Below are 144,179 nucleotides of genomic sequence, written 5' to 3'. Positions count from 1 at the left end.
ACAAGATTCTTCGCCACACACAATCTCGGAGTAGACAACGGAATCCTCGGCATCAGCGTCCTTGGAATTATATTTGTCAACATCGCTTCTGACGATCTTCAGTACTACACGCTTGGATACGTTGAGAGAACTTCAACGTTAACGAGGACTTTGATTGATTTCAGACAGCAACTAGCCATGTGCTTGTTGATAAGAAACCTCATGCTTTCCGCAATTTCGGAGTATCCACATGAACGGATGCCCTCATTCTCATGATAAGATGGCATTAATTTTCCCATCAATGCTGTGGCAATATGACAAAACAGGCGCCCATATCCCCCTCCAGCAACCATTGCTAGCCCAGGGACTTGAATCTCAGTCAGTTTCAATACCTCTCCAGAAAACAATTCTGGCCTCCGAAAGTTACACGAGTCGCACATCTTAGATCACCAATCTTCACAGATATCATCAGTGCTATTATGCATGTCAATAACTAAAATTTCATCAACAAACTCCAGGGATGACGTGAACAAGCAAGCACCATTTCATTAGCACTTACAATCCTCATGAAACTCATGAGACGTCGTCAACTGTCCTCCAGGTAATTAATTCCATGAAGCTCTTCAAGTACTGAGATTGTGTACTCATCAGCAACAATAGTTCATTACCAGCAATTGGGTCGCTGTGAACACAACATTGTATGAAACTAAAACATGCATAAATCGAGAAGAAAAATAAAATAAAATAAAAACTGGCGTCTCAGGAGGAAGGACTCCCACTCCCCACAGTCCACACAGGCGACTGTCAAAGTGTGTGCTTGTCTATGGATGGCTCTATCATGTTGCCATCAATTTGGGTTTCTTTTATTTATTTATTTATTTATTTGTGTTACTTTTTTGTCTAAGTTTTTTATGAGTTATGTGACATTTGGATTGAAACTTCTGGAGAATGCTTCCGTTCTTTGAGAATATACAAAAATGCAATAATGAGAACTCTTTAGAATGGAATGTTTAAGAATTCATAAAATTAGATGATGATATTTGTAAAATATCTATATGATAAGAGTTTAGAATTTTTCTTTTTCTTTTTATCTTTTTGATACTTATTAGTTAAAAACTTTGATAATTATACATGACTGATTTACAATAGTTAAAATAGTTACATCCTATGAGAATATTAATACAACTTTTATTTCCTTGTTATTTTTTTTCTAAAAACTTATCTCAATTTTATTCTATTTTATTTGATCATACAAAAGTAAACTCTTCTTAGTTTTTTAAAAAATCTATTTTTTAACGATGTAAAGGGTTATCATGGTGTATGAACTTACAAGTGTTTTGTAGGAAACGACTTGCTATAGCATTGAAATCATCATTTTTTCAAAAAGTGTTATTTCACTCAATTAATGAAAAGAGTGTTGAAAAAAATGACATGAAGTATCAAGCATGGTAGACACTGAACAATGGTATCCAATGTACACATTGCAATTGGTAGTTTCCTGAAACGAATTGAAGACACATAGTATACATAAGTTTTGTACACAACATTTGCAATTAATATGAGAAAAAAAAAAAAAAAAAAAAAAAAAGTCAAAAGATAAATCAATGACAAGACAATATAACTACACTGAAATTCTATGGTATTATAACAAGGATTGATACGTACTGATATCTACTTTTGCAACACAAATTAAGATAAAATGTTGTGCAAAACAATGATTGAGCACACACATACACACACACATAAACAAAACCTTGAAACAACTTCTACCGCCACAGACCTCTCACAGAGAGAGAGAGAGAGAGAGAGATAATGGGTCAAGGAAACTGGTAGGTCGCAAGGGAGGGTGATTAGTTTGTTGCAAAGCAGAGCTTGTCGCGGACACAATCCCAGCTTGCTTACGGAGTCTGGACGTGAAAGCCCGGGGGAAACACTCAACATCATTTATCTATCCACCGTCCTCTCGATGTGACTCAACAGCAGCAGGAAGATCGATACTAGTCGAAGAAGAACATGACAATGTACTACAGATTTTGCCTCGATGCGTCAGCCAGCTTCGGTGGAAGCGTCTCTCGCACGTACTTCCTTCCGACCCCCCACCCCACCCATCAATCTTCAGCGACGGTTTTTTTGCAACTGCTGCCACAGCTTGTGACCATACCGATTCATAATCATTTGCATGCGTGCTCAGTTTACGGACATGAAACGTGGACCAGTGCCGAAGTGTGGGTGCCGTGCAGATTGGATCATGTAGTTGTTGTGCCCTCCTTTTTGTGTTTTGTGTTTTGTTTTTTGTTTTGTTTAGTTTTGTTTTATTTTTTCTTCTGTACTGTTGAGCACAAGAAGACAGAAGCTGGTACAAGGTGGTGCTGCTTTCGACTATGGCTGTGCAGGGACACACAGCTCGATACCTGTGCGTCGTGTAGATTAAGCAATAGGGTATGGATAAAAACACCTGTCATGTCATTTCTTCAGTGGAGGTAGCGAAAAGCGGCACTGAAAAAAAAACCGCCACAACAGAATATACATCGTGCCACTTGGAAGTTCAGAGCCGCTACGACCTGTTTTGACTCAGATTGTGATTTAAAAAAGTAAGAAAAGCAAGAGCATCGTTTTGAAGAAATGGGTTCTGAGTGACACAAAGAGCATTTCCGCTTTACACACGCCCAGTTCTTCGTCATGCGGCCGAAATGATAGCAAAGCACCGGGCAGCCTTTGAATTCGTGAATGCGTCGTCTGACCGAGCCGTGTGGCCAGCCAAGTGATTTTTCCCTTCTTTGACAAAAACGAGGAACCCAACCCCTGCTGCTATGAGAGTCATGTTAAATTGAGGTATCCCGTCAGATACGACCACATCTGCAAGTCACCAGTAGAAACGGAAAACACACAACATTTGGCACATGGAATACGAGAAGCTTCTTCTTAAGATAGGGCTGCTGCAGAATTCCAGACGTACACGAGATATCTGCTGACGCAGGGACATGGCGAGTCGTCCAGAATAAATTCGTTAGTTCCATACACTCAATGCTTAGTGGGTACAAGATGACACTGCAACGCCCACAGCCAGAGCGAAGCATCTTACACATTATGTATGTGCGTAAATGAGGTAGTTGTTGCAGGCATTACCCTTCCATGGAGGGAGTTGATAGTGATTATCCCTTCCTTTAACATGTAACACACTTAGAAATATGATTAAACCTTGGGGATACAAGCTTTCAAAATACGTTGCAATGAAACCCACAAGATGTTTATGGATAGTTATCAAGAGTAAGCGATTACATTCTCCGCTTATCCATTGCATTGATAACACGTTGAAACCACCAATGCTACCATTACCGGTTTGAGAATTGAGAAATGTTCCATGGTGAAAGTTTAAGTCGGGTTCTTGTTGTCTAAAACTTTGAGTTGACGTGGGAACTTGACCTTCACGCAGGAGACTATATCACTGTACCGAACATCTTACCGATTATGTTTGTCGTCTTTCCTTACGTGTTTTCTGCGTCATCCACACCGAACTCATCCAGCACCTGCTGTGAGAGACAAATACAACCTAACAGATTATGTGACATTCATTAATGCAACGCACATGTGCTGCACTGGTTTTGTTAACAGTTGACTTATGAGTAGGAACTATCTGAATCGCTGATTGTACCGTCTACCCAAATGTCGAGTTGTTGATGACACATTATAGACCCTGATTACAGAGCAGCACATGTCTACCATCCGAATGCAAGTGAAACGAACAGGTTTGAGGGGAAAAATGACTGTTCGCACCTGAAAAATGGCGGATCCACTGTAAATTCGCGAGGACCACACTGCACTGGTTGCATCTTCAAAAACAGTGTGACAAGAGATACAAACTAATTTTGCAGGCCTCAAAATACATTATTTCAACAAACAAACCGACACTCAAACAAACTTTCACTTAGATATGGCTCCTAATAAATGAGATCGTTTAAGACTTCTTGAGAATTGTCGGTAAGTGGAGGTCCATCTCAACATCGGTGACACAGCTTTGCAGGGTGAGTTGGAACGTCAAATCCAACTTAGAGGAATCTTGAGACTAGTGATTGCAGTCACATCAAACACTGGACAAATGTGTGTTGTACGATCAGCAGCACAATGTCCAGCACCCTAAGAAGATTAAAGCCATTGTATCCATATGCCGTCTTCCAATCTCTACACAAATATCACACCCCAAGTTCCACACAGGAATATTCTGTATGATAACATCAAGCGAGGTACCTCAACTTTAGTGCAACCGAAGGCTGAACAGATGTTGTGTACAAAGTCTATAGTGCAAAAATTGTGGAAATTTGAGTTACACTGCAATACACGGACATTACCCTGAGAAGCCATTGCTCATCCCATAATACCTACGAGTGTACTGTGTTCAATGTGTAGAATACCCTCTCTAACAGACAAAACCAGCTCTGCCACGCTCAAGCGTTTGCCTTCACGCTTTTCGCAATAAGCTCCCGAATGACCTCATTTGATGCAAGATCCAGAGCAGATTTTCCTTCATTATTCTTCACACTACCGTCAGCGCCAGCCTCAATAAGCTCCTCAACCTTAGGTTGATCACCCTCGTTGGCAGCCATCATTAGAAGGATATCCACAGCAGGGATACCTTGATTAAGAAGCGCATACATCTTATCGTATGTGCCCTCCGTTGCTAGCATTCCCATATAGTTGAAGTACTGTACCATTGCACAGTCAAAAACATGTTACAGGCTTCTTGACACGTAGTAAGAGCACTAACAAAAATCTATCTAAAAAAATGAGGAAAAGCCCTAACCTCCAAACCTGAAGAATCCCTGTCGTCGTAGTAGCTGAACCAACCATTGTCGAAACAATGAAACGAAAGAAAAAAAATACTCCCGCCGCGCAATCCCAAAAGGAAAACGAAAGAAACTAAAGCAAATTAGCAATTCCAAGCGGAGGGAACCAAACCTGCTCAACATCGGACTCGTCATAATCGGCACGCTTCTGACTCCCGTAAATCCCTGCTTCCTTAGAACTAGCTCCGTTCGTCCCGAATTTGAACCAGGCGGAAACGCGGCTGCCGTTCTGTGGTCCGAGGCTCCGACTACACGACGAACTTCCGACACACCGGCCCGCGAAACCACTGAGCAAACTGCTGTTGTTACTGCTGCTGCAGGGACGGGCTCCACTAGCGGAGTTGCTCACTGCCGCCAAAGCGAAAGCAGCAGGCACGGACAGAGCCGATGCCTGCAACAACGCCACCATGGTTGCGGTGCGGCACTGCGGAATGGAATGCGAGCAAGCGAGCGAGCGAGGCTTGGCAAACAAACAAGCGTAACGGAGAACAAGCAAGCAAGCAATCCAATAATCCAACAACACAGCGAAACCCTGAAGCAGAATAATAGTTCGTTCGAACCGAGAGAAAGCTTGTGACCCAGGCTGAGGAAGACGAGACGAGAGAGACGAGAGGAGAGGCGAGAGACTCCAAAGCAGGATTCGCGGGTTGTGATCGGATAAGGGTTCGTGGCTGAGTGGGTCGCGGGCTTCGGTCCAGCTCAGCTTATTCATCCGACGTGGACTTCTCGAACTGGGGGTCGCTCTTAGGCGGCTGAGTCCAACATGGCCACTCCTCACACATTTATTAATATTGAAAAAACCCCATCCATCAACCGACATAACGTGTCTTTCGCAACACAGCGAGTAATTATTCAAAGTTTTCATGTGTATTGTGATTTAGACAATTGATTGCTGGTTTTAAATAAAATTTAATATTTGCTAATAATTATTTAATAGTGGAGATTTAAAACTCTAAAATTTATTTTGTGGATAGATTTGGAGATTTTTTGTAAAGTCATGTAATATTAGTCATGTCAATAAATGTAGTTTACAAAAAGTGGAAAGAGTTTATTTTTGTAGATCGTTATAAAATCAAAAAAAAAAAATTATATAACTTAAAAGTTGTAGAAGAAATTAGGTCAAGAGATTGTAAGGATTGAGATTAGGATAATATTTTTAAAGATGGAGTCATATACTATAGAATTTACAGTATGAATATTCAAATAGAGTAATAATCTAATGATGATAGAAGTAATACAAAATCATAACAAGCAACAAATCAATTTTGTATTTATAAAGAATGTAAATTGATAAAGCATTCATTGCATATTAGAAATCAAGACAACCACATCCTATTGTATTTTATTTTATTTTTTCTATCAATTCTTTTTTTAAAACGATTACTTATAATTTTATGAAATTTTTGTGTATTAGAACTTATTCTAGAAATATAATAATAAATGATAATATTATAATAGTAAAAATAGGAAAATATTAGATTGATCCAAGCTTTTATTAAATTAATTCATATGTCTAAACCATCATTAAATTTATGTCCTCATTCCCTCTATTCTTAATCTATATCTTCATCCTCTACCCCCATCTTTGTTCCTTTTGTTCTTAGCCTCCATCCTTATTTTCTGTTTCTCTCTTCCATCCTTATTCTCTTTGTTTTCAACTTCCATTGTTGTTTTTCATTCTCTACTCTCATCCTCACTCCCTCTGTTCTTAGCTTCCATCCTTGTTTCTTGTTCCTACCTCTATTTACAGTCCATATTTTCCATTCTCAGTCCATGTCTCTTATTCTTAGCCCATGTCCTCTATCTTGACCTCCTTCCATGTTCCTAGTAAGTTTTTCAAACAATGAAATTACTTTAATTTAGAATGGTGGATTTTAGATCTTTCAAAGATAAAACATGTTTTTTTACATGTTGAAGTAAATTTTATTATTACATAACTATTTTATTGGTTTGAGTAAAAAATGATTGGATATATCTTTACAGTCAAACTATTTTAGATTTTAAAGTGATATTTCATCTAAAATGATGTCTCAAAGTATCTCGTGATATATCAAAATATTAATTAATACTTCATCAAATCACCTATCTTGCAAGGTGGGTGATTTTGATATCAAAATGTCACAAGAAAAACGCTTGAAATATCACAAATCATATCACTAGTATCAACTCTCTTCCATCTTTGGTTCCATATGTAATTGCAACTTTATCCTTCCTATAGGCTCTAAAAAATAACAAATCCTAAAACTTTTGGACTACATTGCATATTACAATCTCACCATGCCTTAGTGCATTTGTAAGTCCAAAAGATATGATATTGTATTCAAAATATCTATACCTTGTTCAAAATGCAGTCTTTCATTAATCTCCTTCTTTGATGTATATTAGATTGTATGTTCCTTTTAGATTTATTTTTGTATAGATCCTAACTTAATTCAATTGATTAAAAAATTTAGATATCAAAGGTAGCGAGTACCTATTTTTGATGGTGATTTTCTTGACTCTTTGATAATCGACACACATCCACTATCGTGATGTAATATGATTATATAGTGAAATTATAATAAAAATTAAATTTCTAATTAACATCTAATTATCTTAGTTCAATTATAATTTGAGGTATCTAAACATGACTTTTATAAAAGCCTCTTAGGTTATTTTCTTATTTCAATAGTTAGTAGGTTGAAGGTTAGTAATTTTACCTTCTAGGTTGTAGAGACTCTTCTACTACCTTAGAAAGACTATAAATTGATAAAATCAAGTTAAAAGAGGTAAATAATTATTATAGTTGGTACTAGGATTAAGTTGAGAGTAGGATTGAGCTAAAAAATCCTTAGGATAAGTTAGATTGATACCCAAAGGTCAACCGTTTGTGAGACAGTGTCGAAATGAGACCTCTGGCCACTAAAATCACGGCCTAGGGCAAAATAGGGATTCATTTGAAGATTGGAGGATAGCGTTTGAAAGCTAGCTTGAAGTTCTTTTCAAAGGCATAAGGATTTTTTTTGGAGGATTTTTGAGGACTTAGCAATTGTTTTTCAAGGTCAAGGTTTGTATTGGTGATTTGGATTTTATATAATATAATAAGGGCTAGCAATTTTGGCTAGTTTATACAACTGGTGTAACATCTATAGTTGAAAATTTAATATTGTTTGGATTATTGGGTGTGCTAAGTACATAATTTTTTTTGTAATAATCTAATGATGTAATTTAGAGATATCTGGTTTTTAACACAAGAAGGTTTCTAAAGTTGGCAGTTTAATGTTGGATAGGGTTTCTATGATATCTAGAGATCCATTAATCGGATCAAGGTGAAATTTGGCATGGTGTTGCAGGACTTGAAGATCAAGGTATACACCAATTTTGAGTCAAAGTTAACGGTTGGAAAGAGAGAAATCATTGCTGGGATTTTTGCTTCACTTTTTAAGTTGGCAGCTGAGTGACATTAGTGCAATTTTTGGAGGTTTTTTCACAATCTATAAATTGGATTGGGCTAAAAATTCTTGAGCATATAGAAGACTTACATTGACAATTGCATACAAAATTTTACATCAAGTGGACAGTCAGATTGGATGTTATAGCTTGTTAAAGCTCATTGATTAGAATTGGGGTTTAGAAGAAAAATCTAAATTGCTTAAATATAAAAGTAATAAGGTAATTGGGATTTATGTATGATTAAGGCTACTAAGAAGAGTGCTTTTAGCACTTTTGAATTGAAATTCAAATTATATTCTTCTTACATGGATGAAATCTATTAGGATTTCTTGGATACTTGTAAAACATAATCTCACCTTCTATAATTAGGTACCTAGTATATTTTCGAGCAAGACAACACATAGTATGATACTGCAATTATCCATCTTTTTTTTTTTACAAATAAAATTAGAGCTCTTGCTAGAAATTTAGAATGACATATGAAGTTCTTAGCTAGATTTGCTTCAATATATTCCTTAAGTTTAGTCAATTCATTTTGTGATAAATTATGAATTGGTCCAAATGGTGATTGAGCTTCTTCTTAAAGGTCAATTGAATAGTTATAAGGACAATATTCTAGTAGAATATCCACATTTATTTTTCAAATATATCTTAAAAATCTTGATATTGGTTTGGAATGTCACTTGAAGTCTTTCCTATATTAGAAACAAATGTAGTATAAATGATATAATATAATCCTTCTTTTATAGTATACAAAAAAGCTCTTCTATTTATAAAAACATGTTTAATTACACTAGACTTATGACTTTCTACTTAATCAACTATTTTCTTAGTTATATTTTTAAAAAAGTTAAGATTATAAGAAATCTAATTTATTTTTGGATTATATTTTTTTATGCATGATAAACCTAAAATAACATGATAAAAAAAAGATCTAATAATATTAAATATTTCAAAGCTACTATGACCATTAGTTGTTACTTGTATAGAAAAGTTTTTATGAGTAACATCTCTTAAAGACAATAAACAACCATCTATGATTTCTATGTGAACAGTTTTAGTTTTTTTTATTAAAGGTATGCTATGTCTTTTAGTAAATTCTTCATCTAAGAAACATGCTGAGGCTTCTAAATCTAATGAGGCAAAAGCTTTGTAATGCTTAGTTTCTAAAATAACATTTATTGTAAAATAAAGAGAGAATTTTGAGGAGAAAATAGGACCTTCACTAGGTGTTGTATAGGGCTCTAGGCAAATGATCCCTATTGTAGCTAGACAAATTTGTTTTCCAACATACTATCTTTTTTGGTAGTCATACTCCTCATTTTGTAGTTGTATTGCTTCTTTAGATAATGTTGAACAATGTATTTAGGTTCTCCATAATACAAGCATAATTCTTCTTAACGATAACAAGTTTTTTTTTATTCAATAAGAGATTTGAAATGTACTGCATCAATTTGCATATCTTTTACTTTTGAATGTGTTTATTGAGAAGACATTGGCATTGTCATTAAATTATAGTAATATTAAGGTGTACTTATATGACTCTTATATTGAAATTTAAAAAATCAATTGTCATACCCCACATTAAAATCAATTGCTTGAGACAATCTTTGAGGATCATGTAAGTTGAAAATCATTTTTTTTTACATCAAATTGTAATTCGTAAAGAAATTGGCTAATAATTGAAGCATCATTCTACTTAGTATTAGTTGCAAGTTATTACAATTGTGAAGCATATAATTTTATCAATCGATTATCTTATTGTATAATATAAATTTTTTTGGTTGCAATACGAATTGCATCATATTTTCCATATATAAATCAAAACTTCTCCAAAAAAGTCTGTAGATTATCCAATATTGGATCTCGCCATTCAAAAAAAGATAAAATTATGATAATGCTACATTTAAAAAGAGTATACCAATAAAGCTAACTTGCAATCCTAAAGTTGGATAGCTTTGGAATTGATATTCAATCACAAATTGTACTGGATTGATAAATCCTCAAAACTTAGATTTTGTGCTATGAAACTTCTTGGGCAATGCAACTCTTAAATCTCTAATACTGGAAGGATATTCTACCATAGGAGAATGGACATGATTTGATATAGATGTTGAAACAGCTCCAATCATTTCTATATCTTTGTTCCTTGCCATTCTTGTTGCTCTTTTTAGTGGTAAATTGAATTAATACATTGTAAGTATTAATTTGTTTAATAATTCTTGTATTTATATCATTACATTCTTCATTTCAAGAAGCTCTGCCATGATAATACTTAAAGAAAGTTAGATGTCTAATATTGCTTAAGACAAATAGATAAAAAAGACTTGAAAACAAAGAAAAAAGTACTAAGGATAATATCATTTTAAAAGAGGATAATCTGCAACTCTTAATCTGCTTAAGTCTTTTCAAGAGATAGGAGAAGTTTAGTTTTAATCAAAAAAAAGATAAAGCTTTCATATTGTAAGTGTACTTTTGTTAATTTGTCAAGTACAAGAATTTAATGAAAGCAAATAATCAAGTGAGAATTTTTCAAAGAAATATGACAAAATAAAAGTAGAAAAATATGTATTTAAAAAAAAAAAAAAAACTGTAATGACTATTGTCAAAAGACAAAGAAATTAGAGATTCTTGAAACTAGACTAAAAGCAAGAAAAGAATTGCTAAGAGTGAAAAAAGCTTCATTCTTACCTCTATATATACTATCTACCTAGGATATATGTAGTAATATTCTATAAGACCTCCAAAAATATGTTGACTTTATATGACACGTATCTTAACTTGCAAAGCAATTTTTTTATATGTGCACCACATGGTTAACTTGTTCCGTAAGCTACCAACATATGTGACACATGATTAGCTTGTTGATCAAGTTTCTAACCTAATAATTAATTATTAATACATATAAAGTCAAAATAATATCCAGAAAGCTCTTAAAAAGTTTTTCTAAAGGATTTTATGAAATTAATCTACTTTTATCTACTTCTATCTATTCATATTATCTAGATACTAATAATAATAGGTATATATTTGTGACACAAGGACATGAAACTTGAAAAAAGAAATCCTCAATACACTCTTATGTCATTGAAAAAAACTAGAAAGTAACTCAAAGATAAAATAGTATTAAATTAGAATAGCCATTACTAAAGACAAAAAGACTAGAAAGTCTTGAAATAAGATTAAAGACTAGAAAAGCATTGAGAAGAGTGAAGAAGTCTTCACTCTTGTCTCCATATATATTCTTAATTAGGAGCTATGTGGTGGTATCCTATAGGACCTCTCAAACGTATTGACTTTGTAAGATACATATCTTAACTTACAAAGCAAGTTTTTAACATGAGCACTAAATAATCAACTTATTTTGCAAGCTATCAATATGTGATTAACTTATTCTTCAAGTTTTTAAACTATCAATCAACTATAAATACATGTAAAGTCAAAACACCATTTATGAAGCTTTTAGAAAGCTTTTCTAGAAAATATTATGAAATAAATCTACTTTTACCTACTTCTATCTAATCATACAGATAAATACTAATGTAAATATGTATGTTTGTGATAGTTTCATATTTTGATTTCTTCGATATTTTCAATTCCATCTTCTCATCATGACCTCCTCTTTCTTCTCTAAATTACTTTTTAAAAGAGAGTTTGACTAAAAGATTACATTTTTTTGGAATATTATCCTAATTTTAAAATGATTGATTAAAAAAATTGAGTAGCATGTTAAAGCTCTCTATATAAGGTGATTGTCTTCATTGACATTGTAATATATTGTTTGAATATTATCTTTTAATTAAATTATTAATATTGCTATTAAATCTTGTGAGTATATAAGATACTTTGATAAGCTCCACAATCAAGACTTTGCATTTGTTCTTAGCCAGAGTGACATCTTCAACTGTAGATTACATGTCTAATGAGACACAATTTATTTTACTATTTAATAGACTACATCCAATACAAACAAAGTGAGAACTATTGTACCTTAGATATCATAGATGTCAATGTATAATAATCAATATGGTCTACATGGCCACTAAAAAATTATTTTTATAGCCATGTAAGGACATAAATAACATAAGCATAATAAGTTGGAGAATATGGTTGATATTCAATCTTAAAAAAATACCGTTATTGTATATAAACATGAATCTTCAAATATCATCAATAAAATTTTATTATTTTCTTCAAATTTTTGAAATATTACTTAATATTTTGGTGACATATAAAGTAATATCAAGTTGACATAATATTTTGACTTAACATTCAAGAAAAAACCTTTTAACTCTTTTTTATTATTCATTATGCCTCCAAAAAAGGTTCCAAATCTTACAAATAGTAGAAAAAGAAGTCATTTTGATATAAATGAATATGTTATGATTGTTAGCTTACTGAAGGACTCAACAAATTTTAAAAACTACACAATTCTAACAAGAAAGAGGTATGTGGGAAGTAGATGAATACAACTAGAGCTTTGATATAGTTGGCTATGCAAATGAACAAGGTATCAAAGGCAAGTTCAACTTTTCTACAATAAATATATTAAGTCAATTACATACTTTTAAAACCAAATTTGTGGATGCATATAGCTAATTGATAAGTATAGATGCTAGCATAAATAATAAAGATTAAAAGCATGATATATATATATATATATATATATTGGCTACAAAGTTGAAGAACAATTGTTTGTTCTTTAATATGATGCATGCTATGTACAATGCATTGCCAAATATGACCCTGCTTTGTAAAAAAGACTCCATAGGAATATCAATGACTAATTTTTTGATTTCATTGCTTGATCCAAATTTATTATCCAAGAAATTTCTATTCAATGATGTTAGAGAGGCTTTACCACAAGACAAATTTGATGAACTAAAGGAGGTGTGCTAGTAGAAGTATACCTCCATTTTTCTTCCATTTCTTCTTTTTCCTCATTCATTTTACTAGCATCACCTTTGCTATGATGTCCATTGCTTGGCAACACCACCATTGTTATTCCAAAAAAGAAGAGTCATTGACCACAAGTTTTAGAATTTGGAAAAAAATCTCTAAACAAATGCCACACAATGGCCAATGCATTTGCAAAGTCATGACAACAAAAAATTGCTATAATAATAAAGTACTTAATTCTATTAAAATAAGAAAGTGAGAGAACCAAGGCCTCTTTATAAAAATAATTAAAAATGAAGGAGAAGTTGAACAAAGATAAGATGGCATTTGAAAAAAAAAAAAAAAAATTGATTTGAAAATAAAATAGAAAATACAAGATCTTTTATTTTGTATAGTTTCAATTAATTTAAAGAAAAAATATACAAGAAATAGAATAAATTATAGCTCTTGAAAAAAAAGCATATAAATAAAATATTTACTTACAAGTCTATAATCATATTTTTTGGTTCATGTTTCAAATTTTATGATTTACATTACAAGGTTGTATCATTATCAATCCTAAAATCTTATTATGTACCTTAGAATAACAAATTTTATTTTATAATGAATTTTTATTTATATAAAAAAATATATTTTTATTTATAATATATTTCTTATAAAATAGATAGTCTTATAAACTTGTGGCATTGAGAGTTTTTTCCACATAAAATCCAAAATTCAAAATTCAATATTCAAAAAAAAAAAAAAAAAAAAAAAAACAATTCCTTTATCGAAGTCTAAAACTTTCTTATTTGGCTTTAGAAATAACTTTGCCTTGATTTCAGTCTTAAATAGTTTGGAATTCTACTCCAATGAAATCGAGCACTTGAGAAATGCAATTCTTTCAATTAAAATATAATCCTAAAAATCAACCATTTTGAATTAAATAAAACTTTGTCAATGCTCCACGCAATGAAATTGTTGATATAGAATAATATTATTTAAATTTTCTTGCAATATGGAATTGGTGCTATTTAGACTCTTCTACAATGTGGATACATTGATTGATGATATATGATCTTGATTAGATGAAGAAATCTCTCCAATTAATGGAAAATAAATATGATATTATAATAGAGGTACTTCAATTAAGCTGTTACCATTGCATATACACCTCAATGCATTATTTTTTATTTTAAAATGCTATATAAAATCTACAAGATAAGAAATGTCTCCTTATTCACAATGTTACATAGAATCCATGAAATAGAAGATGACTTCTAGTGCCAAGGATATGAATTTAAAAAACAGAGAATCTCAATACATTCTTATATTACTCAAAAAGACTAAAATATTATTTAAAGATGATAATATATTACACTAGAATGGCTATTATTAAAGATAGAAAGATTAGAAAGTTTTAAAATATGAATAAGGACTAGAAAAGGATTGACAAGAGTGAAGAAGTCTTTATTCTTGCCTTCATATACAATATCTAATTAGAAGTTATGTGGCAATGTTTTATAGGACCTCTAAAACTTGTTGACTTTGCAAGACATGTATCTTAACTTGCAAAGAAAATTTTCAATATGTACATCATATGGTTAGCTTGTTTCACAAGCTATCAATATATGTGACACATTGTTAATTTGTTGCTCAAGTTTTTAACCTACCAATTAACTATAATACATGTAAAGTCAAAACTACATCTTTGAAGCTTTTACAAAGTTTTATTAGAAGATATTATGAAATTAATTTATTTTTATATATTAATATCTAATAATATAAGTAATTATTAGAATAAATATGTATGTTTGTTGCTTTATTATATGTGTTCTTGCTTGAAAATGCACCAGGTACCTAGTTATGGAAGATAAATAAAAATGCAACAACAATCCTACCAAGTCTAATAGAATCTTAAATAAATTTTAAATAAACCTTAATAATCTTAATTAAACTTTAATCAATTCAAATTTTTTTTAAAAGAAGTTGTAAAAAAAACACAAAGAAGTCCCAAACTAATCTCAAAAAAAAATAACAAGAAATCTTAAAGAAATAACAATAATCTTAAAGAAATATTAGAAATAGAAAATTTTAAAGTAATAATAAAAAATCCTAAAGAAATACTAAAAATAAAAATATTAATTGAATCTTAAGTAATTTCTAGATCAAATTCTAATTGAAATCATAATTGAACCTTAATCAAATTCTAAGTCAAATCATAATGAAATCCTAATAGAATCCTAAATTTTAGATTAATCCGAGATAAATCTTAATCAAACTCTAGTCAAGTTCAAAACCAAATCCCAAAAAAATCCTAATCTTAATCAAATCCTAGACCAAATCCTAAATCCTAACCAAATCGTAGATAAATCCTAAATCAAATCCTATAGTAAAATGGAACGTCAACAGTTAATGATCAAACTATTAATATCAATTCAAAATTTTTATACTTTTTAATATCTTAGTTAGAAATAAGCACAAGAAAGATGAAATCGATTGCATTTACTAATTGAATGAAATGCAAGATAATCCAATCTCGTATTGGACAGTCTTCTATTCCAATCTAAATATTGAACTTCTAGTACTAATACTTCTTTTTTCAATCATTGAATTGCTCTCAAATTTCATCTAAATTTTAGAAATTGAGTCTTCTATCCATACAAAAATAATTCACTTCAATCTAATTGACATATTGCTAAAAATCTTAGAAACACTATTAACCTTCAAATTCCAATTTTTGAGACTTTAATCCAAAAAAACCTTTATACACTTTGATTTAATCGTTTCATTGGCCTCAAAATTTTCACACACATTAACAACTAGTATACCAATGCATTCTTTAATATTCATCTATATATATACTAAAAAATTTAAGAAATCCTCAAATTTTTAAATAAATTTTTATATCTCAAAATCTAAACCAATTGAGAACATTATTAATTTTAAAAATCCCTCAAAAATTCAATATTGATTCAATTGACATAAAGCCAATGCCTATAAATCTTTCTTTAAGTCTTCTTTCAAATCCTATTCTTCAATCTACCATAAAATTCTAAAATCGCTATATAGTTCTTCTTTTATTTATTTTTATTTGGATCATTTATGCTACTACAAAGTAAATAGAAGTTCCTTCTATTAAAAGATAGTATTAAGACTATATCTTTTACTACCTTTCTATCTTTTATCTTTATTTTTCTATCACATCTTTTTGCTAGGCTCTTCTATAATAACATCTATATTTTTATTTTTCACTATATAATCATATTACTACAAAACACTATGATATTATTCTTCCTTCTAGAGACGAGTTTTACAAAAAATAATTATCACTTTTCATAGATTTTATTTTTTTCATCTTAAATTTAATAGATATTTTCAATAAAAAGGTTCAATCCTCTTTACTATGTTTGTAAGATTTTTTATTTGATTCCATATGTATTCATTAATATCATATCTGCACCAATAAACAAAATATTTTAATCTATTTTGGCGTTGCCTTCAATTTAAGATTTCTTCATCTTTGAACTCTTGATTATTATTTACTTCTATACGAAGAGGTGGTATTTTTCTTCTTTCTAAAATATTTAATGTCTTATATGGCTTAAAAAGATATATTTAAAACATAGGATGGATCTTCATAGACTCTGATAGATGAAATCAATAAGCAATAAAATTGATTTGTTTAAAAATAAGAAAAGATTAAGTCTATGATAGTCTAATTTGTAACAAGAACAAGTAGTCTTAATATTACAACAAAATAATCATATCTTATCATTCATGTTGAATTGTAGTTGTTCCTTGCAATAGGCATTTGCATTGTCCTTTTTTTGTACTTGAACTTTCTTTAATTGTGCATTTATTGTTGTATATAGCTTTGACAAATAATTTGGCAAATCTTTTGCTGTAGAATTATAAAATTTTAAAAGTTGAAAGTATCAAGTTGTAGATGATAACTATAATTAGTAAAAATAATATTTATTGAGTAGAAGAATATATAAAATTATTATACATGAACTTTGCTAATGGTAAAAGAATTGTCCAATCATCTTCATGATAGTTGATGGTATACCTCAAATATTGCTTCAAAACTTGATTCATTTGTTTTATTTGTCCATCAATTTGATGATAAAAAATCCAAAGATATTTTTATATCCATCTTTAGAACCTTAAAAAGGGTTCTTCAAAATCTTGATACAAATTGAGTCTGTCTATCAAATATAATATCTTTGTATAATCCATGATAGTGATAGATGTTGTTAAGAAAAATCTTAGCTATTTTTTTACTTGTGATAGATTTTTTACATAATACAAAATATGTTAACTTAGTAAAATAATCTACTATTATAAATATAAAATAATACAAACTTAAGATTAAAAGATTCTTAATGAAATCTACAAAAATAAAAGACCATGGTTGTTTCGGAATAGGTAATGGCTCGAAAAGTTTATAAGATTGATGATGAAGAATTTTTGATCTTGAACAAATATCACATGATTGTACAAAGTCTTTAACTATCTTCTACATTTGAAGCTACTAAAAATCTCTTGATATTAGCTCTATAGTCTTATTGTATCCAAAATATTTTGCTATTGAAAAGTTATAATGAGCTTGAAGAATACCTAATTATATTTTTCTTTCTAGAATATGTAATCGTCTTTTGAAATAGACTAGATTATTTTTGAACTTGAATTTAAAAGTATCGTAAGATTTAAAAGAACTACTTTCAATATCATGAATAAAAAAATTAGAAGATATACTTGATTGAATTTGTATAAAAAATGTTGAATCAATAGTCAATGTTGATTTTATTGCTCAAAGGTGAAATGCTACAATTTCAAGAGTTTTGTTTTTGATTGATGAAAAAGTATATTTCTTTCTTTTGGTATAAGATAAGAACGTCTAGATAGGACATCTAACAAATCTTATTATTTTTTGAGTCAATAAGTAATCTTAATAAAGACATATTCTAACAAGCTTGGAAATAATTTAAAATACATGTGGATATGAAGTACTTGAGGTTTTTATGATATGTATATACAGTGAATAGACTTGAGATGCTTTATTGATAATGACGCCATTTTTGAAATAAATCCATGATTACAAAAAGTACTTTATTATGAATCTTGTTGTTGATCTTGGTTACTAAAATGTTTTTGAAATGAAAAGCTACTCAATAGAGCTTGTTATCTGCTCTCATTTTTGACAAAATGGTACCTATAGCAAAGTTTGATGTATTTGTTTCCATGAAAAATGCCTAGATAAAGTTGACATAAAACAAGATTGGTGCAAAAATAAATGTTGATTTTAGAGCTTCAAAAGATGCTTTAATATCTTTGTTCTACTTAAATTTGTCTTTACATATCAAATGTATAAGAAGAGCCACAGCTTAAAAAAAATTCTTGATGAAAATTTGATAAAAATTAGAAAATATCAAAAAATATTGCACATCTTTGATTATTTTTGAGATCTTCTAATCTATGATAGTTTCGACCTTCTTACAATCCATTAGAAGACCATCACTTGAAATAATGTACTCTAAAAAGTCAACTTGAGTAGTGTGAAATATACACTTTTCTATCTTGACATATAATCTTATATTTCTAAGTTTTTGTAATATACAAAAAAACATAAATTTCATGCCCTCATATGTTTTTAGATTAAATTAAGATATTGTCTAAATAATAGATAACAAAATCATCAAAAAACTTACAAAAAAAATCATTCATTAGATGATAAAAAGTAATTGGTATATTTATGAGTTCAAAAGGCATGACATTATATTCAAAATATCCATATCTAATTTAAATTATTATTTTTTATTCATCTCTTTTTTTAATATGTATCAAATTATATATTTTTCATAATTCTATTTTTATATAGACCTTTACTTTATTTAATTTATTAAGAAGTTTTAAAATCAAAAATAGAATATATCTATTCTTGATAGTGATCTTATTGAGCCTTTAATAGTCCACATATATTTACAAAGATCTATCTTGTTTCTTCACAAATAAGATAAAAGACTTAACTAGTGATATGGAATAGCATATGAAATTCATAACCAAATTTTTATCAATTTATTCATTAAGTGTAGCATATTGATTTTGTAATATGCTGTAGATTAGTTGGAATGATAATTGAGCTCCTTTATAAAGATCAATAGAACAATCATAGAAACAATGTTCTAAAAAAATATTTGTATTTTTTTTTAAAAAAATCTTGATAATCTTGGTATTGACTTGGAATGCTATTTGAATTTTTTTCTATCAATAATAAGTATGGCATATATAGCAAAAATTGATCTTTCTTTTCTAACGTACATATAAGTTCTTTCATCTACAAATAATGGTTTGGATGTATTGATCTTATTAATTTCTACTTGCCTAATAGAAACTTGGTCTAAATTATAAGTTAAATTAAAATTACAAGAAATCCAATTTAATTTAAGATTATATTATTTTAGATACAATTATTTTAAAATAATTAGATTTAAAGATAATTTAACTATATTAAGTATTATTAAGCTATTATGACTACTAATTATTACATATAAAAGAATAATTTCATGTGTAACACCTCTAAAAAAAATAGACAACCATCTATTATTTCTACATGTATACGTTTGGTTTTCTTAATTAAGGATATTTTTTGTATTTTCATAAAATCTTTGTCTATAAAATAGGCTGGGGTTCCTTAATCTAATAAGGCTAAGACTTTGTAATTTTTTTGTCTTAAACAAAATTCTTATGTGAAATAAGGTGAAGGTTCTAAGAAAAGAATAGGATCTTTATTAGGTATTATGCAAAATTCCAACTATACAATCTCTATTATAGCCAGAGAAACTTATTTTTTAATACATTGTCTTCTTTGGCAATCATACTCCTATTTTTGTAATTGCATTGTTTTTTTAGATAATGTTGAACAATGTACTTGGATTCTCTATAATATAAGTACAAACATTCTTCATAACAATATGTTTTTTTTTTGTTCAATAAGAAGTTTAAAATGTATTGTGTCAATTTGCATAAGCTTTGGCTTAGACAGGTAAGCTTTTGTAAACTTAGAAGATATCGCCATGGCTTAACTTATACCTCTCTAATCAAATCTTTGTTCTTAGCATTTTTTAAAGAATTAATTATCATATGCAATGACTTGAGTAATAAATTACTCTAATGAATCTACTCTTGCCATTGTCAATAATAAATCTTTGATATTATCTTTCAATTCTTAATAAAATTGATTGATAAAGAATTTGTCAATTCAATCTACATTGCAAGTAAGATTTTAGAATTCAGCAACATATATAGTCGTTAAATATGATCTTTATTATAGAAATACAAGTTTGGTCTGTGCTATCTTTTTTTGATCAATTTCTCTAATTGGAGTTGTAAACACTTCAAAGAATAATTTCAAATCATAGAATAGTTATGAATTTTTTTCTATTAAAAGTGTAAACTAAGAAAAAATATTTCTAAAGAGAAGTGCTTCTATGAATCAAACTTGAATAAATTTATTAGAATATTGAGAAGGATATAATCTTAGATAGACCTTTACTTATTATAAAAACCCTCAAAACTTTGATCTTGTTCTATCAATTTTATGAGCATACTTATCTTTGTATTTTTTATATTTATAATATCAAAATTCCTTGGATTCAATCGTAAACTTGATTTACTTGTTTTTCTTAATTATATAACTTTTTAGTGCAAACTTTAAATTTTATTATTAACTTCTTCTATAGATATAGGAATAGTACCTCCATGATTTACAATAAAAATATGTGAGATTTTTATCTTAAGAATTGATAAGCTTGTAAAGATTTGTAATAATTACAAATCTATTCTCACTTGTACCAAGAATAGTATCCATAATTTTTTTCTATAGATAATTCAAACAAATTCAAAAAATTAAACTAGAGGAAAATAATCCACAATCTCTAATATCAAATGATAATTTCCACAAAGAGAGATAATTAACTCTCTTTAAGAAAAAAATCAATGTTAAAAAATTAAGTTATTTTTTTTGAAGATGGATACTCTAAAACCTTCAAATATAACAATAGAAATAAAGTAATCTATTTACTTCTAAAACAAGACAAAATAATAAGTTAGCATTCTTGTTAAATTGTCAAGGACATTAATTTCAAAGAAAATAAATTTTAATACACTCTTATTTAACTCAAAAAGACTAAAAAATTATTCAAAGATAGTAATGTATTGAATTAAAATGGATATTGCCAAAGACAAGAAGATTAAAAAGTCTTAAAACAAGACTAAGACTAAGAAAGGCATTGATAGGAATAAGGAAGGCTTCACTCTTGCCTCTACATATACTATTTAACTAGAAGTTATGTCGTCGTAGCAAGAGTCTACTTTGGATAGATGCAAGGTCCTTCTTTGTATTCATGTTGGATCCAATATGCACAAAACCTTCTTAATTTTCCCTTTGAATATTTATAAAACTATGTTTGTAATAAACCAACAAACTTGAAGCTTGAAAATTCATATTCCAAGATCTAGCCATTCAAATAAGCTTAAAATTTAGAAATATGGAATTTACACCTTTAATCATTATCACACAAATTCTTGGCTACAAATTTGTTGTCAATCGTCTGATATAACCAAAACCTTAGAAGGTACTTTTGAAAGTTAAAACCAAATTGGAAACTTGAAAATTCATATCCCAAGATCGAACTATTCAAATAAGCTCAAAATTTGGAAGTACAAAGTTTACATCTTTAATCATTATTACAAAAAAATTCAGCTAAAAATTTATTACCAATCGTTTAATATCACCAAAATCTTAGCAGATACTTTTGTAAGTCAAAACCAAACCGGAAACTTAAAAGTTCATATTCTAAGATCTAGCCATTCAAATAAGCTCAAAATTTGAAAGTACAAAACTTACACCTTTGATTATTATCACACAAATTCTTAGCTGAAAATTTATTACGGATCGTCTGATATCACCAAAACCGTAGTAGGTACCTTTGGAAGTCAAAACCTTAGACATGTAAGAACAAATTTCACCATTTCTCTCAAGTGAGAGTTTCAATTGACATGAGATTTTGGACATAGGCTCTTTATATCATAAGTGATATGTACGCAAAAAATGAGCTTCGAATTCATCTTAAAGCTCAATTTCTAACTTCAAAGTAAAACCCTCTATTTCTTTAATTTCTTCAAAATCCTAATTTTAGTTTGCTAGTTTTAACCAACCATATCTCATCCATTTTAGACTCAATTCTATCAATCTTTAGACATAAAATGTTTAACTTAAAGTCTAGTTTTTAATCCAATTCCCCAATTTCTTGCTAGAATCTTAAAACTCCTAATATGCATAGAAAAGTGACAATAGGTATCAAATTAGTAGCCTAAGTTTAAACAAGCATAACTATCTCATCTTAGTTCCAATTCATGCTTTTTTTCACCTAAATTCATGTCAAGAAGCTCTTCTTTTTGAATACTTCTTCTCTACTTGCCAAAAAAGTACTCTTCCTTAACTCCAAGCTTACCAAAGAAGTCGGAGCCAAGGTCTTCAAAGTCCAAGTCAAAAACTAATAGTTTAAAGTTAAACAAACACCAAATCTAATCCTTCAAGTTAGTACTATTAATGGCAACTAACTAAGGCTATCCAAACTTCCATTTATTCTTAATAAAACTTAAATACAACCTCAAAGTTAAAATTCTTCTTACATCTATAAATATAACTCAGAATTTACTAAAATCAAAGATTAGAAAGTAAGTAAAAGGAATAAAAGAATTTTTCAAGGCTAAACCAAAGATAAAGTTAAGGTTAAAGATAAAATAAAATTTAGCCAAAATTTTAGAAAAGAAAAAAATAAAAAGTGATAAAATTTTCTTAAAACTATATAAAAACTAGATTAGTAAAAATAAAAAATAAATAACTTAATAAAAATTCAAAGAAAAGTAAGTCAAGCAAGGTTTCTATACATGAATGTATTTACATCATGATAACGTGGCAATGTTCTATTAGACTTCCAATGCATGTTGACTTTGCAAAACATATATCTTACCTTGCAAGGCAAGTTTTCTATATGTGTGCCACATAATTATCTTGTTATACAAGCTACCAACATGTGTGACACGTGTTTAATTTGTTGATCAAGTTTCTAATCCATCAATCAACTACAACACATATAAAGTCAAAATCACATCTATAAAGCTTTTAAGAAGCTTCTTTATGAAGTATTATGAAATTAATCTACTTTTACTTATTTCTACCTAATTATATAGGTAATTATTGGAGTATATACATATGTTTGCAACACCTAGTTTCTAATATTGTATAGAATCTATAAGACAAGAAAATGTGCTTAGAGACATTACGTCACAAGTTTAATAAAAAATAATAGATTAAAGCCATATGATGAGCAAAATCAGCTCTAATAGTATCAAAAGTCACTTATCAATTTTTTAATTACTATCAAAACTAAATTATACAAGTAAAATATAGAATAAGTTCTTATCAGTGATAGTTCTTCTATAATTCTTTTAAGGCACTCTACAATCTCTATGTTTGCTAATCAACACAATACTTCAGCATAATAAACAATACTTGGTAATATAAAGAAATGTTCAATTAAAAGAAAAGAGAGGTGTTGATATAATCTCTCAAATACCTTATGAATCATAAATCTCACAACACTACATCCCATAATTTTAGCTCATGATTAATACTTCTTTCATATTAAAATTACTAATCACCAATAAATCACTTCTTCCAACATCCTAAACCTTTGTCATTTCATACATTAATTAACTCCAATATAGAATATTATTATATGTATGTATGAAATATACTGGCAATATAGGACGAATCAAATTCTAGTTGCTCATTCTTTTCTTTTCTAATGTATTCTATTTTCTACAATTTTGGAGGCCTCAAAATTACATAATGCATTAAATAACAATATAAAGACAAGAAAAATTGCATTGAGAAATAAATATATATATATATATATATATATATTTTTTCATTTATGCAATATACATAAAATACCATGTATTTACAACCTTAATAGCTAAAGATTCTAAATCTTAAATTATCTTGCAATAAACTAGTCTAAATCATACATTGATAAAATATCTAGTATATAATTGTATGCAATGGCTATATCTCAAAAAATTTCTCTACAAAGAATCACCACTTCCAATATAACATAAGAATTCTTTGATGGCTATCAACTAGTCTTTGTGAATTTAGTGGTCCATACATTGCTCAAATCAGCTAGCATATTATGCAAAATAAAACATGCAAAAATCTAATTGACAATAAACTTTATATTTGTTGTTTAAATAATTTGAGTATAGATTTCTTTGAACAAAGCCTACTTATTTTTTAGAATCTAAATATAATATTTATTTGTAATCCACACTTTAGCTAAATAATAATTAAACTTCTTGTTTATTAATTTTTCAATAGTTAGAGACTTATAACTAGAAATTACCTTCTTGCTCAAGTTGTATGCCAAGTTTGCCAACAAGTACTATCTATTATCAAAGTATTTTTTTGGAGTTTTTGAATATATCCATCTTCTTAAATGTTATTTTGTTTGTACAAAATCTAAGCTGGTCCATGCTTTATCCAATGATATAGCAATCATGATCATAAATAATATGGGTATTAATAGAATATTTTTTTACTTTATCAAAAAATATGTTGCTGTTATTCTTTAGATACTAGCTGAAGAAAATTTGTATCTTATTAATAAGTCCAATGCAATCCTTGAATCCTAATAGACTAAATGGTTCTTCATGAGAGCAAAAACTCTTATTTTTGAAAATGGAATAAACTTTGATGGCTAAAAGCACCATTTGAAAGCTCTTCTTTGATATTTTTGTGGTTTGATAAAATATAGTATCAACCTCAAATATAAAATAATTCATAATCAAATCAATTGATTTAAATATAATGTTTCAAATGAACAAGTAATAAATATTGTTGATTGTGCCATGAATTACCTTAAGTTCTTGTGCATCAAACTTAAAGAAGCTGTCATCAAACAAGTTTTTCATCTCTTAGTATTTTTTTTCAAATATTTCATCAAATTCTTCATCAATTAAGAAAATAGACAACATTTCTAAATCATAAATGATCTCTTAGTCATATTTGATTTATAAAGACAAACTTAAATTGAATCAAGAAGTAGAAGTAGCATTTGAAGCTTTGAAGATAACTTTATTTTTACACCAATCTTGTATTGTATTGACTTTTTTAAGCCATTTTTTATGAAAAAAATATTGTAGTGATATAACACGGCTAATAGGTGAAAGCTTCCCTTTGATTAAGGATTTAGGATTTGGTTAAGGTTTGATTTAGGATTTAAGATTTGATTAGGATTTGATTAAAGTCCATTAGGATTTCAACTAGAGTTAAATTAAAACTTGATTAAGATTTATTTAAGATATATTTTTATTATTTTAATATTTTTTAGGACTACTTAAGGATTCTTTTAAGATTTATTGTGGATTTTCTTTCAATTATTTTAAGATTTTTTTATTGTTTCTTTTGTAATTTCTTTAAGGTTTTTTTTGAATTTGATTAAAACTTGTTTAGTATTGTTAAGGTTTAATTAGAATTTATTTAATATTCTATTAGAATTAAGATTTTTTTATTATAATTTCCATTCTATCTTTCATAATTAGGTATCTAATGCACTCTCAAGCAATACTTCATATAATACAACAACGCATTGGACTTTGCTTTAGGTGCCATATAATGACAAATAAGAACAAATAATAAAATTTATTTAATAGCTTTTCATTCAAGAAAATTTTTGATAGCCAAAATCAACTACAAGTTTCACAATAAAGAACTTCTTGTAATTATGGATTTATTTTAAAAATGCCACAATTAACTAGAAGGTGCTTCTAATCCAATCATTATTTATATCAATTATAAGAATCTTGACTATTTTATATGATCACATGTTTTGAATCATCACCAAGCTTGTTAAAGCATATCTTTATTAAGATTTGATTTTAAGATTACTTATCAACTCAAAAAACAATAAGGTTTGTCAGATGTCCTTTTTAGATGTTCTTATCTTACATCAAAAGAAAGAAATGCATCTTTTGATTAACAAAGAATAATTCTCTTGAAGCTAAATTATTTTCATCTCTGAGTAATAAAATCAACATTGACTATTGATTAAACCCTTGTCAATTAAATTCAATCAAGTATGTCTTCTAGACCTCTTGTTTATGATATCAAGAATCTTTCTTTTAAATTTCATGATGCCTCTAAGTTTGAATTAAAAAAAAAAAAACCTACTTTATTTTGAAGGATGCTTATACATTCTTAAAGAATAAGCATGTTTACAAATTTTTCAAGCGACCAAACATGACTTTCCAGCGACCAAACATTTTGAATACAATAAGACTTTGGTACTAATATTGAGAAATTTTTGGTGGCTACAAATGTAGAAGGTAGTGAAAGACTTTGTTCAATCATATGACATTTGTTTAAGGTCAAAAATTCTTTCTTATTGACCCTATAGACTTTTTTAACCTTAATTCATTCTAGAACAATTATAGTCTTCTGTTTCTATAGATTTTATTACAGAGCTTTTAATCTCACTTTTTTATGACTTTATATTTGTGATAATAGATTATTTCACCAAGATGGAATATTTTGTATCATGTTCAAAAGCTATCATAGATAAAGAAATAACTAAGCTTTTCTTTCATAATATCAATCGCTTATAAAGATATTATATTATATAACAAAACTTAGTTTGTATCAAGATTTTAGAAAATACTTTTTAAAATTCTAAAAATAGATATAAAACTATATTTGGCTTTTTTTCTTAAACTAATAGATAAATAAAGCATGTAAATCAAGTTTTAAAGCAGTATTTGAGATATACCATCAATTGCCAATAAGATGATTGCACATTTTTTTTGCCATTGGTAGAATTTTCTTATAATAATATAATATATTTTTCTATGCAACAAACATTTTTTTTTGCTAATTAGGATTATCATCTATGACTTGATGCTTTTGACTTTTCAAAAGTTGATAATCTTGTGGCGAAAGATTTGACAAATTATTTATTTGAGCTACATACAATAATAAAGATCCAATTAAAAAAGGCTCAAGAACAACACAAATGCTTATTGCAAGGAACAACCTCATTTCTACATTGGTGATAAGATATGGTTACTTTGTTGTAATATTAAAACTATTCATCCTTGTGACAAGTTGAATTATTGTAGATTTGGACCATTTTCTATTTGTGAATAAGTCAATCGAATTGCTTATTAATTACATCTACTAAAATTTATGAAAATCCATTCCATATTTCATGTGTCTCTTTTAGAGCTATATAAGATAATGAATATTTCAAAAAAAAGACAAATATCACCGCTGTCGTGTTGTAGTTCGGCTACTATATGAAAATAATATAATTATATACTTAATATATAATTTATTAAATAACATGGTCAAAGCCATGTTAGTAGATTTTAGTTGGTTGTAGAATATAATTTGATTATTACTTTGAGAAGAGGTTGTTTAAAAAGATTACTATAGAATTTTTATAACTTTAATTTCTTTTGATAGTGGCTTTTAAGATTGGTTTTGGTTGACAGTAACTTCTAAATATTTAGAGTCACCTTTGTTAGACATTGGTGACCTTTAAAAACTTATTTTTGATTCTTTAATTTGGTGTTTAGAGCATAAATTATATAAATCTTATAAAAAAAAGGATTGAAGAAGGATTTTGGTAGCAAAGGAAGTAATTAAGGCACCAATATAGATGAATGGAGATGAATGATAAAAATCTCTATTCCTATTGGTCAAAAATTATAACCAAATTATAACCAATAGGCTTTGAGGAGGCTACCTAAGGCCATATTAGAAATTAGGGTTAGTATTTCGGGCCCATTTGAGCTTTGAAGGCTAGGATCAGCAAGTTTATATTTTTGAATATGGTTTTGGTACAAATCTTCTATGATTTGGAGTTTATATGAAGGAGATATAGGCACTCAAAGTTAAGGTGTTGATTTGGGAGCTACTGTCACTCTTTTTGGCATAACGCATGCGTACAGAAGGCAATTGAGGATCGGCAACCGTGACTGAAGAGAACACTTTTGCGGCTATACTTTTTGCTTATTGCTTATTGGATTCTAAGTTAAGATAAAGGAGTTATTGGATTTTGAAGTCAACACATGCAATCTAAGGGTAGTAAGTGACCCAATTTACTAGTGGTTGTGTCTTGAGCTATAACTTGAGTAATTTGATAAGGTTTTGGCTCAAAATTTCAAGGAATGTGTAAATTCATGTTAATAAACTTTATACATAAGTTTGATGATATTTGAGTATTGGATTCTTGAGATATTAAGAAAATAGTGCTTAGATGCTTGTAAATTAGGATTTAGAGCATTTGCTAGGTTTTCTTAGATGCTAGAAGATTGAGAGTGAATTTGCAGTTGGTTTTTTTGTGGTAAAAGTTAAGGGTGATTTCTACCTATCCTATAAATTTAAGACAAACTGAATGGCTAGATCAAGAGTTATGAATTTCTAAAGTTTAGAAAGAGAAAGTCCTTTATAGGAAAAATATGTTTTGAAGGGATTTTTTTATATTTTGAGTTTTATGCAAATCAAAGGATTTTTGGAAGCTAAAAAAAGATTCTTATAAGGGTTTAAGCTAAACTCTCTATAGCTAGATATCTAATGTATTCCTAGATAGCAAATCATGCCATACGATACCGCCTCCTATAAAAGTGGATAATAATCAAGTATGCAAGGTAAAAGAAGGCTTAGATATAAAAAAGCATTGACATAGGTTAGAATATCTTATACATTTGCATAGATATGATATTATCAAATGTACATGGGAGCCAACAAAAAATCTTATGAATGCAGCAAAGAAGGTCAAAGCTTTTTTTCAACAACATCCATCAAAATTAAGATAAAGAATAAGAAACCTTTGCTATTAAAGAAACATAATTTAGAAAAGATTGCATTCTACTTCTATCTTTATTTGTAGTTTTTTATATAATTATAGCATTAAAAAGATGGAGAACCAACAACCAAAAGATTCAACTCAAGAACCATCATTTGTTGACTTATCGGATGAGACAATGTGTTTATAACAACCTTCAAGATGATGTAATGGAAATGAAGACCTTTAAGAATAACAAGTTTTACCTTGAATAGATAGCAAGATATAATGCATTTGGTATCACAACCTAAGAAAAAACTCTCAATGTTTGGTGATTTTATTGGAGGTAGGAACAACTCATAATGGTGTTACAAATGTTTTATTTGAAGGAAGTTATGAAGGTTTCAACATTGATCAAATAACAAGGTGGTCTTCCTACCTTGGAATGAAAAGATCTATCAAGTATCTTTGAAAGAAAAAAAAATCAGAGTACATAGCAAATATAATTTACCACATCTTAGACTTCTTCAATATGTGATTACTACTACTCATGAAACTCATTCCTAAAAGGAGTAATATATATATATATACATATATATATATTTTTAATTATTATCTAAGTAATATGAATACATAAAAGTAAATAAAAATAGATTAATTTCATAATACCTTCTAAAGAAGCTTTTTAGAAGCTTTTTAGACATTGTTTTGACTTTATATGTATTTGTAGTTGATTAAAAACTTAGAAACTTAGTTAACAAGCTAATCACATGTCAAATGTGTTGGTAGCTTATAGAACAAGCTAATTATGTGGCATCCATATAGAAAACTTGCTTTGAAAGTTAAGATACATGTCATGCAAAGTCAACATGTTTTTGGAGGTTCTATAGAACATTACCACATAGATCCTAAGTAGATAGTGTATATAGAGGCAAGAATAAAGCCTTCTTTACTCTTATCAATTTCTTTCTTGTTTCAAGTCTAGTTTCAAGAGTCTCTAATTTCCTTGTCATTTGGCAATAGCCATTCTAGTTTTCTTTTTAATATACATACTTCTCTATTTCTATTTTGTCATATTTCTTTGAGAGAGTTTGACTTGTTTATTTGCTTTCATTGAGTTCTTGTCTTTGACATCTTAATAGTTTGATAAGAGTATTAACTCATTGTTCTTGTCTTTTTTTAGAAGTGAGTAGATTATCTCACTTCTATTATTATGTTTTAAAGGTTTTGAATTACTTATATTTAAATAAATTATTTAGTTTTCTAACATTGATAACTTTCTTTAAAAAATCCGATTATTATTCTTTGTAGAAATTTTTATTTGATATTAGAGGTTTTAGATTATCTTCTTTTAATTTGACTTATTGATTTGTTAAGATATTTGAAAAAAAAAAAAAAAAAACATCATAGATGCTACACTTAGTAGAAGTGAGAATAGATATACAATTATTGTTGATCTTCAAGAACTTGTTAATATTCTTATGATAGAATTTTCATACATCATGAGCACCAACTATAGAAATATTATCTATGCCTATAGAAGAAGTTTAGAATCTATATCAAAAAGTTGTACAATTAAAAAAAGAAAGTAAATCAACCTTATAACTAAATTCATGAAATTTTACTTTTATAAGTATAACAAGGATAAGGATTAGTATGCTCAAGAAATTTAATGGAATAAGATCAAAATTTTGAGGATTTTTGCAACAAGCCAGGTTCTATCTAAAGTTGCATCCCTTCTAATAATCTCATGGATTTATTCAAGTTGGATTTATATGTGTACTTCTATTTAAAAGTATTCTCTCTTAGTTTGTAACTTTGATGGAAAAGGATTCATGACTCCTTTAAAATTTTAATTCATTCTTAAAAAAGTTTATAACTATATTTTAAAAAAGTGATTAAAAAAGTATAGCAAAGACCAAATTCTTATCTTTACAAAAAAGATCACAATCACCTACCATATATGCTACTAAATTCCAAAACCTTACTTTCAACATGGATTGAAATAAAAAAGCTCTCATCAATCAATTTTGATATGTGTTGAAGGATAACATCAAAGATTTATTATTGACAATATCAAAAATAAAAACTTTCAAATAATTCATTGCTCAAGGCATTACATTCAATAATTGATTATTTGAAAGGTATGAAGAAAAAAGACTTGATTAGAATAGAACAAGTCAAGTAATGGTAGTAATTTCCAACTTTTCAAAAACTTGTTTATCAAGGCTAAAACCAATACAAATTAATATGATATGTTTTAAATCCAACATTGACTAAAAGAATACTAGATTTCAATAAGAGGATTTGTACTTATATTATAGAGAAGCTAAACTTACTACTCAACATTATTCAAAGAAACAACACAATCTCAAAATAAAGAGCACAATTGATAAAGAAGCCAATGTATCAGAAAATAAGTTTCTCTAGCTACAATAGGAACCGTCCATTTAAAATCATATACAAAATTTAATTAAAGTCTTATTCTTTTCTCAAATCCCTCACCTTATTTTACAATAGATGTATAATTAAAACCTTAAAATCAAAGATTTTATATTATTAGATTCAAAAGCCTTGGCTTAATTTATAAATAAAGATTTTGTCAAGAAATAAGAAATATTATTAAACAAGAAAATTAAACATGTACATGTAGAAGTTATAGATGGTTGTTTGTTGTCTCCTAGAGATGTTACTCATGAGACTATTCCTTTAGATATAATAATTAAAGATTATAATAGTGTAATAATATTTAATATAATAAGATTTTTTTATAATCTAATTATTTTAGGATTACTGTGGTTAAAAAAATATAATCTTCAAATAGATTGAATTATTTATAATCTTAATTTTTTTTATAATTTAATCCAAAATTTTGATAGTGAAGTAGAAATAGATAAGCCTAGTACATTGAAATCTATATTATAAGTGCAAGAGCTTTCATGCATGCAACAAAAGAAGGGCCATCTTTTATTATATATGGTACACCTATTTTTGATGGTAAGAAGACATTAAGTGGTATTCCTTCCTAATATCAAGATTTTTAAGATATTTTTGAAAAAAAAAAAAAATACAAATATTCTTTTGGAGCATCGATCTTATGATTGTTCAATTAATCTATAAGGAGCTAAACCACCATTTGGACCAATCTACAACTTATTGCAAAATGAATTGGCTACACTAAAAGAATATATTAATAAGAATTTTGCTAAGAACTTCATATGCCATTTGAAATCTCCAACATGAATTCTTATTTTATTTGTGAAGAAAAAAGATGGATCTTATTGGATATGCATAGATTATGAAAGACTTAATAAGATCACTATTAAGAATGAATATTCCCTATTTTTGATTTTAGAACTTATTAACCAACTCAATCAAGGAAAGATCTACATAAAAATAAATCTACGAGGAGCATATAACCTAGTTCATATTAAAAAAAGAGATGAATGAAAGATTGATTTTTGAACTAAATATAGATATTTTGAATATAATGTCATATCTTTTGGATTCACAAATACATCAGCTACTTTTTAATATCTCATAAATGATGTCTATCGTGAGTTTTTTGATGATTTTGTTGTCTATTATTTAGATAATATTTTAATCTATTCTAAGAATATAGAAGAATATGAATTTTATATTTGTAATATATTTCAAAAATTTAGACATGCAAGATTATATATAAAGATGAAAAAGTATTTATTCCATACTATTCAAGTTGATCTTATAAGATACATCATTTCCAACAAAGGATTAATGATAGATCTTAAGAAGGTCTAGATTATCATGAATTGGAAGGTCTCAAAAACAATCAAAGATGTGCAATATTTTTTAAAAATTATCAATTAATATCAAATCTTCATCAAGAACTTCTTTTAATTTGTTGCTCTTTTTACATGTCTAACATGTAAAGACTAACTTGAGTAGAGCAAAGAAGCAAAAACATCTTTTCAAGCCTTGAAGATAATATTTATTTTTGTACAAATTTTGTATTGTATTGATTTTTCTAAGGCATTCTTCATGGAAATAGAAGCATTGGCCTTTACTATAGATATTATTTTATCACAAATGAGAGCAGATGATAAGCTCCATTTAATTGATTTCTATTCTAAAAAAATTTCAACAGTTGAAATTAACTGTAAGATCCATGACAAAGAGCTTTTTGCAATTGTGGATTCATTTCAAGAATAAAATTATTATTTAGAAGGCGCTTCTAGTCCAATTATTGTATATACAAATCACAAGAATCTTAAGTACTTTATATAAACATGTATTTTGAATCATCACCAAGCTTGTTGGAGTATGTCTTTATTGATATTTGATTTCAAAATCACCTATAGATCTGAAAAACAACAAGGTTTATCATAAACCTTTTCCAAGACATTCTTACCTTGTATCAAAAGTAGGAGATGCAATTCTTGATCAACAAAGAATAAATTCTATTGAAGCCAAAGTATTTTCATCTTAGAGCAATAAAATCAACATTGATTGTTGATTCAATCTTTATCAAGTAAATTCAATCAAATATCTCTTCTGATCCTCTTATTCATGATATTAAGGATAATTCTTTCAAGTCTCATGATACTTCTAATTTCAAATTTAAAAATAATCTACTTTGCTTTGAAAGATGATTATACATTCCAAAAGGTAAAGTGCAATTACATATTCTTTAAGCTTATCATGACTTTTCAATAATTGTACATTTTGATTACAATAAAACTTTAAAGTTAATATCAAGAGATTCTTTGTAGCCTCAAATGTAAAAAGTAATTAAAGACTTTACACAATCATGTAATATTTTTTTAAGATTCAAAACTCCTCATTATTAATTTTATAAATTTCTTTAGTTATTACCTATTCTAAAACAACTATAGACTTCTGTTTCTATAGATTTTATTATAAAAATTTTAATCTCTAATTTATATGATTTTATATTCATAATAGAAGATTGTTTTTCTTAAGATGGCATATTTTGTATCATATACAAAATCTATCATATGTAAAGAAATAGATGAGCTTTTTTTAAATAATATCTATTACTATCATAGATTGTCAAAAGATATTGTATTAAATATGAAAATTCAATTTATATTTAGATTATAGAGAATTCTTTTTAAGATTTTAAAGGTGGATGTAAAGCTCTCTTTGGCTTTTCATCATTAAACTAAAAAGCAAACAAAATGAATGAATTAAGTTCTGGAGCAATATTTGAAGTATACCATTAATCATCATTAAGATGATTGGACAACTCTTTTACAATTGAAAAAGTTTGCATATAATAATTTGATATATTTTTCTATTTAATATTTTTTTTTTTTTTCATTTATCGTTATCATCAACAACTTGATACTTTTGACTTTTCAAAAGTTGATTATCATTTGGCAAAAGATTTGGCAAATTATTTATTAAAGCTACATACAACAATGAAGGCATAGTTAAAAGAAGCTCAAGAATGACAAAAGATCAATGAGGGTGCCTATTGCAAGGAACAACCATAATTTAACATGGGTGACAAGATATGGCTACTTTGATGTAATATCAAGACTACTCATCTTTGTCATAAGTTAGACTATGGTAGACTTACACCTTTTTCTATTAGTAAACAAGTCAATCTTGTTGCTTATTGATTACATCTACTAGAGTCTATGAAGATCCATCTATTATTCCATGTGTCCCATTTTGAGTCATATAAGACAATGAATATTTTGAGAAGAAGATAAATGCTACTTCTTTCTATAAAAGTGGATAATAATCAAAAGTTTGAAGTAGAAGAAGTCTTAGATTGAAGGCGGCACCAAAATAGATTAGAATATCTTGTTCATTAGCATAGATATGATATTAATAATATATATTGAAGCCACCCAAAGATCTTACAAATACAATAAAAAAGATTGAAGTTTTTCATTGACAATATCCGTTAAAACTAAGCTGAAGAATAACAAATCTTTGCTATAAAAGAACAAAGATCTAAAAAAGATAGCATTTTACTTTTTAATCTTGTTTGGTACTTTGTGCATTTTTAAAGCTAAAGAGATGGAGAATCAATAACTAGCAAATTCAACTCAAGAACTATTGCTTACTAACTTATTAGACAAAATATTGTGATTGTCACAACCTTCAAGGTGATGTAATTGAGATAAAGATCCTCAAGAACAACACATCTTTCATTGAATAGATGACAAGATACCACATTTTTGGTATCACAATCTTTGAAAAACTTTCGATGTTTGATGATTTTATTAGGAGTTGAAACAATTCCTAACAATGTTTTAAATGTTTTATTTAAAAAGAATTACAAAGGCCTCAACAACAATCAAATAAGAGAGGGGTCTTCTTTCTTTGGTATAAAAAACTATTGATGGCTGAAAAAACCTATCAACCATCTTCAAAGAAAATAAAGATCAAAGTATGTGGCAAATATAATTCACCGCATCTTGGATTTTTTCAATATATGATGATCGCTCCTTCTGAAATTCGTCCTTAGAAGGAGAAATACATATTTATTCTAATATTTATCTATATGTTTAAATAGAATTACATAAAAATAAATTTATTTCATAATATTTACTAGAGAAGCTTCTGAGAAGCTTTATAGACAATACTTTGACTTTACATGTGTACTTCATAAACTTGGTCAATAAGTTAATCATGTATTGATAGCTTACAGAATAAGCTAATTATATAGCATACATATAAAAAACTTCCTTTGTAAGTTAAGATATGTGTCTTACAAAGTCAACACATTTTGGAGGACTTATAAAATAGTACTATATAGTTCCTAGTTAAGAGTATATATAGAGGCAAGAGTAAAGTCTTCTTTACTATTGTCAATGCCTTTCTATTCCTTAATCTAGATTTAAGACTTTCAAGTCTTCTTGTCTTTAGTAATAGCCATTTTAGTTTAATATTATATCATCTTTGAGTGACTTTTTAGTTCTTTTGAGTGACATAAGAGTGTATTAAGGATTTCTTTCTTTAAGATTCAAGTCCTTGACAAAAACAAGGGCTAAGAACAATGGTGGAGAATTGGAAATGGAAGAAACAAAGAATATAGATGCAATGATGTTTTAAACAAGTAGGTAGATTTAGTAAAAGTCTAAGGTATTTTAACATTTTAAAATAAATATAATTATGAAAAATTCATGTTAAAACAACTTTTTTTGTTGGAACAAAATCTTTTATAGAGAGTATCAATATGTAAGGCAAAAACCTAAATAAAAGATAGTTTGTTTAAAATTTTATTTAATAGTCATAATAAAGAAGAAAAATTATTATTATATAGAATATTTTATAAATTATATATATTTTCATCTTAAAATCTTAATTTTAATCTTAATTCTATATAGAATCAAAATGCATATGATAGAATTGGATTAATTAAGATTTATATTCAAATTATATAAGTTACATTTTAGAATAAGATAGAAAATTTAAAGACTTTAATTTCCATAATTCTATAATTTCTATAATTAATGTCTAAAACAAATAAAAGATGAATATGCTAAGCTTTGGTCTAGCTCAGCCTATTCATCCAACATGGACTTTTCAAACTAAGTTTTTCTTAGGATTTGAGTCCCACATGGCAACTCTTCACACATGTTATTTATTAAAAAATTCCATCCATTAATAAATGTGATATATCTTTTGCAACACAACAAGTCATTGTTTAAATTTTTTCATGTGCATTGTGATTTAGACAATTTATTGTTGGATTTAAATAAAATTTAATTTTTTCTAATAATTATTTAGTGATTGAGATCTAGAATCCTAAAAATAACTATATACATAGATTTGAAGATTTTTTATAAATTGGTATAATATTTCTTATGTCAATAAATGAGGTCTATAAAAATTGGAAAGAATTTATTTTTGTAAGTCATTATGAAATCAAAGCAAGTTTTTATATGACTTAGAAGTTATAGAAGAAGTTAAGTCAAGGAATAGTAGGGATTGAAATTAGGATAATATTTTTAAAAATGAAGTCATATACCATAGAATTATGGAAATTATGTTTTATAAGATAGAAAATTGTTTTAAAATTGATCAAATTAGAAATGTGAACCATGACATTAACATTAAGGAATTCCATCTCTAATAATATTCAAATTTCAATAATTAAAGGAAATATTAATAATAGACATGATAGCTCTATTAGAACAACTTTTGTGCAAATTGAATTAAATCCATACTAAAGACTAAGTCAAAGTTTCCAATGATCTAACAACAAAAATAACCAAAAAAATTAAGACAAAGTAGGTCAAAGTTTTGTTCACTTGTCATATCACCTTAATACAGTTCTAAGCAAAAATAAATAAAAAATAGTTTAGATATGTGAATATGGTAGGAAGATTGAAACTTGACATCTCAAAGAAAAAAATAAAAAAATAAAAAAATAAAAATGATGGAGTTTAGAGAAAAATTTCAACCAATAAGAAGTAGTCTTATTCACAACTAAAATTGATGCAAAGACTGAATATAAAAGATCTTATTAATAATTTTAAAATTTATTAGTCCCATGAGGTAGTTTTGCTAATAATCAAAGATACGTTTTGTAAACAATAATAGTCTCTATTTTATAACCACCTTTGATACTATCAAACCATTCCTATACATAAAAAATCAGATTAATATCAATAATTAATAATTAATAAATAAATAATAATAATAAATTTCATATACTTTTAATATTCATAAGATAGAAATACGTGTTTATTTTTGTAGATTAAAAAAATAATCTAATGAATTCTCATATCATCATTTTTAGAACTAACAAAGAATATGAAATGATCTTCTATTTAAATCTCTACCTTATATTAACTATTTATAAACAAAAATCCTACTTAAATAATAGCTTAGTATTTTATTTATCTCTACATTCCAACTTTAAAATTGGTCTTTAATTGTAATCTCAAATTAGAAGATGAAAAAAAAAGTCTTTTAGTCACTTCTAATTTTTAGAAAGATGTAGAAAGTTTAATGATTTTCAATGTACAATGTCACATTGATAACTTCTTTCCATACAAAAGATATTTATTTTATTTTAATATCTTATCTAAAATTTAAAAAAAATATTATATTTTATAAATTTTAGAATCTAAATAATCTTACCAAACTATTTAAGTTTTATGATTGTTTGAATAGCCTATGAAATAGATGTTCTATATTAATGTTACAAATTCTTACACTTTGTAGTAAAAAAACGAGTTGATAAATGTGGATACAAATTTTTGTGTTTTAAAAAAGATACTAGGGTTTTGTTGAAAAATCATAATGAAATAGGATTTGGTAGAATATTATAATTTTTTTATATTATTATGCATTTGTTTCTTGTTAATTTATTGGATATTTCAGATTATCTAAAATATTATTTAAATATTTTTCATAAGATACAAAATTGATGTAAAGAACATTTATTCTTTAAACAACTTTCTTAGAATTCAGAAAAAAATGAAAAATTTTATAATATTTCAAAAAAAAGATATTTCTTAGATAATTGGTGGCAATTGAAACATCATTGTAGAAATGTAGAAGAAATGTTTAAATTTTTAAAAATATATATTTAAATTAAATCTATATTATATATTTAATTTAATAAAAATTATATTATATAAAATTTAATGAAAATTAAATCTATTATATATTTAAATATATATTTTAATTAAATCTATTATATATTTTGGAAGTATTTTTGTACCTAGACAATTATCATTCAATTCTTATGTTCTTTTTTAACATGGTTCTTTTTAGCCATTGCTGCTTGGTTTCTTTGTGTTATGTTTGATGATTGTGATTGAAGTATCAACATGTGTCTTTAATTTCTTGCTTGGTTTTGGCTAAAATCTCTCGGAACAGCATTTTTTAATTACAGATTTTTACATGTGTAAATATAGGTCTTTTGTTTCGATTGTGAGAACCTTTTTACATTTAAAAATGTATTCGGTTCCGGAAAAATATAAATATTGAAACAATTATTTCTAAAATTATTAATATTCCAACCAATTCATGTAATACGCAAGATTTTAGTACATGATAAATTTTGTATATCTATCAAATTGTTTTTGGATTAGCAGAGGTATAGACTAAATTAAAGCTACCTTAAATCTTATCAATATTTTCTTTTATGATTAAAATTTTTAATTTTATAAGCTTCTTAACATTCCTCATATTCATTACTTAAAAAAATTTATCTGATTTATTTGATCACCTAATATTTTATTTTTTGTATCTGGTGTATATGTTAGTGCAGTAGTATTAAAAGTAAAATATTTATTATGATAAGTAAGACGTAATGATTTATCAACTAAGAGACACACATATAGAATGTGTTCATGCATGTTTTTATCTATATATATATATATATACATATGAAGTTCCATTTTTCTTTTTATTATTTTTTTTCTTATTTTTAATTGTTTAATTCTTAGTAAATGATCAAAACCTTGCTATGCATATATTTGATAAATTATATATATATATATATATATATATATATATTCTCAATATTTTAAATTTTATATATGTTTTTAAATATAATCAAGTATGTCATCACTTAAAATATAACACTTATGATAACATTTCATAATAAAAATAAAATGTGCACTAAAATATAACATCAACTTTATATCCAAAGCTAAAGTTAATGCATAAAAATTATTCATAATATGTGTCTCAAATATCATCATCCACCAAACAGAAACAACCTAGTATCACCAATCAATCATACAATACATCTTAAAAAAAAATTAAAATTAAAATTAAATTATCTTTTAAATTAAATTATATTCACATGATCATATAAACACTCATTTCAATGTTTATACTCATGTGTATATCACTAGATAATTTATCTATACATCTATATATATGTATATATATAAACATATTCATAAAATAATAGATAAATCTTAAAATCCTTTAAAAAGGCTCACATTCATGGTCACAAGAAACACAAACAGCCAAAATTTATCATCCCTCGTCCAAGGTTGCAGTCCAAAGAGCGAAAAATGCATACTCCATGTGGATGAATAAGCAAATGAACTGACGACAGTTAAGACGAATGAAACATCTAATGGATGAAAAATATTTCTGTTCATCTATTTCCACCGAATGGGACCAGAATGTCGGTTGACGCACATTATTCAAAACGACGAAGCTCGATCGCTCGCTCACTTAAATGCTGACTACGCAAATAAATACCGACGACGACGGAAAATTTCCGAAACGGCGACTGAAGTAGTAGTAGTTGTAGTAGTTTTGTGGGTTTGTTTTGGAGGAAGTAACGAACGAACGAAGGAAGGAAGGAAGGAGTGGATCATTGGCGAAGCGAAACGCGGTGTCGGAGCCGTCGGATGCTGACCACACCCAAAAATTTATCGCACAGTTCTCTGCACATGCACAGTCACAGCACAATTCCTGCTCTCTGCTGCAATTGCGTTTCCATCTCCGTTATGTAACAATCCTCAGTCATAGTTCGTTCGCCTCTTCCCGTTTGTGTGGTCTTCTGTGATTTCTCGAAGCCTGCATCGACTTTGATTTTAGAGGGAGAGTGTAGTTTTTATAAGGTGACTTGGGTCCATAGGAAAAGGAGAAGGGTAAGCTCGTTAGATGGAGAGCTCTATTCTTCGTTTGGGTTTTGAGTGTGGAAGTGTGGCACATGGCGCAATGCCACGGTGATTCGGCAGGGGAGGATTGTTGTTGTTGATGTTGTTGTTGTTGGGGAGTTTTGTGGGCGGAGTGTTCGAGTCGACGTGGGTTGGGAGTGTTGCTGGAAGTTTAATTAATGGAGAGTATTATCAGTTACTTCGTGGGGAAGACCACGGAGCCGGAGAGTAAGGTGCTTCTCCTCTGTCCTTTGTTTCTGGACACGGAACGTTTTTTATGTTTCTCAGCGTGAAAGAGGATGGGTGAATTGCTGGCTCTGCTGTTGTGTTCTGTTAGGGTTTCTATTTTGCGGTGAAACGCTTGTAAGCTTTGAGGGCTTTGGATGCTTAAGTGGCTCTCTAATTGGGTGAATTAGCAATCATGTCCTGGTAGGTCTTTTGGGAATCATTCGATCCATCAGTTGAATTTTTTATTGTTTTGGTTGTGATTTTCAATTTCAATTTCTAACGTTTTATTTTGTCTGTTTTCCCCTTTTTTTGTGTAATTTCGAGCACTTAGTGAAGTTGGATTCTGGAGAGTGGGAACCTTGTTGTGTCGCTATCAGGTGTTCGAAGTACGTCTATACGTGTTTCGCGTTAGATTTCTCTTAATGTTCTTCTAATGATTAGCAGGGTCCGATGAAAGCGTCTCATTTTTTCATCTCTGGTATTATTCAGGGCCTAAGCCTTAAATTGATTGTGACGATTTTCGTTTCCTAGTTGTACGAAGAAGGTATTGATTAGTGGGTTGCGAAAATCGTTATGATCTTCAGAGTTTTCATGATTTGTGCCTTTATTTTCTCCGACTTCTTCCGTTTTATGAAGGAATTCTACCTTGCTGTACTTAGTAATGAGGTCGTGTTGGTAGTTGGAAACATGACTACACAAGCTTAGTTGAACCCCATTGAAGTCCAAAATCATGCTGGTCAATGAGCCCAGAAAGAGAGACTTATTCTCAGTTGATAATCTGTTTTATTGGCGCAAATGTAAAGAAGATGGAGACGCGGAGTTCAGAAATGATTTGATGAGGCCTTTGTTATGATTTTTCTTGCTTTTGCAGATTGAATTTTGGAAGAACCCAGAACGAAGTGGTTGGCTGATGAAGCAGGGTCAGTTTCTCATTTTTAGTACTCTGCATGCCATTCCACTCCTTTGCACATGTGCCAAAGAGCACTGGTACATTTTGTTTTCTTTTCAATCGAAGACTATCACTTATATGTAATGGATTGTTTGAATTGCAGGGGAGTTCATAAAAACATGGCGCAGGAGATGGTTTGTTTTGAAGCAAGGTCGCATTTTCTGGTTCAAAGAGCCGCAGCTAACTCCTGTAATCATCTAATCTAACTTCTGTGACACGCTGCTGTTTGCAAAAAGCAGAGAAATTCTGTACATGCACTGGAGTATGCGAGTTTCATTTTGACATTATCCAAAAAAAATTTGTGCAGTTCTCTAAATCAAGAGGAGTTATTCCAGTGAGCAGCTGTTTGACGGTCAAGGGTGCTGAGGATGTGCTGAATAAACAGTTTGCGTTTGAGCTCTCCACGAATAGGGATACAATGTACTTTATTGCGGACACTGACAAGGTAAGTCTTTCGTTGCAGCTCTTTCGCTCTTGTTCAGGGGATGTGCTGGCGCTCGGATTATTTTGGATGATTGTACATGATGTGTATATTCCAGTGAAGCAGGCCCTTTTATTCGTGATTTTTCTGCGTATTTATGGGTCCATGTCTAATTATCCTCATTCCTTTCGATAATCAAACAGACCTCTCCATCTGTTAATTTTATCCTTTCTGCCAACCCGTCATCATGGCCACTCGCAGCGTATCGCACCAACGTTCATCAAATCGATGGCGTTCAAATAAGTTTTAAGAGATGTGGCCTTATTGTTACAAGCGTTCGTTAGGATGAGAAAATGCACCCAAGAACACCCCAGAAATATACCAATCACCTAACCAAATATTAGTTAAACCGTGCAATGAAGCCTCTTAACTCAATAGCGTTCGCCTTGGTGGTTCAAAAGCCTTAAACCATTGGGCATGAATCCCAACTTGTCACCAAGTTACGAACCATATCAAAAGCAATATCAAGGTTGTTTGTGATGGTGAACATACGTATGACTGGAGTTCTAATACAGTGTCGAAATGTTAAGGATCATGTCACACGCGACACAATTAGCGGAAGCTGAAAATAACACCGTATAATGTAAGAGTTATTAATAACCTTTTTTCTACAAAGATTCCGAATTGATCCCGGGGATCTGGTTGTCTTAACTAGAGTGCGCGGAAATTTTTAATACGTAATTGCGCAGCCTAAAATTTGTCTTTTCGAAAACGTTCTCTGCTCATTCTGTTCTGGGATCTTGACGATGATAGTATTGTCTCTTGTTTCTTTACTTATTTATTTTTTAAGCAACTGGGGTATACCCGTCGCATTGATGGTGGAGAAGTATTTCGAGTAAACAAGACTACCTAAGCTCTGACTAAGGCGAGCATGAGAGTGTGGATATGGTACATTTTGTCTTACCGTCCATATTACGCTGGATCGTCTTAGGAGCGGATATGATCAAGCCACCACTGGGGACTCGTTTGCTCCAGTGGATTCTCATCCCTACTCTAGTGCTCGTTTGTCTCTTGTGTTTGAAGACTTCAATCGTCAATCTGATATAAGATTGGCGACGACTACAGTCGAAGTCTCAGATTGGATGATCTTACGAGTCTAAGGGGTTAAGCTTCCATTCAGCATTAAGAACTGAGCACCTTGATTTCTCGTGCACTGTGACTAATGCAACCCTGGTCTGAAGTGCCTCGATTCTATCATTTCTGGCTTGAATTAGTAAACCATTCCATATATAATTGATCCTACAAGCTCGAAGGGCACTCAGTTGATCCAATCCTTCATACGTAGAAGCTCTTATCAACGTCAGCATTATCAACGTTTTGCTCACTGTTTCATTATGTCCTGTTCCACCTCAGTGTTGGCAAGCCTGTACTGTACTCTAATGACCCAGTTTGTAACTGATGTCGAGATGCAGGAAAAGGAGGACTGGATTAATGCTATTGGCCGCTCTATTGTCCGCCATTCCAAGTCTGTAACTGACGATGAGGTGTTGGACTACGACAGCAAGCAATCTGGTGGTACTGGACGTGAGTGACTCACTGTAAAAAGACAGACAAAATTTCGGACGTTGAAAGCTGACATTCTCAACTATCCAGGCACACAGCAGCCCAATTCTCGTTTCTGAAAGGTTCCTGGCATTTCAATGTGGTTAATTCTTAAAAGGATTAATGCCTCCTACTTCTCAGAGTAGTGTAATAAAATCGTTTGTAACAGGTAGAAGGCTTTTCTCAATACATGTTGGCATCCCTGTAGTTTTGAGAGAGAGAGAGAGAGAGAGCGGTGACAAAAAAGCTACAGGACAGGGAGCCACTGATGTGGAGACGTGCCTTAATCGCCGAGGATTGTGTAGATACGACAAAGGTTGTGCTCCTGGTAGTTTTTACAGTACTATATTCGATGTATTGTTAAGTGTTCTGGAGAACTTTTATTTGTTGGTGGCTATTATAAGAAAACTCGAACATGATGTACTGTAGCCATGCTTGATTTCACACGTACACCATGTCCATCTATCAACTGCTTCTACAACTGTCTTCTTCGTTGTTTTGTCTGCATAAGTAAAAAAAAGTCGTTTAGACAGCAGTTTCCATCTTCTTCACGTGACATTGCTCATGTTTCCTGCGTTGCACGAAATTTTGAACGGTTCTGTAGCCAGATATGGGGCTACAGAACCGCATGGCGGAAGTAGACATGGAAGTTTACGGAGTTTTGGCGCACCCCAAGCTCAAGCGGTGAAGCAGCAAAGATCTGATGAATTAAACTCAGCACATGCTGAACTGGCTGATTCTCTCAGTCCGTTACAGTTGTGGCAGAAGACCCAGTTTCAATCTTTCACTTACTGGCCCCACAAGTTCCATAACCGAAACGCTTAAAATAGAAATCAAATGGAAAGAAACAGTGGCTTTACATTACTGGAGTTCTCTGCGACAACAGTTGAGCTGCCGTCGATATCTTCGGGCTGCTAAGGTGGCTTGTGCATTGTCTAGCTAAAAATAGCGGAGGTACGACCTCGTTTTTATTTTGTGAAGGGAACGTTTTCATTTTGCCATGTCAATGCATCGAAAATGAAAAAAAGTTCGGCTCCAGCAAGTGGGATGTGAACGCGTTTTTTCCATTGATTTGCGTTCAAAAATGTTGGGTTACGCTGAAAATGACGCAAGGATATTCATTCTGGCAAGAGCTACGGTGACCCTCCGGAGCAGGGCGGCTTTGGGACACTAGGGAACGACACGCTTCATCGAAATGTGAACCATGACAGCGGCAATCTCCGCGAGGTGTTAATGAAACTAACCTTGAAGTACAGTGACCGAGATCAATAACAAGACCGCCGCGCTGGGTAGGGGCAATAATTTCGGAAATTAAGAGCCCCAATTTCCTTGCCCAAAGCACAGGAGAATGTGGAAGAAGACATTTCTCAGACAAGTTTAGGGTGGACGGTCGCAACCTACAGAGCCGAGCGGAAGAGGTGCGGTGGTAGATTCCGCACGAGCCGCCGGACATCTTGATCGTTGTCATATGCATAGGAGGTAGTCTAGGGGAGATGGTTGGGGGTATAGGAGCACCACCCCCGGATGAGGTGTGCAAATGATTCACATTGCATGCGTTGGACACACAGGTGACAAGTAGAGCGCAATCGATTGGCAATCAATTTCCACATGGAGAGCTCTGCCACACGCATCAGTTGTCAGGTCGTTTGGATAAGGATTCGGTCAGTTACCTTTCCACGCCGCGCATTCTTTTAGTACAGTAAACCGGCGGGGGGTTTCGAGTCTTGACTGAATTAGCGTCGGAAGTTGCGCAACTTGAGGGCTAGGTTCTCGAGACGAAAAAACGACGCCAGGTGTTGCTGGTGCTACCAGCAAAACAGTACCGCAAGTAGTCAAACGCAATTGCATGACAGGTTTTTGGGATATTTAAGGATATTATTTTTGGGGGCTCAGAGGAATCGGTGGCGCATCTCGCAGGGCCACGTGTGAAAGAGTGTGCTTCAAATTGCTCGAAGGGGCTGCAAAAAGACGGAAGAAGAGGGCAAGGAAGGACGGAAGGGGAAGCGGGTTGGTGGTGACTGGACACATCATGGCACCTTGCAACTAGAAGTCACAACAACTGCCCATAAGGTCATGTCTCGCCATACTGGCTGGTGGAGCCAACAATCGCGATTGCGCTGCCAAGCGTGCAAGGCCGAGCGGCAGCCGGCCCCGCCACTGTACAAATTTCTTTCCGTTCTTCCCGAGTCTGTTGATAACTTCGAATCACAATGTCCTGAAAACTGTCGAGTTCCGTGCGTGAGAAGTGCGCAGAAATTTCTTTTTGTGGTTTGGATTGGGTTCACGGGCCCTTGTTCATGATGAGGGGGGATCGGCCATGCTGCCACTGGGCTCCAGATCCTGTCCCCAGGCATTAGTATAAGTGCATGCCCAGGTGAAGTACAAGACTTGGAGATGTTCCTCAGATCGTTGTGGATCTTTGACTGTGATCCGCCTCCTGGCCATTTTTACACTCTGATGCTTCTGCAGTGTGTCTTGATCAGGGTGCCCTGTTCCTGAGAGATCGCACTTGTGAAGTTGCGATTGATTGATTGATTGATTGAAGTGAGTTAGGCTGCCAAGAACTGTTGTAGTGGTACTGTGGGGATGGTATTGGAGGGTTTCATGGCGGCGTGTGGACAGACCGTCGTGTCCACTGGAGTGTCCAAACTCCTCACGCTGTTGGTCGCGATCCAGTCTGCAGCTTTGGCATCGTTTGGAGGAGGACCTGACTTCGACCCCAAGTACTACGTGGACATTCCTTTGCGGTATTCTTTGAACGAGACCGCTCGCGCATTTGATGCTCTGCCACGCTTGCAGAACAACACCATTCCTCCAAGTGAGTCGTAAATTCTCTCCATCTTTTAAGTATGGATTGTATTATTCTTTACTCTCTCTCTCTTTTTTCTTTTTTTTTTGTTTTTTTTTTTTTTGTTTTCTAGATATGTGGGGCTCACAGCACAACTCAGGACGTCGCCGATCTAGTTCTTTCAGATGCTTCTTCTACTGATTGTCGGTAAAGTAGAGCATCTGCTGAGTCCTGCTCTTAAATTATTTTCTGTCTATTCAAATCATCAAACTGTTTTGAGTGCACCCAGATCTCTTCCTTTTCTGACGATTTTGGGAACTCAGGAAGTGTTGTGGGTGGACTGCTCTGGTTTTCGTTTGTTTGATACGTATGCTATCATTCAAGTTGTGATAGTTATTGCTTGTCATCTTTAATGAGCTGAAGCTTGGCAAGTGATTCTAAATTTCAAATGCTCATTTTGTTCTGTTTCAGGGGTGTTGGAACAGTTCTTGAGCCAATACTTTGAGTTGGCAGACAGCAATGTTATTGCAGACGCTCCCAAGGACTTCAACCGAATCCCTCAAAATTTTTTGCCACTAGTGCACAACCCCCAGGTTCGAAAGTGGGCTTTGCAAATTCATGAGCTATGGCTGGAGCTCTCACGGAAAATTTCACCTTCAGTGGCGATGAACCCAAACAAGAACACCCTGCTTCCATTGAACAATACTGTTTTGGTTCCTGGGGCAAGGTTCAGGGAGGTTTACTACTGGGACAGCTACTGGGTCATCAAGTACGCTATTTAAATTCTAAACCTCATTCTCATGTTCTAAGTAGCTATAGTTTGCCGCAGATGTTAGATTTCAGCAATGAAAGCGTAAAATGGCTCATTGACTCCGATTTCCAGGGGGTTGTTCCCGTTGCTTCACAATGCCTGGCATTGTGATAGCGGGTGGCTCAATTGAGAGCCTTAAGCAGAAATTGCAGCAATCCGACTGGTGTATTATGAATGGAACACTGTGCATTGAGGATTGGGTTGGCAGTTTGGCTACATTTTGTTGATTTCTCTGTTTAATTTGTAAGACATCACAAATCATACTAACAATCAAGAGCTGGCATTGTGGTCAATCAGAGGTCTTCTTGTAAGCGGCATGACAGACACTGCAAAAGGAGTGATTGAAAACTTGATGGAACTTGCAGAGCGGTATGGGTTCGTGCCCAACGGAGCTCGTATATATTACGAGAATCGAAGGTACAATTTTACAACCTTTGGCACATTGTTGCGTTGCACGTGAGTTATTGTTACAGCGTGCCGCATTATCATTTTATTTCTCTTTCAATCTTTCCTCTCTTTTTCCTTTTTTTCTATTTTCTATTTTCTTTTTCTTTTTGCTTCTTCTTTGGATCTGTGTGGAGACCACTCTCCCTTCATTGCTTTGTTTAGATCAGAGGATAAAAGAATCTTGGACGTTATTGTTGTTTATCAACGGAACTGGAAACTGAGACAAAGGTTCTGGTACTTATTGGATAATGCAGCCAGCCGCCACTACTAAGTATGATGATCCGTGCTGTATATGAGAAAACTCATGACAAAGCTCTTCTCAAGCGTGCTTTGCCAATTCTTCTTAGAGAGCATGCTTTTTGGACTTCAGGTGAGTATATTTAGAGCATAGGAGCCGTAGACGCTTATTTAGTGCACCAGTAAATGAAAATGAGACTGTGGATCGAAGGTGCTCATCTGTTCTGAGAGATAGGTGTTGAAGAAATTCCACAATCAGCTATCAAACAATTCTAAAAATGATTTGATATTGTGTGTCCAGAGCCACACGAAGTCAGGGTGAGGGACAAAAATGGCGATGAGCATCGTCTTAGTCGTTTCTGGGCTCATTGGAACAGCCCCCGACCTGAATCTTTCACAATTGTAAGATTCTTTTTCTTAGTTCAGTCATTGTGTGAACCCACAGTGGCTGATAAACTTGCATTTAGCAAGTGTTTTATGGGAGCAACAGTTGGAGTCTTGTAACAGTCCATTTGTCTAGCCAGTTAGGACAATGCCAGTAACACTGGATTGGATTCAAGACATTTTGTTGTTTGTATTCTACTGCAAGCACTGGAAATGTGCGATTGAGAAGCGGTGTAACGTCGATTACGGTCAATGAATCGCCGAAACCCCCTATTGAACTTTTCTTTGGAATGATTTTCTTGCGAGTGCAGGACACGCACGTGGCTCGAGGAATGAACAAAAGCAGAGCTGCGCAGCTGTATCATGACATTGCAACAGCTGCCGAGTCCGGTTGGGATTTCAGTTCTCGGTGGATGGAGTAAGTTCCTGTTGCAGATGCTGAAGCTAATAGCAGCTATTGGATATTCAGTTCTGGCATTGTTGGACCTTGAGTTGAATGTGCAATAATCAGGCAGAAGTACCTTTGCGTTGCATTCATTCTGAATGCTTGCCGGCGGAATATTTGACTTAGCTGCATTGTTTTATTCTGCTATTTGCTTACTATTTATCTTTGTACGGTGGCAGGGATCAACAAAACCTTAGAACCCTCCGCACGTCCATGATTATTCCTGTAGACCTAAATGCCTTTCTCTTCCAGGTACGGTATCTCATTGACTATCTGATATCTTGTCGTTCAGTAAATGCTCAGTTGATTTTAGGTTTCTGAATTTCAATTCTTGTCTGAACGAGCAGATGGAAAAGAATGTCGAGTATTTCGCTAGTATTCTAGGCAATCAAACTATTCAGACCCAGTTTGCAAGCGCCGCGAGTGACCGCCAGAGAGCGATCCAAAGGATTCTTTGGAGCAGGAAGAGAGGCCAGTGGTTCGATGCATGGCTGTCTCCCAATGGATGCAGTTTTAGCGAAAATGACAACAAGACGGTGAGGCCCTGAACTATATTTTCGTTTCTTGCTTGCAAAGGCAATAAGATTCGAAGCACCTGCTTGCACCCTGCGTTTAACTACTTCAAAACACTAAAATAGCGCAGTGGCTGAGGGTTTGTGTGGTATCGAATCGGAAGCTTTCGTCTTTCAAATGGAATCTTTTGATTTCCAAGTGTCAGTGGCCGTCTTGAATTTCTTCCATCTGCCTTTCAGCACGGCTCTCATTGTACAAACACATGTCCTCTTTTTGTAGATTGTGTACGAGTGGAAGCAAAAGAGACTCACGTACGCCTCGAATTTCGTCCCTCTGTGGGCCGGGGTTTTGCCCAAAGGAGATCCGAGGAGAGCACTTGTCGTTGAAGCACTCAACAAGTCTGGTCTGGTATTGCCAGCAGGCATTGCCACTTCTCTGAGGAACACAGGCCAACAATGGTAATCCTCTTCTCCAGTCTCAAGGCCGTCATTTTTCTACACTAGCGCTTACTTTGTACCCTTTTCTAAGTTCATTAATGCAGAAAGGTTCTTTAATATTTCAAACATTACATTCTGCTTCCTGTCAAGCAGCTATTTATCAAGTAGGCAATTACCCGCCTCCGAGAACCTCTGTTGAGTATACTCTTTTCTCCTGTGCAGGGACTTCCCTAATGCATGGGCGCCCTTGGTCGACATGGTCATTGAAGGTCTGGATGCAAGTGGTATTCCGAGAGGCAAAATGATGGCCAAGGCCATTTCCCAAAGCTGGATTCGTTCAAACTATGAGGCTTATCACCAGGTCGGCAAGATGTTAGAGAAATATGATGCCACCAGTTGCGGGAAGATTGGAGGTGGCGGAGAATACAATCTACAGGTACATTTGCTGAATCCTAAAACCTTCGACCTTCTTCCATTAGAAAAGAATGTAGAGGTTGCACCTGCAACGTTACCGAGCCTCGTCTTAGTTCTGGTTATCAAAGAAGAGGCTGTGTCTGAAAAGAAACTCTGCTCATACGTGGAATGGTTGGCTTGTGTGATGGCAGACCGGCTTTGGGTGGAGTAACGGTGTTGTCTTGTCGCTATTGCAAAAGTACGGGTGGCCAGCTGACAAGCCCCTTTTCTGTCCCGATGCTTTATAGCATGGTTCCGCCGAAGCGCACTAGTTTTGTAGAGTAGGCATACCCTGTCAAGAGAACAATAATTAGCCCATCATTCTGGCGAATGTGTGATAATCATTGCGGATCATGTACATAAATCTGACTCTTATGGGTCAAATTTTAAGCTTTGACGAGTACGAAACTAATAACACCTTAAAGATGCATCATTCAGTTACTGAAACATCTTTGACCAGCTATTCAAAATCTCAACATTGCATTATCTGGAGTAGTATGCTCTCAGCGGGAATAAGTGAGTAGAGCTTGTACAAACATGGTACACAGTAGCTTACGCGTAAGTAGCTAATTGGTTGCATACATCAAAACAGTAGGTGATAAAATAAAAAAATGGATGGCCATCAACTTCTTACACTGGCCGTTACAAGAATAATATTAATCAATTGATTACAAGTTGTTGAGGTTGTTTGTTTAGCTACCGTTAGGATATGTTGAAGTATTTGGACAGCATCTGACGATACTAGAAGCCAAGTCGCTGCAGACAACTGAATATTATTGACTTGTACGGCATGTAATCCGAATCTTGTCTAAAGCCACATCACCATAATTTAGAGTTACGTAATTGTGGATAAAGTGATTCTCACCCTGATACTAAGTCCTGTGCAATGTGGAATGTTCGATTACAGCTCGAAACACATCGAAATTGGGGGTCGGCAAGGAAAAAAGAAAAAGAAAAAGAAAACTGTATTTAATAAAGTTTTCGCTGATTTGATTCTTGTTCTTTAAGCTTTGTCCATCTATGACCCTTCCGTAAGATGATGTTGGCTGCAAATTAACCGATAAAGCAACATTGCTCAAACTCGATGCCCTTCGCTGTTCAAGAGTTACCATCCTTTCACTAATAAAGAAATTGCAATTTTAAACCATGTTGCTACGAAACGATTGAACAAAGATGATCAAGTTTCTTTAACAATAGATGCGTGTCTTCTATTCCTATCTGATTTTAGATAATCTAACCTCTGCAGCATTATGAGCGCAGATTTGCTCGCTTTCTGCACATGCAGTATTCTGCTGCAATTTAAACTTCAGCTCCTGCATCTTCGTCTTGGCTTCTCTGCTCTGCTTATTGAAATGTTTGTGGGAAACGTGAGTCAGACAAGAGGTTATAATGCGGTGTGTTGAATGTAAAGGACATTTCTTTTAAACAAGATAGAAATTTCTTGCCCCTAAGGTAACAAGCAACACACTAAGCAACACATAGCTCATAAACTTGGGATAGTGACCAACCTTTTTTTCTTACTTCATTGCACACTCGAGGAGACCTTTATGCAATCGTTCAACATCTGTTGCTGTAGATGGTTTTGATTGACTGTGCTATTCCTGTAGTTATGTTGCTGGTAGAAAAAAATGAGGTAGCAATGTGTTCGAAACATTTTTTATATATTAATATGATCAATATATTGTATGTACAAGATTTGTGTTTCATCAAATACCAATATCTTATTAGATTATCAATGAATGTGATGAAGTACAACCTAAATGTCTGCCTACTTGTATAAGACCACACATGTCAGAATGTACAAGCTCTAACAATTGGGTAGCTTTGTATGCACCTTGTATATGAAACTTCTCCTTAAGTTGTTTATCTTCTATGCAACATTTATACAAGGTAATTTTCTTTTCATCAAACAAGTTAATCCCTTTTGTCATTGTTTGTATTTGTTTAAGTTTTTGATAATTTATGTCTTCTAATCTTAGGTGCCATAGATGTCATGGACATATATATTTACTCTAGTAATTATCTATATGACTAGATAGAAGTAGATAAAAATAAATAAAAGTAGATTAATTTCATAATATCTTTTAGAATAGCTTTGTAGAAACTTTGTAGACATGGTTTTGACTTTACACATGTTTATAATTGACTTTTAGATTAGAAACTTTGCCAACAAGTTAGCTATGTGTCACATATATAGATAGCTTGTAGAACAACCTAATTATGTGGTGCACATATAAAAAACTTACCTTGTAAGTTAAGACATGTGGCTTACAAAGTCAAGACATATTAGAAATCTTAAAGAATGTCACTATATAGTTCCTAGGTGGATAGTATATATAGAGGCAAGAGTGAAGCCTTCTTTACTCATGCTAGCTTTTTTCTTGCTCTAGTTTAGATTCAAGAGTCTTTAGTTTTTTTTATCTTTTAGCAATAGTCATTCCAATTTTCTTTTAATATACATATTTTCTTACTTTTATTTTATCATACTTCTTTGAAAAAAATCTCACTTGGTTATTAGCTTTCATTAAGTTCTTGTCGTTAAAAGATTGACAAGAATACACTTACAATATCAGAGCTTTGTCTTTTCTTAATTAAGAGTGGATTACTCCATTTTCTTGATATGACATAAGTATATTAAAAGTTGTGGATTATCTTCTTCTAAACTAATATTGTCCTTAATATTTTTTTTGTTTTCAAGTCATCTATTTTATTTATTTTAAGCAATATAAGACATCTTTTCTTTTGTAAGTCTTATCATGGAAGAGCTTCTTGAAATGAAGAGTGCAATGGTATAAATACAAGAACAATTAAGCAAGTTAATGCTTGTGATGCATCAATTCAATTTACCACTACAAGAAATAATAAGAATGGTAGGAAGAAAAGATATAGAGATGATTGGAGGTGCTTCAATATTTGTACCAAATCATATCCCTTCTCCTATGGTGGGACATCGTTTGAGTGTTAGAAAATTAAAGATTACACTGCCTAAAAAGTTTGATAGTACAAGATCCAAATTTTGAAGATTTATCCATTAAGTATAACTTTTGATTGAACTTCAATCCTAAAGCTATCCAACTATAGGATTGCAAATTAGATTCATTGATACACTTCTTTTAGATTTAGTATTATCATCATGTTAATTTTTTTTTAATGACGAGATCAAATATTGAACAATTTGGAGGCTTTTTTGGCATAGTTTTGATCCATGTATGGAAAACATGATGCAATTTGTATTACAATCAACAAGATCCATATTTTACAATAAGGCAATCATTCAATAACATTATGTGCTTCATAATTTTGACAACTTATAATTAATATCAAATAGAAGATACTACATTTGTTAGCCAATTTTTCTATAGATTATAATATGAGGTAAAAAAATTGATGCTCAACTTACTTGATCCTCAAACATTCACTCAAGCAATCGACTTTGCTATAAGGCATGACAATCAACTTTTTGAATTTTAATCTGAGAGTTGTACAAGTATATCTCAACATTGTCATAATGTAACATGGCTAATGAATGAAAGAGAGAAAAAAATATTATATTATAAAATATCTTATTTAAAAATATTATAGAAAATTATCTTTAAAAATAAATAATAATAAAAAATAGTAAAGTTAAAAGGTACTATTGCTACTTTTTTATAAAATAGGCTTTTATTTACTTTGTATGGCCATAAATAATCCAAAACAAAATAGATTGAAAAATTAAATAATATAGGCTTATATAGGAAGAAATTAAGAGTAGATTTTAGCAAAATTTACTTCAAAAGCTAAAAATTGATACTCGAAGAGGATTGGTTGTCAACCTAGATTGAAATCAGACCTTGAAGCATAAACCCATACACCTATAGTAACTTTGGGGTTCTTTGGTAGATCAAAGAGTGGGATTTGAGAGCAAACCTAATAAGTTTTTTATGATCATTGGTTTTGTGTGATTTAAATTTGTAATGAATTGACTTGATTTTCAATAGTTTAAGTGAATTTTAGAAGAAAATCAATAGTTCAAATGAAAGATATTGGCATTGGAAGTTCAACATTCAGATTGGAGGAGGAGGTCGATCAATACCTGAGTAGATTTTAGGATTTTTTATATAATAAGTGCGATTATCTTCAAATTTTTTGTACTAGTTTTCAACTAAAAAGTTGAAAGGTGTATAAATTTTTAATCAAAATCAATGGTTCAATCAATAGATATTAGAATTCTAATGTGTGTTAGAATTTGTCTAGAATTTGGTTTAGGATTTAAGATTTGTTTAGAATTTGATTTAGGATTTAGGATTTATTTAGGATTTAATATAGGATTTAATATAGGATTTAAGATTTATTTTAGATTTGATTTAGGACTTAGGATTTTTCTAGAATTTAGTTAAGATCCATTAAAATTTTAATTAGGAATTAAATAGGATTTTATCAAAATTTATTTAAGATTTATTTTAAATTTTTTTAATATTTCTTTAGGATTTTTTAATGTTTTTTTTTTTATAATTTCTTTTAAATTTTATTAAAGCTTTATTAGCATTGTTAAGATTTAATTAAATTTTATTAAAGATTCTATTAGATTTGCTAGGATCTTATTATTATAATTTTCCTTCTATCTTCTATAGCTAAGTGCTCAATGTATTCTCAAGCAAGATTTTGCATAATACGACATATTTGATAAATCTAACATAAAAATTTTAAGGTGGAAGGTATTTGGAATTTTTTTTGAATTATTTGATTTATAAAAAAAGAAGGCAAGAGAGTTGAAAGAAGAGCTATAAGTGATGCTTTGATTGGAGCTACAAGTAGAGGTACTGGTGAAAGACAAAGTATGTATTTTTATCCCAACTCTGCAAGCATATTTGAAGCTTTTGCCTTATTTATGCAACAACAAAAAATTAAAAAAGTACAAAGAGGGTATTGCAAACAAAGCATTAGAAGCGATTGTGGATAAGATTGATCAATTTGAAGTGAAGGACATTACAAAAGGTAGGACATTCTAAGGTTTATAGATTCATGAGAGAAATTATCTCAAATATTGAAGGATGAGTTTTTCTTGGAGGATAATGATTAGATTACAAAGAAATCATTTTTTGAATGGATTAGAAGATCTAAGAAGAATCCACTAGCAAAAAATTTATTAAAAGAGTTTAAAAACCAATATTTTCATTTATCAAAGAAAGAGAGGCAATTATTCTCATTATTTTTATTTATCAAAGAAAGAGATCCAAGTGAAGTGGAGCTTTTTATTTAAGTGGCTTATAGAAAGTTATAAGCAAAATTGAAAATCTTGCATGAAGATAAAGAAGAAGATGAAAGATTGACAATAAATTGGAAGGAAGTAGAAGAGGCAGTAGGATTACTTGCAAAAAGAGAGAGGAGAAAGGATAAAGTAGATATTCAAAGACCATTGCAAGTACCTCAAATAATAATACCTATTATTAATGCTACATCTATAATTCAACCTTCAATGGCTACATCAAAGAAAAAAGAAATGAGTATTGATGAAATTATATAAGGAATGAGAGATTTGCAAATAAAATTTATAAAATTTAAAGAGAAGGGGCAATTATAAAGAGTATCAAAAAAACAAAGGTTAGATCAATAGAAGGTATAGTGCATAGGTACATATGGTGTAATAGCATGGATCATTTGAGAAGAGAATGTAAAGATTTTATAGAGGCATTATACAATGGAATTATTTTTTTTTAAAATGGTATGATACATATAAAAGAGAGTGGACAAATATTGGAGACAAACTTTGGTACAAGAAGGATGAAGGTGTTTACAATGGAAGCATTTAAAAACTCAAGTAAGAAAGCATCAAGATATTAAATGGAAGCAAGTCTAAGCAAATGTTTAAGCATAAATCTCAAATTTCTAAGAGAATCTAGTTCTTTGTAGTCAAGTGCAATGAGCTATGCTCAAAAAGAAAAAATTTCTACAGATGATTTAAAACGTATTGGTAGGAATATTTAATAAATTACTCAGTGAAATGATCCAATAGATGGATTATCGGTGTATGTTCATATTGCAAGGAGTCAACATGCAGCATTAATAGAAAAAAAATGAAAGAAAGATGAAAATAATGAAGGACCATTAAAAAAAACTATAAGAGGAGAAAAAACACAACAACAAAAGAATCCTATGCATGAAGATTAGAAAGTCTTGAAACAAGACTAAGAACTAGAAAGGCATTGTCAAGAGTGAAGAAGGCTGTACTCTTGCCTCCATATGTATTTTTAACTAAGAGATATGTGGCAATGTCCAATAGGACCTCCAAAACATGTTGACTTTGCAAAATACATATCTTAACTTGCAAGGCAAGTTTTTATATGTGTGCTACATAATTAGCTTGTTCCGTAAGCTACCAAGACGTAATTAATTTTTTGACCAAGTTTCTGACCTACCAATCAAATACAAACACATGTAAAGTCAAGCTACGCCTATAAAGCTTTTAGAAAGCTTCTCTAAAAGGTCTTATGGAATTAATCTACTTTTATCTACTTTTACCTACTCCTACCTAATCATATAGGTATTTACTAGAATACCTATGTATATCTATGATAGCCATTATAAAGTGGGGTTGCAATGATAGAAGGAGTGATGGCTTCTCACTTATTAGAAGAAATGAGACCATTGTTGTATTATCACAAGATAGATATATTTCATTTAAAAATATAAATAATTTTGAAAGAATAAAAAATAAAAATTTCAAAAATATAGAGTATGAATTGAAAAAAATGTAGAATACTTAATAAAGATGAATGCATATTGGAGATATTTGAAGGAAGTGGCTTTGGTGATACCATAGATGAATTGTAAGTATTATTAGATTTGAATTTTGAAAGTGATGATAAGGTAGTAAATGTGCAATCTAAAGAATTTTATAATGAAGTAAAAGAATATATTGATAGATGTGATGTGAAGATAGAAACTAAGTACAAGACTATTGCCAAGAAGGTTAAACCAATGGCATTGCCATTACCATTGGATTATGAAGAAAGAATTGAAATGGCTTCTATACAACTTAATTTAAGAAATCCAAGAAAAATAAGTCATAAATTCAAATTTGAATTTACCTTAGATGATTTGAAGATTAGATATTAGTTTATAATAGTAACTTTGATAATCAACATAATACAATAAAGAAGTTTGCAAAGAGATGGTTTGGATCTTATATTATCAAACAAGTATATGACAATGGAATATACTTATTTTGTACACTTGATGGTATAGAATTAAAAATATATATAGTGGATAAGTAAATTAGATTATTTAAATAAAAGAGCAAAGTATTTATTTTAATAAAGAAAAAAATCCATCATAAGAAATTGAGATGAGAGTAGAAGAGTAAGTTGAAGATCAAGAATTTGACCAAGATAAAAAAAAAAAAAAAAAAAAACAAAAAAAAAAAAAAAACAAAACAAAACAAAACAAAACAAAACAAAAAAAAAAAAACTTAATATTAGTATAATAAAAAATACTTGGTATATGTCAAAAGATGCACAAGTTTAGAAGGGATGGATATTGTAATGTAACACATCTAATAAATGAAATAAAAAATTTTATATTATAAAAAATATTATTTTAAAATATTATAAAAAATTATCTTTAAAAATAGGTAATATTCAAAAAAATAGTAAAACTAAAAGATACTATTGCTTCTTTTTAATAAAATAGGAAGTTCAACATTGAAATTAGAATAGGAGACCAACCAACACCTAAGTGGATTTTAGGATTTTTCTTCTATTTGATAAGTGATAATATCTTCAATTTTTTTATACTAGTTTTTCACTAAGAAGTTAAAATATGTGTAAATTTTTAAGCAAAATCAATAGTTTGATTAATAGATATTGGAATTCTAACCTGCCTTAGGATTTATCTAGGATTTGATTTAGGACGGGATTTGTCTAGGATTTGGTTTAGGATTTAGGATTTGTCTAGGATTTGATTTAGGACTTAGAATTTGTATAGGATTTGGTTTAAGAATTAAGATTTGTCTAGGATTTGATTTAGAATTTAGGATTTGGTTTAATAATTAAGATTTGTCTAGGATTTGATTTAGAATTTAGGATTTGTCTAGGATTTGATTTAGGATTTAGGATTTATTTAAGATTTTATTTAAGGCTTAGAGTTTATCTAGAATTTGATTTAAGACTTAAGATTTGACCTAAGATTTAATTAATGTCTATTAGAATTTAAATTAGGATTAAAATAGGATTTAATTAATATTTATCTAAGATTTATTTAAGATTTTATTAATATTTTTTTAAAAAAATTTAGGTTTCTTTTGTAATTTCTTTAAGATTTTTTAAAATTTTTATTAAAGCTTGATTAATATTATTAAGATTTAATTTATTTTTATTTAAGATTCTATTAGATTTATTAGAATCTTATTGTTACAATTTTCTTTCTACTTTCTACAGCTATGTGCTTAGTATATTCTCAAGCAAGACTTCATGTAATATGACAATATTACTATAATTCAATGACAATGCCAACGTCTTCTCAACACATACATTTAAAAGTCCTACTCTTTCTTTAGAATCCTCTCTTTATTTTATAAAAAATGATATTTTAGGATCTAAATATTACGAAGCCTATTTCTTGTTAGATTTAGGAGCTTCAGTATATTTCTTAGATGAAGAATTTGATAAAAGACATAGCATACCTTTAGTGAAGAAAACTAAACTTATTCATATAGAAGTCATAGATGATTGTCTATTGTCTTCAAAAGATATTACTCATAAAATCTTTCCTATAGAAGTAACAATTAAAAGTCAAAATAGCTTTGAAATATTTAATATCATTAAATTTCTTTTTAATCCAATCATTCTAGGATTATTCTAACTAAAAATATATAATTCTAAAAATAGATTATATTTCTTATAATCTTAAATATTTTAAAAGTATGATTAAGAGTGTAATTAATCAAGTAAAAAGTCATAAGTCTAGTATAACTAAACTTATATTTGTAGGTGCAAGAACTTTCTTGTATGCTGTAAAAAAAGATTATCTTGTATCATCTATGCCGCACTTATTTTTAATAGTGGAAATACTTCAAGTAGCATTCCAAGCTAATATTAAGATTTTCAAGATATATTTGAGAAAAAGAATGCAGATATTCTTCCAAAATATCATTCCTATTGTTGCTCAATTGATCTTTAAGAAGGAGCTCAACTATTATTTTGACCAATCTATAATTTATCACAAAATGAATTGGACGAACTCAAGAAGTATATTAAAAAAAATCTTGCCAAGAACTTCATACACCATTGTAAATCTCCAAGAAGAGCTTCAATTTTAATTGTGAAGAAAAAAGATGGATTATTGCAGATATTTGTCAATTATTGAAGACTCAATAAAATCATTAAAAATAGATATTTGCTACTTTTGATATATGGACTTCTTGATCAGTTAAATCAAGCTAAGAACTATACAAAAATATATGTATAAAGAGCATACAATCTTATACGTATCAAAAAAAGAAATAAATAGAAGACTATATTTTGAATTAGATATGGACATTTTAAATACATCATACCTTTTAGACTTACAAATGTACTAGCACCTTTTCAACATCTAATGAATGATGTCTTTTGAATATTTTTAAATGACTTTCTTTTTTGTTACCTGAATGACATCTTAATTATTTTAAGAATATATAAAAATTTGACCTTCATATTTGTCATGTGTTACAAAAACTAAAAGATGCGGAATTCTATGCCAAAATAAAAAAAAATGGTATATTTTATACTATTCAAGTTGACTTCTTAGGATACATTATTTCAAATAATGGACTTATGATAGATCTTAAGAGAGTTCAAACTATTATGAATTGGAAGATTTCATAAATGGTGCCATATTATAATATGACTATATGGTGAAAGATAATAATATGAATCTTATTATAGAAGAGCAAAGTTAAAAGATAAAGTAGAAAAATATAGATAAAAGATAGGAAGATAATAAAACTTTTAGTAGTAATGCTATCTTTTTTAAAAAATAGCTTTTATTTACTTTGTAGGACCAAAAATAAGGCAAAATAAGATAGATTAGAAAAATAAATGATATAAACATCTTTAAGAAGAAGTTAAGAGTAAATTTTAGAAAAATTACTTCGAAAAATTAGATATTGATATATGGAGAGAGCTAGTTACAAACCTGGGTTGAAAACAGACCCTGATGCACAAAACTAAGTCTCGACAACAATTTATAGATTCTTTTGTAGATCAAAGAGTGGAATTTGATAATAGACTAGATAGAGTTTCTATGAGCATTGTTTTAGTGTGATTTAGATTCATAACGACTTTATAAGAGCTTTACAAAATCAAGTTTATTTTTGGATGACTTGGATTTTGTGAAATAAAATAGGATTGATGTTTTAGGCAATTTCAAGAGTTTTGTAACAAATCTACAAGTGAAATTTTGTGGATTAATATTTATAGTTATGCTTACTATTTTTTGTGACTTTTAGCTTGATCTAATAGTTGAATTGACGATTATTGAGGTTTAAGTGAGTCAAGGTCTCACAAACTAGAATTTTAGCTCTAATGAGGGTTTTTAAAATTTCTTACAATTCACTAATTGGATTGGAGTAAAATTTGTGGATAAGAATAGTAGACTTGTTTTCCTATGTATATAAGAATTTTAAGATCAATCAAACAATGAAAAAGAGAGATATTGGCTTTGGGAGATTGGCATTAAGGTCAAAAAGGAGGCTGGCCAATACTTGAGTATGTTTTTAAGGTTATCGTCTATTTAGTAATTCAAATTCTTTTCAATTTTTTTTCTTATTGTCAATTTAATTATCAAGAAGTATAAAAATTTTGAATTAAAATCAATAGTTCATTCATTAGTTATTGAGGTTTAAAACTGTTGTAGAAATTACTAGAATTTGATTTAGGGTTTAGGATTTGGTTAGGATTTGATTTAGAGTTAGGATTTGATTAGGATTTGATTTAGGATTAGGATTTGATTAGGATTTAATTTAGGATTTAGGATTTGATTAGGATTTGATTTAGGATTTAAGATTTGATTAGGATTTGATTTAGAATTAGAGTTTGGTTAGAATTTGATTTAGGATTAGGATTTGGTTAGGATTTGGTTTAAGATTTAGGATTTGATTTAAGATTTAGGGTTTGATTAGGATTTAATTTAGAATTAGGATTTGATTAGAAGTTGATTTAGAATTTAGGATTTGATTAGGATTTGATTTAGGATGTAAGATTTTATTAAGGTTTAAGATTTAGTTAGTTTTTGGCCTAAACTTTGAATGAAGTCCAACAAGATTTTGACTAGGATTAAATTAAGATTGAATTGAGGTGTATTTGAGATATATTTGTGATCATTTTAATATTTCTTTAAGATTTTTTATTGTTTCTTTATAATTCCTTTGAGATTTCTTTGAATTTTATTAAAGCTTGCTTAACATTGTTATGGTCTAATTAGAATTTAATTAGTATTCTGTTAGAATTAAGATTTTATTGTTACAATTTCTATTCTACCTTCCACAATTAAGTGCATAGAGCATTCTCAAGCAAGACTTCACGTATTATAATAATGATAAGAGATGTTCAATGCTTTTTTAGATTTATCAAGTACTATCAAATTTTCATCAAGAACTTCTCTCAAATTGCAGCTCTACTTATATCTTTGATTTATAAAGAAAAACTTCAATAGAATCAAGAAGCAAAAGTAACATTTGAATCTTTAAAAATAATTTTTATTTTTGTACCAATCTTATATTGCATTGACTTTTTTAATCCATTTTTTTATGAAAATAGATGCATTGGACTTTTTTTTGTATATTATATTATCAAAAATGGTAATAGATAATAAACTTCACCTAGTAGCTTTTCATTCAAGAAAATTTTTAATAGTCGAGATCAACTACAAGCTTCATAATAAAGAACTTCTTGCAATTGTAGATTTATTTGAAGAATGGTATCATTATTTAGAAGGCACTTCTAATCGAGTCATTCTTAATATGAACTATAAGAATCTTAAATATTTTATTTCAATACGTATTTTGAATTATCACCAAGCTTGTTAGAGCAAGTCTTTTTTAAGATTTGATTTTAAGTTTACTTATTGATCCAAAAAAATAATAAGATTTTTCAAATGTTCTTTCTAGACATTCTTATTTTACATCAAAAGAAAGAGAAGCATCTTTTGATTAATAAAGAATAATTTTCTTGAAGCCAAAGCATTTTCATCTTCAAGTAATAAAATCAACATTGATTGTTGATTCAACCTTTGTCAAACAAATTTAATCAAGTATGTCCTCTGATCTTCTTGTTCATGATATCAAAAATCCTTCTTTTAAGTTTCATGATGTTTTTAAGTTCGAGTTTAAGAATAATCTATTCTATTTCAAAGGGCGACTATATATTCTAAAAGAAGAAGCATGTTTATATGTTTTTTAAGTATGTCATGACTTTCTAGCAGCCAAACATTTTGGATACAACAAAACTTTGGAGCTTGTATTTAAAGATTTTTGATAGCCACAAATATGGAAGGTAATTAAAGACTTTATTTAATCATGTGATATTTTTTCAAGGTCAAAAATTTCTTGTCATTGATCCTATGGACTTCTTCAACCATTGTCCATACTCAAACAATCATAGTCTTCTATTTCTATAGATTTTATGATGGATCTTTTAGTTTCAAATTCATATGATTCTATATTCATGATAGTAAATTATTTTACTAAAATGGCATATTTTTTTATCATGTACAAATCTATCATATGTAAAAATACATCTAAGTTTTTTTTTTTTTTTAAATATCTATCACTATTATAAATTATTCAAGAATATTATATCAAATAAGAAGACTCAATTTGTATTAAGATTATAGAAAATCCTTTTTAAGATTTTAAGATAGATATAAAATTATTTTTAGCCTTTAATTCTCAAACTAATGGATTAATAGAGTGTGTTAATTAAGTTTTGAAGCAATATTTGAGATATACCATCAACTACCAATAAAATGATTAGACAACTCTTTTGCCAATGGTAAAGTTTTTTTATAATAACATGTTACATTCTTCTACTCACCAAACACCTTTCTTTGCTAATTATGATTATCATGTATAATTTGATACTTTTATCTTTTCAAGAGTTGATAATCTTGCAGCAAAAGATTTGACAAATCGTTTGTTAAAGCTATATTTAATAATAAAGGTATAACAATGAAGGTGCAATTAAAAAAAACTTAAGAACAAAAAAAGATAAATGTAGGTACTTATTGCAAGGAACAACCACAATTCAACATAGATGATAGGATATGATTACTTCATTGTAATATTAAGACTACTTGCCCTTGTGACAAATTGGACTATCAAAAGCTTGTACCTTTTCTTATTTGTGAACAAATCAATCCAGTTGCTTATTGATTATACTTATTGGAGTCAATGAAGATTCATTCCATATTCCATATATCTCTTCTTGAACCATAGAAGACAATGAACATATCAAGAAAAAAACAAGTATCACCTCTTCTTATAAAAGTGGACAATAGTGAAGGATTTGAATTGGAAGAAATCTTAGATTCAAAGCTGCACCAAAATAGGTTGAAATATCTTATTCATTGGCATCAATATAATATTAATGAATGCACATAGAAGCCAACAAAGAATCTTGTAAATGCAGCAAAGAAGATGAAGGCTTTCATTAACAACATCTATCAAAATCTAGATAAAGAATTGTAAATCCTTACTATAAAAGAAACAAGATTAAGAAAAGATAATATTCTACCTTCTATCCTTGTTTGTAGCTTTTGTGTATGTTGTGGTGTTAAAGAGATGGAGAACTAACAACCAACAAATTCAATTCAAAACTTATCATTTGCCAATTTATTGGATCAAACATTGTGATTGTCTCAACCTTCAAGATGATATAATCAAGATAAAGATCTTCAAAAATGACATCTTCTTCCTCAAATAGATAGAAAGATTTAATGTATTTAGTATCTCAATCTTGGAAAAAAATCCCAATGATTAGTAATTTTATTAGAAGTAAGAATAATTCTTGACAATATTCCAAATATTTTATTTAAAAGAAGTTATGAAGGACTCAACAACAATGAAATAATAAGGTGGTATTTTTTCCTTAGTACAAAATATTAACAATGGCTAAGAGGACCTATCAACCATCTTCAAAGAAAATAAAGATTAGAGTATGTAGCAAACTTAATTTGTCACATTTTAGATTTTGTCAATATATGATAATTATGCCTTGTGGAACTCATTGTTAGAGAGGAGGATAATACCACAAACATATTATCATAGACATACATATTTATTCTAATAATTATTTATATGATTACATAGAAATAGATAAAAAAAATAGATAATATTAGATTAATTTCATAATATCTTTTAAAAAAGCTTCTTAGGAACTTCATAGATATAGTTTGACTTTATACATATTTATAGTTGACTTTTAGATTAGAAACTTAATTAGCCATGTGTGACAAGTGTGGATAACTTATAGAACAAGCTAACTATGTGGCACACACATAGAAAACTTGTCTTGCAATTTAAAACATGTTGCTTATAAAGTCAACACATATTGAAGGTCCTATAGAAAGTCACCACGTAGCTCCTAAATGCATAGTATATATTGAAGCAAGAATGAAGCCTTCTTCACTCTTGCCAATTCCTTTCTTACTCTAGTCTAGATTCAAGAGTTTTTAATTTTCTTGTCTTTTGATAATAGCCATGTCAATTCTTTTTTAATATACATATTTTCTTACTTCTATTTCATCATACATCTTTGAAAAAAGTCTTACTTGGTTAGTTGCTTTTATCAAATTCTTTTTCTTGACAATAAATAATTTTTTTTGAATATAATTGTTGCTAAAATTGTAATTTGAGACTAATTTTAAAATATTATTATACTTAATTCAAATAAATCAAGATTTAATTTACAAATTATAATTGTATTATCAAATTTATTGATAAGTATAATTTCTCTAATTCTTATGTAGTTCCTCCTACCTTATTAAATTTTTTGGCAAAGAACAAATTCTTAATAAGTCATGATAACATAATATTTCAGGTATGATCTTCTCATTATTTTTTATGAGTTTGATATTTACATCACTATGTCCTTCTATAATATATGTTGTAGTATTATTTCTTAAGTAAAAAACTTGTTTGTCTTCACTTTTGATATATTTAACAAATCCGGCTAATTCATGACACATGTATTGAGTTGCTTTTGAGTCAACATATCACATTGAATTTGAATTTTTTTTCATTATAAGTGCTACTAGATATAATTTATCTGATTTTATAACAATATTTGTTTCTTTTTTGTTATTATAATTTTTAGTTGCTATTCTTGTTCTTCAATCTTTGATTAAGTGACATGATTTCTTGCAGAAAAAATACTTCTTATCAATAGCAAAAATGCTCTTTTCATGTGGCTTGGGGATACTACTCTTTCCTTATAGATTTCTTCTAAAATTCTTATAAAAATAAAATTTCTTATTGTTATTCTGAAATTTCTTACCTACATATAGGACTAAATTATTATCAGATGTTTAATTCATATTTTTCATGAACATTTCTTTGTGGATCAAATGTATTATCAAGGATGCTAGTATAATTCCAAGCTATCTTCTTAAGGAGATAATAAAAGGTCTATAATTTAGAGGCAAACTTCTCATTAAGATGAAAATTGCTTCATCATCTAAAACTATTGATCCTACTACCAACAATTGTTCCAAATGTGCTCTGAAGGTATATATGTGTTTAATAACACTATCATCTTCTCTCATTTTTAAGGTATGTAATTTGTCTTTTAAATACATCATAATTACTGCATCATGTGATTCAAATATTTTTACTAGTTCTTGCCATGCTAAATTTGTTGATATGCAAGATTATATATGTGAAACAATGTTGTTTTCTAGGCAGTTATTGATTATGGTTAAAGATAAGGTATCCTTGTCTAACCATGGGCTTATACTTCCTGCACCTATGGCAAGTAAAGCTGGGATTTTGGTAGCAATTTTAACTACCATTGGTTCTACTTCTAAGCATTCTTCACCACTTACTATGGACCAGAAGTTTTTAGTCTTGAAAACTAACATTAATCTATGTTTTTATATATTAAAATATGAACCATCAAATTTTGGAACATGATTGATGTCCACTTTTTGTATCATCTTCAATACTCTTAATTTGAAGTTGAATTGAAATTATTTATTAATCCATTGTTGATCAATTCAATTTTACCTTTACTTATTATTTGCATGTTGCTATTTTCAGGTTTAGAATTGCTTCTCATGGTTTGAAGAACTTTGATTTCTTCATCAATCTTTCCTGTTACAATAAATTATATTATTGTTGTCATTACAATCTAGTTTTTATTTTTAGCAATTCTTTTCTAGGTAAAGCATTCTCTAGAGCTTTCTAAAGATCAAATATTTCTATGGCTATGATACCATGTTGGAAATATTTTTTATATATTAATATGACCAATTCTCACACAGTACATTGTACATTGTGTGTACAAGAGTGACACCACCAAGAGTCACATTTCTTGGTGTAAGGTCACAATTGATGGATAGTATTCTATACTCTAGATTAGTGTACTAAACTGAATATTTCTCCCAATACAGTGATCAATCTTATTCCAACATATCACGTATGCCATCGATCCCCCACAAACTTACCAAGTCTCATTCTCCGAGCAACGGTTACTGTCATATCAAATCTCAAGAGACCATCCCCGATATTTCCACCACGCAGAAACAATTTGAGCAATACGGTATTTGCCAATTAGTTCGCCTTACTGATCATTGTGAACACTTCGCCCACCGCTTACGAATCTGCCCTTCTGATTGTGTGTCCTCCTGCCCTCAACAACCTGTTGAACTTCAGTTCCGTCAAAAGTTTCTAATCTTCTCCTTAATCAACTGAAACACAGTGTTGGAGGCTGAAAACGGGGTGGATCATGGACGCACTAACTTAAAGCGATTCCAATGCCTTCTGTACAACTAGAATCTGAGACTAGAAATGGTTAAAAAGGAGTTGATCTCGCTGGTCCATTCAAAGCGATTGGGGAGAACAGCTGAGGAACAATCCTCGTGAAGTCCACCATACTCCTTGGATCCTTGGGTGTCTCAATTATCAACGCGTGATTGTGCATAAAACCAAGATTGTGCATACAATGGAGTTGTGCACACAATGCATACAATCATTTTTTGACGGCTTAAGTCCTACCTCGCTCTGCTTTCACAGATGGGCTCGCTTTCGCTGACACTAGCTCTTATGATATTTATTACTGCTTCATGGTCAGAATCAGTACTGCATTTAGACATGTCGTTCGTCGTTGCTGGTGGAAGCTCATTTCTCATTTTCAATGGCTGTGAATTATTCGAAGCCGAGTCTGTCTCTACAATTGTCAAAGTTGTCATGCCATCTGTTCCTTCTTTGTTTCGCATCTATCAGCTTCGAAGATGCTCGTTTGATCCCGATTACAGAAGTACGTGTCCAAAACATTTGCGGTTGGGTTGATGTGGGAGCTGAGTTTTCCTAGAACGTCTAATGTATTATTTCTGGCCGATATTGCATTACTCTCAAAAACAGAACCTAGAACTTCCTCTGTCCTGTTCAAGGTCCTGGAAAGCAGCACATGAACATTATCTTTCATCAGTGGCTTGGACAATTTCGCATACTCCTGTCCACTTTTGTAAGAGTCTCGGAGAGAGCATCATTTATTCGACCTTATCGGCTATATGTTCAATGGCTGTTAAGTCCAGGCTCTGCTACATTTTCTTCATTTCAAGTTTTCTCCAACTCTAACATCTAGGCCTCCACAGGCTTCCCTTGTCCAGTCTAACTTGTCTCGGTTGAAATGTGGGTGCTGCACCCCGTGTCATCTTCCCATTTGTAGAATTAGACCCTTCTGAGGATTCCCAGGGTACGTACCGATAACGCGGAAAGAGTGAAGGATTAGATTTCTGAGCAATGTTTTGACAGTAAACGATAAGCGATAGCCACGGAAATTCTCTAATCAGTACCCTGGATTCTTAAAACTTGAGTGTAGGATCAAAAAATGCAGCACAAACATTTTACTCACAATTGAAGTGGTACTGAGGACTGAACCTTGCGGTTTCAGCTTTTTATAGATAGAGCCTGTAATAAAATCTATCAGTCCCAAAGTATCATGTTAAGGTGAAATGAACAAATGAAAAGTCGATGATACAACTGCAGCCATGGCTTAGTAGGTCCTACGAAATTTCCATCCGTTATTTCTTTACGATTGGGTCTTCTAACATGGAATGCTGGGGGTTCAAGGATCACTTCAAAGAACGCCTGCTACTTGTAAACTACTATGGTGAAGACATCGAAACGTAACAAATCCTAGTGAATGAAACCATGGAGTTGCAAACCATGAACATCACCTCTCCATCTGAAAGACTCGTCGAGAAGGTCCAGGACGCTGATTATTCAAATAACCTAAAAAAACACATCCAATCCTGCGTAAACACAACGCTCATGAGATAATAGCAATCCCACATCTGTATGATTGGCTTGCCGGCCACTGTCAGCCCATGCTGAATCCAAATCCACAACAAACCATGTGCAGCCTTGTCAAGCGCTTGGAAAGAGAAAAAGACACCGAGGAAGCCGTATGGATTAACATCAAATTCAGCCACTTCCCGAATTCCAATGACCAACATTTCTGCAACAGCTTTTGAGAAAAGAAACGAGTCTTGCAGATCCATATGCGTGTGTCAGACACAGCCAAGTCGCACTTCGAAACCAGTTAATATTACATCGACAAAAACAAGTGGTGCGGAGTTGAATCAGTCTGTCTTTCTGTACCACAATCCGCGTTGCAACCTGTTCAACAACAGCAACAACAGCAACAGGGTTAGGGTTTCAGCATTCGCTTGGTACCATGAGTACTACAAGGCGGCACTAACATCTTCGCACACACGATTTCTGCATGCTCTGCTGCATTTGGAAGCTAGCAAAGCATGACGACGACGGCGGAGGAGCGTGGTTTAATGCAAACCCTAATCCGATGAATTAGCGTGGCAGTCTCCTATACTTGATTTCTTAAAAAGAAGATTAAATTAGGGGAATGTTAAATACACCCAAGCTTTTACAAATTTGACCCACCTATAAGGAAGAAAGAAGAAGATGGTAACTTGCAACAAAGAACCTAACAACCTTAATAAAGTCCAAAATAAATCCCAATTCAACCTTAACAATCTTAATCAAATTCTAAAGAAATTTTAAAGAAATCTTAAAGGAATTCTAAAAGAATCATAAAGAAATTATAAAAATCCTTAAAAAAACTCTAAAAAAATCTCTTTAAATAATCATAAAAATATTATAAAGAAATTCAAAAGAAATCATAACAAATCTTTATTAAATCCTAATTAAAACCTAAAGATACCCTAATCAAATTCTAACGAATCATAACCAAATCTTATAGAAATTTTAAAACCTCAATAATTATTAATTAAATTTTTTATCTTCCTTCAAAAGTTACACACATTTTGATCTACTAATTAGTAAAATGTACACAAAATTTTAAAAGAATTATAATTAAAAATTGGAATAAAACACTCCTATTAAACTCAAGTGTTGGTTGTCTTCTATTTAACTTTGATTTTAATATACTATCAACAATAGCTCTTTATTGCATTATTCACTTGTCTTCAAAATTTGCAAAAATATTGAAAACTAAGTTCATTTTAAGCTCACAAAAAATCATTTTAATCTAACTAGCAAATTTCTCAAGATTGTAGAAACTCTCATTGATCCTTAAAGTCCAATTTCCACGATCCTAATCCAATTGAATTTCAATAACCTTTGATCTAACTTTCCAATTAATCTCAAATTCATAAAACACATTAAAAACAAGTATATTCACAACTCCACAAATTTTTACTTATCGAAATGCTTCAAGACTTACAAAAATCTACAAAATAGAAATCTTTTTTTATTTCACAAAATCTCAAATCACCTAAAAAAATCCCTAACTTTGCAAAGCTTTCACAAAGTTAATATCTTTACAAATTAATCAAATTGATGCTTAAATAACCTATATAAAGTATTCTCCTTAACCAATAGTTGTATTAAAATACAACAACATTTTATAATTTTACTTTTATATTTTTGATTATTCAAGAATATTTGGTAATTGTAATTATTCAAAGAACTATTATTGATGTTTTTTTTATTACTAGTTTATTTTTTATAATATTCATATATAAATAATTCTTTAGACTTATTTTTTTTTAATTTACTTAAAATATTATTTTTGTAAAAATAAAAATATGATTACAATATATTTCAATCAACAAATCTGATGATAAATTTTTATATGAATATATATGATGCAATTTTTAAAAAATTAAGAATAATTTAAATAAGTTATTATAAAAATATAATAAATTATATTATAAACAAATAAATTTTGAAAATACTTCGAAGAAATATTCTTCTCAAATTCGTATTAAAAAAACAAATCGAATAACAAAGTAAAAGTTATTATAAAAAATATATCTCCACACATTAGTAATCTAATTATTTTAATATTTTTAAAATCATAATTTGGAGTTTCACAAAGTATTATTAATTAACAAAAATTATAAATAAAATTAAGTTATAAACATAATATTTTTCCATAGATTTCATTTCAATGTAATTTTTATAATCATTATTTGAAACTAAAATTTTATTTTATTATTCTTCTATTCTTTATAACTTAAATATAATATGAATGAAAGCTGGAGTTTTATAATGTATCAACTCAACCTAAGTCATATTACCCATCAAAAGAAAATTGTTGAAGTTGTGAATTGTATATTCTTCAAAAAACTCAAATATATTAATGAAAAAATTCAAAAACTGAAATAAATTCATAGATAGTAAAAAATAACCATCTATTATTTAAGAATTGATTTTTATTTATTAACTTTTTACATTAAAAATAAAATATTTTAAATTTTTTATGATATTTTTAAAAATTCATATTTTTTGACATATAAAATGATTAAAGTGACAAATAAATACTTCAAATATCATAGAATTGAATTTTTGGAATTTTTTAGGACAAGTCTATGTAAAATCATTGTTTGTTTCGTATATATTATTCCTAATAAATAATATAATTTTTTTATAATATAAATAAGAATACCAAATCATTAATTTTTATAGAAATTAAAATTATTTCCTTTAGCTTTAAACTAAATCTTTATGTGCATTATGTAAAAATCATAAAATTACTTAGTTTTTTATATATATCTATATTATATTTATACTTAGAGATTTTAAGTTTTTAAAAATAAATTATCAAAAATCAAATAAAGAAATAGATATAAAAGTATAATTTTTAAAAATTCATAAATTAGATTTGAAATTTAAGAATATGTATGCATGGTTATATTCTACTTTGAAGTATAATCAATTTAATTGAGCTAGATAATAATATAAAGATGTTATTTCAAGTTTTAAATTACAATAATCAAGATATAAATTAAAAATATTTTAATTAATTAAAAAAATAATAACAAGTAGTAAATAATTAAACCAAAACTGTGGTTGATATTGTTTCTACAATATATATATATATATATATATATATATATATATATATATATTCTTGTTATTTTATTGGAAAGAAGTTTCTTCTAAAAAAATTCAGTTTTTGGCGTAGTGAATTAGAAATAACAGTTAAAGAGTCCTTGTTGGTGAGCAAACAAATTAAGAGAAGATATTTTTCTGAAATCCTCCATTAATGAAATTGTTTTAAAGATTTAAATACTATTAGCATACAAGATTACTAGGAATAGATATGTTATTCAATCATAGAATCCATTGTTTGATTCTAAAACAATTTTGAGTATAAACAAAATCTTTGAAAATGGAGGTTCTTAAAATATCAACATGAATCATATAAAGAAATATTCTAAACGAGTTTAACATTGTTGCATAGTATTTAGCTTTTTAAATTGAAGAAATTATTGGTGATAATTCTATCAATAAGAAAAAGCATAAACTAATCTTAATAGATAATAATCATATTCTTATTTGGTAAATATTGTTTTGGTTACATGTTTACAAACTGTAAATATAATTTGTAACATAGATAGATTGAAAATTCATAATAAATAAATAAATGATTATTAATTTTCGTTTTCAAATTCTTCAATAAGAAATAAAAATGACATAGAATAGAGAATATAAAGATTCAAGCAAATAAAAAATATAAAAATGAAGTTTTAACATTTTTAAAAAATATTTTAAAATAAGCAAAGAAATTTTTAAATTAAGTAGTCTTATTTTAAAATATACCAATTATATGTCTCACAATTATTTTTTAGTACCAAAAATAAAGTACTAAAAACTCTCTTCTTTACAACTTAATCCTCCAAAAAATATTATGTTCTAAAATTTCCTAAATCTTAAAAAACTCTAAAATATTCTAAATTATACCTAGTAAAGAATAATAAGACATATCTATTAAAGAAATAGTTAGATTAGTTTTGAAATTTTCATATTTTATCTTTTATAGTGATTTAAGTATTTGTAAAACTTTAAACATATTAAATTTAAAAACTGATGGATCTTCTAATATAACCTATAGTATTGTTGTTTTGCCTTCTCTAATTTTGATGAAGGAACTAAATCTTCTAATTCAATTGTTAAATTTTGCTCAAAATCAGTATAAAAATTAATGTTAACATCTTCTATTGAAGTATTGTATTTTAATTTGATCCAACTTTTGAATCTTTAGATATTTAAGAAATTCAAACTAATCTAAATTTTCCAACTTTTAATACCTCCATAAGTATATAATTTTTTATATTTTAATTTTACTATTAAAGTAATATAAAACTTAATCAGTAAAAAGTAGTGTTGTATATCTATATAACAACCAAAAAATGATTATAAATAAAATGTTAAATACTAGATATGAATCCAAACTAAGTATTATCTTTGTTATCCTAAAATTATTGTTGTCCAAAAAATCTTGACTTTGATTCTTTTTAATAGGTCTTGTTTAGATTATAGTTGTTAAAAGATTTATATTACTGAAATTGTCTTAAAGGCAGTTCTTATATCACACCTTTTAATCTTCAAGAAGAACCTTCATTTGCCATAAGATCTTGTTTTTGTGCTTTGTATATTAAATCTTATTATTTTGTAGAAAAAATCTATTCTAAATTTTTCTTCAAATGTGACCATAATGTTATTTACCTATCTTAACTCATCTTTATCTATTTGTGATCCTATTAAGGTTATAAAAGAATTTTTAATATAAAATATAAATTTAAATATAAATATTTTGATTAATATTATTTTATTAGCTATAAAGGCATAAGATAAAATCCATAATATATAAATTTTTAATATTTTGTAAAATTATATATAAAACTTTTTACTAATAGAAAAAATTATAGTAGCTATGTCAAGTTAATTATGTATGATTAAAAGATATGTCTTATTATTCTTTGCTAAGTAAATTTTTTTATAGCTATATAAAGTTAATTATTGATATTTAATTAATTTATTTGATATTTCATATAAATTTTATAAATAATATGGCATAAAATGATATAATGAGTACTTATTAATATAATCCATTGAAATCAAAATTTATTTCTATTTTTGTGTTTTATTCTTAATAACAGGTTGATTATTTAAGCTATTATTGATTTGGCCAAGTCCTCTAAATAATCCTTACTTTTCTTCAAAATATATTTTTTAAAAAGCCTATAGAATATTATTATAAAGAATTATCTTTAAATTTATAAAAAAATAAATATTCAATGATCTTTTATATATTTTAAAAAAAATTAGGAATAAATCGTGATATAAGGTTAAAAATAACCTTTACCTAGTAATTCTCTAATTGAAAGTAATAAGCAAGAAGGTTGTCATCTTATATCTTCTTTATTTATTATTATAAAAAGAATTCAACAAGGATATTTTAAGAAAATTTCTAAGATAGTAAAACTACAAGATAATGATATTTCTTGAAGTTTAGATCAATAAATTATATATTGATCTGACAATGATTCTTCCTTTATAATTAAAGAAGAAAAATCAATGTACTTTTTTTAAATAATATGATCTAATAATCTAATTTAATATATATATGGATAGACTTGAGCTTCTTCTAATAACTTAAACAAACTTTTAGGTACTTCTTTTGATTATCTCTACAAACTCCAGATATTTATTGATTTTTAATTAATTAAATTAAAATAAAATTACACTTTTATTATTTCAAAATTTTTAATATAATTAGAATTTCAATTATAAAAAAATATCATATTCTTTTTTTTTCTATAGATTTCTTTCTTGTTATTTAGACTAGCTCCTTGAAGGTAATTTATAAAATCAAAGCTACAAAAAATAAATCATTTTGAAGATAATATATTATTTTTGATCCATTCCAAAGTTATTTAGTATACATATTAAAAATCTAAGTAAAAATAAGTCTTATGACTTATTGACATTAAAGATGCAATAAATGCTTATGAAGTTTAGAATAGATTTTTTTGGAGAGATCCAGTTTTTCTTTTTATGAACACTCTTATTAATTCTATTAAAGCAACTTTGCTACATTTTTAAAAGACTTGAAAAAATTAAATATTTTTTCAATAATTTGAATTATTTAGAATTTTAATATAATTTTAGGTAATCTTATAGAATATCTATTTAAGATGCATACTTGTACAAAGTTATCATTTAATTTCTTATTAGATTTTAGTACAACATGATCAAAATAAATCACACCTTCTAAAATATATAATTGGATTAGACTCTAAAAAATTAAAAAATTAAAAATATTATTATATTTTTTCTTCAATTTTTTTCTTAACATATTAAATGTAGAAGATCTTTGATTTATATTGTCTAGATCTACTAAGATTAAATTGTATTAGATTGTTACTTAATTAAAAATATTATATTTTGACAAAAATCTTTTAATTAATTCAAAAAAATCATCTAAACAATCAAATGACAAGATTTAAACCAACTAAATGGAAGATTTAAAAAAATTATTCAATATGTTCTAAAATTAAAATCCAAAAGATTAGGCAAAAGAAATATAAAATTATTCTTTAGTCTTATTAATGAACCAACATTTGAACTTAATTTGAATTATTGGTCTACAAGTACAAAACTAATAATCTATATAATTAAAATTGATAATTAATAATTAATAAGAATTAATTAAAGCTAAATCTAACTATTATAAAAAATACAATTATGGAACCATAATTTTTATTTAATTAGTAAGATATATGGTTTGGATTCAAAGCATTTAGTAGAGTGATTATAAACATATAAAAGGAGTACATTAGCTCAAATATTGATTTTTTTTTATTTCTTATCCATATTAATATATATATATATATATATATATATATATATATATATATATATATTGTAAAAGGACATAAGTCAATTAGATCTAGAATTACACCACCTCTTTTGTATATAAATTAATGTCTAGTTCCAAAAATAATAGATGTAAGAGGCTTTTTCTTAGAAACAAATTATCTTTGTATAAGTTTTATCATTGTTATTTGGGCTTTTGGAATTACAAGCAAGCATGAGAGAATATTCTATAAAATTAGATATAATATATATAATGATTAAAAAATTAAATCTTTGTTTATTAATTTAGTTCAAATCACATGACTTTGGCTCAACACTATTTTACCTTGTGATGCTACTGCTTGGAACTAACTAAGCATTATGTTAATTCTTGACTATTTTATTATGTTTCTCTCAATCCTTAAATATTCTTCTATCTTGATGTGTTCTCATTAAATCTAACAACATTGTTGTAATTCATTATCTCGTTGTTTATTGATCCACTAATGCTATGCCATTGGATTATTTTACTAGATATCATCCACAAGTATCAAAGATATGAACTAGAAGAAGATGCATAAACCAAAAAAATCTGTATCAAAAGAAAAGTGAAAAAATAACAATAAAGTAGTATGTATATTAAAAAGAAAGTAGAATGGCTATTACCAAAAGACAAGGAAACTAGAGACTCTTAAATCTACACTAGAAGCAAGAAAGAAATTGACAAGAGTAAAGAGGGCTTCATTCTTACCTCTATATATACTATCTAACTAAGAGTTGTGTGGCAATGTCCTATAAAATCTCTAATATGTGTTGACTTTGCAAAATACATGCCTTAGCTTACAAAGCAAGTTTTCTATGTGTGGGCCATATAGTTAGCTTGTTCCTCAAGCTATCAATATATGTGGCACATGGCCAACTTGGTGACCACGTTTCTAATCTAAAAAGTCAATTATAGATACCTATAAAGTTAGAGTAGCATCTATGAAGATTCTAGGAAGCTTCTATAGAAGATATTATAGAATTGATCTACTTTTACTTATATTTATTTAACCATATAGGTAGTTATTATTTTACATGTGTATGTTTGTGACAACAAGTAGGTATAGACTTCTTGAGTGGATAACAATCATTTTAGTTTTGATTATTATTTTCTTCATGTGATTTTTGATACAAAATTTGTCCATGTAAATAATATAGATCTAATAATATAAAATTTTATTTAAATTTGAAGTATAAAATGACTTCCATAGTAGAAATATAATATGCTTAAAATTAATGAAATATGGCCAAATCTTATAAAAAAAAGTACAAACAACAAGATAATATTTTAGATGATAAAAAATAAATATATAAATAAATCAATAAAGTGATAGAAGGTAATCTTCTTATAACATGGTATAGATAAGATAATTGTATACATAGTTAGAACCATAGAAGTTTCTAGAATTGAAGTTAGGTTAGTGGACTAGATAAGACCCGTCGTGGAATATTCTAAAAAGAATTTAGGGCAGTTATTTAGGTGGAGCCTACCATAGAACCTTCTAAAAAAGGCTTAGGGCATTTATATAGGTAGGATCTTTTATCTAGAAACATTCTAAAAAGCTCAAGGTAATAGGACAAGGTATAAATAGGACTCGCCAAGGCCTTTTGGAGCATTTGATCAAGTATAGCTTTGGATCTTTTTTCTTAGTAAAATTTGGTTTTGCATGTTTCTATTCAATTTTATTTTATTTTATTTTTGTTTGCTCAGTTTTGTCTTTCATGTCCTATTTTGTTTAATTTTTTTCTGATTTGTTCAGTCCTATTTTGTGATGAGGCTTAATGTTGCTGTAGATTAGAAGGATCTTGGATTTTTGAGATAGTCTGGACTTGTATCATTGATATCAAAGCGAGTGTTAGACTGTTTACTTTTAGTAGTATGTCAATAGTCATCAATTTAGTCAAAGGTCAGTTGTTGTGGATACACTAGGTATTGTGTTGATGCCACTGCGAGCTACTCTTAAAAAGTCAATTGGAAGGTGAAAAGATATTACAATAGTAGAGTCAAACAGAGAAATTATAATATGTGAGATATGGCAAAGCAAACCCAGATGGAGGTACAAAGACAACACTTCTTAGGCGAGATAGCTACTTTGCAAGAGCAAATAGAAGCCTCGAGGACAAGGAAGTCGACATCTACTAAGTTGAAATTGAGTAAGCCTAGTACATATTCTAAAACTTCAAGACAAGAAGATGTATGTTAATGGCTCTTCAATATGCAACAATACTTTCAATTATTTGGAGCAAATACCACTAAAAAAATTATATATGCAGCCAGCTATTTAAGAGATGCGGCAACCATTTGGTGGCAACATCGAGTTCAAAGTTATCAAGCTCAAGGTGGATTTTGTGACTGGGAGGAGTTTGAGACTGAGTTTAGGAATCAATTTTGGTACATCAATGGGGAAAAGATATCATGCGATCAGTTGGCAAATCTTACACAAGCTAGGTCAGTGCAAGATTATGTCTCTTGATTCAAATTTCTATGTCTCTAAATTGAGAATGTTTTAGAGGCAGAGATGATGGATTGGTTCTTATGAGATTTGAAACTTAGGATTAGGGAGAAGTGGAACTAAAGAATCCACAAACATTTGAAGAGGCAATTCAGATTATAAAGAAGGTCGATGTTATAAATTTCAAAAATTGTGGAGGACAACTTATAGTACAAAGTCCTATGCTATTGTCTAATACTATGACACAACAACCAACGCCAATGGAGATTGATGCCTTACAAGGATCATTAATATTACAATCACGATAAATATTGGTACAAAAGAGATTGTGTTTCTATTATAGAGAGCCAAGCCATGAGATTGGAGGTTGTCCAAAACATCAAAATTCAAGTATGAGCAAGATAAGGCGAGTTCATAGTCTAGAAACTCACTAAGTCAATAATGAATCACAGCAAGAAAATAGGGCTCTCCAATAAAGACATTAAAAGCTAATACTAGAGATAGCTATTGTCTCTCAAAGACAAATAGCATAGCCTCAAACAACTATAAAAAGAGTCGACTAGTACATTTAATGGACCTACTAAGAACACAATCATGTCAAGTGTTTGTAGATTGTAGCTCTACAAAAAATTACATCTCAATTAAAATTGCCGACCAGCTTTGAATTAAAACTAAAGCAATGAAGGGAAGAAGTATATATCTTGCAGATAATTAAAAGAACGTATTGAGTGAAATGTGTGAAGAAAAAACCTTAAGATTGATAGATGCTTATATCTTAAGAAAGAGATTCAAGGTGACAAAGCTAAGATATAATATTATTCTTAGTATATTGTTACTAAAAATAGAAAATAAGTAAGTTGATTAGATAGCAAGGATAATTTCTTTTAAAGATAAAGGACGTAAGATGATTTTTTGCATCTTTGCATTGAATGAAGAAGAAAGACAATCTGCAACCAAAGACTTACTCATATGGACGACCTTTATGAAGAAGCAAATATAGCATGAGCATTTGATATATATGGTGGTTTCAAATCTTGCATCAATGGTAGGAAAGACAATCAAAGAAGTAAAATAAACGAAGCAACTTGTATGAGAATATCACAATGTCTTTTCAACCAATCTATCTAATAGCATACTTCTTGATTGAGGTGCCTTCTTTCAAATAGAACTATTGCTTGGAGCCAAATCAGCAAATCAACTAATTTATCATTTAGTACTAAAAAAACTTAAATAGCTACGAGAGACACTAGACAAACTCTTAGAGAAAGGCTTCATTTGAGAAAGTAAATTACTATAAGGAGGACTTGTATTCTTTGCATCCAAGAAAGATGGTGGACTTTGTCTTTGCATCAACTATTGAAGCTTCAATAAAAAAATTGTTAAAAATGCATATCCACTTCTACGTGTGGATAATCTTCTTGATCAACTTTGAGGTGCGACCATCTTTAGTAAAATGGATCTTTAGAGCGGCTATTGGCAAACACCTATTGCATGAAAGGATGTGAAAAAGACAATATTTTGTATGCACTATAGACATTTCAAATGGTTGGTTTTATCCTTTGGCCTCACCAATGCTCCAACTTCTTTTATGGATCACATGAACAGATTATTTCAAGACCTTTTGGATAAGTATGTAGTTATCTTCATTGATAATAACCTTGCATATAGTAAAATATTTGAAGAGCATGAACAACACCTATGAGAAGTATTACGTTGGCTGTAATATAATCACTTCTATTACAAGTAATCAAAATGTGAATTTTGGAAGTCGAAAGTCACTTTTTTGGGACATGTGGTATCTTCCAAAGGCATGCATAGAGAGCGAGATAATATGAAAGCAGTAGAGGATTGACCAACCCCCAATGATGCTACTGAAGTTTGCTCATTTTTAAACCTTACTAGATACTATCGTCATTTTTTTTGGTAATTTGCTCACATTGTTGCCTCATTAATAAACCTATTGGAGAAAGGTGCTTTATTTGAATGGAAATTAGAGCAGCAAAATGCCTTTGATAAGTTGAAGGAAGTAATCATTATTGCTCTAATATTGCAATCATAAATCCTAATCTTCCTTATATATTTGACATTGATGCTTCCAACTTTGCTATTAGAGTAGTCCTTAAACAAGACTTTGGTAGGAGTCTTCAATCTATAGCTTATGAATCACGCAAGCTCAGAAGGGTAGAGCGCAATTACTCTACACGTGATTGAGAGCAATTAGCGATTGTACATGCCACAAAGATGTGGTGACACTATCTGTTGGGGAAGCCATCGGTTGTTTGGATTGACCATCAACCTTTGTTACATAGTTTGTATCTAGAAAATATGAAATCATGGCATCATCATTGAGAAGAATACTTGCAGTTTTTTTATATTTAGCTTGAATATAAGCAAGGGTGATAACATATTGTACCAGACAACTTATCATAGAGACCAAACTTGAAGGACAAAATAAGAGATAAGGTAGAAGTTGCTACCATTAATAGTATCATTTTAGATCTAACCAAAGAGGCAGAATATGAAGAAGCTACGCATCGAGATGCTTATTTCAAGATGATTAGCAATTGGCTAAAGGTAGGTGATATATAATATCAAGATTACACTCTTAGTGATATCTTGCTCTATTCTACGAAGCAAACTTATGTATCTGACAATGCTAAACTCCAGACACGCATAATTTAGGAAGGACATGACATTCTAATATCTGAACATCTGAGATGAAAAAAGACTCTAGAATGAATCTCAAGGACATGGTTTTGGGTAAGTTTAGATTGTGATGTTTGAACCTTTATACATTCTTACAAGTCATGTCATCATAATAAAATATATAATGCAGTGTTTCTTAAACTATTGGAGCCAATTTTGCTATCAACGACATATTGGAAGCAAGTGATTATGGATTTTATTATATGTTTGCCACAAATGCCTCATAATCATACTGTGGTTGTCATCTTTGTGAATCAACTCTCGAAGTAGCTTTACTTGATCATAGTACGCTCAGATATTGATGTCCCAATGCTTACACAAGTCTTCTTTGATACCATCTTTTGTTATCATAGATTACCTTGTATTATCATTTCAAATCGGGATCCATTCTTCACGAGAAGTTTTTGGCAAGCCTTATTTAAGCTACTAGGTACACAACTTATTATATCTACAACCTTCTATTTCCAAACAAATGGATAAACAGAGCATACAAATCAAACCTTGGAGGATATGCCGTGGGCATTTGTGGTGGTTCATCATAATGATTAGGATGAATACTTGACACCTTTAGAATTTACTTATAATGATAATATTTAAGTAAGTGCTAGTCATTCACTATTTTTTTTAATACAAGTTAGCATCCAATTACACCAGTAACTCTCTATCATTCCATTGACACCAACAACCCGACAATGGAGGAATTTATACAACGGCTTACAACTGCCTTATAAAAAGCATGGCACCGCCTCTTTATTGCACAAAATCAATAGAAGCAATATGAGAATAACCATCAGCAATACAAGACCTTCTAGGAAGGTGATCAAGTGTTACTTTCCAACACCAACTTACTACTTGCTACAACAACCTAAATCCATAAACTAATACCTCAATGGCTTGGACCTTTCTGCATTTCTACAATAATTTCTGATGTCACATACCGCCTCAAACTTCCACCACATATTTGGGTCCATCTAGTCTTTTGTGTTTCACTATTGAAGGAATTTTATAACGAGCCAAAGTGCTTTCCGGATTGACACCAACCACCACCACTACCAGTTGTAGTTGATGACCAATAAGAATATGAAGTGGACAACATTTTGGAGCATCGCTACCTTTGTTGTGGAAATGGACATTGACAACTTCAGTACAAAGTTCTTTGGAAAGGTTATTTCATTCACAATACAATGTGGAAACTTGCACAAAACCTCACCTATTGCCAAGAGACAATTTGGAGATACCATTGAAAGCAAAACAAGGACATTCTGCATTAGTAGAGAAGAATTAACTGTAACACGGTATAGATAAGATAATTATATAGATAGTTAGAACCATAGAACTTTTTAGAATTGAGATTAGGTTAGTGAACCAGGTATGATCCACTATGGAACATTCTAGAAATAATTTAGGATGGTTATTTAGATAGGAGGCATTATAAAACCTTCTAGAAAAGGAGTGTAAGGTGATTATCTAGGTAGAGCCTACCACTTAGGAATATTTTAAAAAGTCTAAGGTGATAGGACAAGGTATAAATAGGATTAGCTAAGGCCTTTTGGGGCATTTGATTAAGTATGGCTTTTGGACCTTTTCTCTTAGTAAAATTTGGTTTTGCATCTTTCTATTCAGTTTTGTTCTATTCTATTTCCATTTGCTCACTTTTGTTTTTCATGTCCTATTTTTTTAGTTCCATTTAGTTTTGTTCTGGTCTAATTTGTCTTATTTTGTGATGAAGCTTTGTGTTGCTATGGATTAGAAGGATCTTGGATTTTTGAGATAGTCTGGTCCTATTTCACTTCCTCAACAAGTGGGACAAAACATTAATGGCAAAAAAATATAATTGAAGTAAGATCTAATTTGACAATCAAAGCAAAAGTTTAAGATGAATGCATGAAAGTGCCATGATATTATAAAAGAATAGTGTAATTTAGATTTTCAACAAGTTTGACCTTACATCTACATTGTAATAAGATATTAAGGTACATATTTTTGTACATAATGTAAGCATCAGATTTACTCAGTTTGTGTCAATAAATAAATAAATAACTCTAACAAATCCGTTAGAGTCGAATGTCCCTCACATGGGAAGCTATGGAAGCGCCTAGAACCTCAGCATTCAAATCTATTCCCGCCTGTTTCCATAAATTTGAAACGTTCAGGTGGCTCAGGATTTGTTCAAAACGGTGCAGCTATGAAATGGTGCACATGATGTTTTCAGAACTGATTAATTTGAGGAGGTGTTCGCAGCTGGTTTGAATCTGTGGTCTCTCCTCGATTCCCCTGAACACAATTAGTGCTCACTCGCATCATATCCGCGTTCTAGGCCTTCGTGATGCGCTTTAATCGCGCGGCGTTCCTCAGGTATGTTGATCCCGTTGTTTTTGAATTCTGTGGGAGGAAGTATTCTACCTGAGAAAAAAAAAAGATTGACTTAATAACGGCCGAATTGTGTAAACTCCACTACAGTACGCCGTGTTGAACCTTTCTGAACAGGGGAAGTATGGCAGACGGTTTAGTGTGCTGATTATGAGCGACACAGCCATTGTGGTAGTTGTGTCATGGTGTCGCTGGCACCAATGATGAAAGTCATGGTGTCGCTGGCAGGATTTTGTTTTCGGTTGAAGACAGGCGAATTTTCTTTGAGGCTGAGATCCCGTGGACTGGATGTAGGAAATTAATTCGCATTGAAAGATGGATAATCGTGTTGTGATTGCATTTATCGGAAGTAACGATAGAACTGATAGGATGTCTTGGATCGTAGGACAAAGGTGGTTGTAAAAAATTGTAGGCGAGCATTGGGAGTGATTTTGCAGTTGAGAAGGGGAAAATTACAGGGCGTGCAATTGTGCTGGAAAAGTAGCTCGGCGCGGGATTGACCGATACAGTGATGGGAATAGCCAAGACCTGGCCGAGGAAACGTCATTCGTCATAATGGCAGGTAGTGAGAACTATTCCCTTGCAATGAGCAAAGCCGAAGCTCCAATGCAGACATTTCCAAAAGCGATTGGAGTCAAGGTCGAGGAAAAGACGAGGATGATTGAGGGAGTTGTTGGTAGTAGAATTGACAAGCCTGCTAGAGCAGACGATGCGTCAGTCTGGGAAATTGATATAGGAAATGACTGAGATAGAGGCAGTCTACGATTTAGGGCAGAAGGTGATTGTCTTGGCGAGCAGAAAGTATAGGAACGGGATGTCAATGTGGTAGGCAAAGTATTAAGAAAACCACCAAACTAGGTCGGTTCTTTGCTCGTTCACATGATGGTGATTACATGGGACCGACGACAAAGTTTGTGCTGAGTCTCGATGGAGATCTCCAGCATTGAAGAGAAGTTGTCCGCATCGTCACATCACGCGATATTGACGTGATCAGTGGCAGGTGGAGTACATGTGCGGAGTTCGTTTAATGTTATCCCCACATGTTCGTCCGATCCCTCTCAAACTCACTTAACTAAGGCTGCATTGGTTTTCTAGGTCGATAGGGCTTTTGGCGCTCTATGCTGGAAACACTTTAGATATCAGGTCTGATGTCATAGGACAGACTGATGGACTGGTCGTGAGGTGGTGGGAGAAAGGATATCCCTAGATTTTACCAGATGTGTTTTTCATAGTAAAAGTACACAGGCTTAAAATGAAGACTTCATGGGGTTGAATTAGGCATTGGAGAATGAAGTGGCATATGTTCTTGTCGCCATGAATCGAGGAATGACCAGTTACTGGACTACGAGTTGTCAATCGCCGCACCGAACCCGATCAACTTGCAGGACCGTCTGCTCATCATTTATGCTTCACTACTGAGTATGAGTTAAGTAAGCTTTCAGACGTACACTACGAAGAGGAATCTATTCAACTAACTGAGTACGTCAGAGACCTTCCGACAAAGACGGGCTAACGTTCCTCGTCTTACATCGACCACAGCATCGCCAAATCTAGGAATTTGTCATCCAATCTATTGACGATGTTCGCATTTGCGTATTGCGATGTCCCCGCAATACGCAGTCCACTTAATCAAGCCTGGCCCTTTCCTGCAAGAGACGGAAAGGGCAGTTCCGAAGTCCTCGAAATCGAGGATATCACAGGCAGGGGTAATCTTGGTCTAACTGAAATGTTCCACACAACTCCGCTAAGGTTTCAAGAGGGCTACGTATTCAGTTAAAGAACTGGAGGAGACAATAAGTACCTCACATGATGAGATCAACAAGAATACAGGTCAGCTTTCAGACATCAGGCACATCCGCCAGTGAGCTGTATCAACCCTAATGAACAGGAAATTGTTGTAGAACTCTTTTACTAGAGTTAACATGCGTGATTGATGTACATCAATGGGAAGCAATCATCTACTTCCCACACAAAAAAGTAAGGTACAGCAGAGAGGAGTAAGCCTACACTGAATCTGCCTCACGTAAGGTTGGTCGTGCCAAAGCCTAGCTGCTTAATGCGGCTCCAAAGACTTCGAAAACCCGAGACAGTCGGTCATGATCCCTTTGAAAAATTATGATCAAATCTTCGATCACAGCGACATCACTTGTACACCTACTTACTACAACCTGCAACTGATTTGCAGGTGCGCAGGATTTTAGAAACCGCCGCCAAGCACGTGAGCCTCTAAAGCAAGATGAACAGACATCTCTCCCAAGAAACCGACGTGAGTTGACAATTCTTCGCGCCGTCGCGTATCGTATGGAACGATAAATGGGCATCTGCGGAGCGCAGATGTGGTCTTATATATGAAGAGCATCTACGGAGCGCTTCCGTTGACGCACGGTGATGTTAAACTTACTGGAATACGTACGTGATGGTTCTGGTTACTAAGCAGAGGATTGAGCGGAAGCGAGGGTCTCCGTGGTGACGACCCGTACCCGCTCAGTTGATTCCCTTGATCTGCATTAAAAAGCATCTTTCGCAAATCGTCTCTTCGGAGTTGCCATGTATCGATTCCAATGGATATGCTTATAGACTTCCAGCGAGGTGGCGTTTCAGTACGGGAATAATGATGTCGGGGGAACTGAGCTGAGGCAAATGGCCCTCGGTCGGCAACACCTCGACAATCGTGGGGCCTCCAAGAGCATGATGGAGATAATCCGCGACTACCAAGGGCACTGCCAGGTCCTTACTGCTTTGCAAAATGTGGCAAGGGACTGTTACCTGCACAAATTTGGGAACGTGACGTGAGACTGGATCCATAGACTTCAAATGGTCTTATACTACGAATGCAAACGAAGAGCTGGACCCTTTCTTTGATTTTCTTGTGAGGGTAAGAGAGGGAGGGAGGAGAAGGGTGGGAATATTTAGTACTTTTGGAAGCATTATTCTCAGATCGCTTTGGAAGATGGTCTTCGCCACACTGAAAGCTATGTCAGGTCGGATGTTGAAAAGTGTGCGTCCGAACTCCTGAACTGCCATGGAATCTATGTCTGATCCTACAGCGAGTGGAGCAAATCCAGAAACCCAGGCTTTGAAATTCGACTGCATCGCTTCGAACAGTTGGTTCAGGTCGTCTTGTTCAAATCCTCCGAAATAGTCCCGGTCGTTCAGATACCTAGAGGAACAACCGCACCCAGAAACGTAAAGAACGTACCAAGAAACTTGGACGCGAGCATGCTGAATCTAGACAAACAGAGTAGAGAACTTACAAGCATTAGGGAGTCAGTATCTGTACCTTGGAGAAGCCGAGAGAGTGATAATCTTGGTGAAGATTTCCGGCCTTTCAAGCGATGCGAGACAACCAACCATACCGGCCACCGAATGTCCAACGTAGATACAAGACTCAACCTCAAGCTCCTCCAGAATCGACAAAAGATCATCCGCGTAACCGTGAAGGGTAGAGTATCTCGAGAAGCTGAAAAATTCGGGGTCCGTGGTTCCAGCCCCCATGTTGTCAAACAGAATTACACGGTAATCGTCGACGAGATGCGGAATTACATGCTTCCACACCGACTGATCCGTGCCGAATCCGTGGCCCAGAACCACGAGCTCCGAACCCATTCCTACAACGCGCACGTTGTGAGCGTCCAACAAGGATGGCTCCTCCATTATACACCCGACCACTACTCCCTAGAAGCCGAGTTTTCAAAGAACACAACGCCGCCTCTGGCAGATTGTCCTATGCCCTGTGAATAATAAAGCCCTCTCAGTAAAGAATGTGTTTGAAACTAACTCATTGAAGAAATGATAGTTACATGCAGGAAAGAACAGATTTTCTATACAACCTCAAAGTTATCGACACAACTTGCCCGGTCTAGACAAACGCTACAACTGGAGTGACAACGAGCATTTCAGTTGCTGTGTCACAGTGAAACTTGTCCACGGACACGACACAAGCAAAAGTGTCCCTTGATCTCCGCAAGCAGAACAACAAGGTAATCCAAGCTGCACGTCTAATCGTTGTGAGAGAATGAAGCAAAACAAAATCAAGCACCTCAATGATCCATACCTTGTAACTAAGTGAATATATCAAGCTAAATCTTTTCGTCGTAAACGGGTGCGGTTAAAAATTGCGTACGAGAACATCGTGGAATCCTAAGAACTGATAGATGAATAGCCACACACGTCGAGTGTACGTCGTGTCTTGATTCTACACTGGAACCGAACTCCTTCCAGGACATCGCCAACTCACTCACACTCTCTCCCCCCCCCCCCCCCCCCCCCCCCCTCCAACCAGCTCTCTAACAAACTGCTTCTCGTATACATTCCAGCCAAAAGCAAATTGGACAAGACTCTGTAAGATATTTCTCAACCTCCAGACCCTCAGGTTTCGAGTGGGCGTCCACACAACCCACAATTGAACTCCTCTTCCAGAAAACAGAAGACAAAATCGACTGAAGCAGCAGCCAACTGCATCATCCTCGATGGAGCTGCGTCAAGTCGAGTGATGGTTTGCTGCGCTGGCAAAAGGGGGGCAGCTCAAATGAGTGCCTAGAGAATACAAGAAAAGCATCAATCCGTTATGAGTGCGCGCGTCAAGTGGATCAACACGAGCAATAGCTAAGATAAGATTCTACTTGTCACCCAGCAAGAAAGATACGAGTCGCATACCTGAGCACAGTGGGTGATTGATATACCAATGGTAGGGGCGAGGAGATCGCAAGAGCGGCAGTGTATCCTCAAGCACTCTAAGGCAGGGTTCGACCCCACGCCAGCTACGGGAGATGGAAGACCCCGCAACTCCAAGGCGTGATGATAAAGTGCAGAATGGGGATTCGGCGAGGATGAACCCCAGCAAGCCTAGAAGGCAAAACGACAGGAAAAAGCTCAGTCTCAGTGTCACCAAAGGAGCCAGGTCGAGCCACGACGGAGTGAATCAGATAGCGCCACAGCATCCCATCGCCCTTCCTTTTTTAACTGTGCAAGACACAAGTGGGCTCCTCTACTGGCACCTTGGTGGGGCTGGCCGCTTGCTCTGCTATCCTTTTCCAGGTACCACCACTAGCTTCTGGCGGTCACGAATATTTTATGCTCGATTTTTTGGGGCACCGTTTTTGGTATCAATGACAGCGTCTATTTCTGATTTGACGATGATTCTATTCTTAGCGTTGTATTCTAGTTGTGATCCCACGAATGTAGATTTAAGCGACGTTGGAACCAGTAAAAAAGCACTGTTGATCAGGGAAACTAAGGAAACGCAAGCATTCCAATTTCCACTTGCGGTGACCCCACTTGCAGCGACACTACGGCCCAGGATGCGCCATCAAGTGTCGAAACTGAAATCCTGACCGGGCCTACATACTTCCTTGTTCTGCAATGGCTTCTGCCGGAGATTGCCAGTTTCAACAAATTTGCCACCATGCTGCAGAACATGTGCTTTCACCCCAAGTGATTCAGCAGTTGAATTTGTTGCAGGCAATATCAACTTTTGCACCATTCCATAATTCGGTGATTTCAATAAGGGGTTGATAGTTTCGATCACCAGATGCTGAAGCTGACATGTTCGACGTGGTGTTTGCATCACTCACCAACAAAACATACAGATAGTCAGCAACTTCTGTAAGGTTAAACCCACTTCAGTAAATAATCAGAATATGAATATTGAAAGAACGCTTGTCAAGTTACAACCCTAGTGTTAAACATGGTTCCTGATTACTTGATACTGGGGATATATTAATACCATCATTCTTTTTAAGTGATAGAAAAAAGAAAAGAACAAGAAGAATGCCTTCTTTTTCGTGTTCTTATTGATAGTTGTAACCTATTTTCCAATTATCAACGAGAACAGTTAATATCAATTATATGATGTTTTTTAGACATCTATGTTGATATGTGCAGACATAAAACAGTAAAGTAGCACTTACTTCATATTGCAATACAACAAAATTTGTTTAATCTTACAATAGAAAAAGCAATTGGGGAGCATTTGAAGTGAACAACAATAGCCAGTAAAGAGATATGGAGTTTTGTTTAGAAAATGTCACGTGTAGCAATGAAAGAATAATTACAAACATACATAAACTTCAACTGCTTCGGATTGTAATTTGATATACATATTTCTAATAATTGGATAGCCATCACATGCAAGACTGCCAATGGTTTATTGGATGACCATATCATATACACCAAATTCAAAAAGTAAGTATTGAAGCAAATTAATGTGGAAGAATATCAACAAGTAAAAGTTCCACCACAATAGGACTGTACAATGAGTTAATATAACAGTGCAAGCCTATAAATCCTACACTATTTACGTACTTGTAGTCAAACTGAATATTAGCTTTAAAATTTAAAATTAAATAACAGTGTTTATTCCATAGATTTTATTAAGAAAAACAAATGAGAACCCAAAAACTTTTGATAACCAGAATAAATCGTTTAAAAGAGTTGCAAAAGACGTTCTTTTGTAAAAATAATATGAATATAGGCAATTTACTAAAAACACTGCACCATTGCCCAAAAAACGTATCCTCTATCAAGGAAAATAAAAAATAAAAGAAAGAAAATAAAAAATAAAGTTTTATTCTTATTTTTCTTCTTAGTTTTTTTTCTTTGGTGAATTTAGTTGTATGATATGAAATTTTAATATGTATTGTTAGAATTCCTCTATGGCATCAATAATATAATAAAACTTTGATTATTCTTGGATATTTCAATAAGTTGATTCATGCAGCTTTAACTCAGGTACAAAGTATTGTCTTCCAAAGTAGTTAGAAAACATGATATTGTATCAGGAGTTTTCTCCTCAAAAAAAAAACAAAAAAAAAAAAAAAAAAAAAAAAAAAAATCAGTTTTAGAATAAGACCCTTATTTTTATAAATTTAGCATGCATAATTTATCATTGGATAATTTTTAATTTATTTTAATAATTTTAGAGTGTACTTTGCATTCAATAATGTATATCACAATACAAACTTATGCTGAGTTCATGTTTGTAATAAACATAAGGTGTCAAAATATGGTTCTGCATAACATTTGGAATAAAATCAAAGTTTTATAATATATCATTTTTTAATTAAATTTTATTGTTAGGAGTCATATATATATATATATATATATATATACATTGAATATGATCTATTTAAAAAAAATCATAGTAAAACTACTGTGACAGAATAGACTATTATAAATTTAATTTTTTTAAAAAAATAAATCATCTAAATTACATAGCAATTGCAACTATTTAAATTGATAATTATTTATCTTTTTATTTAGTTTATCTCTTATAACTATATAAAACTATGAAAATAAAATAACAAAGATATTTTTTATCTTATCTTGTATAAATAAATAATAATAATAATAAGAATAATAATAATAAATAATTTAAAATAAAAAATAATATAAAATGATTAAGAATATCTTATATATAGCCATAAATATGACATTAATAAAATATATAGAAAAAAATTAAAACCTTGAAAATGCATCAAATATTTTTATATTTTTTATTAAAAATATGTATTAAAATAAAGTATCAATTAGTAATAATAACAATAAGTTTGTATACAATAGGAATAAAGCTGATTATTTTATTTTATTTTATTTATTTTAAATATGACAACATTTATTATTTTATTATTATTTATTTTAAAGAAATTTTGGAAGTTTTGACTCTAAGTAATTAAAAAAAAAAAATCCAAAATTATTATTTTAAGACCTTATTATTGCCAAAACTACCAAACACTCAAATAAGGTTCTCACATTCAAATAACATTCAAAATTATCATGCTAAACTAAAGATGAAAGTCCTAAAAATCAACAAATTTGAATTTAGATAGATAATAAGATATAATTCATTTATTCATACAAACCTTTGTAGAAACCTCTGAATTTTAATAGTATTCTTAGAATTGGTTGGTAAAATAACAAAGATAAAATTACACATACAAAGAAAAATTAATGTTTAACTTAGTTATATTATTATAAAAAAATCAACATATATAAAGTTGTAGTTATTCTAATTTTAGTATTAAATTCAATCAAATCTTTATATACCATCTACAAAATATATTCAATATCTACTAAATACAATACTATAAAGATAATTATTTATGCTAAAGAAACTTGTTAGATTCTATACATATTAAATAGACAAAATATTAATCATAAATCTAGAATTATCTAATATAATTTAAAATTTAAATAAAAAAATAAGACCAAATATAAATGCATTTTGATCTAAATGCTAATAGTTTTTTCTTCTATTAAGTACATTTTCTACTTAACAAATTCAAACATAGTTAGAATTTTTTAATTGTTATTGGTATTATCAACATACATGTTGCATTTTCTTTTGTATTTATCTCCTTTTAAAGTAGAACTTACTATTAAATATGATATCTAAAATTGAAAAATATTTAACATTTATATATTATTATTTTAGAGTGATATATTTGATTCTTTGCCAAAGATATAGAAATTTAACTATCATAATGTAACAAAGTGTGATTTTGCACCAATTCAAATTTAACATCAAGTATTTTTAAGTACATAGCATCTTTATTTTCTTCAATAATAACCATATACTTTATTTTAGATGTTAAATATGTTTTTATAGAATTTAAAGTTGACTTAATTTAATGGTCAACCAACCATTGTAAAGACATAACATAACATATTGTAGACCTTCTCTTATTTAAGTCTCTAGCAAGAGCATCTTTTATCAATCTTGTGATACTCCTTCTTCTTTCATGTTTTTATTAAATATAATAAAAATATTAAAAGCACCCTTTAGATAGAAAAAAATCTACTTTGTTGCTTTTCAACATTTATTTTTTAGATTTTTTATATATGTACTAATTGTACTTACAACATACAAGTTATATGATTTAGTATATACTATTGCAAACATGAAATTGTTTGTTGTACTTGCATATGGAATGTTAATCTTTATTCTCTTTTCTTTTCAATCCTAAGAGGTTTTATTTAAGATAAGTCAAAACTAAATAAAACAATAAAACTTATTGATTCTATTGTTTCATTGCCAAAATACATCAAGATTCTATTAATGTATCTCTAATCTAATATCTAGACTTTATATTTCCTATGATCTTTGTAGACATTAATACATAGCTCTCTTGGTAAATCTTACTTAATTTATATTAAATTATGTATTCAATGGTATCTTTAATCCATTTAAATCAAAAAAAATATTATTAAAATACAATAAAAACATAATATATTTACATGATCTGGTTTTATGTAATGTTTTGAATTACACAAAATAATTCAAATCATTGCAAGAGTATTTATGTTTATCTTCAAGACATCAATTGCTCATATCATTGTTTGAAATTGTGCTTTAATCTATATGGTGAATTTTTCAACTTTTATACAAGGTTCTTCTTTCTAAATTTTCTAAAGACTTCAATTTTATTCATGTTTTTGTGCTTGATTTTTTTAATTTTAATCTTAATTTTAATTTTTTAATTTCAAAGTATAATGCAAAAATAACATCAAACTACTTTGAGCCTATGTTATATTTTGAAACTATTACTATTAGTATATAAATAGAATTAACCTTGATTAATGCAGATAAGGTTTTATTAAAATCAACATCTTTTTTTTGTAAAGATTATTTTTCTATTAATCTAATAATACATTAATTAATTTTTTTTGAATTTTAGTACACATTGACATTAATTTTTATTTTTTTAATTAAATCAAATGATATAGTATCTTTAAGCTTTAAAAATATATTTAATTCTACATCTTATATTATTTAAAATCTCTTAGCCATATCTAAAATTTGAAAAGATAGATATATATATATATATATATATATATATATATATTAAACTATTTTTTTAAGTCCTAGAAAATCTTATATTTGTTGATAGTATTTTTGAGGTCTTTAAAATACATAAAAATAAGTAATTAAAAAATAAATAAAATTTAAAATATCATCTAGTTATTAATATATATATATATATATATATATATAATCATAATGCATTCTTTTTTATCCACCATAATAATTATAAATAAATAAATATTATTTTAACATTTTTAATATATTTTTTTATAATTTTTTATATTTACACCTACATTATATTTATATAAATAATGTATCAAAGAATGTTTCTAATATTATCAATCTATTTTTATAATTGTTTTTTAAATAATTATTTTAAAAAAATAACACACTATAATCATATATCTTAGTATTATAGTTGTAGTGCTAATAATCTTAAGAATCGAAAGTATAAAAATATAACAGAAAATCTGCATATATAAAAATTTAATAATTAATATGTTTATTAAGACAAAGTATATTTATTTAATTTTACAGGATATTTCTTGTAAATATTTACACCTAACCAAATAAATGGTAGAAAATATAAATGGACATATGTTACTTAGGTTGTTAAGAGTTTATTTAAAAAAACATCATATAGAAGCTTTTCAGCCATTGATTAATGTAATTAGGTTGATTACCACAAGAGAATAGTTATTTTTTAAAAAAATTAAAAAATTAAAAATACAAAGTTGATTTTATAAGAATTGATTTTTACTATATAGAAAGAAAGAAAATGTTTCTTTTTTCAATCTGATTATCATCTTCGACAAATTTCTAGTACAAAATCCTCCCTCTCCCCTTCCTTTCTCTCCTATCCCACACAAAATTCATCTTCCACTTGTCATCCTTCAACAAATGACAAAATCAAGTCCTTCCTTATCACTAAAAGCACATAACTTTGCCCAACTATGAGACACACCCAAAGATAATTAAACATCCATTGCATTATTCAGTTGCTCAATGTCATCTTAAAACAACAACAACCAATCAAATAATCCCACCACTAAACCCACATGTTAGCGGAAGGAGGCTTGCGATAAAACCATGAAACATGTGTGATTCACTGCAACACAGTGCATCACGATTCCTTCCAAAACACGGTTAAATTATCATGTTCAGCCTGCTATTCTGTTACTGCAATAAGGCGAAGACGACGAAGACGATGCAAAAAGCGCGGAGAATCGGATGCTATGGCGATATTGAGCCCCCCTTGTGAGGGCTACAGAATCGACGGCTTCGTGGCCACTGACAGGCTCTGAGTATGCTTTGCAAGAGAATCGACAAGGTTTCGGAATCCTGGAAGCGCATGCGGTGTGCCGGAATGCACACGATGCAAGGCGAAAAAGCTGAAGATGGGGGAGTATGAAGATGATTGAGCTGACAGCAGACAAACTGATCCATGACTGATGTATCGATCGATGCTTAGTTCGTCAGTCCGTCCATCTATCCGTCCGTTGAGGGGTTGCAGGGATGGCAATATACAGTGCCCTCTGGTGGAATGGGTGGAGAGAGAGAGAAAGTTAATAAACAAACCTGGGTTTGTGTGCGAATCCCACCAATCCTTCTAGCATGCTGTTAAATCTGCTGCCCATGAACCGGACCACGCCTGACCCCCTCCGGATCGGGCTCCTGGATCAAACCCATGCTCTCCCATCTCACGCTCCACGTCTTGCCAATCGGGATTGTTGTGTTCCCACGCACTGCGTGTGTCAGCACCCCTGCCCCAGCAACAGTCGCCTTTGTCCCACTTGTCGCGGAAAAACGATAGGAATCGGGCATTGATGCGCTGGGTGTCGAATATATCGAAGATGGGAAAAGTGGAGGAGAAGATGCCGGGTTGATGTAGTGAGTGAGAGAAATCTGACGAAGACAGAGAATCTGCAAAAGCAAACAACAACAACAACACTTCGATCCCGTTCCATCCATCGCTTCCATTCCTCCGGCAGCCAACCAACCAACCACCAGATTGATGGTGCCGCCACCACGCAGATTCCGATAAGGTTTCCGAGCTTCATGGGGTGGGTGATCCCTTGATTCGGTCGACGGGATGATTATTGGAACCCTAACCCTAATGGCAGTATAGCTCATCCTCTCGTGACTCCTTGTTCAGTGGAGCTCTTCACAGACGGGCCAGTCACATCCCGTCTAGGAGTTGCAACCCATTTGGTTGTGTCCTCCTCAACAAAAATATATTTTGTATACACAAAATTACTATAATTATTTTTTACAAAATTGCTTTATTAAGACAATACCAATATGGAATTAGAGCAACAATAAAATTGAAAATTTAGTAGAATAAGTTCCAAAAATATAGAAAACTAAAAAAAGGGCTTATAAGAAGAAGGGTTGTATAGAAGACATTTTGCATAGAAATTAGGGTACCAATAGACCCTCTCATGAGTATGGCTTCAATCAACTTCACTACTAAATATGTCCAAAATTTGATGGCTTTTTGTATACATTCTAGAGACAAAAGCTAAAAATAAAATTTGAAATAAAGGATGTGAGGAAGTTAGTTTCTTGCTTAGAAAAAGGAGCCAATACTAATTACAAAACTAGATGCAACATAACAATCACCACCAAAAAATAAAGTTGCAATCCTTACTTAGAAAAGAAGGATCATATTGCCTTTGTAGTCATCTTGGATTGTGTAGACAATTCCATCTTCTCACATGTAGGAGCATGCAAAACAATTAATGAAGTATAATTGGTTCTAAAAAATACATATTTTGCTAATGATATTGTCACTCAAGCATACATGCAAGAAAATTTTGTAACAAAAGAATAAGAATAAGAATACAAAAATATATGAAACAATATTTACACAATTTCAAAACCTTACTCAAACAATGTCACTCTATTAGAGTGATCATCTCATTACAAATCAAAATCTCCACCCTTAGAAGGTCTATGCTATTATAAATATGGCACAATGATTCAAACACTACATACAACAAGAAGTGTAATACATATCAAAGACATGAATTGGAAGATGATGCATAAACCAATAAAATCCATGTCAAAGAAAAAATGAGAAAATAAAAATAAGGTAGTACATATATTAAAAAGAAATTAGAATGGCTTATTACCAAAAGACAAGAAAATTTGAAACTCTTGAAACTAGAGTAGAAGCAAGAAAAGAATTGACAAGAATAAAGAGGACTTTACTCTTGCCTCTATGAATACAATCTAACTAAAAACTACATGGCGATGTTCTATAGGACCTCTAATATGTATTGACTTTATAGGACACATGCCTTAGCTTACAAGGCAAGTTTTTTATATGTAGGCCACATAGTTAGCTTGTTCTTCAAGCTATTAACATGTGTGGCACATGATCAACTTGTTGACCATATTTCTAATCTAAAAAGTCAATTAAAGACACCTATAAAGTGAAAGCAACATCGATCAAGCTTCTAGGAAGCTTTTATAGAAGATATTATGGAATTGATATACTTTTACCTACTATTATCTAAATCATATAAGTAATTATTGGTTTACATGTGTATGTGTGAGTCATCAAATTGACTCACTACTTTTTTTAAGATAAAAGAATGTATGTAGAGTGCCAAAATTATAATTATTAGGTAAAGATGTGCTATCACGGACATATTCATGTAAGCCAGTAATTACATATATAAATAGGTAGAAGTAAGTAAAAATAGATAAAAGTAAGTTAATTCTATACTATTTGATATGGAAGCTTCCTAAAAGCTTCATAGACGCTGCTTTGACTTTATAGGTGTCTTTAATTGACTTTTTGGATTAGAAACGTGGTCAACAAATTAGCTATGTGCCACACATGTTGTTAGCTTGAAGACCAAGCTAACAATGTGGCCTACATGTAGAAAAAATTACCTTTGTAAGTCAAGGCATGTGTCCTACAAAGTCAACACATATTGGAGGTCTTAGAGAACGTCACCACATAGCCCTTAGTTAGATAGTATATATAGAGACAAGAGTGAATCCTTCTTCACTCTTATCAACTCCTTTCTTGTTTCCAATCTAGTTTCAAGAATCTTCATGTTTTCTAGTCTTTGACAATAGCCATTCCAGTTTTTCTTTCAATATACATACTTGTTTATTTATATTTTGTTACCTTTCTTTGAGTGAAGGCTCATTTGTCTGAATTACTTTTTCATCGAGTTCTTGTCCTTGACAGATTGACAAGAGTTCACTTACAATATCAGAGCTTTGTCTTTTCTTGATTACGAGTGGATTATCCCTTTTTCTTGATAAGACATAAGCGTATTAAGAGTTGAGGACTATCTTCTTTTAAAATGATATTATTTTTAGTATTTTCTTTGTTCTCAAGTCCGTTCTCTTACTTGTCTTGAGCAATATTCGATTTTTTTTTTTTTTTTTTCTAAGTATTACCATGGCAGAGCTTGTCGAATTGAAGAGTGCAATGACACAAATGCAAGAACAACTGAGGTAATTAATGCTTGTGATGCATCAAGTTAATTCACCAATAGAAGGAGGAATAAGAATAACAGAAAGTGGAGATGTAGAGATGGTGAGAGCTGCCTCAACATCTACATCAAATCATGCCCCTTTCTCATGGTGGAACACCATTCAAATGCTAGAGAACCAAGAATTACCTTATCCAAGAAATTTGATGGTACGAGATCAAAGTTTTGAGGATTCATAAATCAAGTACAATTGGCAATCGAACTTCAATTCCAAAGCTATCCAATTTCAGGATCACAACTCAAGTTTATTAGAACACTAATTTTTGGTTCTGTATTATCAAGGTTTTCATCTTTTCTTGAACGACAAGATCCAATATTGGATAATTTAGAAGCTTTCTTGATAGAATTTCGATCTATGTATGGAAAATATGATGCAGTTTGTGTTCCAACAAATAAGATCTGTAACTTGGGACAAAGAAATCGATCTGTAACAACATATACTTCACAATTTTGACAACTTGTGATTGATATCAACTTCTCAACACAAATCTTCAGAAGTAAAAGATATTTATATTTGTGGAGAATCAAAACACATTGCTTACCATTGTCCAAAGAAACAATGCAACCACAAAATGAAGAATATGGCTGTCAAAAAAGATAATATGTCAAAAAATGAGTTTGTCTAGCTACAATAAGAATCGTGCGGATGGAACCTTGACAACATCTAGTAAAGGCCCTATTCTCTCCTCAAAATCCTCTCCTTGTTTTACATTAAATGTTATTTTAGGACCTAAACATTATAAAGCCTCTTCCTTGTTAAATTCACGAGCTTCAGAGTATTTCTTAGATGAAGAATTTACTAAAAGATATAGTATATCTTTAGTAAAGAAAACTAAACTTGTTCATGTAGAAGTCATAGATGGTTGTCCATTATCTTCTCGAGATATTACTCACGAAACCCTTCCTATAGAAGTAATAATCAATGGTCATAATAGCTTTGTAGTATTTAATATCATTAGATCTCCCTCTAATCTAGTGACTTTTGGTTTATCGTAGTTAGAAAAATACAATCCTCAAATAGATTGGATTTCTCGAACTCTTACTTTCTCTACAAGTATAACTACTAGTGTAGTTAATCAAGTAGAGAGTCATAAGTTCAGTTCAATTAAACTTGTGTTTATAGGTACAAAAACTTACTTATATGCGGCTATGAAAGAATCACCATATATTATTTATGCCACACCCGTTTCTAACAGTTCAAAGACTTCACATGGCATTCTAAGCCAATATTAAGAATTTCAAGATGTATTTGAAAAAAAGAATGCGAATACACTCCTGGAACTTCGTTCCTATGATTACTCAATTGACCTTCAAGAAGGAGCACAACCGCTATTTGGACCAATCTACAGTTTATCACAAAATGAATTGACTAAACTCAAGGAATATATTGAAGAAAATCTAGCCAAGAATTTCATACGCCATTCTAAATCTCTAGCAAGAGCTCCAATTCTATTTGTGAAGAAAAAAGATGGATTATTATAGATTTGTATTGATTATTGAGGACTCAACAAGATTACTATCAAGAACAGGTATCCACTACCTTTAATATCTAAACTTCTTGATCAGTTGAATCAAGCTAAGTTCAATACAAAAATAGATCTTTGGGGAGCATACAATCTAGTACGCATCAAAGCAGGAGATGAATGGAAGACTGCATTTCGAACAAGGTATGGACATTTTGAATACAATGTCATGCCTTTTGGACTTACAAATGCACTAGCAGCTTTTCAACATCTAATGAATGATGTTTTTTTGAGAGTTTTTAGACGATTTTAAGGTCTGTTATCTAGACGACATCTTGATCTATTCTAAGAATCCAGAAGAACATGAACTTCATGTTCGTCGTGTGTTACAAAAATTAAGAGATGCAGCACTCTATGCCAAGATAGAAAAGTGTGTATTCCACACTAGTCAAGTCGATTTCTTAGGTTACATCATTTCAAATGATGCACTTATAATGGATCCTAAGAAAGTTCAAACTATTATACATTGGAAGATTCCAAAAACGGTAAGAGATGTCCAATGTTTTTTGGGATTTATCAACTACTATCGGATCTTCATTAAAGACTTCTCTCGAGTTGCAGCTCCACCTACACGTTTGACTTGTAAAGACAAACTCCAATGGAATCAAGAAGCGGAAGTTGCTTTTAAATCTTTCAAGACAACGTTTGTTTCTACACCAATCTTGTATCATGTTGATTATTCCAAAGCATGCTTTATGAAAACAAATGCATTAGACTTTGCTCTGGGTGCGATTTTGTCACAAATAGGAACAAATGACAAACTTCATCTAGTAGCCTTTCATTCAAGAAAATTCTCAGCAGCAGAAATCAATTATGAGATCCATGACAAAGAACTTCTTACAATTGTGGATTCTTTTCAAGAATGGCGTCATTATCTAGAAGGCGCTTCCAATCCAATCACCGTGTATACGGATCACAAGAACCTCGAGTATTTTATGTCACCACATGTATTAAATCGTCATCAAGCTTATTAGAGCATGTCTTTATCAAGATTCGAGTTCATCATCACTTATCGACCAAGAAAATAACAAGGTGTATTCGATGCCTTGTCTAGACATTCTTATGTTCACCAAAAGAAAGAAATGAAGCTTTTGAGCAATAAAAAATAGTTCTCTTGAAGCCAGAGCAATTTCATCTTTGAGCAATAAAATCAACATTGACTGTTGATTTAACTTTTCTCAAGCAAGTCCAGTTAAGTATGTCTTCAGACCTTCTTGTTCATGATATCAAGAATAATTCTTCTAAATCTCATGATTCCTCTAAATTCGAGTTCAAGAACAACCTACTTTATTTCGAAGGACACTTATATGTTCCAGAAGGAGAAGCACGTTTACTTGTTCTTCAAGCTTGTCACGACTTTCCAGCATTACAATATTTTGGATACAATAAGACTTTGGAGCTGATATCTAAGGATTTTTGGTTGCGTCAAATGTGGAAGGCAATGAAAGATTTTGTACAATCTTATGATGTTTGCTCAAGATCAAAAACTCCTCATCATCGATATTTTGGACTTCTTCCGCCATTACCTACTTTAAAACAACCATGATCTTCTATTTCTATGGACTTCATCATGGATCTTCTAATCTCAAGTTCTTATGACTCTATATTCGTGATAGTAGATCGTTTTACCAACATGGCATATTTTGTACCATATACAAAATCTATCATAGGTGAAGAAACAGCTAAGCTCTTTCTTGACAATATCCATCACTATCATGGATTATCCAAGGATATTATATAAAATAGGAGAACTCAATTTATATCAAGATTTTGGCGGATTCTTTTTAAGATTCTAAAAGTGGATATAAAACTATCTTTGGTATTCCATCCTCAAACTCATGGACAAATGGAGCATATTAATCAAGTTTTGGAGCAATATTTAAGATGTACCATTAACTACTAACAAGATGATTAGACAACTCTTTTGCCATTGGTAGAGTTTGCTTACAATAACACGGTACATTCTTTTACAAAACAAACACCTTTCTTTGCTAATTATGGTTATCATCCATGACTTGATACTTTTGACTTTTCAAAAGTTGATAATCCTGCTACTAAAGATTTGGCGATTTATTTGTCAGAGCTACATGCAACGATGAAGGCGTAGTTAAAAGAAGCTCAAGAACAACAAAAGGTCAATGTAGATGTCTTTTGAAAGGAACAACAACCATTTCACTTGGGTGATAAGGTATGACTACTTTGTTGCAATATCAAGACCACTCGTTCTTGTGACAAGTTGGACTATCGAAGGCTTGGACCATTTTCTATTTCTGTACAAATCAATCCAGTTGCATATCGTTTACATCTACTAGAGTCAATGAAAATCCATCCATTATTCCACGTATCTCTTCTTGAACCATACAAGATAGTGGACATACCAAGAAGATGACAAACTCCACCTCCTCCTATAGAAGTGGACAATAATGAAGAGTTTGAAGTAGAAGAAGTCTTAGATTCAAGGCGACACCAGAATAAATTAAAATATCTTGTCCACTGGCGTAGATATGATATTAGTGAACATACATTGAAGCTAGTAAAAAATCTTACAAATACAACAAAGGCGATGGAGGCTTTTCAACGATAACATCCATCAAAATCAAGATGAAAACCTTCTTTATAAAAGAAACAACAACTAGGCAAGATAACATTCTACTTTCAATCCTTGTTTGTAGCTTCTTTGTAGTTGTGACGCTTAGGAGATGGAGAACCAACAACCAACAAATTCGACTCAAGAGCCTTCATTTGCTGACCTATTGGACGAGACATTATAATTGCCACAACATTCAAGACAACACAATCAAGATGAAGATCTTTAAGAACGACATGTTCTTCCTTGAATAGATGGCGAGATACAACACGTTTGATATCAAGACTTGGGAAGGGACTTTCAATGTTTGGTGATTTTACTAGACGTAGGAACAACTCTTGATGGTGTTCCAAATGTTCTATTCGAAGAAAGTTATGAAGGCCTCAACAATGATCAAATAACTGGGTGATCTTCCCCCCTTAGTATCGGACACTATTGATGGTTGAGAGGCCCTATCAATCATCTTCGAAGAGAACAAAGATCAGAGTATGTGGTGAATATAATTCGTCGCATCATACATTTCTTCAATATATGATGTCCGCTCTTCGTTGAATTTGTCCCTACAAAGGAGGTAATGTCATGGACATAGTCATGTAAGCCAATAATTACATAAATAAATAAATAGAAGTAAGTAAAAGTAGATAAAAGTAATTTAATTCTATACTATTTGATATGGAAGCTTTCTAGAAGCTTCATAGACGCTGTTTTGACTTTATAGGTGTCTTTAATTGACTTTTTGGATTAGAAACGTGGTCAACAAGTTGGCCATGTACCACACATGTTGTTAGCTTGAAGACGAAGCAAATAATGTGGCCCACACGTAGAAAAATTTGCCTTGTAAGTCAAGGCATGTGTCCTACAAAGTCAACGTATATTGGAGGTCCTATAGAACGTTGCCATGTAGCCCCTAGTTAGATAGTATATATAGAGTCAAGAATGAAGCCTTCTTCACTCTTATCAATGCCTTTCTTGTTTCCATTCTAGTTTCAAGATTCTTCATATTTTCTAGTCTTTGGCAATAGCCATTCTAGTTTCTCTTTTAATATACATAATTTTTTATTTGTATTTTGTTACCTTTCTTTGAGTGAAGGCTCACTTGTCTAAATTGCTTTTTCATCGAGTTCTTTCCCTTGACATGTGCTTAGAATATGTTAAAGAAAGAAGAATAGTATTAGTGGAGAAGAAATGGCGTCTTGGTAAGTCTTAGAAGCAATTATTTTAGTTTGTTTAGTATTTTTACTTATTATGGAGGAGTAAGGATTAGTTACTAAAATAAATATTTATATTGATCTTATATCTGTATGTATTACTTATCCAAAACTATAAATGTTAGTTAGTAATTAAAAGAAGCATGAGAAAGAACATCATGTCTTTTTAGTTATTTATATAGAAAGTAGATTTTATAGTAGATTTAAATTGATTCAATTACTATAAAAAATAAATAATATAATAAATTATATCCTTAAATTACTATTATCATTATAAAAATATTATAGAAATTTTTAGAATTTATTTAGAATTTATTTAGAATTTTTAGTAGATTCAAATTAATTTTTATCACTATAAAAAATCATAAATATAGGTAAATATCTCTATAAATGGATATTAGAATTATAAAAATATTATAAGAATTTTTAGAATTTATTTAGAATTTATTTAGAATTTTCTATGAATTTTTAGGGTAATTTTCTAAACCTTAATAAAATTGAGTTTTATCACTTGAAAAGCCATTATGAAGAAATGGAGCAAGGTTTGAAGGCCACACAATGTTTCTAGGCTAATTGGGTGTTTTTGAACACCATGGTGAAGTCAAAAATGCAAAAATATTAATTCTACTAATAGAAAATAGGAGGACTAGCAGCTAGTATAGTCCTTCTAAGAAAGGAGGTGCACAAGTCCCATATGGTTTGTAGCACCTTGGATATAGGTAGGAAGATAAGACTAAGGCCTCAAGGCCTCTTTAGACAATCCATATACACTACATGTGAGCCTTGGTGAGGTTCAAACCCTTGATCTATTAACAAATTATCCTTGAGGTAAAATATTTTCACTTAACTTTCCATTTATTACTTGTTATTTTCAATCCTTCATAACTTACTCATAGTAACTCGGATTTACATATTTTTTATGTCATTAAAAAGATAAAAAAATATCTTTCTAAAAATATACTTTTTACTTTTATTTTTTATTTTTTATTAGGTGAAAATCCAGTGAACAGATTGTGACTCGTTTTGTAGTGTACAATTACTTGATTACTCTTGTTTCTTTTGTTTTGTATTATTCTTCTTTAGTTCTTATTTTTTGTTACTTTTACTTCACACCATCCATTAAAAGCAACTCTTAATTGAGGCCATCTTGTAATTTGGGCTATGGGGTAGAAATTTACACTCGGAGTTTGTTCGTGACATTACTTCTCCTTCTAGAGACTAGTGTCAAGGACAAGAACTCGATGAAAGCTAAAGAGTAAGTGAGACTTTTCTCAAAAAGAAATAGGACAAAATAGAAATATGTATATTAAGAAAGAAACTGGAATGGCTATTGCCAAAATACAAGAAAACTAGAGACCCTTGAAACTTAGACTAGAAGCAAGAAAGGAGTTGACAAGAGTGAAGAGGGCTTCACTCTTGCCTCTATATATACTATCTAACTAGAAGCCACGTGGCGATGTTCTATAAGACCTCCAATATATGTTGACTTTCTAGGCCACATGCCTTTGCTTGCAAGGCAAGTTTTCTATGGATGGACCACGTAGTTAGCTTGTTCTTTAAGCTTCCAACATGTGTGGCACATGGCTAACTTGTTGACCAAGTTTCTAACCTAAAAGTCAACTATAGACTCCTATAAAGTCAAAGCAGCGTCTATGAAGCTTCTAAGAAGCTTCTCTAGAAGATATTACACAATTAACCTACTTTTATCTACTTTTACATACTTTTATCTATTCATATAGGTAATTATATGTATGTCCGTGACATTACCCCCCCTTCTAGGGACGAGTTCCACGAGGAGCGGTGATTATATATTGAGAAAATCTAATATGCGGCGAATTGTATTTGCTACATACTCTGATCTTTGTTCTCTTCGAAGATAGTTGATGGGTCCTCTTAGCCATCGATAGTGTCCCATTCCAGGGCGAGAAGACCACCCTGTTATTTGATCACTGTTGAGGCCTTCATAACTTCCTTCAAATAATACATTTGAAACACCATCAGGAGTCGTTTCTATCTCCAATAATATCACCAAACATCGAGAATCTCTTCCAAGGTCGTGATACCAAACGCGTTGTATCTCACCATCTATTCGAGGAAGAACATGTCGTTCTTGAGGATCTTCATCTCGGTTGCGTCGTCTTGAAGGTTGTGACAATCGTAATGTCTCATCCGGTAAGTCAACAAACGAAGGTTCTTGAGTTGAATCCGCTGGTTGTTGGCTCTCCATCTAATTAGCGTCACAAATGCAAAGAAGTTACAAACAAGGATAGGAATTTGAATGTTATCTTGCCTCAATCTTGTCTCTTTTATAAGAGAGGTTTTCATCTTGGTTTTGATGGATGTCGTTGATGAAAAACTTTGACTTTAGCTGATGCATTTGCTAGATTCCTGGATGGCTCCCATGTGCGCTCACTAATATCATATCCGCGCCAATGAACAAGATATTCTAGCTTATTTCGGCACCGCCTTGAGTCTAATATCTCTTCCACCTCAAATTCTTCATTATTATCTACTTCTATAGGAGGCGGTGGCATTTGTCTTCTTCCTTGTATATCCACTGTCTTATATGGTTCAAGAAGAGACACGTGGAATACAGGATGGATCTTCATTGACTCCGGTAGATGTAACCGATATGCAACTGGGTTGATCTGTTCAGAAACAGAAAAGGGGCCAAGCCTACGATAGTCCAATTTGTCACAAGGTCGAGTGGTCTTGATATTGCGACGAAGTAGCCATACCTTATCACCCACATTGAGTTGTGGTTGCTCTTTACGATATACATCTGCATTTATCTTTTGTCGTTCTTGAGCTTTCTTCAACTGCGCCTTCATTATTGCATGTAACTCTGACAACCGATTTGCCATATCTTCTGCTGCAGGATTATCAACTTTTGAAAAATCAAAAGTATCAAGTCGTGGATGATAGCCATAATTGGCAAAGAAAGGTGTTTGTTGCGTGGAGGAATGTACCGTATTATTATAAGCAAACTCTGCCAATGGCAGAAGGTTTGTCCAATCATCTTGTTGGTAGTTGATGGTACACCTTAAATACTGTTCCAAGACTTGGTTTACGCGCTCTGTTTGTCCATCAGTTTGAGGATGGAAAGCTGAAGATAGCTTTATGTCCACTTTTAAAATCTTGAAAAGAGTCCTCCAGAATCTCGACACAAATTGAGTTCCCCTATCCGATATGATATCTTTAGGTAATCCATGATAGCGATAGATATTATCAATGAAAAGCTTAGCTGTTTCTTCACCTGTGATAGATTTTGTACATGGCATAAAATGTGCCATCTTGGTGAAACGATCTACTATCACAAATATAGAATCATAAGATCTTGAGTTTGGAAGATCTGTGATGAAATCCATAGAAACAGAAGACCATGGTTGTTCTGGTATAGGTAATGGCTGAAGAAGTCCGTAAGGTCGATGTCGAGGAATTTTTGATCTTGAACAAATATCACATGATTGTACAAAGTCTTTGACTGACTTCCACATTTGTGGCCACCAAAAATCTCTTGATATGAGTTCCAGAGTCTTATTATATCCAAAGTGCCCTGCTGCTGGAAAGTCATGACGTGCTTGAAGAACACGCAAACGTGCTTTTCCTTCTGGAACATATAGGCGTCCTTCAAAATATAATAGATTATTCTTGAACTCGAACTTAGAAGAATCATGAGACTTGGAAGAATTATTCTCGATATCATGAACAAGAGGGTCTGAGGACATACTGGACTGGATTTGCTTGAGAAAAGTTGAATCAACAGTCAATGTTGATTTCACTGCTCGGAGATGAAATTGCTCCGGTTTCAAGAGGACCGTTCTTTGTTGCTCAAAAGCTGCATCTCCTTCTTTTGGTGCAAAATAAGAACGTCTAGACAGGGCATCGGACAAACCTTGTTGTTTTCCTGGCCGATAAGTGATAATGAAGTCGAATCTTGACAAAGACATACTCCAACGAGCTTGACGACGATTCAACACGCGTGCTGACATGAAATACTCGAGGTTCTTGTGATCTGTATACACAGTGACTGGACTAGAAGCGCCTTCTAGATAATGACGCCATTCTTGAAAGGAATCCACGATCGCAAGAAGTTCTTTATCGTGGATCTCATAATTGATCTCGGCTGCTGAGAATTTTCTTGAATGAAAAGCTATCGGATGAAGTTTGTCATCTGTTCCCATTTGTGATAAAACTGCACCCAAGGCAAAATCCGATGCGTCTGTTTCCATAAAAAATACCTTGGAAAAGTCAACACGATATAAGACTGGTGCAGAGACAAACGATGTCTTCAAGGCTTCAAATGCTGCTTCCGCTTCTTGATTCCATTGAAATTTATCTTTACTAGTCAAGCGTGTAAGTGGAGCTGCAACTCGTGAGAAGTCTTTGATGAAGATCCGATAGTAATTGGCAAATCCCAAGAAACATTGGACATCTCTTACAGTCTTTGGAATCTTCCAATCCATGATTGTTTGGACTTTCTTAGAATCCATCATGAGACCATCATTTGAAATGATGTATCCTAAAAAGTCAACTTGAGTAGTGTGAAATACACACTTTTCCATCTTGGCGTACAATCCTGCATCTCTAAGTTTTTGTAATACTTGACGAACATGTATTTCATGTTCTTCAACGTTCTTGGAATAGATCAGGATATCGTCTAGATAGCAGACGACAAAATTGTCTAAGAATTCACGAAATACATCATTCATGAGATGTTGAAAAGCAGCTGGTGCATTCGTGAGTCCAAAAGGCATGACATTGTATTCAAAGTGTCCGTACCTGGTTCGAAACGCAGTCTTCCATTCATCTCCTTCTTTGATCCGTACTAGATTATATGCTCCTCTTAGATCTATTTTTGTATAGATCTTAGCTTGATTTAACTGGTCAAGGAGTCCTGATATCAAAGGTAATGGATACCTGTTCTTGATTGTGATCTTGTTGAGTCCTCGATAGTCAACACACATTCGTAAAGATCCATCTTTTTTCTTTACGAATAAAATTGGAGCTCCTGCTGGAGATTTTGAATGACGTATGAAATTCTTCGCTAAATTCTCGTCAATATATGTCTTGAGTTCAGCCAACTCATCTTGCGATAAACTGTAAATTGGTCCAAATGGTGGCTGAGTTCCTTCCTTGAGATCGATTGAACAATCGTATGGGCGATGCTCAGGAAGAATATCTGCATTCTTTTTCTCAAAAACGTCTTGATAATCCTGATATTGACTTGGAATGCCACTTGAAGTCTTTACGCTTTCAGAAATAGGTGCAGCATAAATAGCAAAAGTTGATCCTTCTTTTGCTGCGTGTATAAATGCTTTTGCACCTATAAGTGCGGGTTTTTCTATACTAGACTCATGGTTTTTTACTTGATTAATAGAACTGTTACTAATGCTCCGAGGAAAATCAAGTTTACGAGAAATCCAATCTATTCGAGGATTATACTTTTCTAACCATGATAAGCCTAAAATTACTGGATTAGAGGGAGATCTAATTATATTAAAAATTACGCAACTACTATGACCATTTATTACTACATCTACAGGAAGTGTTTCGTGAGTTACATCTCCAGAAGACAACGGACGACCATCTATAACTTCTACGTGTACAGGTTTAGTTTTTTGTATTAATGATATTCTATGACATCTAGCAAATTCTTCATCTAAAAAACAAGCTGAGGCTCCTGAATCTATCAAGGCAGAGGCTTTGTAATTATTAGGTCCTAAACGCACATCTATTATAAAACAAGGAGATGGTTCTGAGGAGAGGATAGGACCTTCATTAGAAGTTGTACAAGATTCCAGCCGCACGGTCCCTATTGTAGCTGGACGTACTCGTTTTCCGACATACTGTCTTCTTTCACAGTCGTACTCCTCATTTTGTAGTTACGTCGCTTCTTTGGACAATGTTGAGCAGTGTGCTTAGGTTCTCCACAATATAAGCACAATCCTCCTTGTCGACGACGAGACTTTTCTTGCTCAGTAAGAGGTTTGAAACGTACCGCATCAATTTGCATATCCTCTACTTCCGAAGGTATGTGTTGAGGAGACGTCGGTGTTGCCATTGAATTGTAGTAACGTTGAGGCCCACTTGTACGACTCTCGGATCGAAATTCAAAAAGTCGATTGTCGCACTTCACAGCAAAGTCAATTGCTTGACTCAATGTTTGAGGATCAGGTAAATTAAGCATCAATTTCTTTACCTCATATTGTAATCCGTAGAGAAATTGACTCACAAGTGCGGCATCATCCCACTTGATATCAGTTGCAAGTTGTCGAAATTGCGAAGCATATAATGTTACTGATCGATTGCCTTGTCGCAAAATACGGATCTTGTTGGTTGCAACACGAATTGCATCATGTTCTCCAAACATGGATCGAAACTCCGCCAAAAAAGCCTCCAGATTATCCAATATTGGATCTCGTCGTTCAAGAAAAGATGAAAACCATGACAATGCTGAACCTGAAAGGAGTGTACCAATGAATCTAACTTGTGACCCTGGAGTTGGATAGCTCTGGGGTTGAAGTTCAATTACTAGTTGGACCTGATTGATGAATCCTCGAAACTTGGATCTGGTACCATCAAACTTCTCGGGCAAGGCAACTCTCGGTTCTCTAACACTCGAAGGGTGTTCCATTCTGGGAGAAGGGACATGGTTTGGTGTAGATGTTGAAGCAGCCCCAATCATCTCTATATCTTCACTTCCTACCATTCTTGTTGCTCCTTGTGGTGGTAAATTGAGTTGATGCATCGCAAGCATTAACTCCCTCAATTGCTCTTGCATCTGTGCCATTGCACTCTTCATTTCAACAAGCTCTGCCATAGTAGCACTTAGAAAAGAGAAGATGTCTAATAACGCTCAAAACAAATAGAAGAGAGGAATTGATAACAAAGAAAATACTAAGAACAATATCAGTTTAAAAGAGGGTAATCCGCAACTTCTAATGCGCTTATGTCTTATCAAGAAAAAGGGGTAATCCACTCTTAATCAAGAAAAGACAAAGCTCTGATATTGTAAGTGTACTCTTGTCAATCTGTCAAGGACAAGAACTCGATGAAAGCTAAAGAGTAAGTGAGACTTTTCTCAAAAAGAAATAGGACAAAATAGAAATATGTATATTAAGAAAGAAACTGGAATGGCTATTGCCAAAATACAAGAAAACTAGAGACCCTTGAAACTTAGACTAGAAGCAAGAAAGGAGTTGACAAGAGTGAAGAGGGCTTCACTCTTGCCTCTATATATACTATCTAACTAGAAGCCACGTGGCGATGTTCTATAAGACCTCCAATATATGTTGACTTTCTAGGCCACATGCCTTTGCTTGCAAGGCAAGTTTTCTATGGATGGACCACGTAGTTAGCTTGTTCTTTAAGCTTCCAACATGTGTGGCACATGGCTAACTTGTTGACCAAGTTTCTAACCTAAAAGTCAACTATAGACTCCTATAAAGTCAAAGCAGCGTCTATGAAGCTTCTAAGAAGCTTCTCTAGAAGATATTACACAATTAACCTACTTTTATCTACTTTTACATACTTTTATCTATTCATATAGGTAATTATATGTATGTCCGTGACAACTAGTTCTATGAGGAGTGGTCTTCATATATTAAGAAAATCCAAGATCCGGCGAATTATATTTGTCACATACTTTGATCTTTGTTCTCTTTGAAGATAATTGATAGGTCCTCTCAGCCATTAATAGTGTCTCATATCAAAAAAAGAAGACCACCTTGTTATTTGATTATTGTTGAAGCCTTCATAACTTCTTTCAAATAAAACATTTGAAACTCTGTCATTAATTGTTTCTACTTCTAATAAAATTATCAAACATCGGAAGTCTTCCAAAGTCGTGATACCAAATGCATTGTATCTCGCCATCTATTCGAAGGAAAACATGTCGTTCTTGAGGATTTTCATCTCGATTATGTCATCTTGAAGGTTGTGACAATCGTAATGTCTCGTTTGGCATATCAGTAAATAAAGGTTCTTCAGTCAAATCCACTAGTTATTAATTTTTCATTTGTTTAGTATCATAATTCCAAAAAAGCTACAAAAAAGGATTGTAAGTAGAATGTTATCTTACTTAGGTCTTATTTCTTTTATAAGAAAGAACTTCATCTTGATTTTGATGGATGTCATCGATGAAAAGTTTCTACTTTCTTTGCTGTATTTGTAAGATTCTTTGTTGGCTCCCATGTGGATTCACTAATATTGTATTCGCACCAATGAATAAGATATTCCAACTTATTTTGGCGTTGCCTTGAGTCTAAGACTTCTTCCATTTCAAATTCTTCATTATTGTCCACTTCTATAGTAGGAGGTAGTACTTGTCTTCTTTTTAGTATGTCCACTATCTTATATAATTCAAGAAGAGATACATGGAATACTCGATGGATTTTCATTGACTTTGGTAGGTATAAACAATATGCAACTGGATTGATTCAGTTGCATCATAGACTTGGACCATCATAGGCTTGGACCACATTCATCTTTTGTTGTTCTTGAGCTTCTTTTAACTACGCCTTCATTATTACATGTAACTTAGATAAATAATTTGTAAAATCTTCAGTCACAAGATTATCAACTTTTGAAAAGTAAAAAGTATCAAGTCGTGGATGATAATTATAATTAGTAAAGAAAGGTATTTATTTGTAGAAGAATGTACTATGTTATTATAAACAAACTCTGCCAATGGCAAAAGAGTTGTCCAATCATATGTTAATAATTGATAGTATATCTTAAATATTACTTCAAAACTTGATTAATATACCTTGTTTGTCGATTAGTTTGAGGATGGAATGCCGAAGATAGTTCACTTTTAGAATCTTAAAAAGAATCTATCAAAATATTGATAAAAATTGAGTTCTTCTATCTGATATAATATCCTTGCATATTTTATGATAACAATAGATGTTTTTAAGAAAGAATTTAGTTATTTCTTCACTTAGGATAGATTTTTTATATAATACAAAATGTGCCATCTTAGTAAAATGATCTACTATTACAAATATAGAGTCATAAGAATCTAAGATTGGAAGATCCGTGATGAAATCTATAGAAACAGAAGACCATCGCTGTTCTAGAATGGATAATGGTTGAAGAAGTATATAACATCGATGACAAGGAGTTTTTGATCTTGAAAAAATGTCACATGAGTGAACAAAGTCTTTCACACCTTTTGACATTTGTTGCCACCAAAAATCTCTAGATATAAGCTCCTAAGTCTTGTTGTATCTAAAATATCTTACTGCTTGAAAGTTGTGACATGCTTGAAGAATACGTAATTGTACTTCTCCTTTTCGAATATATAATTGACCTTCAAAATAGAATAGGTTCTTTTTAAATTTAAACTTAGAATTATCTTTGGACTTAGAAGAAGAATTCTTAATATTGTAAATAAGAGGATCAGAAGACATACTTGATTGGATTTTTTTCACAAGGGTTGAATCAATAGTCAATCTTGATATCATTACTTGAAGATGAAAATGCTCTGGCTTTAAGAGAATTGTTTTTTTATTGATCAAAAGATGCATCTCTTTCTTTTGGTGTAAGATAAGAACGTCTAGAAAGGGCGTCTAGAAAATCTTGTTGTTTTTCAAGTTGATACGTGATTTTGAAATCAAATCTTGATAAAAACATGATCCAATAGGATTGACAAAAATTCAAAATACATGCTGACATGAAATAAATGAGATTCTTAAGATCCATATATAAAATGATTGGATTGGAAGCGCCTTTTAGATGATGACACCATTCTTGAAATGAATCCACGATTAGAAGAAGCTCTTTGTTATGGATTTCATAATTAATCTTGGATATTAAAAAATTTCTAGAATGAAAAGCTACTAGGTGAAGTTTATCATCTATTTCTATTTGTGATAATATGACACCTAAAGCAAAGTGTGATACGCTTGTTTTCATAAAAAATACCTGAGAAAAGTTAACGCAATACAAGTTTGGTACAAAAATAAAGGCTGTCTTCAAAGCTTCAAAAGATGATTCAACTTCTTTGCTCTACTCAAACTTGTCTTTGCATGTCAAACGTATAAGTAGAATTGCAATTTGAGAGAATTCTTTGATGAAGATCTGATAATAGTCTACAAAGTCCAAAAAGCATTAGACATCTCTTATCATTTTTGAAATCTTCCAATTCATAATCGTTTGAACTTTCTAAGGATCCATCATAAGTCTATCATTTGAAATGATGTAACTTAAGAAGTCAACTTGAGTAGTAAAGAATATATACTTTTCAATCTTGATATAGAGTCTCGCATCTCTTAATTTTTGTAATACACAATGAATATGAAGTTTATATTCATCTATGTTCTTAGAATAGATTAAGTTTTCGTCCAAATAACAGATAACAAAATTGTCCAAAAACTCTTGAAAAATATCATTCATTAAATATTGAAAAGTTTTCATTACATTTGTAAGTCCAAAAGGCATGATGCTATATTCAAAATATCCATATCTAGTTTGAAATACAATCTTCCATTCATCTCTTTCTTTAATATATACTAGGATGTATGCTCTCCATAGATCTAATTTTTTCTGTAGATCTTAGCTTGATTCACTTGATCAAGAAGTCCAGATATCAAACTTAGAAGGTACTTATTCTTGATGGTGATCTTATTGAGTCCTCAATAATCAACACACATTCGTAATGATCCATCTTTCTTCTTTACAAATAAGATTGGAGCTCCTACTAGCGATTTGGAATGGCTTATGAAATTCTTAGCCAAATTTTCTTGAATGTATTCCTTGAGTTCAGCTAATTCATATTGTAATAAACTATAAATTGGTCTAAATGGTGGTTGTGGTCCTTCTTGAAGGTCAATTGAGCAGTCGTATGGACGATGTTTTAGAAGAGTGTACACATTCTTCTTCTTGAATAAATCTTAAAACTCTTCATATTGGCTTAGAATGCTACTTGAAGTCTTTGCATCATTAAAAATATGTGTGGCATAAATGACATAAGGTGATCCTTCTTTTGCAGCATGCAAAAAAGCTTTCATACCTACAAACACAAGTTTTATTGTACTAGACTTATGACTTACTACTAGATTAATTTCTCTCTTAGTTATACTTTTAGAGAAGTCAAGAGTACGAGAAATCAAATCTATATAAAGATTATACTTTTCTAATCATGATAAATCTAAAATAATTGGATTAAAAGGAGATTTAATTATATTAAAGATTACGCAATTACTATGACTATTTATTGCTATATCTATAAAAAGTGTTTCATGAGTAATATCTCTCAAAGACAACACATGACCAAATATGATTTCTACATGAACATATTTAGTTTTTTGTATTAATGATATTTTATGGCTTTTAACAAATTCTACATGTAAGAAACAAGCTAAGGCTCTTGAATCTATCAAGGCGGAGGCTTTATAATTATTAGGTATTAAATGCACATCTATTACAAAATAAAGAGAGGGTTTTGAGGACAGGATAGGACCTTCATTAGAAATTGTACAAGATTCCAGCCACATGGTGTCGTATTATGTGCTATCAAGCTTGAGAACACACAGGGCATCTGATTGTGGAAGATAAAACGATGTTTTGTAAGTATTCAAGTAGTCTAGTAAGTTTCAACTATCTAAACACAAACTATTTCGGATTTCAATATAAAAGCTTAATCCCAATATAAAGTACTTAGAATACTATTTTTAATAGCTTCTAGATATTATAAGCATAGATTCTTTTTTATTTATTATTTATTATTTTTATTTTTTTTTATTTTTTTATTTTTTTATTTTTTAAATCCTAATCCTAATCAGAGAGCCTCGGCAAGCTATAATTCTCAATCTGACTATCCAATTGTTATGAGACTTCTACTACTAATGTCTTTACAAGTCTTCTAAATACTCAAGAAGTTCAATCGAATCCAACTTACAGATTGCAAGAACAGTGTAAATCCACACTGAAATCCCTTGACTGCTACTTAGAAGGTTGATGATGAACTTTAACTTGTAATTTCTCCTTCTCTAACTATTAATTCTCATTCAAACTTTGTGTGCAGCTTTGCCTTTAAGTCTTCAACTTATTGTATCAAAATTCACCTTATTCCAATCAATAGATCTCAGATATTACAAATATTCTAAACAACTCTAATATGCCAACTTCTGATACCTCTTTATACTAATAATCAAATATCCTCTATCCGTACCGTAAGATTAATACAAATTTTTGCATGTAATTAGTATACTCAACCATCTAGACATCTCTAAAATTTCAACTATAGATGTCTCTCCAATTTTACAAAACAATCAAGAGTACTAGCTTTTACTTTATTATAAAAACCCAATTCACCAATACAAACACTGACTTTGAGCAACGATTGCAAAGTCCTTCCAAACCCTATGAAACCCAATTCTACACCTTTCAAAGGAGCTTGAAGCTAGCTCTCTAATTCCAAAATCTCGATCTCCGAATGTCCCCTTCTTTTTCTTCTCCTCTCTTTTAATTTTGTGAAGTTCACTATTTTTTTGCCTTAGACTCCAAATTGGAACAGCAGATCCGCCTCTATGGAATTCCCCCCTCTAAGAAGATCTTTCCACAGAAAGGACGTTTCTTCGAAATAACATAGAGAATGAAACAGCTTGAAATGGAATTGAAGCCTCTATATTTGGGACCTCATTGGATTGTCCAACCGAATCAGGTCTCATATTGGGTAAGAGACCCATACCAGGACCTAGATTGGATGTCGCCATAATTGAGTCAAATTGGTCCTTCACATCAGACTCATCCAAATATTGAATTGGTTTTTTCTCTTTTTACTAACTCTTCGTAAGAATGGCTCGGATTCATTCCACTCGATTTATCAAAGAATCTTGAGGACCTCGATTTAGTCCCTCAATTTTTCCCGGACTTTGGATCTGCTGATCCCAATTATTGAAATTGAACGGAGCATTATATTGTTGATAAGTATGCCCCAACTACTTGCTACTTCCACACACTGGCACATAATTATTACTGGCTCTGGGATTGGAACATTCACTAGCATAATGAGCAATCTGTCTGCAACGAAAATAACAAAGTAGTCTTCTTGTACCCCCATCAAGCATATTAGGTGTCTCCACTCACATATACCTACTAGATTTGTTCCATGTAGGATTAGAAAATGATCCTGGTCATCCCGTTGGTATGGAGGGTACTTGATTCGATGACGTCGATGGAGCATATGCTATTGTCACATTTGGTGATACAGCTTGCAATGGAGTGACATTAACTGACCCCTAAATATTGGCACTCGAATTGGCCACTGTTTCTAACATCCAGGATGACTAAATATTAATAAATCTTTTCCATTTATATTTTCACCATATACTCATGTTGCAACACGACAATGGTCCCTATTATAGCTAGACAAATTTGTTTTTCTACACATTGTCTTCTTTGACAGCTATGCTCTTCATTTTGTGGTTTTGTGGCTTTTTTGGATAATATTGAGTAGTGTGTTTAGGTTTTCCATAATATAAGCACAATCTTTCGTGATGGCAATGAGTCTTTTCTTGTTTGATAAGAGATTTAAAACGTATCACATCAATTTGCATATCCTCTGCTTTTGAATGTATATATTGATGAGATGTTCGTATTGACATCATATTGTAGTAACATTGAGGCCTACTTGTGCGACTCTCAGATCAAAATTCAAGAGGCCAATTGTCGCACTTCATAGCAAAGTCAATTGCTTGATTCAATGTTTTAGGATCAGATAAGTTGAGCATCAATTTCTTTACTTCATATTATAATTCATAGAAAAATTAGCTAATAAGAGAAGTACTATCTCACTTGATATTAATTGCAAGTTGTCAAAATTGTAAAGCAAATAATATTACAGATTGATTGTCTTGTTGTAAAATATGGATCTTATTGATTGCAATACAAATTGCATCATATTTTCCATACATGGACCAAAATTTTGCCAAAAATGCTTCCAAATTATTCAATATTGGATCTCGTCATCTAAAAAAAGATGAAAACCATGATAGAGTTGAACTTAAAAGAAGTGTATCAATGAATCTAACTTGTGATCCTAGAGTTGGATAGCTTTAAGGTTGAATTTCAATCACAAGTTGTACTTAATTAATAAATCCTCAAAATTTAGATCTTGTACCATCAAACTTCTCGAGCAAAACAACTCTTGGTTCTCTAACACTTGAAGGATGTTTCATTATGAATAGAAGGACATAATTTGGTGCAAATGTTGAAGCAACTCTAATCATCTCTATATCCTCAATTCCTGCCATTCTTGTTGATCCTTATGGTGGTAAGCTAAATTGATGCATTGCAAGCATCAACTTCTTCAATTGCTCTTCCATTTGTACTATTGCATTCTTCATTTCAACAAGCTTTGTCACAATAACACTCAGAAAAATATCTAATACCGCTCAAGACAAGTAGAAAAAATCACTTCAAGACAAAAAAAATACTAAAAATAATATCAGTTTAGAAGAGGGTGATCCACAACTTTTAATATGCTTATGTCTTATCATGAAAAAAAGGTAATCTATTCTTAATTAAGAGAAGACAAAACACTGATATTATAAGTGTACTCTTATCAATCTATCAAAGACATGAACTAGAAGATGATGCATAAACCAATGAAATCCATGTCAAAGAAAAAGTGACAAAATAGAAATAAGGAAGTATATAAAATAAAAAGAAATTGGAATGGCTTATTGCCAAAAGACAAGAAAACTTGAGACTCTTGAAACTAAAATAGAAACAAGAAAAGAATTGACAAGAATGAAGAGGGCTTCATTCTTGCGTCTATATATACTATCTAACTGAAAGCTACATGGCGATGTTCTATAGGACCTCTAATATGTGTTGACTTTGCAGGACATATGCCTTAGCTTATAAGGCAAGTTTTCTATATGTGGGCCATTTAGTTAGCTTGTTCTTCAAGTTATCAACATGTCTAATACATGGCCAATTTGTTGACCATGTTTTTAATCTAAAAATTCAATTAGAGACACCTATAAAATCAAAGCAGTATCTATGAAGCTTCTAAGAAGCTTTTATAGAAGATATTATGGAATTGACTTGCTTTTACTTACTATTATCTAAATCATATAAATAATTATTGGTTTACATGTATATATTTGTGACAATACCTCAAAAATTAATTGCAATCATCTTTGAAGAAGAGACAACCATAACATGCTTCTCTTTAAAATCCCAAGTCTTCGTTGCAAGATACAAAGATAAGAATAAGTAGAAAATAAGAACAACTTCAAAATAATCTACAAAAAACCACAAATACCTAGAAAGTAAAATAAAACCAACTATTTTATTCTTTTATTGCAAAAGATAGGATGATTTGATCAAATTGCTTTAAAAAGAAGTCAAAAGTTGCGACTAATATCATATCAACTTCTAATGAAAGTAAGAAAAATAAAAATACATAGCAATCTAAAAATATAAAATAGATACCTTTTAAATTTTATACAAATATATACCTTGCATAAGCATATTTTTTCGAAAATTTCTCTCCATTAAGAAAAATAAAAGATAATTAATAGTTCATTAACATAGAAGCATCACATTACTTGGGACATGATAAAAATCAATTCATCATATTTAAATCCTTTTCATTTCATCAAAAGAAAGTCTATCTTGGTGATAATACTATAACTTATATTTTTAGAAAAGATGAAATAAAAATTTATATAATAAATACATATATCATTTGCCTCACTAACACATTTTTTATGCTTCATTTATTAAAAAAATATATATTTTCATTTAATGACTCCAACTAACAAAGTAGTGGAATTTTTATAAAAAATCAAATTTTTTATTTCTCAGCATGTGATAATACAATCCTTACCAAATATTTTCTATGTGACAATTTGTATATTTTGGATACAAATATAGAATCTATTCAATAATTCATACAAGCATATATAGTTGCTAAAGCAATAAGCTTTTCAATTTGTTGCTTATTCATACTAAACCTTTAATACACTCAACTTGACAATATAGAAACAAAATAGATATTGGCAAGCCTTTTCACCTTCATGCCAATTCTATTTATCAATTTGCATCTTTATTTTATAAACTTCTCATCATGCAAAATTAGTGGCAATCTTTAACCACAAAATGACAACCATAAATGCCAAACAACACCTTGTCTCTATTTGGCTACTACTTTCACAACAAACCACACTCTAAAATTGTTATAAATCAATTATATCCATTAATACATCTTACTAAGCATAGACTTTTTTAAACCACCATATATTTAGATATTTTTTAGAACCAATATGACAAAACTTAATTCCAACTAAATGTGATAATTATCTCTAATTACCTCAACTTAATTGATGAAATTGGTGCATTGATTGGACCTTTGTTCTTGTCACAGAAACACATAAATATTCTAGTAAATAGTTATATGATTAGGTAGGAATGGATAAAAAAAGATAAAAATAGGTTAATTTCATAAGATCTTTTAGAAAAGCTTTTTAGAAGCTTCATAGATACTGCTTGATTTTATATCTATTTATAGTTTATTGATAGATTAGAAACTTGATCAATAAGTTAATCACATGTTGATAGCTTGCAAAATAAGCTAACTATGTAGCAAACATATAGAAAACTTGTCTTACAAATTAAGATACGTGTCTTGCAAAATCAACATGTTTTGGAGGTCATATACGACATTGCCACATAGCTCCTAATTAAGAGTATATATGGAGGCAAGGCTAAAGCCTTCTTCACTCTTTTCAATCCCTTTCTAATCCTTAGACTTATTTTAAGACTTTCTAGTCTTCTTATTTTTGGCAATAGCCATTCTAATTTAATATTATATCACCTTTTGAGTGACTTTTTAGTTCTCTTTAGTGACACAAGAGTGTATTGAAGATTTCCTTTCTTTGAGATTTATGTCCTTGATAATTCTACTTTTAATACTCCACCACTAATGTAGTAGAGTCTATTCAAAAATCAAGTACTTAGATGCTAACCAAATAAATACAAGTCAACATCCAATCAAACACCACTTTTTTTCAATATCTCACTAGTTTGAATCCATGTTACATCTATTAACTATCTAAGTTACTTGTAGTATCAACAATTGAAACATACAAGCTCAAATCAACTTCATAATTTATTCAAACATAATATAGTTATTAGATTTTTCATTCACAAAGTCTTATATCAACTATGTTTCTTATATATTCATAAAATGCAAGTTGCTACAATTTTTTTAAAGGTGTCTAAATTTCAAGCCTTAAATAAGCTTCAATTGATCTACTTCAATTTCAAAAGAAAAATTGCTAATCTAATATTTTTTGATTTTAAATACTATATTATATTTATAGACTACTTTTTATACTATATTGTATTTTACCTCTTTTGTTGCAAGAATGAATACTTGGATAGATTCAAAAAAATTCATATATGAATTAAAAATCAAACTAAGTATAAGTTAAGAAGCCTTTAATCTAATCAAGGAGAAGAGTTCTTTCTTTTTGACTTTAATCAATACCTAATTTCTTATGGCATCTAGCATTAGCTCAGAATATATATTCTATGATAGAATAGAGTGGCAAAAAAAAAAAAAAAAAAAAAAAAAAATTGAGTCTTATTCAATGCAATCCAATGTATATTCTATGAAGCCAAATTTTTTAAACCGTATTATAGAAAAGCAATCATGTATGTAACATATCTCTAAAATTAATTGAATACAAAGGCCATTTTTCTTGATACCATGTCGTTTGAACTTTGGCACCAAAGAAAGCTTGATATTTCACCTTTTTGGATAGTTGGAATTAAAGCTTATGCTAAAATACATGCTGAATATTGGATGAAATTCAACAACTAATTTTTTAAATATATTTTATTAAGCTATAACTTTATAAACAAGAGATACAAGCACCAAAAAATGAATACATGAAAATTGCTTATCTTTCGCTATTGTATAACGTGAATTCTTGCTTGAAAATACACCAAGCATCTAGTTTTGGAAGGTAAATAGAAAATGAAATAACAAGATCCAGCAAAGTCTAATTGAATCTTAATTAAATTTTAGATAATCTTTAGTAACTCAAATCAAATTTTTAACCAATTCAAATAAAGTTTAAAAGAAATTACAAAAGAAAATTAAAAAAGTCATGAATTAATCTCAAAGATAAATAATAAAAATATTCTAAAGAAATATGTAGATAAATCTTTAAAGAAAATACAATAATATTAAAGAAATATTAAAATAAAAACTTTAAAAGAAATAATAAAAAAAACTTTAAAAATACTAAAAATAAATATCTTAAATAATTTAAAAATAAATCTTAAACAAATCCTAATAAAATCTTAATATAGCCTTAATTAATCTCTAATAAAATTCCAAAAATTCTAAAAAATCTAAAATAAATTTTAATTAAATCTTATCCAAATTTTAAACAAATCTTACACCAAATTCTAATGAAATCCTAACCAAACCTTAAACCAAAGCCTAATTAAATTCTAATAAAATCCTAGACCAAATTCTAATTAAATTTTAATAAAATACTAAATCCTAAACCAAATTCTATTAAAATCCAAATCAAATATTAAATCTTAAATCAAACTCGAAGAAAATCCTAAGTAAATCTTAATCACTTCTTAAAGCTATTTTAAAATCTCAATAAATATCAATTAGATCATTAATTTTCATTGAATTTTTTTTATATTTTAAATCAAAAGAAATTAACAAGTATACAAAATTTGAAGAAAATCAAACTCACCAATTGAAAGAAAAGCTTCCAAAACCTTTCAAATGTTGATATCTCTCTTTCTCCAATTTGAATGTTGATTTTCTAACAACAATTTTTCTTTGCTAAATTATTAAATTACTTCAAAAATTGGCTAAAGTATAGATTTTTAAGTCTAAAATTTTTTCACCAATTTATGCTTTAATTAAATTGGTGGATGTTGCAAAATCACAAAAATCCTCATTGATCCTAAATTTCAATTATCTAAGACTATAATCTACAAAAATTCTCATAATAATTAATCTAAATATTTGATTAATATAAAATTTTTCAAAAATATGTAAAACAAATATAGTTATAGTCTAACAAAATTTCATCCATAAATATGCTACAAGACTCATATAATCTTTAAAATTGTAAACTTCTTTTTATTTCTCAAAATCCAAAACTATTGAATGTATCTCCTTATTTTGAAAAGCCTTCAAAACCTCAATATGGCTTTAAATTACATGAAATCAACTCTTAAAAATCCTCTCACGAGTTTACTCTCAAATTCCACTTTTTAAGCAACCAAAGTACATTAGAGTCATTGTAGGTTGATAGTTTTGTATCTTTAGGTCTGATTTCAACTTTGGTTCATAACTGACCCCCTTTGGATATCAAACTTTTATATTTTGATGTAATTTTTACTAAAACCTATTCTTAATTTTTTCTTTAAAATATCTATATTAAATATTTATCTTATTTATTTTTATTTGATTCAATTTAGCTTCTACAAAATAAATAGAAATCTCTTCTTCAAGAAGGCATCACTAGAATTTATTAATTTTTGCTACTTCCTTATCTATTATCTATATTTTTAAAATAATTTACTAAATTATTTTTATTTAAGCTCTTTTATAATATAATCTTTATTTTTTTATTTTATCATATAATGCAATATCCTTTGTTTTATCACATAATTGAATTGGCTTCAATTATATTAGTAAAAAATAAAATAAAATAAAATAAAAATAGCATGTCACTAATATTGCTTTGCAACAAGTACCATCTCTATATATTAAAAGTTTCAAAGTTATTTCAATTGTACTACCTCCACTTCATGTATCTAGTCCTGACTTTGGTCAATTTCAAGTGATTCTTTCAATTTTGTTGATACTTTTTATTCATCCTTAGGCATTCAATGATTTTTGCCAATTAATGCAGCTCTTAATCCATATAGTGATGCCTCTACTATTGGTCTTTGCTTCCTTCTAATTCACTTGAAGGCAACTATTGGAGACTCTATACTAAATTCTCCAATTCTTCAACTATTTCTACTTCTTTTTTTGGGATTACCATCACCATCTATGCATTATTTCAATTCTAAATCCAAATTAGAAGTCATACTCTACATTTGCAATATGCTCAATGTTCTTAAAACTCTTGTACTTGCATCATATCCCACTCCATTCTAGAAGATTCAACTTCATCAAGCTCTTCATTACCTCTTCAACTTCAAAAATTAATTCAAATATATAAAAGAATCCATTCTTCACATATTCTTGAAGAAAAGTATAATCCATCAATATTCTAACTTTATTCCTAACTACCAAAACCAAACAAAAATAAACAAGCATTTTTCACTTATCTTCCAATTATATTTTTGGGATTGACTACTTATTAACATCTTTTGTGCTCTTTCAAAGCTGCTCATTGACAATAAACTATGGAAGAAGAATTCAACTTCCATGCATCCAATAATACTTAGAACTTTCATAAGCTCCCACATGGCCATAGCCCAATGATATATTGGTGGATGTCAAAACTACCTTTCTTAATGGCTAAATCAAAAAAAGAATATATGTATATATATATATATATATATATATATATGTAAGGTTCCAAAGAAATCTCATCTTTGCCACTTAAAATGATGAATTAATTCTAAAAAATCCTCTATGGGCTTAAAAAATTGCCTAGAAAGTGATATAAGATCATCAATAGTTTTATGGCCTACCTTGATTTTATAAACTCTATTGCCAATAGAAATATTTAATACTTCTATTAAGGCTCCGCATTTACCATCTTCACTTTATACATCAACAACATCCTCTACCAAGGACATAAATCACAAAGAATCTAAAGATTAATACATTCTTGAGTTACTCAAAAATAATACATAATCATTTTTTTAGAAAAATTATTCTTTAAGAACAAATTTAATATAAAAATATAATCCAAATTTGAGAAGCTGTTTTTAATTTTTTTATTAATATTAAAGAAAATAATTCTTAACTATGCATATTCTTTTGCATATTTACATTACATGTAACATTGATTCAATTATTTAAAGTACAATTATAAAACAGTAAAATTAAATTAAATGTAAATTACATTTATTCATTTGTTTATTTGAATTTTAAATAGAATCAAACGTCTTTTTAGTCGAATCCAAAACTATAATTTACCTAGCTCCTTTATTTAATAATGACAAGCTTCTAAGGTTTGTGATACAGTTTTGCCAATTATTTCAAAAACAAATTAGTGTCTATACATAAGGAAATTTAAAGAAATTTCTCTCAATAATTATTTTTATAAATAATTATCTAAATGTATTATAATTTTTTATTTTAAATAATTAAATATCTTATAATCGCCTATTATAAAATTATTTCAATTTATGTTGTTATATTGATTTTTTTTTAATTAATCACAAAAAACCCAAAGTACTCATGATTTATTTAAATATATTTCTACCGTCATAGTAGAATTGTTTTTTTTTACTAAATCAACATAATAATTATTCAGTATTAGATCTTTTTATTTACTATGGCAACATTTTTTTTTAATCTACAATTCTATACATTGTACCTTTAACAAATATATTCTTATAGATATATTTGTTGAAAGTTTTCATTGCAGTCTTTATTTATTATACTACAACAAGATTAATTCAAGGGTAAATTTATATGTAAGAATTGATTGAATTATGATAATTACTTAATTTCTCATAACTATTTTAGATTTAGTTTCATAAATTCATGTATATTTAAGATTAAAAAAATAAAAAATAAACCAAAATAATTTTTGTATGTATATATATTAAAAAAATCAAAAAAAACATAAAAATTAGAAAATGAATAAAATATAAATTTAAAATATAAGTAGAAGTAGACATATTTGTTATAAGAAATTTAGTACACATATATTTTTTAATAAATTTTTAATGTTTAAAATCATCAATTGTTGCCAAATATAAAAATATGTATATTTTTTGACTAAATTATACCGATTTAATTTTTTGAAGTTTCACAAAAATTAAAAGTGATTACAGAAAATAATTAAAATTCTTGCTTGATTAATTTTTTTTAAATTTACTAAAAATATATAAACATAGTATGAAAAAATGGATCAAAGAGAATTTAAATTTCTTTTGCAGTGATATTTAAATTACAGCAATGTAGATGATACTACCAATTAGACTAAGATAAAGTAATTAAAACGATTGCAAATTAGTTTTATGGTAACTGGGGCTTAATATTTTGAAATTTATACAAAAGATTCTTACAAGAGTTGCATATAAATAAAAATACAACATTTAAATTAAAAACAAAAAATTATAGTTATCAATAAATTTATTATATATATATATATATATATATATATATATATATATATTAAATTCACAAAAATATGTTTTATTTTATATATGTTCACAAAAATAAATTTATTTCTTGATACATCTATTTTACAACCTTAGAATATCTAAAGCACAATCACTTTAAAAATAAAAATATATATTCAGACAGTTTTTAGAATTACATTGTAATTACTAAAAATAGAAGTATTTTTTTTGTTAATATTTTTAAACAAAATATTATATATGTATATAATGTTTAATGACAATATAATGACAATATATGTATATAATGACAATATATATATATATATATATATATATATATATATTGTCATTATAAAATAGAATCACCACTTTTCTAAGATTGAGATACAAATGATGTCCAAAGTAATATATTGTAAAACACTTTTCATTGTATGAAAGCATTATCATGTACAAGTATGTTTTTAAATAAAGATAATAGAATAAAATGAAAGAATTATTTAACAAAAATACTATGATTTTTTGTCTCAAACATAGAATAATGTGATTGGTTTAAAATTTAATTGACCTAGATTTAGTCATTAGATTTTCAAATATAAGTAAATATGTTATTTTTTACAATAATTTTTGTGTTGTACCCGATTCTTTATTTTTTTGTTATTTTGTTATTTATGAAGATCTACATGGAAGAATACGGTTCATTGTACAGTAATTAGAATAGTATTTTAATAGTGCTTGTGTGCTCTGATATTTCATATTGAGGGTTCAAATTGTATATATAAAAAAAAACATTTATATTCAACAACTGGATTTTATAATTTTTGTAACATTATCCAACAACAATGAACAAATTCTTTTTCATACTCAGCATGCATACACAAAATAGCTCAAATTTATAATATTTCTGAAATCATCATTTTAAATATTCGACAATGATCTTCTATTAGAGATCAATTAATTTTATTTATTTATTTATTCATATTTCTCATTCATTGTGCTGTGCATTATTTTTGATTTTATATCTTAATTGTTGTCAATTCTGAATTTCTTGAAAAGAAAACATCTCAACCAATCCATTAAAAATATGTTTTTAAAATCATATCACCCTTCTTTTCTTTACTTTGATATGTATATATATATATATATATATAGCATGTAGTTTTTCAAATTCAGGGTGTTTTTTAAGATTACATATATGTATATACATGCATACATGTATATAGACTTCCATATCACTTACTTTAATGTATATGAAAAGGCTCTAGAAGCTTTGGAGCCATCCTCTCTTCACTCTCTTCTTTCTTTTTCTTTCTCTTCTTCTTTTTTTTTTTTTTTTTTTTTTCCCTTAATCCTTTCAAAATAATTATCTTATTGATTCAATATATATATATAGACAAACACAAGCATTACTTTTATTCCATCTTACATGGTAAATACAAATTCTTCAGAATAATATGTTAATCTGAAGAATCTCAGATCAAATTTGAAAACATATTAGATACGAAAAAATTTACGTTATTTTTTAAAATTGAAAAAATGACTAGATGCATTCTTCTAGTATGATGCTATCATGAAGACGTTAAATATTTATTTAATTTAGCTTCAACAAGCTAGTTATGCAGAATTTATATACCAGTTGAACTGTACAATCAATTCACATGATTACCTTGTGTAATATATTACTATTACAACACAACACATCATTTGGAAAATTACATTTTCAGTCATGTTTTGTATTATGGCAGCTGATTGTGCTGACACAATTGACACCACATGAGGCTTTTGAACTACTTTATATTAAAATGTCCTGAAGTCTCATTCTGTTTAGAAATTGATTTGGGACAAAATCATCAAATTCAAATGAATAAACTATAATGTTAGATGTTATAGCATTAATAAGACGAAATATATACACATATATACATACATAAATACATACATGAATACATATATGAATCAATAATATCCAGTTACATGAAGTAGCATGAAATATAATATTTATTCAGATTCTTAACAATTAATAATCTATTTGTAACATTTATGACAATAATCTATGCAATAATCCTTTTACTAAAAAAAGAAATGTTATAGTACAAATATCTCATTGTTGAAATATTTAGTTTTACTTGCTCCATTCATCTCCATTTTGAATGCACAGCTAGTCACGAATGTATTTTTTCCTTTGAATAACAATTCTTAAATATATTTCTGTTATGTACATTCCAATATTGAACAGTAGGGGTTTTAGTAAGGAAATAATCGAATCGATGGATGGATGAATAGAGGATGAACGTATGCATGGATGGGAGTACGGATGAACGAACGGGTTGAGGAGATGAATGACATCCATCCACCGTATGTTATTTTGGGATGAGACCGTTGAGAGGTGAAAGTTACATCCAATGATGTTCACAAGCTGGTCATGTGGATTGTGAGCACACTCACACACACACTGGTGAGATTCCTTCCTCGAAGCTAAGGTTATTTTCTTTTTCTTTTTCGTTTGAAAATATTGATCTAAATTCTCAATTTTACATTTTTGTTATTATTCTGATTTGTTTACGTTGTTATACAATAATGTGGGTTATTAATTCACCCACATACTCGGCCCAACCAATTCCTGCTTTACTAAGCCTTCACTGTCATCTCCACTTTTCCGTTCCCCCCCCCTTTTTTTTCTCTACTTAATCTATTTTTAAGGAATTGTAATTTATTTTTTATTTTTTATTTTTTTTCCTGGCTTCAAACTGTGGTGCAGGAGGAATAAGGAGGAAATAATTAGGTGTGTACTATTTTTTATTTTTTTATTATTCCCCCTTCACTTCATTTCCAGTTGTTACCACATCAAAAGTGTGAAAGTCAAGGCGTGCTTGCACAAGGCTCAGCTGCCTCAAGAAAATGCAACATGAAATTTATATAAAAGAAAAAGGAATTAAAAAAAAGTTTAAAAAGTAGGCCTCTGGTACCGCAGATGTGGGGGTGAAAAAGGCGAAGTGGCATGAAACTGCAGAAGAGGAGCCCTTAGAAGCGGTGAGATGCTGACCTGGCATGGTGACCTGGCATTGGAAAGGAGGAAATCATTGGAGTAGCTACCTTGCAGTTGGTGACGTAGTTGACCGCACCCTTAGTTATCAGGTATATTAGTTAGTAAGTTAGTTACTTCATTCTTCTTTGCCGCAGATTCTGTACGTTCGTTCATCCATCCAGGCCTGCACGGAAAAGCGCCAGATGTTGGGAGCGAAATACGCACATTCATCCATTCAGATGTTCATTAATCCATCCATCCCTCTCTTTGGTCACAAAGTGACCATGAATTCCCAATACCTGCCCAACTCCCCCCCCCCTCTCTCTCTCTCAGTATCTATATATATATATATATATATGTGTGTGTGTGTGTGTGTGTGTGTGAAAATAAATAAATAACTAAAGGGAGGTATGTCACATATTGTTCGTTTTGATTACTTCATTTCCCAGTCACTGTTCAGCCAACCTGGTTTCCATGGTGGATTGCAGAGGTCACAATTCCAAACACTGTAGTGAGTCATGAATCACATCTTCTTCTTCTTCTTCTTCTTCTTCTTCTTTGTTTTTATCTATATGATGTGTTGAAAATGTTGAATGGTAGGAAGTGGGTGATAGAGACAAAAAAGAAGAAGAAAGAAAGAAATAAGGAGTGTAGAATAAAACTTATTGAAAAAGTAGTTTTAGAAGTTAAAAATAACATAGTTTCCTCATTTTCTATACATATGTAGTGTGAGAGAGGGTAGGTCAGAAAATTTTAAATATTTCACTTTCGAACTTTGGGATTTTGATGTTCATGCATAATTTTGATAATTACAAAATACTTTAATTTCTGCTCCCTTTTATTTATTTTTATCTACACTTTCAGTTAGAAGCTTTTTTTCAGAAGAAAGCAGATGTTTTGCAACTTTGGGCATGACCTTTCTTTATTATATATCTCTCTATATATACATATCATTGGTAATGAAACAAGACTTTATATCTCACAACTTAATCCAGTTTAACTTATTAGCTGAGTGCTGTGCATTCACATCTTCATTGTGAGGGATCCATAAAAATTAATTTAATCATGGACATTTTATTATTATTATTATTATTATTATTATTATTTGTCTTCATGTATATATATATATATATATATATATATATAGATTTTACCTGCAGCAGGTTTGATGGTCATGAAGAGAGAGTGGAACACAACATCAGGGGAACACAAGTGGGCTTTCATAACCTGGTCATGGTCATTCCGAAGTCTTGCCTCACAACTTCAATGTGGTGTGTGTTCCCACCCCACATGGCTTCTCAGAGGCCACGACTACTTTGCCCCATTTGGTTGCTAATCCTACGGCAAGCTACTCTAACATACACACCCTCAGCGGAGTAGAAGTGAAGAGCAGCCAAATACTTGTGGGTGATGGGGGATGGGGGGGGGGGGGGGGCAAGGGAACAGGACAGGACAACAGTTCTGGCACACAACACACAAACCTGATCTCTGCCATCTCACCATGTCTGTGGCAGATTCTAACAACCTCCAGCCTCAAAATACAACCATCTGCTTTGCTTGCTCCCGTTCATGCTTGTTTGTTTACTTGCTTACTTGCATGATTGATTGGTTGTTGTACTGGGTTCTAGCCCCCTGGTTGATTCCTTCGGTGACACAGCTCCAAATCAGATGTGTAGATTATGTGATGCATTGCTGCCTTCTGGAACATGCATCTCTATCCATCCCATCTCTTCCATACTCACTACTTTTGTTTTCTGTCTGTGTCAATGGTGAGTGAATGTCACATGTGGAGAGTCCTCCTTTTGTGACTCACTTCCCAATTATTATGTAAAGATGACAAGCACACTGTGGCTTTCACCTCTCATGGAATGTGCCTTGAATATTATTATTATGGCCCCTTGTTTATTTATTTGATTTTTGGAAAATAGAAACCTTGGAAGTCTGATTATTGATGGTCTCTCCAGTTGTCACAACTTAGATGATGGGTTGTATATGACCAACTAAATAAGTAAATCAATTATTAGTAATATTTAGCACTTTGAAGTTTGGCAAGTAGACATTTGCTAGTTTGATCAAATCTTATTTTGTTGTCGCACTTGCAAAAAGTACTTTTTCTGATTTAACTTATTTTTTTTGGGTAGTTTGGCTGGTTTCTGTGTGGGTTTTGTTTTATTAGTATTTTTTTGAATTCATTCCTATGTTGTTATAGTTTTCAATGATATGCTTCTTGAAAATAAGATGATGTGACAAAAGAAAAATATTGTGAAAAAATAAATCATATGTAATGATGTTTTTGCATACAATGTGTATGTATCAAATCTCAGATTTTGGTATAATGATAGAAACATCATGATGATCATCATTAGTTGTACAACAAAGACATACCTCCATATGAATAATGTTTTAAAATCAGAATATAAGAAATAAAATTGTCTTTCATCTCTTTTTTTAAAAGTGAAAGTTTCATTTTTTAAATTTGATTTTATATAGATAACTTACTTACTTACAAGTGAGTATGTGTGAATATATATTTATATATATACAAACATATTTCTATATGTGTTTACTTGTAGACATAATTGTGATCATCTTAAAAAATGTTTTGATGACAAATATTGTAAGAAATTTTAGTTTGGTATTGAAATTACTTGTGTTGAAAGCATTGAATATTCAATTGGCCCATATTGCACTTAGGAATTTTAAAATTCCATTATTTGAGTAATGTAAATTCAGTTCTTTTTTTGTATATGTATTTTCAAAATTATCTAACTAACTTACAAAATAATCTCTAAACATAATCTAAAAACAAAATTCAAACAATCTATTTTACACAAAAAAAAATTGGTTAAAACATTTATTAGAAAAATTTATCTTTCACATAAATTTCAACAAAAATGCACCAGGTTTCAATTTTTTTAATGTTTAATATTGTTAATTTATTGGTCATTTAGTTCAATTGATTTTTGGAAGTGTTGTGTGTGTGTGGGTTTGTGTGGTTTTCATTGTTTTGCTTAGTTTTAAAGTGGTACTAATGAAATATGTTTGTATGATTCAATATTGTATTGCATATTATTATTATTATTATACTTATTATTATACTACATCAAAGCTAGTGCATGGAAAAGGAGGAACAAAGGGCAAAAAGGGCGGCAATACGACGAAGCCCTGGTAGGTTCTCTCTCGGTAGCAGTTGCAACGGTAAGTTGTCTAGTCATGAGGAGGATCAATGTCTGTCTGTGTGCGTGTTCCAGCCTGGCCTTACAACATCAACATCAACAACATCAACACCAACAACAATAACAACAACGATAACAGCCGCTGACTGCCGTTTTTGCTTCATCTTCTTCTACCACGACCACCATTGCCACATCTGGTCTGAAGCCTGCATCCGACACAAACTAACAAACAAACACTGGTGTCGAGCTCTTTCCCACATTATCGGACGAAGGAGTTGACAAAGGATGAGCAAGCAAGGCGAGTAAACCAAAACACACTACAGCCATGAAATGAAGGCTGTATAAAACACATGCTGCACAAGTAAGTGTAATTGAGGAAGTGGTGGCGCAAGGGGAAAGCCAAGTAGTTGGGAGATGGTGAAGAATCATGACGATGCAGGCACGAAGGTGAGATTAGCAGCGTTTGGGTGGGATGGATATTCAAGTGGCTTGGAAATGGAGGGACATTCAAGCTTAGGGTGATGATGGGATTGACGATTGGCGGGTGTACGATTGGCAAGAGACACACACACACAGAGCGCAAGACGGAGGCTAATGATGTAATGGGAGTGTGAAGGGGCACGGCAGTGAGTGGGGGTGAGCGGTGGCGATTGCTTCGCGGAGGAGGGAGGAGGGGAGGCTAATTTGGAGGAGAAGCAGAATTTTCATGGTGGGATGGTACTCTCGTTGATGACGGGCGAGTAATTTTGATGTAGTACTTTGTGATCAGGCCAGATGAAGGGGTGCAGCTGTCGGGAGGATCAAGCGGTGGTGGGGGCAAGACAGGAGGCCCCACGGAGTATGTCATGCCAGGATCTCGTGATGAAGCGCGAGTGCACTGCAGCCACAACCACCGCTGTGCCAAATTAACAGCGCCAGGCTGCTGCAAGGCCCTCGCCTGCACTGCAGAGGGTGTGATGAGTTAGTAAACCGCGTGCAGAGTATCTCTTCTTTCCATGTAGTATTCACCTTCCACCATACTTGACCATGGAGGACGTGGAGTCCATACAGAGTTGGACATTACTGGTAGAGTAGGAGCGATGGACGTTATGGCCCGGTCCGGAATTTCACGCAATTAACGGTCCGAGCCAATTAATTTGTGGACGGAACGGCAAACTTGCTGACTGCGGCGAATCGGCATCGCGCTCGCTTGCATTGCTTGTGAAGTGGAACACTTTATGATCTTTATTTTGCTAAGGTTTTTCTTTTTACCTTTGCAATTGCGACGTCATATCACCTTGGTTTGCTTAGCTTGCTTGCATCGCGCGGTTGCGGGGCCACCGTCCCCCTCCTGTGCATGCGTGCTTGCTTTGTCTTGCGTTTGGAGGGGTCCCTCCAATTTCCGTGGGCTGAGAGTGAGGATTTATAGTACTCCGAGGGTGGTGTCTATCTCCATCATTCATTCAGTGACCGGGCGCATCGAGCGCCTCAAGACTTATCATAATTCGCCAGGTCTGTTTGGGTCTAAGAGGTGTCTTCGTGATCGATGTTGTGATTGGCATTGTAGTTGTATTGGTGATTGATTTCAGCACTTCTAACTGCTGGAGAACGAAACTCGTGAAGGCAATGTAAATAGTCATGAGCATTAGAACTAGCAATATGTTGAACTGATCCCATCGGGAAGGGGGAACTGCATGTTTGCAGCGTTGACAGTGGCTGTGGTGGATTCTTAACAGGCAAATTGTGCCCAAGATGGCACCGAGTGATGCAGAGATAGCAATGTTGAAGGAGCTCGCCCTTGCGGCGTATGCTCCTGAAACAGATCATAGCCGAGAACTTCAGGTGAAGAACGATATGATCGACGATATCACCGTAGCCGATGGTGCTGTCGATGTTCGTGGACGTCCGTCTATCAAATCCAGAACAGGGAATTGGAAAGCGTGTTGGCCTATATTCGGTTGGATTACCTTTCTCTTTACAATTTTGTGAAATGGAAGAAAATCAATATCCTCTGCGTGATGAACAGTAACTTCATGATTAAATTATGACATGTTTCAGTCTCCGAAGAATGTGTTCAAAATTATCTTTCATCAAAATTTCGTGCGCTTCACATTAAGCTCGTGAAAGATGTAACAGATCAAAGGGGGGAAAACATTTGGTCTAAATTGTTTAGCTGCATGTAGAGTAGCTCAATGCCAGAATTTCACGTGGAGACCGTGGTTCTATTCATGCATGACGAATGGTCTGTTAAAGAGCGAACTTGAACTTTTCAGAATCGTTATTCAACGTCGTGAACGAGCCACACATTTAGTGGCAGCCAACCTGTCCCTTGTGTCGCTTGTTCATGAGACATTGATTTTCCAATGAGCATGTTCAACACGGGCATTTGGCCGATGTAATGCTGTTATTGTGAACATTTGCAGGATGCGAGGTATGTGAAAGAGTCGCGTTCTACGCAATCTCATCCAATTTAGTCATCTATCTCACAACAGTCCTCCATGAGGATATATCGGTTTCCGCAAGGAATGTCAACAACTGGTCTGGAACAACCTTCTTAACTCCACTAATCGGAGCTTTCATTGCGGACGCTTGTCTTGGACGCTACTTAACCCTTGGCACGTTTTTGTGCGGATATTTCCTGGTAAGCACTAGCCACCGTGCCAGAGATATTGATACATCTTCAGGTTCTGAAGCTGATTCGCAGTTTCGACGTTGAAAGCGAAGCGAACTGAAACAGAGTCAGTGCGTAGAGTACTTTGTTCATGTCTTGTGCGAGGTTCAGACTTAAACGAAAGAAATGGCCGATCGTCTAGTGAAATATTGACATCGATCGTCATTAGACAAAAACTGGTCGTTCCTTGTGAGACAAAATTTTGTCGGCTTTGGGAAACTCACAGTGAGTTGGGAATGTTTGTGTGCAGGCTCTAACTTTTGTCACAATGTCCGTAACATTACCAGTGTTGAAGCCCCCGGAGTGTAAGGAATTGACCTCAGCACTGACAAAATTATGTCCACCAGCAACGAAATTACAACGTGGCTTCTTCTACTTTGCACTGTACCTAATGGCCATGGGCGCAGGAGGAATCAAGTCATGCGTGACAGCTTTTGCAGGTGACCAGTTCGATATCACCGATCCAGTCGAAGCAAAGCGTAAAATGTCATTTCCGAACTGGTGGTTTGTGAGCATTAGCTTTGGCACAATGCTCTCAGTAAGCCTGCTAGTTTACGCGCAAGACACCATAGGCTGGTCGTGGGGATACGGAATCCCGACGGGCATCGCTGGATTGGCTACGCTGATCTTTTTCATCGGTACTCCCTTGTATCGAACTCATCATATCCGCGGAGGAAGTCCATTCACACGCGTTGCTCAAGTCCTTGTATCCGCTGCTCGAAATTGGAGGGTCTCTGTACCAACTAATCCCGAGCTTCTATATGAACTCGACGACAAGGAAGCTTTGACTCAGGCTCATGGCAAACTGCGTCGGCATACTTCTGGCCTCCTGTGAGACACTTTTTTCCATCCCAGCGCCGAACTCAACGATTTATGTATAAAGGAACACGTAAATATTAAGAAACAAGTACCTTTCAGCATGTTTAAAATCATCTGGCTGTGAGATCATTGTGGCATGTAGACATACATAACGGCAGAGTCGATAACACAATATTAGTGATTGGTCAGAGCTGGGTTTCGTTGTTCTATTAGTATTGATTGTTTCCAAATCTACATTGCATCTGCAGATTTTTGGATAAAGCTGCCACAGTTCAAGTCATGGAACACGAATGTGTGTTTAGGTTTGAAGAAGTGATTAAGCCTGATCCGTGGAGACTGTGCACAGTTACACAAGTCGAGGAGGTGAAATTATTGGTTCGCATGCTTCCAATCTGGGTGACGAACCTAATGTTCTCCGCCGTGTTTGCTCAAGTGGGCACTCTGTTTCTTAACCAGGGTACCACGCTGAACAGAAAGATGGGACCTAGCTTTCAAATTCCAGCTGCCTCGATGCCCCTCTTCGTCACTCTAACAATCTGCATATTTTTACCCCTATATGACAAATTTTTTGTATCTGCCGTACGACGAATCACAGGAGATAAACGTGGATTGACAATGTTGCAGAGGATTGGAGTTGGGCAAGTTATATCCACGCTCTCCATAACCGTTGCTGCCTTTGTAGAGATGAAACGTCTGCGCCTTGCGCATTCTCTTGGCAAAGACTATGTTGGACCTCTTCCTATGACCATTTTTTGGCTCCTACCGCAATACATGTTAACTGGGATCTGCGAAGTGTTCCTCTCAGTCGGTCAGATGGAGTTTTTCTTAGACCAGGCTCCAGAATCAATGCGCAGCCTGGGTAACGCTTTGTACCTAAGTACAGTAGCAGTAGGAAGTTTTCTTAGTAGCCTTTTAGTGTCCATTGTCACAAATATTACGTACGATTCGAATGGAGGCTGGATTGGGAACAACTTGAATGAAAGCCACATGGACTATTTCTATTGGCTTCTTGCAGGTTTGAGTTTGCTCAATCTCTTATTCTACACATTTTTTTCTAAACGGTATACCTATAAAGACTGTAACAAGGCAGATGGGAGCAGGAGGTCTCCTGAATCTCCGAGTTCCGACTCAAGTGGCACCCTTCAATCAGGCCACTGTCTGACAGTTCCCAACGCCGTGGCACCTCTGGGATACAAAGAGCTAAAATAGGAAGGGCTGGGCAGCATGTGGTTTCGACGTCTTTGATATCACTACAGTAGTGCTTGAAAGAGTAAGTATGTTGAGGCTCCTTAATTTCTATTGCAAGCTTCTTTTTCCAAGCTGCAAGTGTTGGCAAGAGTTTATCGTGTAATAGTAACATCAGCGACCAGTGACCGCTGGCTCTCCTTCAAAAGTTACCTGTATATTCAGGACTGTAGATGTATTATCAAGGTTCCCATCAAACTCTTAGAATTTTGGGTTGACGAGTTGAGGTAATCAGATGTAGAAGGCTATAATTGGCGTCTCCCGAGCCTGATGTAGAGTTCACCAATACGTATTCATAATGCCGTAATTATTTGATTCATTGTGATATTTGTTCTGGTACCAGTGCTTGATGCAACAACGCTTGAACATATTGCAATTATTTAGATGCAATTTTGATAGGATGTGGGTGTAAATCTCGAAAGGAAGTGCGCACTTACCTGGTGGCATTGAATGGTTTCTTTTTGTCGATATGATTGAATATTGTGAGACAAAGAGAAACTTGGCCTGCTAGTTTTAATTAGAGCTGTGAGCATGGAGATCGTCTCACATTAGGAAGCAGCAATAACAATTATGGTGAAATCGTTTGAACGTTGCGGTTCTTCAATTGTGATTTGTACAATTTATGTCAGATGAATTCAATCAGCGCAATGTAGTCTCGATGATTCACCTATATCCGCTCTTCATGATTCTTCGCATTTTCTCTGCTCAAGTTTCTGCTGCGTTCATTCCTCTGACATAAATAAAGAAAGAAACACCAAGTATTCCTATCTGACAATTTGCCAGTGCATTGTTGTGAGCTTTAATGTCCCTGTTTATGACTGCAGCACTCCTTTTTACAATCATTTCTGCTTCCAGGCAGAAAAAAGCTCTCACTTATACAGCTTCAGACCTTTCCCTTTGGAGAGGATTCAAGGAAATGCTTGTGGTCAAGAAGCATGCAATATTTACCTTGGTTCTACTCTGTGGCCGCTAATCAATATTGTGATCGAAACTCTCTCTCTCTGTTCATAACGGATATGTCAATTGGGATGAGAATTCTAAGGTTGTGTGCTAATTTGGATTCAGAACGATAGCAGACATAGAATCACAATATCCAAAAGCATCGCCTAACAAGGTACGGAACATTCTATCATGACCTAGTGTTTGTAAACACGAATCTGATGCCCTTGTTGAGCGAGCAATGTTTTACTGAGAGGGACATGCATTAAACACTTCAATAAGTAGGTTAGTAAACACTTCAGTAAGTAGGTTGCCAATACTAACAATTATGCCTAGTACTTCTAAGCATCGATGTGGTTGTCACATGTGGCAACATTTTAAGTAGGAAGGAGGATGTGGAGATGATAGAGATATAGATGCAACATTCTAGTGCAACAAGGAAAAAAAAAAAAAAAAAAAAAAAAACAAACAAACAAAAAAAAAAACAAACAAAAAAACAAAACAAAACAAAACAAAAAAACAAAAAAAAAGGAGAAAGAAGAAGCTGCAATAGGAGAGCCTATACAATGTAAAGATGGATTGATCTTGGACACTTTTAATGCAACACTAGGTGAAAGCTTGCCACCATAATTTTTTTTAGAAGCTTTTGAGGTTTTTCATTGTGTAAAATTAACCACATTTTGTAAGTTGACAAAGAAGATGTCAAGTAAGAAATAAAGTATCTTGAATAATTTTCATAAATAAGATATTTGTAAAAAAAAATTAAAATCCTATTTTTAATAATAGTTTTTAAACTTACAAGTTAAAGTAGGTTGTACATTTAAAATACAATATATACTTAGAAAATATTATTTTGTATTTAAAACCAACATTATAGCGATAGCTAAGAAATTACAATTAATTAATTTATTTAAGACTACTAGTGGGATTTCTTTAATCTAAGAGCATATTTCTAATTTTGGTACTTTTATATTATACTTATTACTAATATATGCTAAAATATTTATTTAAATTACTTTCTAAAAATTAAGAGATAAATCCATAATTATAAAGAGAGAAATAGTTAAACAATTGAATATATTATTAAGTGAAGATGACATCAATCCTATCAATCTACATTCTTTTTTTGTATTGCCTTAAATTCTACAAAATGATGGCAAACATCTTGTAGAGTAGTAAAATCTACTATAAAAAGTATAAAAATAATATAAAGAAGTTAATTTTTTTTATTAAATAAAAATATTATCTTTATACTGACATTTTTATTTGAATCATCATATATCAATACAAGCTATAAGAAGGGATTAAGAAGTGGACCACCTATACCTGCAAGCAATAAAATAGCCACATTGCAATACATAGTATTTATGTATTCTTAAAACACTAATCCTTTATAATATTTTTGAGCACCATTTAATTTCAATTGCATCAATATTATGCAAATTTAAGAGGAAAAAAATAATTAAATAATTCTAAATCTAAATTAATATATAATACATGATAATTGATTGATTGATTGATTGTTTGATTGATTGATTGTTTTTTTTTTTTTTTTTTTTTTTTTTTTTTTGTAACAAGTAAGTAAATAGTTACAAAAAATAAGTCTATATATACTTGAAAGTATTGTTTCTTGAGATTTCTAATGTGTACAACTCTAGATTTAATAGAGTATTATAATAATTGATGTTATTAGTCTAATTAAAACCAAAATATCTTCTTTAATTGTATAATTTAATTATAATATTTTTTAGATTTTAAATTAATAATAGAAGTTAATATTCAAATTTTAAAAAATAAAATTATGTATATATATATTCAAATACATCTTCTTGGCTGAAATTAAAGAAAATATTAAGTTTAGTCTTTGTAAGAAAATTTAATATTTCATCTTATATAAGAACTTTGTAGAAATATTTGTCTATATATAAAATACAAAAATTATTTAAATTTAAGATTTATTTTTATTTTTATAAGAGATAAATATTAAGATCAACATATTTTAATTTATTATAAAACTTAAGATTCTTATCCAATACAATGCAAGACTAATTGTCATTATAAATAATACTTAGTGATAAAAAAGAATGATTAAATTTAATAATTATAATTTGGAGCCACATAAGCTCTTCAATTGTGGCTACAAAAATGTCTAATATTTTAATTGAGAAAAAATCCAAATTTGATTGCTTAAAATTCTTCTAAGTTAAAATATATAATAAAGACCATTTAAAAGATGTAATTAAAAGTAATATGTCTAATATTTAGGATGCTTATCTAATCAACATCATTCCAACTACAAAATTAATGAGAAATAGAAAGATCCTAAGTACTAGGAGAAATAAAGGTTAGAATTGGCTAAGGTATTTTTTATAAATAATAAAATATTTTTTATTCTAAGTTAATGTACAAAGGCTAAATTGACCATAAATTGACTTAAATGATTAAAAAAAATAACTAAGTACATTGTATATATACAATAAGATACTAAAGGCTTCCAATAGCTTGTTACTAAAGTAACTTTTGTATAAGTTGTTTATCAATAGCAAACTCATTTCTTGCTTAGAATAGCAAATTATAGCTTTTAAAGAAGTTAAAATTACATGAGAAGTTGCCATGTTAAATTTATTCAAAAAATCAATAATATATTTATCTTAATATAATATAAAAGTTTTATGAGATTGATCTTATTGAACTTCGATGCCAAGAATATACTTAATCTTGTTGTTTGTCATAAAAAAATTAAAATATAAATCTTTAGAAGAAAATAAGTACTTTTGATTCTTTGAATAAAATATCATATTATTGATTTAGGAACTAAAGAGCAACATAGAATTATAAGAATGTTTAACATAAATATTCATATAAGAATCACATTAAAAAAAAAAAAAAAAAAAAAACTTAATAATGCTACCAAATAACTTCTAATCAAAGCTTCTATCTTACATCAAGTATGCAAAGTTTTTTTTCAAGTTCTTAACATTTTTTAATAATCTATATACTTGATAAAAAAATTAATTAAATATTACCATTATATTATAAAATATAAAATTTTATATATAAAATTTTATTTCAAAAGGTAGTTATTTATATTCATTTGATAGATGTATTAATCATAGTGTCAATATCATGGATGACATCAACAATCTTTAGCAAAAGCTATAATGTAAAAAAGATAACAATACAATACAAAGTTAGAATAAAAATGCAAATACTTGTAGCATTGTTGTGAATTTAAGATAGAAGCTTTGTTTAGGAAAAAATTTAGGCATTATAAAAACTAGTGAAGGAATATATGATAGCTCTTTCTTTCTTTGAAATTCAAATGTTCAACAATTAGTATTATAAACATGGCAAGTTTATTTGTTGCATTTTTGAAATCATATTAGCTAGGAAGAATAATATAACATTTTATGCTTGAATAAAAAAAAGAGTAAACATTGGTTTCTTGAATCTAGAGTACTTGTAAATTAGATTGTGTTACAAAGAAGTACCATAATAAAAGAAGCATTTATATCTTGGATGTATCTTGACATCATAATTACTGTTCTATGAAGCATAATTGATGAATATAATCCCTAGCTAATACATAGGTTGTATCTAAAGCTAAAAATATAGATAAAGAGATCATCTTTATGATTGAAAAAATAACCAATGCCTTTTGTTATAAATTTAGTCATATAATGTCATAAAAAACTAGCATTATTGAAATTTTGTTAAAAATTCTATTTGATATTAATTAAGAATTTATTTAGAGAAAGATCAATAAATATATAAGTTGTATCATTTATTAAAGTTTTTTATTTTATATTTATAGTTATTTTCTAGTAAATAGCATTGAATATCTAAAAAGCTTTGATTATTAAATAAAGATCTATATTATAAATAATAAAAACTTAAAAATATAAGTTGATATTATGATTTTTTAATTGTTAGAATCTTCATATTTTTTATTTTGATATTTATTTTAGAAAAAAATATTATGATTATTAAAATAATTATAAATAAAATCATAAATATAAAGATAGTTTAATAATAGAATTATTCATCTTAAATAGCTAATAAAATAAATTAAAATTATGTTAACATAAGATCATTGTTATAGATACATATCTATTATAATTATTACTTAGGTAATATGAATAGGTAGAAGTAGGTAAAAATAAATTAATTACATAATATCTTCTAGAAGAGCTTTTTAGAAGCTTCCTAGATGTTGTTTTGACTTTACATGTGTTTGTAGTTGATTTATAGGTTAGAAACTTGGTCAACAAGCTAACCACATGCTACATGTATTGGTAGCTTATAGAACAAGTTAACTATGTGGCATCCATATAGAAAACTTATCTTGTAAGTTAAAATATGTATCATTCAAAGTCAATACATTTTTGGAAGTCCTATAGAATGTTACCACATAGATTCTAGGTTGATAATATATATAGAAAATAAAATGAAGCCTTCTTCACTCTTATCAACTCCTTTCTTACTTCTAGTCTAATTTCAAGAGTCTCTAGTTTCTTTGTTTTTTGGCAATAGCTATTCCAATTTCTTTTTTTAATATATGTACTTCTCTATTTTTATTTTGTCATATTTCTTTGAAAGAGTCTCACTTGTTTATTTGTTTTCATTGAGTTTTTGTCCTTAAGAGATTGACAAGAATACACTTATAATATCAGAGCTTTATCTTTTCGTAATTAAGAGTAGAGTATCCATTTTTCTTGATAAGAATTAAGTAAATTAGGAATTATAGATTATCCTCTTCTAAACTAATATTATTCCTAGTATTTTTATTTTTATTTTATTTTTTTAAAATTTAAAGTCTTTTCTTCTATTTATCTTGAGTAATACTAGACATCTTTCTTTTTTTAAGTAATATCATAGTAGAGCTTCTTAAAATGAAGAGTGCAATAGTACAAATGTAAGAGCAATTAAAGGAGTTAATGCTTGCAATGCATCATCTCAATTTACTACTATAGAGAGCAAAACAAATACCAGGGAGCAAAGATATAGAAATGATTGGAATTTCTTCAATATTTGCACTAAATCATGTCCCTTTTTCTATAGTGGAAGATTCTTTTAGTATTAAAGAAGCAAAGGTTGCACTGCCCAAGAATTTTGATGGCAAAAGATTCAAGTTTTGAAGATTTATCAATCAAGTATAACTTATGATTGAACTTCAATTCTAAAGCTATTCAATTTCAAGCTTGTAAGTTAGATTCATTGATACACTCTTTTCAGATTCAATATCATCATGATTTTAATCTTTTCTTGAATGAGAAGATCCAATATTGGATAATTTAGAGGCTTTTTTGGTGAAGTTTTTATAAATGTATGGAGAACATGATACAATTTTTATTACAACCAATAAGATCTATATTTTACAACAAGACAATCAATCGATAATGTTATATACTTCATAGTTTTGACAACTTGTAATTAATATTAAGTGGGATGATGTTGCACTTGTTAACCAATTTTTCTATAGATAACAATATGAGGCAAAAAAATTGATGCTCAACTTATCTAATTTTCAAACATTGAGTCAAGTAATTGACTTTGTTGTAAGGTGTAACAATCAACTTTTTGAATTTTAATTTGAGAGTTTTATAAGTATACCTTGATATTACTATAATTTAATAATAATATCAATATCTTTATAATATACATATTTGAAAGTAGACGATATGTAAAATGATACGATACATTTTAAATTTCTTACTAAGCAAAAATAGACTCATCATAGTCAAGAAGGATTGTACTTATATTATGGAAAACCTAAGCACATTACTCAATATTATCCAAAGAAGTGACACAACCACAAAATGAAGAGTACAGCTATCAAAAAAGTTAGTATGTCAAAAAACAAGTTTGTTTAGCTATAATAGACATCGTGTGACTAAAACCTTATATAATACCTAGTGAAGGTCTTATTCTCTCTTTAGAACCCTCTCTTTATTTTATAATAAATATTATTTTAGAATCTAAACATCACAAAGCCTCTGCCTTATTAGATTTAGGAGCCTCAATGTGTTTCTTAGATGAAGAATTTACTAAAAGACATAGCATATCTTTAGTGAATAAAACTAAACCTATTTATGTAGAAGGCATAGACAATCGTCCATTATCTTTAGAAAATATTATTTATGAAATCTTTCTTATAGAAACAACAATCATTGGTTATAGTAGCTTTATAATATTTAATATCATTAGATTTTCTTCTAATCATGTTATTTTAGGTTTATTATAGCTAAAAAAATATAATCCAAAAATAGATTGAATTTTTTGTAGTCTTAATTTTTTACTAAAAGTATAATTGATCAAGTAGAAAGTCATAAGTCTTATGCAATTAAATTTGTATTTGTAGGTATAAGAGTTTTTTTGCATATTGTAAAAGAATGATTACCTTGTGTTATTTATATCGCATATATTTCTAATAGTGAAAAGATTTTAAGTAGCATTTTAAGCCAATTTTAAGATTTTTAAGATATATTTAAAAAAAAAAAAATGTAAATATTCTATTAGAACATCTTTCTTATGATTGTTCAATTGACCTTCAAGAAAGAGCTCAACCACCATTTGGACTAATTTATAATTTATCATAAAATGAGTTGGCTGAGCTGAAGGAATATATTAAAGAAAATTTGGTAAAGAACTTCATATGCCATTTCAAATCTCTAGAAAGAGCTTTAATTTTATTTGTAAAGAAAAAAGATGGATCATTGCTAATGTGTGTTGATTATTGAGGACTCAATAAAATCACCATCAACAATAGCTACTTACTACCTTTGATATCTAAATTTTTTGATTAATTGAATTAAGCTAAGATATATATAAAAATAGATCTATGAGGAGTAGAAAATTTGATATGTATCAAAGAAAGAGATGAATAGGAGACTACATTTTGAACAAAGTATGGACATTTTGAATACAATGTCATGCTTTTTGGACTTACAAATGTACTAATAGCTTTTCAACATCTAATGAATGATGTTTTTTAAGAATTTTTAGATGATTTTATTTTTTATAGCCTAGACAACATCTTAATCTATTTTAAGAATAAAGAAGAATATAAACTTTATATTTG

At 31.0% G+C, this 144,179-nt stretch overlaps 6 protein-coding genes and 3 long non-coding RNA genes across 12 annotated transcripts; 4 read left to right on the top strand and 5 right to left on the bottom strand.

Moving 5' to 3' along the window:
• Nucleotides 1-4,196: 4,196 nt before the first annotated feature.
• Nucleotides 4,197-5,563, bottom strand: LOC112282817 (protein LHCP TRANSLOCATION DEFECT). The gene is made up of 2 exons (XM_024520896.3): nt 4,933-5,563; nt 4,197-4,679 (listed from the first exon to the last, which is right to left on the bottom strand). The coding sequence occupies exons 1-2, from the start codon at nt 5,530-5,532 to the stop codon at nt 4,422-4,424; spliced, it is 858 nt and encodes a 285-aa protein (XP_024376664.2). The 5' UTR covers nt 5,533-5,563; the 3' UTR covers nt 4,197-4,421.
• A 34,696-nt stretch (nt 5,564-40,259) lies between these two features.
• LOC112282472 (pleckstrin homology domain-containing protein 1) lies at nt 40,260-44,252 on the top strand. Of its 2 annotated transcripts, none has more exons than XM_024520067.3 (5): nt 40,260-40,488; nt 41,744-41,792; nt 41,925-42,010; nt 42,129-42,266; nt 43,715-44,252. In XM_024520067.3, exons 1-5 carry the CDS (start codon nt 40,393-40,395, stop codon nt 43,832-43,834), a joined length of 489 nt encoding a protein of 162 aa, XP_024375835.1. In that variant the 5' UTR covers nt 40,260-40,392; the 3' UTR covers nt 43,835-44,252. The 2 variants fall into 2 exon arrangements, with proteins under 2 accessions (XP_024375835.1, XP_024375836.1); XM_024520068.3 differs by having other exon boundaries at nt 40,273-40,877.
• A 1,064-nt stretch (nt 44,253-45,316) lies between these two features.
• LOC149989279 (uncharacterized) lies at nt 45,317-46,041 on the top strand. The gene is made up of 2 exons (XR_016502974.1): nt 45,317-45,505; nt 45,762-46,041. It is a non-coding gene; the product is annotated as an uncharacterized LOC149989279 (long non-coding RNA).
• A 205-nt stretch (nt 46,042-46,246) lies between these two features.
• On the top strand, nt 46,247-50,753 carry LOC112282471 (putative trehalase). Its single transcript, XM_024520066.3, has 11 exons — nt 46,247-46,662; nt 47,104-47,401; nt 47,741-47,860; nt 48,145-48,260; nt 48,429-48,529; nt 48,823-48,929; nt 49,136-49,208; nt 49,304-49,492; nt 49,749-49,927; nt 50,129-50,342; nt 50,512-50,753. Exons 1-11 carry the CDS (start codon nt 46,431-46,433, stop codon nt 50,605-50,607), a joined length of 1,725 nt encoding a protein of 574 aa, XP_024375834.1. The 5' UTR covers nt 46,247-46,430; the 3' UTR covers nt 50,608-50,753.
• A 17,697-nt stretch (nt 50,754-68,450) lies between these two features.
• On the bottom strand, nt 68,451-69,486 carry LOC141045395 (uncharacterized). Its single transcript, XR_012217507.2, has 2 exons — nt 69,391-69,486; nt 68,451-69,215 (listed from the first exon to the last, which is right to left on the bottom strand). It is a non-coding gene; the product is annotated as an uncharacterized LOC141045395 (long non-coding RNA).
• A 15,688-nt stretch (nt 69,487-85,174) lies between these two features.
• On the bottom strand, nt 85,175-87,792 carry LOC112282696 (karrikin insensitive 2 receptor CA). 2 transcript variants are annotated; one of them, XM_073534420.2, is made up of 4 exons: nt 87,652-87,792; nt 86,574-87,024; nt 86,210-86,453; nt 85,175-86,059 (listed from the first exon to the last, which is right to left on the bottom strand). In XM_073534420.2, exons 2-4 carry the CDS (start codon nt 86,945-86,947, stop codon nt 85,865-85,867), a joined length of 813 nt encoding a protein of 270 aa, XP_073390521.1. In that variant the 5' UTR covers nt 86,948-87,024; nt 87,652-87,792; the 3' UTR covers nt 85,175-85,864. The 2 variants fall into 2 exon arrangements, with proteins under 2 accessions (XP_073390521.1, XP_073390520.1); XM_073534419.2 differs by lacking the exon at nt 87,652-87,792 and adding an exon at nt 87,348-87,535.
• LOC149989278 (uncharacterized) lies at nt 87,538-88,238 on the bottom strand. The gene is made up of 3 exons (XM_090250867.1): nt 88,229-88,238; nt 87,950-88,138; nt 87,538-87,798 (listed from the first exon to the last, which is right to left on the bottom strand). The coding sequence occupies exons 1-3, from the start codon at nt 88,236-88,238 to the stop codon at nt 87,662-87,664; spliced, it is 336 nt and encodes a 111-aa protein (XP_090106993.1). The 3' UTR covers nt 87,538-87,661.
• A 15,992-nt stretch (nt 88,239-104,230) lies between these two features.
• Nucleotides 104,231-107,505, bottom strand: LOC149989277 (uncharacterized). The gene is made up of 2 exons (XR_016502973.1): nt 105,669-107,505; nt 104,231-105,157 (listed from the first exon to the last, which is right to left on the bottom strand). It is a non-coding gene; the product is annotated as an uncharacterized LOC149989277 (long non-coding RNA).
• A 24,065-nt stretch (nt 107,506-131,570) lies between these two features.
• Nucleotides 131,571-136,486, top strand: LOC112282201 (protein NRT1/ PTR FAMILY 8.3). 2 transcript variants are annotated; one of them, XM_024519559.3, is made up of 5 exons: nt 131,571-132,682; nt 133,161-133,381; nt 133,848-134,065; nt 134,346-134,926; nt 135,163-136,486. In XM_024519559.3, exons 1-5 carry the CDS (start codon nt 132,663-132,665, stop codon nt 136,121-136,123), a joined length of 2,001 nt encoding a protein of 666 aa, XP_024375327.1. In that variant the 5' UTR covers nt 131,571-132,662; the 3' UTR covers nt 136,124-136,486. The 2 variants fall into 2 exon arrangements, with proteins under 2 accessions (XP_024375327.1, XP_024375328.1); XM_024519560.3 differs by lacking the exon at nt 131,571-132,682 and adding an exon at nt 132,689-132,936.
• Nucleotides 136,487-144,179: the final 7,693 nt, after the last annotated feature.

This window comes from Physcomitrium patens, chromosome 5 (assembly GCF_059467195.1).
Source record: "Physcomitrium patens ecotype Gransden chromosome 5, ASM5946719v1, whole genome shotgun sequence".
NCBI lineage: Eukaryota > Viridiplantae > Streptophyta > Bryopsida > Funariales > Funariaceae > Physcomitrium > Physcomitrium patens.
This window is presented reverse-complemented; position numbering and strand designations above follow the sequence as displayed.

Coding starts and splice junctions, on each gene's coding strand:
- LOC149989278 (XM_090250867.1), bottom strand. Junction 87,799..87,949: donor CAATCACCCACTGTGCTCAG/GTATGCGACTCG, acceptor CCCTTTTGCCAG/CGCAGCAAACCATCACTCGA.
- LOC112282472 (XM_024520067.3), top strand. CDS start 40,393: ATGCTGACCACACCCAAAAATTTATCGCACAGTTCTCTGCACATGCAC. Junction 42,011..42,128: donor AAGAGCCGCAGCTAACTCCT/GTAATCATCTAA, acceptor AAATTTGTGCAG/TTCTCTAAATCAAGAGGAGT. Junction 42,267..43,714: donor TTATTGCGGACACTGACAAG/GTAAGTCTTTCG, acceptor GTCGAGATGCAG/GAAAAGGAGGACTGGATTAA.
- LOC112282817 (XM_024520896.3), bottom strand. CDS start 5,532: ATGAATAAGCTGAGCTGGACCGAAGCCCGCGACCCACTCAGCCACGAA. Junction 4,680..4,932: donor ACGAGTCCGATGTTGAGCAG/GTTTGGTTCCCT, acceptor GCAATGGTACAG/TACTTCAACTATATGGGAAT.
- LOC112282696 (XM_073534420.2), bottom strand. CDS start 86,947: ATGGAGGAGCCATCCTTGTTGGACGCTCACAACGTGCGCGTTGTAGGA. Junction 86,454..86,573: donor ACTCTCTCGGCTTCTCCAAG/GTACAGATACTG, acceptor TTGTTCCTCTAG/GTATCTGAACGACCGGGACT. Junction 86,060..86,209: donor TGAGAATAATGCTTCCAAAA/GTACTAAATATT, acceptor AAATTTGTGCAG/GTAACAGTCCCTTGCCACAT.
- LOC112282471 (XM_024520066.3), top strand. CDS start 46,431: ATGGTATTGGAGGGTTTCATGGCGGCGTGTGGACAGACCGTCGTGTCC. Junction 46,663..47,103: donor GAACAACACCATTCCTCCAA/GTGAGTCGTAAA, acceptor GTTCTGTTTCAG/GGGTGTTGGAACAGTTCTTG. Junction 49,209..49,303: donor TAAATGCCTTTCTCTTCCAG/GTACGGTATCTC, acceptor CTGAACGAGCAG/ATGGAAAAGAATGTCGAGTA.
- LOC112282201 (XM_024519559.3), top strand. CDS start 132,663: ATGATCTTTATTTTGCTAAG. Junction 132,683..133,160: donor ATGATCTTTATTTTGCTAAG/GTTTTTCTTTTT, acceptor GATTCTTAACAG/GCAAATTGTGCCCAAGATGG. Junction 134,066..134,345: donor TTTTGTGCGGATATTTCCTG/GTAAGCACTAGC, acceptor GTTTGTGTGCAG/GCTCTAACTTTTGTCACAAT.